The sequence below is a fragment of the Diospyros lotus genome, chromosome 13 (genome assembly GCF_014633365.1).
Source record: "Diospyros lotus cultivar Yz01 chromosome 13, ASM1463336v1, whole genome shotgun sequence".
Lineage (NCBI taxonomy): Eukaryota > Viridiplantae > Streptophyta > Magnoliopsida > Ericales > Ebenaceae > Diospyros > Diospyros lotus.
The window spans coordinates 22,321,478-22,465,656 of record NC_068350.1 but is presented as its reverse complement, the minus strand read 5'-3'; the positions used below and the strand labels follow the sequence as shown (position 1 = coordinate 22,465,656).

At 34.3% G+C, this 144,179-nt stretch overlaps 1 protein-coding gene across 1 annotated transcript; it reads right to left on the bottom strand.

Annotated features, from left to right (window-relative positions):
- Positions 1-70,609: 70,609 nt before the first annotated feature.
- On the bottom strand, positions 70,610-140,772 carry LOC127788480 (uncharacterized). The gene is made up of 7 exons (XM_052316814.1): positions 140,668-140,772; positions 131,104-131,150; positions 81,269-81,312; positions 80,257-80,371; positions 78,967-79,099; positions 77,851-78,309; positions 70,610-77,016 (listed from the first exon to the last, which is right to left on the bottom strand). The coding sequence occupies exons 4-6, from the start codon at positions 80,357-80,359 to the stop codon at positions 77,889-77,891; spliced, it is 657 nt and encodes a 218-aa protein (XP_052172774.1). The 5' UTR covers positions 80,360-80,371; positions 81,269-81,312; positions 131,104-131,150; positions 140,668-140,772; the 3' UTR covers positions 70,610-77,016; positions 77,851-77,888.
- Positions 140,773-144,179: the final 3,407 nt, after the last annotated feature.

Sequence of the window (144,179 nt, the reverse complement as noted above, 5' to 3'; positions counted from 1 at the left end):
TCAACGATATCTCAAAATTGACTCATTTGTTTTTGACGATTCCGAATCTATTTGAAAGACGATATTTTGACACACTAAATACACTAAATAAAGTTCAAATTCTGATTTTTGGGAAGTTTCGAAAACATGACTTTTAGCCATGTGTCCATAGTAGAAGACGTGAAACAAGAAAGACTAAACTTTATTCAACGATATCTCAAAATTAACTCATTTGTTTTTGACGATTCCGAATCTATGTGAAAGAAGATATTTTGATACACTAAATACACTAAAGAAAGTTCAAATTCAGATTTTTGGAAGTTTTGAAAACATCACTTTTAGCCATGGGTCCATAGTAGAACACTTGAAACAAGAAAGACTCAACTTCATTCTATCTACGATATCTCAAAATTGACTCATTTGTTTCTGATGATTCCAAATATATGTGAAAGACGATATTTTGATACAGTAAATACACTAAAGAAAGTTCGAATTCGAATTTTGGGAAGTTTTGAAAACATGACTTTTGGCCATGGGTCCATAGTAGAACACGTGAAACAAGAAAGACTAAACTTTATTCAACGATATCTCAAAATTGACTCCTTTGTTTTTGACGATTCTGAATCTATGTGAAAGACGATATTTTGATACACTAAATATACTAAATAAAGTTCAAATTCGGATTTTGGGAAGTTTTGAAAACATGACTTTTAGCCATGGGTCCATTGTAGAACACTTCAAACAAGAAAGACTCGACTTTATTCAATCAAGGATATCTTAAAATTGACTCATTTGTTTTTGACGATTCCAAATCTATGTGAAAGAAGTATTTTGATACACTAAATACACTAAAAAAAAGTTCAAAATCAGATTTTGGGAAGTTTTGAAAACATCACTTTTAGCCATGGGTCCATTGTAGAACACTTGAAACAAGAAATAGCCAACTTTGTACAATCAACGATATCTAAAAATTGACTTATTCAGTTTTAACAATCGCTAATAATTGTGAATGACGACATTTTAATACGATAAATACACTAAAGAAAGTTCGAATTTGGATTTTGAAAAGTTTTGAAAACATGAGTTTTAGCCATGGGTCCATAGTAGAACACTTGAAACAAGAAAGACTCAACGTTGTTCAATCAACGATATCTCAAAATTGACTCATTTGTTTTTGACGATTCCGAATCTATGTGAAAGACGACATTTTGAAACACTAAGTACACTAAAGAAAGTTCAAAATTCGGATTTTGGGAAGTTTTAAAACGTTGTATTTTAGCCATGGCTCCATGGTATAACACTTGAAACAAGAAGGAGTCAACATTGTACAATCAAACGATATCTAAAAATTGACTAATTCGGTTTTGACGATTCCTATTAATTGTGAAATACAATATTTTGATACACTAAAGAAAGTTCAAATTCGGATTTTGGGATGTTTTGAAAACTTGACTTTTAGCCATGGGTCCATAGTAGAACACTTGAAACAAGAAAGACTAAACTTTGTTCAATCAACGATATCTAAAAATTGACTTATTTGGTTTTGACGATTCTTAATAATTGTGAAATACGACATTTTGATACTCTAAATACACTAAATAAAGATCAAATTCGGATTTTGGAAAGTTTTGAAAACATGACTTTTAGCCATGGGTCCATAGTAGAACACTTGAAACAAGAAAGAGTCAACTTTGTACAATCAAACGATATCTAAAAATTGAATTATTCGGTTTTGACGATTCCTAATAATTGTGAAAGACGACATTTTGATACACTAAATAAACTAAAGAAAGTTCAAAATCGAATTTTGAGATGTTTTGAAAACATGACTTTTAGCCATGGGTCCATAGTAGAACACTTGAAACAAGAAAGACTCAACTTTATTCAATCAACGATATCACAAAATTGACTCATTTGTTTTTGACGATTCCGAATCTATGTGAAAGACGATATTTTCATACACTAAAGAAAGTTCAAATTCGATTTTTGGGACGTTTTGAAAACATGACTTTTGGCCATGGGTCCATAGTAGAACACATGAAACAAGAAAGAGTCAACTTTGTTCAATCAACGATATCTAAAAATTGACTTATTCGGTTCTGACGATTCCTAATAATTGTGAAATACGACATTTTGATACACTAAATACACTAAAGAAAGCTCAAATTCGGATTTTGGGATGTTTTGAAAACATGACTTTTAGCCATGGGTCCATAGTAGAACACTTGAAACAAGAAAGACTCAACTTTATTCAATCAACGATATCTCAAAATTGACTCATTTGTTTCTGACGATTCCGAATCTATTTGAAAGACGATATTTTGATACACTAAATACACTAAATAAAGATCAAATTCTGATTTTGGGAAGTTTTGAAAACATGACTTTTGGCCATGGGTCCATAGTAGAACACTTGAAACATGAAAGACTCAACTTTATTCAATCAACGATATCTCAAAATTGACTCATTTGTTTTTGACGATTCCAATCTATTTGAAAGACGATATTTTGATACACTAAATACACTAAATAAAGTTCAAATTCAGATTTTGGGAAGTTTCGAAAACATGACTTTTAGCCATGTGTCCATAGTAGAACACTTGAAACAAGAAAGACTCAAGTTTATTTAATCAACGATATCTCAAAATTGAATCATTTGTTTTTGACGATTCCGAATCTATGTGAAAGAAAATATTTTGATACACTAAATACACTAAAGAAAGTACAAATTCAGATTTTGAGAAGTTTTCAAAACATCACTTTTAGCCATGGGTCCATAGTAGAACACTTGAAACAAGAAAGTCTCAACTTTATTCAATGAACGATATCTCAAAATTGACTCATTTGTTTTTGACGATTCTGAATCTATGTGAAAGACGATATTTTGATACACTAAATACACTAAAGAAAGTTCAAATTCGATTTTTGGAAAGTTTTGAAAACATGAGTTTTAGCCATGGGTCCATAGTAGAACACTTTAAACAAGAAAGATTCAACTTTGTTCAATCAACGTTATCTAAAAATTGACTTTTAGCCACGGGTCCATAGTTGTGAAATACGATTCACTTTAAGGTTTTGACGATTCCTAATAATTGTGAAATACGACATTTTGATACACTAAAGAAAGTTCAAATTCGGATTTTGGGAAGTTTTGAAAACATGACTTTTAGCCACAGGTCCATAGTTTAACACTTGAAACAAGAAAGACTCAACTTTATTCAATAAACGATATCTCAAAATTGACTCATTTGTTTTTGACGATTCCGAATCCACTTGAAAGACGATATTTTGAAACACTAAGTACAATAAAGAAAGTTCAAATTCGGATTTTGGGAAGTTTTAAAACGTTGTATTTTAGCCATGGCTCCATGGTATAACACTTGAAACAAGAAAGACTCATCTTTGGACAATCAAACGATATCTAAAAATTGACTTATTCGGTTTTGACGATTCCTAATAATTTTGAAATACCGCTTTTTGATACACTAAATACACTGAAGAAAGTTCAGATTCGGATTTTGGGATGTTTTGAAAACATTACTTTTAGCCATGCGTCCATAGTGGAACACTTGAAATAAGAAAGACTCAACTTTGTTCAATCAACGATATCTCAAAATTGACAAATTTGTTTTTGACGATTCCGAATCTATGTGAAGGAAGATATTTTGATACACTAAATATACTAAAGAAAGTTCAAATTCAGATTTAGGAAGTTTTGAAAACATGACTTTTAGCCATGGGTCTATAGTAGAACACTTGAAACAAGAAAGACTCAACTTTATTCAATCAAAGATATCTCAAAATTGACAAATTTGCTTTTGACAATTCCGAATCTATGTGAAAGAAGATATTTTGATACACTAAATATACTAAAGAAAGTTCAAATTCAGATTTAGGAAGTTTTGAAAACATGACTTTTAGCATGGGTCTATAGTAGAACACTTGAAACAAGAAAGACTCAACTATATTCAATCAACGATATCTCAAAATTGACTCATTTGTTTTTGACGATTCTGAATCTATGTGAAAGACGATATTTTGATACACTAAATACACTAAAGAAAGTTCAAATTCGGATTTTGGGATGTTTTGAAAACATAACTTTTAGCCATGGGTCCATAGTGGAACACTTGAAATAAGAAAGACTCAACTTTGTTCAATCAACGATATCTCAAAATTGACTAATTTGTTTTTGACGATTCCGAATCTATGTGAAGGAAGATATTTTGATACACTAAATATACTAAAGAAAGTTCAAATTCAGATTTAGGAAGTTTTGAAAACATGACTTTTAGCCATGGGTCTATAGTAGAACACTTGAAACAAGAAAGACTCAACTTTATTCAATCAACGATATCTCAAAATTGACAAATTTGCTTTTGACAATTCCGAATCTATGTGAAATACGACATTTTGATACACTAAATACACTAAAGAAAGTTCAAATTCGGATTTTGGGATGTTTTGAAAACATGACTTTTAGCCATGGGTCAATAGTGGAACACTTGAAATAAGAAAGACTCAACTTTATTCAATCGACGATATCTCAAAATTGACTCATTTGTTTTTGACGATTCTGAATCGATGTGAAAGACGATATTTTGATACACTAAATACACTAAAGAAAGTTCAAATTCGATTTTTGGAAAGTTTTGAAAACATGACTTTTAGCCATGGGTCCATAGTAGAACACTTTAAACAAGAAAGACTCAACTTTGTTCAATCAACGTTATCTAAAAATTGACTTATAAGGTTTTGACGATTCCTAATAATTGTGAAATACGACATTTTGATACACTAAAGAAAGTTCAAATTCGGATTTTGGGAAGTTTTGAAAACATGACTTTTAGCCATGGGTCCATAGTAGAACACTTGAAACAAGAAAGAGTCAAATTTGTTCAATCAACGATATCTCAAAATAGACTAATTTGCTTTTGACGATTCCGAATCTATGTGAAAGAAGATATTTTGATACACTAAATACACTAAAGAAAGTTCAAATTCAGATTTTAGGAAGTTTTGAAAACATGACTTTTAGCCAGGGGTCCATAGTAGAACACTTGAAACAAGAAAGACTCAACTTTGTTCAATCAACGATATCTCAAAATTGACTAATTTGTTTTTGACGATTCCGAATCTATGTCAAAGACGATATTTTGATACACTAAATACACTAAAGAAAGTTCAAATTTGATTTTTGGGAAGTTTTGAAAACATAACTCTTGGCCATGGGTCCATAGTAGAACACTTGAGACAAGAAAGACTCAACATTATTCAATCGACGATATCTCAAAATTGACTCATTTGTTTTTGACGATTCCGAATCTCTGTCAAAGACGATATTTTGATACACTAAATACACTAAAGAAAGTTCAAATTCGATTTTTGGAAAGTTTTGAAAACATGAGTTTTAGCCATGGGTCCATAGTAGAACACTTTAAACAAGAAAGACTCAACTTTGTTCAATCAATGTTATCTAAAAATTGACTTATAAGGTTTTGACGATTCCTAATAATTGTGAAATACGACATTTTGATACACTAAAGAAAGTTCAAATTCGGATTTTGGGAAGTTTTGAAAACATGACTTTTAGCCATGGGTCCATAGTAGAACACTTGAAATAAGAAAGCGTCAACTTTATTCAATCAACGATATCTCAAAATTGACATATTCGCTTCTGACGAATCCTAATAATTGTGAAAGACGGCATTTTGATACGCTAAATACACTAAAGAAAGTTCAAATTTGGATTTCGGGATGTTTTGAAAACTTGATTTTTAGTCATGGGTCCATAGTAGAATAATTTAAACAATAAAGAGTCAACTTTGTTCAATCAACGATATCTCAAAATTTACTAATTTGTTTTTGACGATTCCGAATCTATGTCAAAGACGATATTTTGATACACTAAATACACTAAAGAAAGTTCAAATTCGATTTTTGGGAAGTTTTGAAAACATAACTCTTGGCCATGGGTCCATAGTAGAACACTTGAGACAAGAAATAGTCAACATTATTCAATCGACGATATCTCAAAATTGACTCATTTGTTTTTGACGATTCCGAATCTATGTGAAAGACGATATTCTGATAGACTAAAGAAAGTTCAAATTCGATTTTTGGGACGTTGTGAAAACATGACTTTTGGCCATTGGTCCATAGTAGAACACTTGAAACAAGAAAGACTCAACTTTGTTCAATCAACGATATCTAAAAATTGACTTATTCGGTTTTGACAATTCCTAATAATTGTGAAATACGACATTTTGATACACTAAAAAAAGTTCAAATTCGGAGTTTGGGAAGTTTCGAAAACATGACTTTTAGCCATGTGTCCATAGAAGAACACTTGAAACAAGAAAGACTCAACTTTATTCAATCAACGATATCTCAAAATTGACTAATTTGCTTTTGACGATTCCGAATCTATGTGAAAGAAGATATTTTGATACACTAAATATACTAAAGAAAGTTCAAATTCAGATTTAGGAAGTTTTGAAAACATGACTTTTAGCCATGGGTCTATAGTAGAACACTTGAAACAAGAAAGACTCAACTTTATTCAATCAACGATATCTCAAAATTGACTCATTTGTTTTTGACGATTCCGAATCTATGTGAAAGACGATATTTTGATACACTAAATACACTAAAGAAAGTTCAAATTCGATTTTTGGGAAGTTTTGAAAACATAACTCTTGGCCATGGGTCCATAGTAGAACACTTGAGACAAGAAAGACTCAACATTATTCAATCGACGATATCTCAAAATTGACTCATTTGTTTTTGACGATTCCGAATCTATGTCAAAGACGATATTTTGATACACTAAATACACTAAAGAAAGTTCAAATTCGATTTTTGGGAAGTTTTGAAAACATAACTCTTGGCCATGGGTCCATAGTAGAACACTTGAGACAAGAAAGACTCAACATTATTCAATCGACGATATCTCAAAATTGACTCATTTGTTTTTGACGATTCCGAATCAATGTGAAAGACGATATTCTGATAGACTAAAGAAAGTTCAAATTCGATTTTTGGGACGTTTTGAAAACATGACTTTTGGCCATGGGTCCATAGTAGAACACTTAAAACAAGAAAGACTCAACTTTGTTCAATCAACGATGTCTAAAAATTGACCTATTCGGTTTTGACAATTCCTAATAATTGTGAAATACGACATTTTGATACACTAAAAAAAGTTCAAATTCGGAGTTTGGGAAGTTTCGAAAACATGACTTTTAGCCATGTGTCCATAGAAGAACACTTGAAACAAGAAAGACTCAACTTTATTCAATCAACGATATCTCAAACTTGACTAATCTGCTTTTGACGATTCCGAATCTATGTGAAAGAAGATATTTTGATACACTAAATATACTAAAGAAAGTTCAAATTCAGATTTAGGAAGTTTTGAAAACATGACTTTTAGCCATGGGTCTATAGTAGAACACTTGAAACAAGAAAGACTCAACTTTATTCAATCAACGATATCTCAAAATTGACTCATTTGTTTTTGACGATTCTGAATCTATGTGAAAGACGATATTTTGATACACTAAATACACTAAAGAAAGTTCAAATTCGATTTTTGGAAAGTTTTGAAAACATGAGTTTTAGCCATGGGTCCATAGTAGAACACTTTAAACAAGAAAGACTCAACTTTGTTCAATCAAGGTTATCTAAAAATTGACTTATAAGGTTTTGACGATTCCTAATAATTGTGAAATACGACATTATGATACACTAAAGAAAGTTCAAATTCGGATTTTGGGAAGTTTTGAAAACATGACTTTTAGCCATGGGACCATAGTAGAACACTTGAAATAAGAAAGCGTTAACTTTATTCAATCAACGATATCTCAAAATTGACATATTCGCTTCTGACGAATCCTAATAATTGTGAAAGACGGCATTTTGATACGCTAAATACACTAAAGAAAGTTCAAATTTGGATTTCGGGATGTTTTGAAAACTTGAGTTTTAGTCATTGGTCCATAGTAGAATAATTTAAACAATAAAGAATCAACTTTGTTCAATCAACGATATCTCAAAATTTACTAATTTGTTTTTGACGATTCCGAATCTATGTCAAAGACGATATTTTGATACACTAAATACACTAAAGAAAGTTCAAATTCGATTTTTGGGAAGTTTTGAAAACATAACTCTTGGCCATGGGTCCATAGTAGAACACTTGAGACAAGAAATACTCAACATTATTCAATCGACGATATCTCAAAATTGACTCATTTGTTTTTGACGATTCCGAATCTATGTGAAAGACGATATTCTGATAGACTAAAGAAAGTTCAAATTTGATTTTTGGGACGTTTTGAAAACCTGACTTTTGGCCATTGGTCCATAGTAGAACACTTGAAACAAGAAAGACTCAACTTTGTTCAATCAACGATATCTAAAAATTGACTTATTCGGTTTTGACAGTTCCTAATAATTGTGAAATACGACATTTTGATACACTAAAAAAAGTTCAAATTCGGAGTTTGGGAAGTTTCGAAAACATGACTTTTAGCCATGTGTCCATAGAAGAACACTTGAAACAAGAAAGACTCAACTTTATTCAATCAACGATATCTCAAAATTGACTAATTTGCTTTTGACGATTCCGAATCTATGTGAAAGAAGATATTTTGATACACTAAATATACTAAAGAAAGTTCAAATTCAGATTTAGGAAGTTTTGAAAACATGACTTTTAGCCATGGGTCTATAGTAGAACACTTGAAACAAGAAAGACTCAACTTTATTCAATCAACGATATCTCAAAATTGACTCATTTGTTTTTGACGATTCTGAATCGATGTGAAAGACGATATTTTGATACACTAAATACAATAAAGAAAGTTCAAATTCGATTTTTGGAAAGTTTTGAAAACATGAGTTTTAGCCATGGGTCCATAGTAGAACACTTTAAACAAGAAAGACTCAACTTTGTTCAATCAACGTTATCTAAAAATTGACTTATAAGGTTTTGACGATTCCTAATAATTGTGAAATACGACATTTTGATACACTAAAGAAAGTTCAAATTCGGATTTTGGGAAGTTTTGAAAACATGACTTTTAGCCATGGGTCCATAGTAGAACACTTGAAACAAGAAAGAGTCAAATTTGTTCAATCAACGATATCTCAAGATTGACTAATTTGCTTTTGACGATTCCGAATCTATGTGAAAGAAGATATTTTGATACACTAAATACACTAAAGAAAGTTCAAATTCAGATTTTAGGAAGTTTTGAAAACATGACTTTTAGCCAGGGGTCCATAGTAGAACACTTGAAACAAGAAAGACTCAACTTTGTTCAATCAACGATATCTCAAAATTGACTAATTTGTTTTTGACGATTCCGAATCTATGTCAAAGACGATATTTTGATACACTAAATACACAAAATCAAGTTCAAATTCGATTTTTGGGAAGTTTTGAAAACATAACTCTTGGCCATGGGTCCATAGTAGAACACTTGAGACAAGAAAGACTCAACATTATTCAATCGACGATATCTCAAAGTTGACTCATTTGTTTTTGACGATTCCGAATCTATGTCAAAGACGATATTTTGATACACTAAATACACTAAAGAAAGTTCAAATTCGATTTTTGGAAAGTTTTGAAAACATGAGTTTTAGCCATGGGTCCATAGTAGAACACTTTAAACAAGAAAGACTCAACTTTGTTCAATCAACGTTATCTAAAAATTGACTTATAAGGTTTTGACGATTCCTAATAATTGTGAAATACGACATTTTGATACACTAAAGAAAGTTCAAATTCGGATTTCGGGAAGTTTTGAAAACATGACTATTAGCCATGGGTCCATAGTAGAACACTTGAAATAAGAAAGCGTCAACTTTGTTCAATCAACAATATCTCAAAATTGACATATTTGCTTCTGACGAATTCTAATAATTGTGAAAGACGGCATTTTGATATGCTAAATACACTAAAGAAAGTTCAAATTTGGATTTCGGGAAGTTTTGAAAACATGAGTTTTAGCCAGGGGTCCATAGTAGAACACTTGAAACAAGAAAGACTCAACTTTGTTCAATCAACGATATCTAAAAATTGACTTATTCGGTTTTTGACAATTCCTAATAATTGTGAAATACGACATTTTGATACACTAAAAAAAGTTCAAATTCGGAGTTTGGGAAGTTTCGAAAACATGACTTTTAGCCATGTGTCCATAGAAGAACACTTGAAACAAGAAAGACTCAACTTTATTCAATCGACGATATCTCAAAATTGACTCATTTGTTTTTGACGATTCCGAATCTATGTCAAAGACGATATTTTGATACACTAAATACACTAAAGAAAGTTCAAATTCGATTTTTGGGAAGTTTTGAAAACATAACTCTTGGCCATGGGTCCATAGTAGAACACTTGAGACAAGAAAGACTCAACATTATTCAATCGACGATATCTCAAAATTGACTCATTTGTTTTTGACGATTCCGAATCTATGTCAAAGACGATATTTTGATACACTAAATACACTAAAGAAAGTTCAAATCCGATTTTTGGGAAGTTTTGAAAACATAACTCTTGGCCATGGGTCCATAGTAGAACACTTGAGACAAGAAAGACTCAACATTATTCAATCGACGATATCTTAAAATTGACTCATTTGTTTTTGACGATTCCGAATCTATGTGAAAGACGATATTCTGATAGACTAAAGAAAGTTCAAATTCGATTTTTGGGACGTTTTGAAAACATGACTTTTGGCCATGGGTCCATAGTAGAACACTTGAAACAAGAAAGACTCAACTTTGTTCAATCAACGATATCTAAAAATTGACTTATTCGGTTTTGACAATTCCTAATAATTGTGAAATACGACATTTTGATACACTAAAAAAAGTTCAAATTCGGAGTTTGGGAAGTTTCGAAATCATGACTTTTAGCCATGTGTCCATAGAAGAACACTTGAAACAAGAAAGACTCAACTTTATTCAATCAACGATATCTCAAAATTGACTAATTTTCTTTTGACGATTCCGAATCTATGTAAAGGAAGATATTTTGATACACTAAATATACTAAAGAAAGTTCAAATTCAGATTTAGTAAGTTTTGAAAACATGACTTTTAGCCATGGGTCTATAGTAGAACACTTGAAACAAGAAAGACTCAACTTTATTCAATCGACGATATCTCAAAATTGACTCATTTGTTTTTGACGATTCTGAATCTATGTGAAAGACGAAATTTTGATACACTAAATACACTAAAGAAAGTTCAAATTCGATTTTTGGAAAGTTTTGAAAACATGAGTTTTAGCCATGGGTCCATAGTAGAACACTTTAAACAAGAAAGACTCAACTTTGTTCAATCAACGTTATCTAAAAATTGACTTATAAGGTTTTGACGATTCCTAATAATTGTGAAATACGACATTTTGATACACTAAAGAAAGTTCAAATTCGGATTTTGGGAAGTTTTGAAAACATGACTTTTAGCCATGGGTCCATAGTAGAACACTTGTAATAAGAAAGCGTCAACTTTGTTCAATCAACGATATCTCAAAATTGACAAATTTGCTTCTGACGAATCCTAATAATTGTGAAAGATGGCATTTTGATACGCTAAATACACTAAAGAAAGTTCAAATTTGGATTTCGGGAAGTTTTGAAAACTTGAGTTTTAGTCATGGGTCCATAGTAGAATAATTCAAACAATAAAGAGTCAACTTTGTTCAATCAACGATATCTCAAAATTGACTAATTTGTTTTTGACGATTCCGAATCTATGTCAAAGACTATATTTTGATACACTAAATACACTAAAGAAAGTTCAAATTCGATTTTTGGGAAGTTTTGAAAACATAACTCTTGGCCATGGGTCCATACTAGAACACTTGAGACAAGAAAGACTCAACATTATTCAATCGACGATATCTCAAAATTGACTCATTTGTTTTTGATGATTCCGAATCTATGTGAAAGACGATATTCTGATAGACTAAAGAAAGCTCAAATTCGATTTTTGGGACCTTTTGAAAACATGACTTTTGGCCATGAGTCCATAGTAGAACACTTGAAACAAGAAAGACTCAACTTTGTTCAATCAACGATGTCTAAAAATTGACCTATTCGGTTTTGACAATTCCTAATAATTGTGAAATACGACATTTTGATACACTAAAAAAAGTTCAAATTCGGAGTTTGGGAAGTTTCGAAAACATGACTTTTAGCCATGTGTCCATAGAAGAACACTTGAAACAAGAAAGACTCAACTTTATTCAATCAACGATATCTCAAACTTGACTAATCTGCTTTTGACGATTCCGAATCTATGTGAAAGAAGATATTTTGATACACTAAATATACTAAAGAAAGTTCAAATTCAGATTTAGGAAGTTTGGAAAACATGACTCTTAGCCATGGGTCTATAGTAGAACACTTGAAACAAGAAAGACTCAACTTTATTCAATCAACGATATCTCAAAATTGACTCATTTGTTTTTGACGATTCTGAATCTATGTGAAAGACGAAATTTTGATACACTAAATGCACTAAAGAAAGTTCAAATTCGATTTTTGGAAAGTTTTGAAAACATGAGTTTTAGCCATGGGTCCATAGTAGAACACTTTAAACAAGAAAGACTCAACTTTGTTCAATCAATGTTATCTAAAAATTGACTTATAAGGTTTTGACGATTCCTAATAATTGTGAAATACGACATTTTGATACACTAAAGAAAGTTCAAATTCGGATTTTGGGAAGTTTTGAAAACATGACTTTTAGCCATGGGTCCATAGTAGAACACTTGAAATAAGAAAGCGTCAACTTTATTCAATCAACGATATCTCAAAATTGACATATTCGCTTCTGACGAATCCTAATAATTGTGAAAGACTGCATTTTGATACGCTAAATACACTAAAGAAAGTTCAAATTTGGATTTCGGGATGTTTTGAAAACTTGAGTTTTAGTCATGGGTCCATAGTAGAATAATTTAAACAATAAAGAGTCAACTTTGTTCAATCAACGATATCTCAAAATTCACTAATTTGTTTTTGACGATTCCGAATCTATGTCAAAGACGATATTTTGATACACTAAATACACTAAAGAAAGTTCAAATTCGATTTTTGGGAAGTTTTGAAAACATAACTCTTGGCCATGGGTCCATAGTAGAACACTTGAGACAAGAAATAGTCAACATTATTCAATCGACGATATCTCAAAATTGACTCATTTGTTTTTGACGATTCCGAATCTATGTGAAAGACGATATTCTGATAGACTAAAGAAAGTTCAAATTCGATTTTTGGGACGTTTTGAAAACATGACTTTTGGCCATTGGTCCATAGTAGAACACTTGAAACAAGAAAGACTCAACTTTGTTCAATCAACGATATCTAAAAATTGACTTATTCGGTTTTGACAGTTCCTAATAATTGTGAAATACGACATTTTGATACACTAAAAAAAGTTCAAATTCGGAGTTTGGGAAGTTTCGAAAACATGACTTTTAGCCATGTGTCCATAGAAGAACACTTGAAACAAGAAAGACTCAACTTTATTCAATCAACGATATCTCAAAATTGACTAATTTGCTTTTGACGATTCCGAATCTATGTGAAAGAAGATATTTTGATACACTAAATATACTAAAGAAAGTTCAAATTCAGATTTAGGAAGTTTTGAAAACATGACTTTTAGCCATGGGTCTATAGTAGAACACTTGAAACAAGAAAGACTCAACTTTATTCAATCAACGATATCTCAAAATTGACTCATTTGTTTTTGACGATTCTGAATCGATGTGAAAGACGATATTTTGATACACTAAATACAATAAAGAAAGTTCAAATTCGATTTTTGGAAAGTTTTGAAAACATGAGTTTTAGCCATGGGTCCATAGTAGAACACTTTAAACAAGAAAGACTCAACTTTGTTCAATCAACGTTATCTAAAAATTGACTTATAAGGTTTTGACGATTCCTAATAATTGTGAAATACGACATTTTGATACACTAAAGAAAGTTCAAATTCGGATTTTGGGAAGTTTTGAAAACATGACTTTTAGCCATGGGTCCATAGTAGAACACTTGAAACAAGAAAGAGTCAAATTTGTTCAATCAACGATATCTCAAAATTGACTAATTTGCTTTTGACGATTCCGAATCTATGTGAAAGAAGATATTTTGATACACTAAATACACTAAAGAAAGTTCAAATTCAGATTTTAGGAAGTTTTGAAAACATGACTTTTAGCCAGGGGTCCATAGTAGAACACTTGAAACAAGAAAGACTCAACTTTGTTCAATCAACGATATCTCAAAATTAACTAATTTGTTTTTGACGATTCCGAATCTATGTCAAAGACGATATTTTGATACACTAAATACACAAAATCAAGTTCAAATTCGATTTTTGGGAAGTTTTGAAAACATAACTCTTGGCCATGGGTCCATAGTAGAACACTTGAGACAAGAAAGACTCAACATTATTCAATCGACGATATCTCAAAGTTGACTCATTTGTTTTTGACGATTCCGAATCTATGTCAAAGACGATATTTTGATACACTAAATACACTAAAGAAAGTTCAAATTCGATTTTTGGAAAGTTTTGAAAACATGAGTTTTAGCCATGGGTCCATAGTAGAACACTTTAAACAAGAAAGACTCAACTTTGTTCAATCAACGTTATCTAAAAATTGACTTATAAGGTTTTGACGATTCCTAATAATTGTGAAATACGACATTTTGATACACTAAAGAAAGTTCAAATTCGGATTTTGGGAAGTTTTGAAAACATGACTTTTAGCCATGGGTCCATAGTAGAACACTTGAAATAAGAAAGCGTCAACTTTGTTCAATCAACGATATCTCAAAATTGACATATTTGCTTCTGACGAATCCTAATAATTGTGAAAGACGGCATTTTGATATGCTAAATACACTAAAGAAAGTTCAAATTTGGATTTCGGGAAGTTTTGAAAACTTGAGTTTTAGTCATGGGTCCATAGTAGAATAATTCAAACAATAAAGAGTCAACTTTGTTCAATCAACGATATCTCAAAATTCACTAATTTGTTTTTGACGATTCCGAATCTATGTCAAAGACGATATTTTGATACACTAAATACACTAAAGAAAGTTCAAATTCGATTTTTGGGAAGTTTTGAAAACATAACTCTTGGCCATGGGTCCATACTAGAACACTTGAGACAAGAAAGACTCAACATTATTCAATCGACGATATCTCAAAATTGACTCATTTGTTTTTGACGATTCCGAATCTATGTGAAAGACGATATTCTGATAGACTAAAGAAAGCTCAAATTCGATTTTTGGGACCTTTTGAAAACATGACTTTTGGCCATGAGTCCATAGTAGAACACTTGAAACAAGAAAGACTCAACTTTGTTCAATCAACGATGTCTAAAAATTGACCTATTCGGTTTTGACAATTCCTAATAATTGTGAAATACGACATTTTGATACACTAAAAAAAGTTCAAATTCGGAGTTTGGGAAGTTTCGAAAACATGACTTTTAGCCATGTGTCCATAGAAGAACACTTGAAACAAGAAAGACTCAACTTTATTCAATCAACGATATCTCAAAATTGACTAATTTTCTTTTGACGATTCCGAATCTATGTGAAGGAAGATATTTTGATACACTAAATATACTAAAGAAAGTTCAAATTCAGATTTAGTAAGTTTTGAAAACATGACTTTTAGCCATGGGTCTATAGTAGAACACTTGAAACAAGAAAGACTCAACTTTATTCAATCGACGATATCTCAAAATTGACTCATTTGTTTTTGACGATTCTGAATCTATGTGAAAGACGATATTTTGATACACTAAATACACTAAAGAAAGTTCAAATTCGATTTTTGGAAAGTTTTGAAAACATGAGTTTTAGCCATGGGTCCATAGTAGAACACTTTAAACAAGAAAGACTCAACTTTGTTCAATCAACGTTATCTAAAAATTGACTTATAAGGTTTTGACGATTCCTAATAATTGTGAAATACGACATTTTGATACACTAAAGAAAGTTCAAATTCGGATTTTGGGAAGTTTTGAAAACATGACTTTTAGCCATGGGTCCATAGTAGAACACTTGTAATAAGAAAGCGTCAACTTTGTTCAATCAACGATATCTCAAAATTGACAAATTTGCTTCTGACGAATCCTAATAATTGTGAAAGATGGCATTTTGATACGCTAAATACACTAAAGAAAGTTCAAATTTGGATTTCGGGAAGTTTTGAAAACTTGAGTTTTAGTCATGGGTCCATAGTAGAATAATTCAAACAATAAAGAGTCAACTTTGTTCAATCAACGATATCTCAAAATAGACTAATTTGTTTTTGACGATTCCGAATCTATGTCAAAGACGATATTTTGATACACTAAATACACTAAAGAAAGTTCAAATTCGATTTTTGGGAAGTTTTGAAAACATAACTCTTGGCCATGGGTCCATACTAGAACACTTGAGACAAGAAAGACTCAACATTATTCAATCGACGATATCTCAAAATTGACTCATTTGTTTTTGACGATTCCGAATCTATGTGAAAGACGATATTCTGATAGACTAAAGAAAGCTCAAATTCGATTTTTGGGACCTTTTGAAAACATGACTTTTGGCCATGAGTCCATAGTAGAACACTTGAAACAAGAAAGACTCAACTTTGTTCAATCAACGATGTCTAAAAATTGACCTATTCGGTTTTGACAATTCCTAATAATTGTGAAATACGACATTTTGATACACTAAAAAAAGTTCAAATTCGGAGTTTGGGAAGTTTCGAAAACATTACTTTTAGCCATGTGTCCATAGAAGAACACTTGAAACAAGAAAGACTCAACTTTATTCAATCAACGATATCTCAAACTTGACTAATCTGCTTTTGACGATTCCGAATCTATGTGAAAGAAGATATTTTGATACACTAAATATACTAAAGAAAGTTCAAATTCAGATTTAGGAAGTTTGGAAAACATGACTCTTAGCCATGGGTCTATAGTAGAACACTTGAAACAAGAAAGACTCAACTTTATTCAATCAACGATATCTCAAAATTGACTCATTTGTTTTTGACGATTCTGAATCTACGTGAAAGACGAAATTTTGATACACTAAATGCACTAAAGAAAGTTCAAATTCGATTTTTGGAAAGTTTTGAAAACATAACTCTTGGCCATGGGTCCATACTAGAACACTTGAGACAAGAAAGACTCAACATTATTCAATCGACGATATCTCAAAATTGACTCATTTGTTTTTGACGATTCCGAATCTATGTGAAAGACGATATTCTGATAGACTAAAGAAAGTTCAAATTCGATTTTTGGGACGTTTTGAAAACATGACTTTTGGCCATGGGTCCATAGTAGAACACTTGAAACAAGAAAGACTCAACTTTGTTCAATCAACGATGTCTAAAAATTGACCTATTCGGTTTTGACAATTCCTAATAATTGTGAAATACGACATTTTGATACACTAAAAAAAGTTCAAATTCGGAGTTTGGGAAGTTTCGAAAACATGACTTTTAGCCATGTGTCCATAGAAGAACACTTGAAACAAGAAAGACTCAACTTTATTCAATCAACGATATCTCAAAATTGACTAATTTGCTTTTGACGATTCCGAATCTATGTGAAAGAAGATATTTTGATACACTAAATATACTAAAGAAAGTTCAAATTCAGATTTAGGAAGTTTTGAAAACATGACTTTTAGCCATGGGTCTATAGTAGAACACTTGAAACAAGAAAGACTCAACTTTATTCAATCAACGATATCTCAAAATTGACTCATTTGTTTTTGACGATTCTGAATCGATGTGAAAGACGATATTTTGATACACTAAATACAATAAAGAAAGTTCAAATTCGATTTTTGGAAAGTTTTGAAAACATGAGTTTTAGCCATGGGTCCATAGTAGAACACTTTAAACAAGAAAGACTCAACTTTGTTCAATCAACGTTATCTAAAAATTGACTTATAAGGTTTTGACGATTCCTAATAATTGTGAAATACGACATTTTGATACACTAAAGAAAGTTCAAATTCGGATTTTGGGAAGTTTTGAAAACATGACTTTTAGCCATGGGTCCATAGTAGAACACTTGAAACAAGAAAGAGTCAAATTTGTTCAATCAACGATATCTCAAAATTGACTAATTTGCTTTTGACGATTCCGAATCTATGTGAAAGAAGATATTTTGATACACTAAATACACTAAAGAAAGTTCAAATTCAGATTTTAGGAAGTTTTGAAAACATGACTTTTAGCCAGGGGTCCATAGTAGAACACTTGAAACAAGAAAGACTCAACTTTGTTCAATCAACGATATCTCAAAATTGACTAATTTGTTTTTGACGATTCCGAATCTATGGCAAAGACGATATTTTGATACACTAAATACACTAAAGAAAGTTCAAATTCGATTTTTGGGAAGTTTTGAAAACATAACTCTTGGCCATGGGTCCATAGTAGAACACTTGAGACAAGAAAGACTCAACATTATTCAATCGACGATATCTCAAAATTGACTCATTTGTTTTTGACGATTTTGAATCTATGTGAAAGACGATATTCTGATAGACTAAAGAAAGTTCAAATTCGATTTTTGGAAAGTTTTGAAAACATGAGTTTTAGCCATGGGTCCATAGTAGAACACTTTAAACAAGAAAGACTCAACTTTGTTCAATCAACGTTATCTAAAAATTGACTTATAAGGTTTTGACGATTCCTAATAATTGTGAAATACGACATTTTGATACACTAAAGAAAGTTCAAATTCGGATTTTGGGAAGTTTTGAAAACATGACTTTTAGCCATGGGTCCATAGTAGAACACTTGAAATAAGAAAGCGTCAACTTTGTTCAATCAACGATATCTCAAAATTGACATATTTGCTTCTGACGAATCCTAATAATTGTGAAAGACGGCATTTTGATATGCTAAATACACTAAAGAAAGTTCAAATTTGGATTTCGGGAAGTTTTGAAAACTTGAGTTTTAGTCATGGGTCCATAGTAGAATAATTCAAACAATAAAGAGTCAACTTTGTTCAATCAACGATATCTCAAAATTCACTAATTTGTTTTTGACGATTCCGAATCTATGTCAAAGACGATATTTTGATACACTAAATACACTAAAGAAAGTTCAAATTCGATTTTTGGGAAGTTTTGAAAACATAACTCTTGGCCATGGGTCCATACTAGAACACTTGAGACAAGAAAGACTCAACATTATTCAATCGACGATATCTCAAAATTGACTCATTTGTTTTTGACGATTCCGAATCTATGTGAAAGACGATATTCTGATAGACTAAAGAAAGTTCAAATTCGATTTTTGGGACGTTTTGAAAACATGACTTTTGGCCATGGGTCCATAGTAGAACACTTGAAACAAGAAAGACTCAACTTTGTTCAATCAGCGATGTCTAAAAATTGACCTATTCGGTTTTGACAATTCCTAATAATTGTGAAATACGACATTTTGATACACTAAAAAAAGTTCAAATTCGGAGTTTGGGAAGTTTCGAAAACATGACTTTTAGCCATGTGTCCATAGAAGAACACTTGAAACAAGAAAGACTCAACTTTATTCAATCAACGATATCTCAAACTTGACTAATCTGCTTTTGACGATTCCGAATCTATGTGAAAGAAGATATTTTGATACACTAAATATACTAAAGAAAGTTCAAATTCAAATTTAGGAAGTTTGGAAAACATGACTCTTAGCCATGGGTCTATAGTAGAACACTTGAAACAAGAAAGACTCAACTTTATTCAATCAACGATATCTCAAAATTGACTCATTTGTTTTTGACGATTCTGAATCTATGTGAAAGACGAAATTTTGATACACTAAATGCACTAAAGAAAGTTCAAATTCGATTTTTGGAAAGTTTTGAAAACATGAGTTTTAGCCATGGGTCCATAGTAGAACACTTTAAACAAGAAAGACTCAACTTTGTTCAATCAATGTTATCTAAAAATTGACTTATAAGGTTTTGACGATTCCTAATAATTGTGAAATACGACATTTTGATACACTAAAGAAAGTTCAAATTCGGATTTTGGGAAGTTTTGAAAACATGACTTTTAGCCATGGGTCCATAGTAGAACACTTGAAATAAGAAAGCGTCAACTTTATTCAATCAACGATATCTCAAAATTGACATATTCGCTTCTGACGAATCCTAATAATTGTGAAAGACAGCATTTTGATACGCTAAATACACTAAAGAAAGTTCAAATTTGGATTTCGGGATGTTTTGAAAACTTGAGTTTTAGTCATGGGTCCATAGTAGAATAATTTAAACAATAAAGAGTCAACTTTGTTCAATCAACGATATCTCAAAATTCACTAATTTGTTTTTGACGATTCCGAATCTATGTCAAAGACGATATTTTGATACACTAAATACACTAAAGAAAGTTCAAATTCGATTTTTGGGAAGTTTTGAAAACATAACTCTTGGCCATGGGTCCATAGTAGAACACTTGAGACAAGAAATAGTCAACATTATTCAATCGACGATATCTCAAAATTGACTCATTTGTTTTTGACGATTCCGAATCTATGTGAAAGACGATATTCTGATAGACTAAAGAAAGTTCAAATTCGATTTTTGGGACGTTTTGAAAACATGACTTTTGGCCATTGGTCCATAGTAGAACACTTGAAACAAGAAAGACTCAACTTTGTTCAATCAACGATATCTAAAAATTGACTTATTCGGTTTTGACAGTTCCTAATAATTGTGAAATACGACATTTTGATACACTAAAAAAAGTTCAAATTCGGAGTTTGGGAAGTTTCGAAAACATGACTTTTAGCCATGTGTCCATAGAAGAACACTTGAAACAAGAAAGACTCAACTTTATTCAATCAACGATATCTCAAAATTGACTAATTTGCTTTTGACGATTCCGAATCTATGTGAAAGAAGATATTTTGATACACTAAATATACTAAAGAAAGTTCAAATTCAGATTTAGGAAGTTTTGAAAACATGACTTTTAGCCATGGGTCTATAGTAGAACACTTGAAACAAGAAAGACTCAACTTTATTCAATCAACGATATCTCAAAATTGACTCATTTGTTTTTGACGATTCTGAATCGATGTGAAAGACGATATTTTGATACACTAAATACAATAAAGAAAGTTCAAATTCGATTTTTGGAAAGTTTTGAAAACATGAGTTTTAGCCATGGGTCCATAGTAGAACACTTTAAACAAGAAAGACTCAACTTTGTTCAATCAACGTTATCTAAAAATTGACTTATAAGGTTTTGACGATTCCTAATAATTGTGAAATACGACATTTTGATACACTAAAGAAAGTTCAAATTCGGATTTTGGGAAGTTTTGAAAACATGACTTTTAGCCATGGGTCCATAGTAGAACACTTGAAACAAGAAAGAGTCAAATTTGTTCAATCAACGATATCTCAAAATTGACTAATTTGCTTTTGACGATTCCGAATCTATGTGAAAGAAGATATTTTGATACACTAAATACACTAAAGAAAGTTCAAATTCAGATTTTAGGAAGTTTTGAAAACATGACTTTTAGCCAGGGGTCCATAGTAGAACACTTGAAACAAGAAAGACTCAACTTTGTTCAATCAACGATATCTCAAAATTGACTAATTTGTTTTTGACGATTCCGAATCTATGGCAAAGACGATATTTTGATACACTAAATACACTAAAGAAAGTTCAAATTCGATTTTTGGGATGTTTTGAAAACATAACTCTTGGCCATGGGTCCATAGTAGAACACTTGAGACAAGAAAGACTCAACATTATTCAATCGACGATATCTCAAAATTGACTCATTTGTTTTTGACGATTTTGAATCTATGTGAAAGACGATATTCTGATAGACTAAAGAAAGTTCAAATTCGATTTTTGGAAAGTTTTGAAAACATGAGTTTTAGCCATGGGTCCATAGTAGAACACTTTAAACAAGAAAGACTCAACTTTGTTCAATCAACGTTATCTAAAAATTGACTTATAAGGTTTTGACGATTCCTAATAATTGTGAAATACGACATTTTGATACACTAAAGAAAGTTCAAATTCGGATTTTGGGAAGTTTTGAAAACATGACTTTTAGCCATGGGTCCATAGTAGAACACTTGAAATAAGAAAGCGTCAACTTTGTTCAATCAACGATATCTCAAAATTGACATATTTGCTTCTGACGAATCCTAATAATTGTGAAAGACGGCATTTTGATATGCTAAATACACTAAAGAAAGTTCAAATTTGGATTTCGGGAAGTTTTGAAAACTTGAGTTTTAGTCATGGGTCCATAGTAGAATAATTCAAACAATAAAGAGTCAACTTTGTTCAATCAACGATATCTCAAAATTGACTAATTTGTTTTTGACGATTCCGAATCTATGTCAAAGACGATATTTTGATACACTAAATACACTAAAGAAAGTTCAAATTCGATTTTTGGGAAGTTTTGAAAACATAACTCTTGGCCATGGGTCCATACTAGAACACTTGAGACAAGAAAGACTCAACATTATTCAATCGACGATATCTCAAAATTGACTCATTTGTTTTTGACGATTCCGAATCTATGTGAAAGACGATATTCTGATAGACTAAAGAAAGTTCAAATTCGATTTTTGGGACGTTTTGAAAACATGACTTTTGGCCATGGGTCCATAGTAGAACACTTGAAACAAGAAAGACTCAACTTTGTTCAATCAACGATGTCTAAAAATTGACCTATTCGGTTTTGACAATTCCTAATAATTGTGAAATACGACATTTTGATACACTAAAAAAAGTTCAAATTCGGAGTTTGGGATGTTTTGAAAACATGACTTTTAGCCATGGGTCCATAGTAGAACACTTGAAACAAGAAAGACTCAACTTTATTCAATCAACGATATCTCAAAATTGAGAAATTTGCTTTTGACGATTCCGAATCTATGTGAAAGAAGATATTTTGATACACTAAATATACTAAAGAAAGTTCAAATTCAGATTTAGGAAGTTTGGAAAACATGACTTTTAGCCATGGGTCTATAGTAGAACACTTGAAACAAGAAAGACTCAACTTTATTCAATCAACGATATCTCAAAATTGACTCATTTGTTTTTGACGATTCTGAATCTATGTGAAAGACGATATTTTGATACACTAAATACAATAAAGAAAGTTCAAATTCGATTTTTGGAAAGTTTTGAAAACATGAGTTTTAGCCATGGGTCCATAGTAGAACACTTTAAACAAGAAAGACTCAACTTTGTTCAATCAACGTTATCTAAAAATTGACTTATAAGGTTTTGACGATTCCTAATAATTGGGAAATACGACATTTTGATACACTAAAGAAAGTTCAAATTCGGATTTTGGGAGGTTTTGAAAACATGACTTTTAGCCATGGGTCCATAGTAGAACACTTGAAACAAGAAAGAGTCAAATTTGTTCAATCAACGATATCTCAAAATTGACTAATTTGCTTTTGACGATTCCGAATCTATGTGAAAGACGATATTTTGATACACTAAATACAATAAAGAAAGTTCAAATTCGATTTTTGGAAAGTTTTGAAAACATGAGTTTTAGCCATGGGTCCATAGTAGAACACTTTAAACAAGAAAGACTCAACTTTGTTCAATCAACGTTATCTAAAAATTGACTTATAAGGTTTTGACGATTCCTAATAATTGGGAAATACGACATTTTGATACACTAAAGAAAGTTCAAATTCGGATTTTGGGAGGTTTTGAAAACATGACTTTTAGCCATGGGTCCATAGTAGAACACTTGAAACAAGAAAGAGTCAAATTTGTTCAATCAACGATATCTCAAAATTGACTAATTTGCTTTTGACGATTCCGAATCTATGTGAAAGAAGATATTTTGATACACTAAATACACTAAAGAAAGTTCAAATTCAGATTTTAGAAAGTTTTGAAAACATGACTTTTAGCCAGGGGTCCATAGTAGAACACTTGAAACAAGAAAGACTCAACTTTGTTCAATCAACGATATCTCAAAATTGACTAATTTGTTTTTTACGATTCCGAATCTATGTCAAAGACGATATTTTGATACACTAAATACACTAAAGAAAGTTCAAATTCGATTTTTGGGAAGTTTTGAAAACATAACTCTTGGCCATGGGTCCATAGTAGAAAACTTGAGACAAGAAAGACTCAACATTATTCAATCGACGATATCTCAAAATTGACTCATTTGTTTTTGACGATTCCGAATCTATGTCAAAGACGATATTTTGATACACTAAATACACTAAAGAAAGTTCAAATTCGATTTTTGGGAAGTTTTGAAAACATAACTCTTGGCCATGGGTCCATAGTGGAACACTTGAGACATGAAAGACTCAACATTATTCAATCGACGATATCTCAAAATTGACTCATTTGTTTTTGACGATTCCGAATCTATGTGAAAGACAATATTCTGATAGACTAAAGAAAGTTCAAATTCGATTTTTGGGACGTTTTGAAAATATGACTTTTGGCCATGGGTCCATAGTAGAACACTTGAAACAAGAAAGACTCAACTTTGTTCAATCAACGATATCTAAAAATTGACCTATTCGGTTTTGACAATTCCTAATAATTGTGAAATACGACATTTTGATACACTAAAAAAAGTTCAAATTCGGAGTTTGGGAAGTTTCGAAAACATGACTTTTAGCCATGTGTCCATAGAAGAACACTTGAAACAAGAAAGACTCAACTTTATTCAACCAACGATATATCAAAATTGACTAATTTGCTTTTGACGATTCCGAATCTATGTGAAAGAAGATATTTTGATACACTAAATATACTAAAGAAAGTTCAAATTCAGATTTAGGGAGTTTTGAAAACATGACTTTTAGCCATGGGTCTATAGTAGAACACTTGAAACAAGAAAGACTCAACTTTATTCAATCAACGATATCTCAAAATTGACTCATTTGTTTTTGACGATTCTGAATCGATGTGAAAGACGATATTTTGATACACTAAATACAATAAAGAAAGTTCAAATTCGATTTTTGGAAAGTTTTGAAAACATGAGTTTTAGCCATGGGTCCATAGTAGAACACTTTAAACAAGAAAGACTAGACTTTGTTCAATCAACGTTATCTAAAAATTGACTTATAAGGTTTTGACGATTCCTAATAATTGTGAAATACGACATTTTGATACACTAAAGAAAGTTCAAATTCGGATTTTGGGAAGTTTTGAAAACATGACTTTTAGCCATGGGTCCATAGTAGAACACTTGAAACAAGAAAGAGTCAAATTTGTTCAATCAACGATATCTCAAAATTTACTAATTTGCTTTTGACGATTCCGAATCTATGTGAAAGAAGATATTTTGATACACTAAATACACTAAAGAAAGTTCAAATTCAGATTTTAGGAAGTTTTGAAAACATAACTCTTGGCCATGGGTCCATAGTAGAACACTTGAGACAAGAAAGACTCAACATTATTCAATCGACGATATCTCAAAATTGACTCATTTGTTTTTGACGATTTTGAATCTATGTGAAAGACGATATTTTGATAGACTAAAGAAAGTTCAAATTCGATTTTTGGAAAGTTTTGAAAACATGAGTTTTAGCCATGGGTCCATAGTAGAACACTTTAAACAAGAAAGACTCAACTTTGTTCAATCAACGTTATCTAAAAATTGACTTATAAGGTTTTGACGATTCCTAATAATTGTGAAATACGACATTTTGATACACTAAAGAAAGTTCAAATTCGGATTTTGGGATGTTTTGAAAACATAACTTTTAGCCATGGGTCCATAGTGGAACACTTGAAATAAGAAAGACTCAACTTTATTCAATCAACGATATCTCAAAATTGACTCATTTGTTTTTGACGATTCCGAATCTATTTGAAAGACGATATTTTGATACACTAAATATACTAAATAAAGTTCAAATTCGGATTTTGGGAAGTTTTGAAAACATGACTTTTAGCCATGGGTCCATTGTAGAACACTTGATACAAGAAAGATTCGACTTTATTCAATCAAGGATATCTTAAAATTGACTCATTTGTTTTTGACGATTCTAAATCTATGTGAAAGAAGTATTTTGATACACTAAATACTCTAAAGAAAGTTCAAAATCAGATTTTGGGAAGTTTTGAAAACTTGAGTTTTAGTCATGGGTCCTTAGTAGAATAATTCAAACAATAAAGAGTCAACTTTGTTCAATCAACGATATCTCAAAATTGACTAATTTGTTTTTGACGATTCCGAATCTATGTCAAAGACGATATTTTGATACACTAAATACACTAAAGAATGTTCGAATTCGATTTTTGGGAAGTTTTGAAAACATGACTCTTGGCCATGGGTCCATAGTAGAACACTTGAAACAAGAAAGACTCAACTTTGTTCAATCAACGATATCTAAAAATTGACTTATTCGGTTTTGACGATTCCTAATAATTGTGAAATACGACATTTTGATACACTAAATACACTAAAGAAAGTTGAAATTCAGATTTTGGGATGTTTTGAAAACATCACTTTTAGCCATGGGTCCATAGTAGAACATTTGAAACAATAAAGACTCAACTTTATTCAATTAACGATATCTCAAAATTGACTCATTTGTTTTTGACGATTCCGAATCTATGTGAAAGAAGATATTTTGATACACTAAATATACTAAAGAAAGTTCAAATTTAGATATTGGGATGTTTTGAAAACATGACTTTTAGCCATGGGTCCATAGTAGAACACTTGAAACAAGAAAGAGTCAAATTTGTTCAATCAACGATATCTCAAAATTGACTAATTTGCTTTTGACGATTCCGAATCTATGTGAAAGAAGATATTTTGATACACTAAATACACTAAAGAAAGTTCAAATTCAGATTTTAGGAAGTTTTGGAAACATGACTTTTAGCCAGGGGTCCATAGTAGAACACTTGAAACAAGAAAGACTCAACTTTATTCAATCAACGATATCTCGAAATTGACTCATTTGTTTTTGACGATTCCGAATCTATGTGAAAGACAATATTTTGATATACTAAATACACTAAATAAAGTTCAAATTCGGATTTTGGGAAGTTTTGAAAACATGACTTTTAGCCATGGGTCCATAGTAGAACACTTGAAACAAGAAAGAGTCAACTTTATTCAATCAACGATATCTCAAAATTGACTTATTTGCTTTTGACGATTCCGAATCTTTGTGAAAGACGATATTTTGATAAACTAAATACACTAAAGAATGTTCTAATTGGGATTTTGGGAAGTTTTGAAAACATGACTTTTAGCCATGGATCCATAGTAGAACACTTGAAATAAGAAAGCGTCAACTTTGTTCAATCAACGATATCTCAAAATTGACTTATTTGCTTCTGACGAATCCTAATAATTGTGAAAGACGGCATTTTGATACGCTAAATACACTAAAAAAAGTTCAAATTTGGATTTCGGGAAGTTTTGAAAACTTGAGTTTTAGTCATGGGTCCATAGTAGAATAATTCAAACAATAAAGAGTCAACTTTGTTCAATCAACGATATCTCAAAATTGACTAATTTGTTTTTGACGATTCCGAATCTATGTCAAAGATGATAATTTGATACACTAAATACACTAAAGAAAGTTCAAATTCGATTTTTGGGAAGTTTTGAAAACATGACTCTTGGCCATGGGTCCATAGTAGAACACTTGAAACAAGAAAGACTCAACTTTATTCAATCAACGATATTTCAAATTTGACACATTTGTTTTTTACAATTTCGAATCTTTGTGAAAGAAGATATTTTTATACACTAAATATACAAAAGAAAGTTCAAATTCAGATTTTGGGAAGTTTTGAAAACATGACTTTTGGCCATGGGTCCATAGTAGAACACTGGAAACAAGAAAGACTCAACTTTATTCAATCAACGATATCTCAAAATTGACTCATTTGTTTTTGACGATTCCGAATCTATCTGAAAGACGATATTTTGATACACTAAATACACTAAAGAAAGTTCAAATTCAGATTTTGGGAAGTTTTGAAAACATCACTTTTAGCCATGGGTCCATAGTAGAACATTTGAAACAAGAAAGACTCAACTTTATTCCATCTACGATATCTCAAAATTGACTCATTTGTTTTTGACGATTCCGAATCTATGTGAAAGAAGATATTTTGATACAGTAAATACACTAAAGAAAGTTCAAATTCAGATTTTGGGAAGTTTTGAAAACAACACTTTTAGCCATGGGTCCATAGTAGAACATTTGAAACAAGAAAGACTCAACTTTATTCTATCTACGATATCTCAAAATTGACTCATTTGTTTTTGACGATTCCGAATCTATGTGAAAGAAGATATTTTGATACAGTAAATACACTAAAGAAAGTTCAAATTCAGATTTTGGGAAGTTTTGAAAACATCACTTTTAGCCATGGGTCCATAGTAGAACATTTGAAACAATAAAGACTCAACTTTATTCTATCTACGATATCTCAAATTTGACTCATTTGTTTTTGACTTTTCCGAATCTATGTGAAAGAAGATATTTTGATACAGTAAATACAATAAAGAAAGTTCGAATTCGGATTTTGGGAAGTTTTGAAAACATGACTTTTGGCCATGGGTCCATAGTAGAACACTTGAAACAAGAAAGACTCAACTTTATTCAATCAACGATATCTCAAAATTTACTCATTTGTTTTTGACGATTCCGAATCTATGTGAAAGACGATATTTTGATACACTAAATACACTAAAGAAAGTTCAAATTCGATTTTTGGAAAGTTTTAAAAACATGAGTTTTACCCATGGGTCCATAGTAGAACACTTCAAACAAGAAAGACTCAACTTTATTCACTCAACGATATCTCAAAATTGACTCATTTGTTTTTGACGATTCCGAATCTATTTGAAAGACGATATTTTGATACACTAAATACACTAAATAAAGATCAAATTCGGATTTTGGGAGGTTTTGAAAACATGACTTTTAGCCACGGGTCCATAGTAGAACACTTGAAACAAGAAAGACTCAACTTTATTCAATCAACGATATCTCAAAATTGACTCATTTGTTTTTGACGATTCCGAATCTATGTGAAAGAAGATATTTTGATACACTAAATACACTAAAGAAAGTTCAAATTAAGATTTTGGGATGTTTTGAAAACATGACTTTTAGCCATGGGTCCATAGTAGAACATTTGAAACAAGAAAGACTCAACTTTATTCGATCTACGATATCTCAAAATTGACTCATTTGTTTCTGACGATTCCAAATCTATGTGAAAGACGATATTTTGATACACTAAATACACTAAAGAAAGTTCAAATTCGATTTTTGAAAAGTTTTAAAAACATGAGTTTTAGCCATGGGTCCATAGTAGAACACTTCAAACAAGAAAGACTCGACTTTATTCACTCAACGATATCTCAAAATTGACTCATTTGTTTTTGACGATTCCGAATCTATTTGAAAGACGATATTTTGATACACTAAATACACTAAATAAAGATCAAATTCGGATTTTGGGAAGTTTCGAAAGCATGACTTTTAGCCATGTGTCCATAGTAGAACACTTGAAACAAGAAAGACTCAACTTTATTCAATTAACGATATCTCAAAATTGACTCATTTGTTTTTACTATTCCGAATCTATGTGAAAGAAGATATTTTGATACACTAAATACACTGAAGAAAGTTCAAATTCAGATATTGGGATGTTTTGAAAACATGACTTTTAGCCATGGGTCCATAGTAGAACATTTGAAACAAGAAAGACTCAACTTTATTCGATCTACGATATCTCAAAATTGACTCATTTGTTTCTGACGATTCCAAATCTATCTGAAAGATGATATTTTGATACAGTAAAGACACTAAAGAAAGTTCGAATTCGGATTTTGGGAAGTTTTGAAAACATGACTTTTGGCCATGGGTCCATAGTAGAACACTTGAAACAAGAAAAACTCAACTTTATTCAATCAACGATATCTCGAAACTGACTCATTTGTTTTTTACGATTCCGAATCTATGTGAAAGACGATATTTTGATACACTAAATACGCTGAAGAAAGTTCAAATTCGATTTTTGGAAAGTTTTAAAAATATGAGTTTTAGCCATGGGTCCATAGTAGAACACTTTAAACAAGAAAGACTCAACTTTGTTCAATCAACGTTATCTAAAAATTGACTTATTCGGTTTTGACGATTCCTAGTAGTTGTGAAATACGACATTTTGATACACTAAAGAAAGTTCAAATTCGGATTTTGGGAAGTTGTGAAAACATGACTTTTAGCCACGGGTCCATAGTAGAACACTTTAAACAAGAAAGACTCAACTTTATTCAATCAACGATATCTCAAAATTGACTCATTTGTTTTTGACAATTCCGAATCTATTTGAAAGACGATATTTTGAAACACTAAGTACACTAAAGAAAGTTCAAATTCGGATTTTTGGAAGTTTTAAAACGTTGTATTTTAGCCATGGCTCCATGGTATAACACTTGGAACAAGAAAGAGTCAACTTTGTAGAATAAAACGATATCTAAAAATTTACTTATTCGGTTTTGACGATTCCTAATAATTGTGAAATACAACATTTTGATACACTAAATACACTAAAGAAAGTTCAAATTCGGATTTTTGAAGTTTTGAAAACATGACTTTTAGCCATGGGTCCATAGTAGAACACTTGAAACAAGAAAGACTCAACTTTGTTCAATCAACGATATCTAAAAATTGACTTATTCGATTTTGACGATTCCTAATAATTGTGAAATACGACATTTTGATACATTAAATACACTAAAGAAAGTTCAAATTCGGATTTTGGGATGTTTTGAAAACATAACTTTTAGCCATGGGTCCATAGTGGAACACTTGAAATAAGAAAGACTCAACTTTATTCAATCAACGATATCTCAAAATTGACTCATTTGTTTTTGACGATTCCGAATCTATTTGAAAGACGATATTTTGATACACTAAATATACTAAATAAAGTTCAAATTCGGATTTTGGGAAGTTTTGAAAACATGACTTTTAGCCATGGGTCCATTGTAGAACACTTGATACAAGAAAGATTCGACTTTATTCAATCAAGGATATCTTAAAATTGACTCATTTGTTTTTGACGATTCTAAATCTATGTGAAAGAAGTATTTTGATACACTAAATACTCTAAAGAAAGTTCAAAATCAGATTTTGGGAAGTTTTGAAAACTTGAGTTTTAGTCATGGGTCCATAGTAGAATAATTCAAACAATAAAGAGTCAAGTTTGTTCAATCAACGATATCTCAAAATTGACTAATTTCTTTTTGACGATTCCGAATCTATGTCAAAGACGATATTTTGATACACTAAATACACTAAAGAATGTTTGAATTCGATTTTTGGGAAGTTTTGAAAACATGACTCTTGGCCATGGGTCCATAGTAGAACACTTGAAACAAGAAAGACTCAACTTTGTTCAATCAACGATATCTAAAAATTGACTTATTCGGTTATGACGATTCCTAATAATTGTGAAATACGACATTTTGATACACTAAATACACTAAAGAAAGTTGAAATTCAGATTTTGGGATGTTTTGAAAACATCACTTTTAGCCATGGGTCCATAGTAGAACATTTGAAACAATAAAGACTCAACTTTATTCAATTAACGATATCTCAAAATTGACTCATTTGTTTTTGACGATTCCGAATCTATGTGAAAGAAGATATTTTGATACACTAAATACACTAAAGAAAGTTCAAATTTAGATATTGGGATGTTTTGAAAACTTGACTTTTAGCCATGGGTCCATAGTAGAACACTTGAAACAAGAAAGAGTCAAATTTGTTCAATCAACGATATCTCAAAATTGACTAATTTGCTTTTGACGATTCCGAATCTATGTGAAAGAAGATATTTTGATACACTAAATACACTAAAGAAAGTTCAAATTCAGATTTTAGGAAGTTTTGGAAACATGACTTTTAGCCAGGGGTCCATAGTAGAACACTTGAAACAAGAAAGACTCAACTTTATTCAATCAACGATATCTCGAAATTGACTCATTTGTTTTTGACGATTCCGAATCTATGTGAAAGACAATATTTTGATAAACTAAATACACTAAATAAAGTTCAAATTCGGATTTTGGGAAGTTTTGAAAACATGACTTTTAGCCATGGGTCCATAGTAGAACACTTGAAACAAGAAAGAGTCAACTTTATTCAATCAACGATATCTCAAAATTGACTTATTTGCTTTTGACGATTCCGAATATTTGTGAAAGACGATATTTTGATAAACTAAATACACTAAAGAATGTTCTAATTGGGATTTTGGGAAGTTTTGAAAACATGACTTTTAGCCATGGATCCATAGTAGAACACTTGAAATAAGAAAGCGTCAACTTTGTTCAATCAACGATATCTCAAAATTGACTTATTTGCTTCTGACGAATCCTAATAATTGTGAAAGACGGCATTTTGATACGCTAAATACACTAAAAAAAGTTCAAATTTGGATTTCGGGAAGTTTTGAAAACTTGAGTTTTAGTCATGGGTCCATAGTAGAATAATTCAAACAATAAAGAGTCAACTTTGTTCAATCAACGATATCTCAAAATTGACTAATTTGTTTTTGACGATTCCGAATCTATGTCAAAGACGATATTTTGATACAGTAAATACACTAAAGAAAGTTCAAATTCGATTTTTGGAAAGTTTTAAAAACATGAGTTTTACCCATGGGTCCATAGTAGAACACTTCAAACAAGAAAGACTCAACTTTATTCACTCAACGATATCTCAAAATTGACTCATTTGTTTTTGACGATTCCGAATCTATGTGAAAGAAGATATTTTGATACACTAAATACACTAAAGAAACTTCAAATTAAGATTTTGGGATGTTTTGAAAACATGACTTTTAGCCATGGGTCCATAGTAGAACATTTGAAACAAGAAAGACTCAACTTTATTCGATCTACGATATCTCAAAATTGACTCATTTGTTTCTGACGATTCCAAATCTATGTGAAAGACGATATTTTGATACACTAAATACACTAAAGAAAGTTCAAATTCGATTTTTGAAAAGTTTTAAAAACATGAGTTTTAGCCATGGGTCCATAGTAGAATACTTCAAACAAGAAAGACTCGACTTTATTCACTCAACGATATCTCAAAATTGACTCATTTGTTTTTGACGATTCCGAATCTATTTGAAAGACGATATTTTGATACACTAAATACACTAAATAAAGATCAAATTCGGATTTTGGGAAGTTTCGAAAGCATGACTTTTAGCCATGTGTCCATAGTAGAACACTTGAAACAAGAAAGACTCAACTTTATTCAATTAACGATATCTCAAAATTGACTCATTTGTTTTTGACTATTCCGAATCTATGTGAAAGAAGATATTTTGATACACTAAATACACTAAAGAAAGTTCAAATTCAGATATTGGGATGTTTTGAAAACATGACTTTTAGCCATGGGTCCATAGTAGAACATTTGAAACAAGAAAGACTCAACTTTATTCGATCTACGATATCTCAAAATTGACTCATTTGTTTCTGACGATTCCAAATCTATCTGAAAGATGATATTTTGATACAGTAAAGACACTAAAGAAAGTTCGAATTCGGATTTTGGGAAGTTTTGAAAACATGACTTTTGGCCATGGGTCCATAGTAGAACACTTGAAACAAGAAAGACTCAACTTTATTCAATCAACGATATCTCAAAATTTACTCATTTGTTTTTGACGATTCCGAATCTATGTGAAAGACGATATTTTGATACACTAAATACACTAAAGAAAGTTCAAATTCGATTTTTGGAAAGTTTTAAAAACATGAGTTTTACCCATGGGTCCATAGTAGAACACTTCAAACAAGAAAGACTCAACTTTATTCACTCAACGATATCTCAAAATTGACTCATTTGTTTTTGACGATTCCGAATCTATGTGAAAGAAGATATTTTGATACACTAAATACACTAAAGAAAGTTCAAATTAAGATTTTGGGATGTTTTGAAAGCATGACTTTTAGCCATGGGTCCATAGTAGAACATTTGAAACAAGAAAGACTCAACTTTATTCGATCTACGATATCTCAAAATTGACTCATTTGTTTCTGACGATTCCAAATCTATGTGAAAGACGATATTTTGATACACTAAATACACTAAATAAAGATCAAATTCGGATTTTGGGAAGTTTCGAAAGCATGACTTTTAGCCATGTGTCCATAGTAGAACACTTGAAACAAGAAAGACTCAACTTTATTCAATTAACGATATCTCAAAATTGACTCATTTGTTTTTGACTATTCCGAATCTATGTGAAAGAAGATATTTTGATACACTAAATACACTAAAGAAAGTTCAAATTCAGATATTGGGATGTTTTGAAAACATGACTTTTAGCCATGGGTCCATAGTAGAACATTTGAAACAAGAAAGACTCAACTTTATTCGATCTACGATATCTCAAAATTGACTCATTTGTTTCTGACGATTCCAAATCTATCTGAAAGATGATATTTTGATATAGTAAAGACACTAAAGAAAGTTCGAATTCGGATTTTGGGAAGTTTTGAAAACATGACTTTTGGCCATGGGTCCATAGTAGAACACTTGAAACAAGAAAAACTCAACTTTATTCAATCAACGATATCTCGAAACTGACTCATTTGTTTTTTACGATTCCGAATCTATGTGAAAGACGATATTTTGATACACTAAATACGCTGAAGAAAGTTCAAATTCGATTTTTGGAAAGTTTTAAAAATATGAGTTTTAGCCATGGGTCCATAGTAGAACACTTTAAACAAGAAAGACTCAACTTTGTTCAATCAACGTTATCTAAAAATTGACTTATTCGGTTTTGACGATTCCTAGTAGTTGTGAAATACGACATTTTGATACACTAAAGAAAGTTCAAATTCGGATTTTGGGAAGTTGTGAAAACATGACTTTTAGCCACGGGTCCATAGTAGAACACTTTAAACAAGAAAGACTCAACTTTATTCAATCAACGATATCTCAAAATTGACTCATTTGTTTTTGACAATTCCGAATCTATTTGAAAGACGATATTTTGAAACACTAAGTACACTAAAGAAAGTTCAAATTCGGATTTTTGGAAGTTTTAAAACGTTGTATTTTAGCCATGGCTCCATGGTATAACACTTGGAACAAGAAAGAGTCAACTTTGTAGAATAAAACGATATCTAAAAATTTACTTATTCGGTTTTGACGATTCCTAATAATTGTGAAATACAACATTTTGATACACTAAATACACTAAAGAAAGTTCAAATTCGGATTTTTGAAGTTTTGAAAACATGACTTTTAGCCATGGGTCCATAGTAGAACACTTGAAACAAGAAAGACTCAACTTTGTTCAATCAACGATATCTAAAAATTGACTTATTCGATTTTGACGATTCCTAATAATTGTGAAATACGACATTTTGATACATTAAATACACTAAAGAAAGTTCAAATTCGGATTTTGGGATGTTTTGAAAACATAACTTTTAGCCATGGGTCCATAGTGGAACACTTGAAATAAGAAAGACTCAACTTTATTCAATCAACGATATCTCAAAATTGACTCATTTGTTTTTGACGATTCCGAATCTATTTGAAAGACGATATTTTGATACACTAAATATACTAAATAAAGTTCAAATTCGGATTTTGGGAAGTTTTGAAAACATGACTTTTAGCCATGGGTCCATTGTAGAACACTTGATACAAGAAAGATTCGACTTTATTCAATCAAGGATATCTTAAAATTGACTCATTTGTTTTTGACGATTCTAAATCTATGTGAAAGAAGTATTTTGATACACTAAATATACTCTAAAGAAAGTTCAAAATCAGATTTTGGGAAGTTTTGAAAACTTGAGTTTTAGTCATGGGTCCATAGTAGAATAATTCAAACAATAAAGAGTCAACTTTGTTCAATCAACGATATCTCAAAATTGACTAATTTCTTTTTGACGATTCCGAATCTATGTCAAAGACGATATTTTGATACACTAAATACACTAAAGAATGTTCGAATTCGATTTTTGGGAAGTTTTGAAAACATGACTCTTGGCCATGGGTCCATAGTAGAACACTTGAAACAAGAAAGACTCAACTTTGTTCAATCAACGATATCTAAAAATTGACTTATTCGGTTTTGACGATTCCTAATAATTGTGAAATACGACATTTTGATACACTAAATACACTAAAGAAAGTTGAAATTCAGATTTTGGGATGTTTTGAAAACATCACTTTTAGCCATGGGTCCATAGTAGAACACTTGAAACAAGAAAGACTCAACTTTATTCTATATACGATATCTCAAAATTGACTCACTTGTTTCTGACAATTTCGAATCTATGTGAAAGACGATATTTTGTTACAGTAAATACACTAAAGAAAGTTCGAATTCGGATTTTGGGGAGTTTTGAAAACATGACTTTTAGCCACGGGTCCATAGTAGAACACTTGCAACAAGAAAGACTCAACTTTATTCAATCAACGATATCTCAAAATTGACTCATTTGTTTTTGACGATTCCGAATCTATTTGAGAGACGATATTTTGAAACACTAAGTACACTAAAGAAAGTTCAAATTCGGATTTTGGGAGGTTTTAAAACGTTGTATTTTAGCCATGGCTCCATGGTATAACACTTGAAACAAGAAAGAGTCAACTTTGTACAATCAAACGATATCTAAAAATTGACTTATTCGGTTTTGACGATTCCTAATAATTGTGAAAGACGACGTTTTGATACACTAAATACACAAAAGAAAGTTCAAATTCGGATTTTGGGAAATTTTGAAAACATGACTTTTAGCCATGGGTCCATAATAGAACACTTTAAACAAGAAAGACTCAACTTTGTTCAGTCAACGTTATCTAAAAATTGACTTATTCGGTTTTGACGATTCCTAGTAATTGTGAAATACGACATTTTGATACACTAAAGAAAGTTCAAATTCGGATTTTGGGAAGTTGTGAAAACATGACTTTTAGCCACGGGTCCATAGTAGAACACTTGAAATAAGAAAGACTCAACTTTATTCAATCAACGATATCTCAAAATTGACTCATTTGTTTTTGACGATTCCGAATCTATTTGAAAGACGATATTTTGAAACACTAAGTACACTAAAGAAAGTTCAAATTCAGATTTTGGGAAGTTTTAAAACGTTGTATTTTAGCCATGGCTCCATGGTATAACACTTGGAACAAGAAAGAGTCAACTTTGTACAATCAAACGATATCTAAAAATTGACTTATTCAGTTTTGACGATTCCTAATAATTGTGAAATACAACATTTTGATACACTAAATACACTAAAGAAAGTTCAAATTCGGATTTTGGGAAGTTTTGAAAACATGACTTTTAGCCATGGGTCCATAGTAGAACATTTGAAACAAAAAATACTCAACTTTGTTCAATCAACGATATCTAAACATTGACTTATTCGGTCTTGACGATTCCTAATAATTGTGAAATACGACGTTTTGATACACTAAATACACTAAAGAAAGTTCAAATTCAGATTTTGGGATGTTTTGAAAACATAACTTTTAGCCATGGGTCCATTGTGGAACACTTGAAATAAGAAAGACTCAACTGTATTCAATCAAAAATATCTCAAAATTGACTCATTTGTTTCTGACGATTCCGAATCGATTTGAAAGACGATATTTTGATACACTAAACTAAATAAAGATCAAATTCGGATTTGGGAAGTTTTGAAAACATGACTTTTAGCCATGGGTCCATAGTAGAACACTTGAAACAAAAAAGAGTCAATTTTGTACAATCAAACGATATTTAAAAATTGAATTATTCGGTTTTGACGATTCCTAATAATTGTGAAAGATGACACTTTGATACACTAAATAAACTAAAGAAAGTTCAAATTCGAATTTTGAGATGTTTTGAAAACATGACTTTTAGCCATTGGACCATAGTAGAACACTTGAAACAAAAAAGACTCAACTTTGTTCAATCAACGATACCTAAAAATTGACTTATTCAATTTTGACGATTCCTAATAATTGTGAAATACGACATTTTGATACACTAAATACACTAAAGAAAGTTGAAATTCGGATTTTGGGATGTTTTGAAAACATGACTTTTAGCCATGGGTCCATAATAGAACACTTGAAACAAGAAAGACTCAACTTTATTCAATCACAGATATCTCAAAATTGACTGAATTATTTTTGACGATTCCGAATCTATGTGAAGGACGATATTTTGATACACTAAATACACTAAAGAAAGTTCAAATTTAGATTTTGGAAAGTTTTGAAAACATGAGTTTTAGCCATGGGTCCATAGTAGAACACTTTAAACAAGAAAGACTCAACTTTGTTCAATCAACGATATCTAAAAATTGACTTATTCGGTTTTGACGATTCCTAATAATTTTGAAATCCGACATTTTGATACACTAAATACACTAAAGAAAGTTGAAATTCTGATTTTGGGATGTTTTGAAAACATGACTTTTAGCCATGGGTCCATAGTAGAACACTTGAAACAAGAAAGACTCAACTTTCTTCAATCAACGATATCTCAAAACTAACTCATTTGTTCTTGACAATTCCGAATCTATTTTAAAGACAATATTTTGATACACTAAATACACTAAAGAAAGTTCAAATTTAGATTTTGGAAAGTTTTGAAAACATGAGTTTTAGCCATGGGTCCATAGAAGAACACTTGAAACAAGAAAGACTTAACTTTATTCAATCAACGATATCTCAAAATTGACTTATTGCTTTTGACGATTCCGAATCTATGCGAAAGAAGATATTTAGATACACTAAATACACTAAAGAAAGTTCAAATTCAGATTTTTGGAAGTTTTGAAAACATCACTTTTAGCCATGGGTCCATAGTAGAACACTTGAAACAAGAAAGACTCAACTTTCTTCAATCAACGATATCTCAAAACTGACTCATTTGTTTTAGACAATTCTGAATCTATTTTAAAGACGATATTTTGATGCACTAAATACACTAAATAAAGATCAAATTCGGATTTTGAGAAGTTTCGAAAACATTACTTTTAGCCATGTCTCCATAGAAGAACACTTGAAACAAGAAAGACTTAACTTTATTCAATCAACGATATCTCAAAATTGACTTATTGCTTTTGACGATTCCGAATCTATGCGAAAGAAGATATTTAGATACACTAAATACACTAAAGAAAGTTCAAATTCAGATTTTGGGAAGTTTTGAAAACATCACTTTTAGCCATGGGTCCATAGTAGAACACTTGAAACAAGAAAGACTCAACTTTATTCAATCAGCGATATCTCAAAATTGACTCATTTGTTTTTGACAATTCCGAATCTATTTGAAAGACGATATTTTGATACACTAAATACAATAAATAAAGATCAAATTCGGATTTTGAGAAGTTTCGAAAACATTACTTTTAGCCATGTGTCCATAGAAGAACACTTGAAACAAGAAAGACTCAACTTTATTCAATCAACGATATCTCAAAATTGACTTATTGCTTTTGACGATTCCGAATCTATGCGAAAGAAGATATTTAGATACACTAAATACACTAAAGAAAGTTCAAATTCAGATTTTGGGAAGTTTTGAAAACATCACTTTTAGCCATGGGTCCATAGTAGAACACTTGAAACAAGAAAGACTCAACTTTATTCAATCAGTGATATCTCAAAATTGACTTATTTGCTTTTGACGATTCCGAATCTATGTGAAAGACGATATTTTGATAAACTAAATACACTAAAGAATGTTCAAATTTGGATTTTGGGAAGTTTTGAAAACATGACTTTTAGCCATGGGTCCATAGTAGAACACTTGAAACAAGAAAGCGTCAACTTTGTTCAATCAACAATATCTCAAAACTGACTCATTTGTTTTTGACGATTCCGAATCTATGTGAAAGACGATATTTTGATACACTAAATACACTAAAGAAAGTTCAAATTCGATTTTTGGGATGTTTTGAAAACATGACTTTTAGCCATGGGTCCATAGTAGAACACTTGAAACAAGAAAGACTCAACTTTATTCAATCGGCGATATCTCAAAATTGACTCATTTGTTTTTGACGATTCCGAATCTATTTGAAAGACGATATTTTGATACCCTAAATACACTAAATAAAGATCAAATTCGGATTTTGAGAAGTTTCGAAAACATTACTTTTAGCCATGTGTCCATAGAAGAACACTTGAAACAAGAAAGACTCAACTTTATTCAATCAACGATATCTCAAAATTGACTGATTTGTTTTTGACGATTCCGGATCTATGTGATAGACGATATTTTGATACACTAAATACACTAAAGAAAGTTCAAATTCAATTTTTGGAAAGTTTTGAAAACATGAGTTTTAGCCATGGGTCCATAGTAGAACACTTTAAACAAGAAAGACTCAATTTTATTCTATCTACGATATCTCAAAATTGACTCACTTGTTTCTGACGATTCCGAATCTCTGTGAAAGACGATATTTTGATACAGTAAATACACTAAAGAAAGTTCGAATTCAGATTTTGGGAAGCTTTAAAAACATGACTTTTAGCCATGGGTCCGTAGTAGAACACTTGAAACAAGAAAGACTCAACTTTATTCAATCAGCGATATCTCAAAATTGACTCATTTGTTTTTGACAATTCCGAATCTATTTGAAAGGCGATATTTTGATACACAAAATACACTAAATAAAGTTCAAATTCGGATTTTTGGAAGTTTTGAAAACATGACATTTAGCCATGGGTCCATAATAGAACACTTGAAACAAGAAAGTGTCAACTTTGTTAAATCAACGATATCTCAAAATTTAATTATTTGCTTTTGACGATTCTGAATCTATGTGAAAGACGATATTTTGATAAACTAAATATACTAAAGAATGTTCAAATTTGGATTTTGGGAAGTTTTGAAAACATGACTTTTAGCCATGGATCCTTAGTAGAGCACTTGAAACAAGAAAGCGTCAACTTTGTTCAATCAACGATATCATAAAACTGATTCATTTGTTTTTGACGATTCCGAATCTATGTGAAAGACGATATTTTGATACACTAAATAAACTAAAGAAAGTTCAAATTCGGTTTTTGGGAATTTTCGAAAACATGACTTTTAGCCATGTGTCCATAGTAGAATACTTGAAATAAGAAAGGGTCAACTTTGTTCAATCAACGATATCTCAAAATTGACTTATTTGGTTTTGACGATTCCGAATCTATTTGAAAGACGATATTTTGATACACTAAATACACTAAATAAAGATCAAATTCGGATTTTGGGAAGTTTTGAAAACATCACTTTTAGCCATGGGTCCATAGTAGAACACTTGAAACAAGAAAGAGTCAACTTTATTCTATCTACGATATCTCAAAATTGACTCATTTGTTTCTGACGATTCCGAATCTATGTGAAAGACGATATTTTGATACACTAAATACACTAAAGAAAGTTCGAATTCGGATTTTGACAAATTTTGAAAACATGACTTTTGGCCATGGGTCCATATTAGAACACTTGAAACAAGAAAGACTCAACATTATTGAATTAACGATATCTCAAAATTGACTCATTTATTTTTGACGATTCCGAATCTATGTGAAAGACGATATTTTGATACTCTAAATACACTAAAGAAAGTTCAAATTCGATTTTTGAAAAGTTTTGAAAACATGAGTTTTAGCCATGGGTCCATAGTAGAACACTTGAAACAAGAAAGACTCAACTTTGTTCAATCAACGATATCTCAAAATTGATTCATTTGTTTTTGACGATTCCGAATCTATGTGAAAGACGACATTTTGAAACACTAAGTACACTAAAGAAAGTTCAAAATTCGGATTTTGGGATGTTTTAAAACGTTGTATTTTAGCCATGGCTCCATGGTATAACACTTGAAACAAGAAGGAGTCAACATTGTACAATCAAACGATATCTAAAAATTGACTTATTCGGTTTTGACGATTCCTATTAATTGTGAAATACAACATTTTGATACACTAAATACACTAAAGAAAGTTCAAATTCGGATTTTGGGATGTTTTGAAAACTTGACTTTTAGCCATGGGTCCATAGTAGAATACTTGAAACAAGAAAGACTCAACTTTGTTCAATCAACGATATCTAAAAATTGACTTATTCGGTTTTGACGATTCCTAATAATTGTGAAATACGACATTTTGATACACTAAATACACTAAAGAAAGTTCAAATTCGGATTTTCGGATGTTTTGAAAACATCACTTTTAGCCATGGGTCCATAGTAGAACACTTGAAACAAGAAAGACTCAATTTTATTCAATCAACGATATCTCAAAATTGACTCATTTTTTTTTGACGATTCCGAATCTATTTGAAAGACGATATTTTGATACTCTAAATACACTAAATAAAGATCAAATTCGGATTTTGGGAAGTTTTGAAAACATGACTTTTAGCCATGGGTCCATAGTAGTGTTGAGTGTAGATTTTGATGATTGATGATTGGCATGTGTGAATGTGAATTTATATTTTATGTTCTAACAAAGCATGAAGCCTTCATAAGGCTTACAAAGCTATTCTTTAGTGATTTCATGACACAGGTTATATATGGAAACTTCTTATACCTATATAGAGATTTCATTATATATGGAAACAAGTTTTTAGAGAGCTTTCTAGAAATTTGAGTATTTGAGCTATATATGGAAAGTTTTTCTTGGAATGGAAAGTCTAGAAGATATATATATGGAATCCTTGTTTATATATGGAAAGTTTTTCTTGGAATGGAAAGTCTAGAAGATATATGTATATGGAATCCTTGTTTATATATGGGAAGTTCAGAAGATCTATATGGAAGTTTTTGAGGAGATTGGAGTAGTCCACTATATGGAGTTGCCATATATGTAACTTGGTGACATGGCATTGTTAATGTGGCATCTTGGTGACATGGCAGCCACGTGGAGCACACTCATCAAGGTTACATCATCTCGTTGGTCTAAATATGGTAAGAGAATCATGGAGTAAATTTAAAGGTTCTTAGAAGCTTCTTTACTCAGTTAAATATGGAAGAATTTTTGAATTGCATTCAAATGGAGAAGTTAAAGATTCAGCATTATTGTTCATCATTAATGGAGGAAATTAAGGTTTGAAAGTTAAACCTTGATTGATATTACTTTCCTTTATTGCTGATTCTATCTCATTAAAAGGATCCTCTACTCAAATCATAGAATCAATTATCCTACTCATTATGACTAATTGATATCCTCATTATAGCTAATTGATATCTTCATTATGGGAGAATATTCTGCATATATTCAGCTACACAAATTGATTCTCTTCTTATTGTCAACATTTTTAGTATGGAAACTTGATCAATTAAGGGCTTTTGAAGTTATAATTGATATCTTCATTATTGGACAAATTTGCTTCATTATTTGAGAATATCTGGATGGATTTTACACCATTTGGAGGTTTAAATTCAAATTTCAAATTAGCTATACTTGTTATGGAAGCTAAGGGGCCAATTGCACAATCAAAGGTGATTGAAGATTCAACTAGAAGTCAGAATTGATTAGTTCTTATTTATGGTCGATTTTGCAAGAATTATGAAGGATTTTGTTGATATTTTAATCCTTAAAGTCAACCATGCATTATTGGAATTGATTTGCTCATTCAAGGCTGATTGGAGATCAACAAAAGTCAAAGATCTTGATAATCAATCAAGTTAGCTGATTATAGAAGGTAAATCAAGAATTCAAATGAAGGGTTGAGATTGGCTTGAAGACTTGACACATGGAGGGCTGAGATTGATCAAGGAAAGCCTTCTCTAGCACTATATAAAAGGGTCTCTTGAAGGCTTTGGCATAACTTTTGGAAACCCTATCATTTTCTACATCATTAGCCAAGATTCTCATTCTCTCCAAGTCTTTCTTTTCCTCTATCTTCTTGAGAGAAAACTAAGAGAGTTCTCTACACTTCATTATATTATTTTTGAGAGAACCCTATTTCTCAATCTCTACTATCTTGTAAAGAGCGTACAAAATCCAAACTAGTGAGTGTGAGACTCCAGAAATAGTTTGGTGGTGGTGAAGCCAAGTGAAGGCTTTGGTGGTTGTAAGAAAAGTTTCATATAGTGGATTTGATTGAAAATCCTAAGGAAGGGAATCCTTAGGTAGTGGATGTAAGCCATAAGGGCCGAACCACTATAAATCACTGTGTCCTTTTTCTCTTCACTCTTTACTTATTCTTGCTTGATTATACTTGTTTGTTTTTGTTTTTGTGTGGCCAAATCCTAAGGCCTACATTCTTGTTGGCTATTATATTCTGATTTGCTTTAATTGATCATTCTTTGTACTCATTCAATATTCCATTTGGTTTATTTAAAGTCTTGTTATTGTGTGCATTCAAATCACATGTTTTTCACCAAGTTGTAAATTGAAGAGTATATTGGATCTAAGCACATACTAGCACAGCTGGCGGATATCATATTATCCATCTAGTATTTAAGTGCTCCCGTACTCTCAACTACAATTTTGGTTTATATTAAATTTGTTTTCTCATATATATACGTGCATAAGTTTTGCATTAAAGTTTTAAAAGGTGTCAATTAACCCCCCCCCTCTTAACTAGGTTAGAACTCAACAAGTAGAACACTTGAAAGAAGAAAGAGTCAACTTTGTACAATCAAACGATATCTAAAAATTGAATTATTCGATTTTGACAATTCCTAATAATTGTGAAAGACGACATTTTGATACACTAAATAAACTAAAGAAAGGTCAAATTTGAATTTTGAGATGTTTTGAAAACATGACTTTTAGCCATGGGTCCATAGTAGAACACTTGAAACAAGAAAGACTCAACTTTATTCAATCAACGATATCACAAAATTGACTCATTTATTTTTGACGATTCCGAATCTATGTGAAAGACGATATTTTGATACACTAAAGAAAGTTCAAATTCGATTTTTGGAACGTTTTGAAAACATGACTTTTGGCCATGGGTCCATAGTAGAACACTTGAAACAAGAAAGACTCAACTTTGTTCAATCAACGATATCTAAAAATTGACTTATTTGGTTTTGACGATTCCTAATAATTGTGAAATACGACATTTTGATACACTAAATACACTAAAGAAAGCTCAAATTCGAATTCTGGGATGTTTTGAAAACATGACTTTTAGCCATGGGTCCATAGTAGAACACTTGAAACAAGAAAGATTCAACTTTATTCAATCAACGATATCTCAAAATTGACTCATTTGTTTTTGACGATTCCGAATCTATTTGAAAGACGATATTTTGATACACTAAATACACTAAATAAAGATCAAATTCGGATTTTGGGAAGTTTTGAAAACATGACTTTTAGCCATGGGTCCATAGTAGAACACTTGAAACAAGAAAGAGTCAACTTTGTACAATCAAACGATATCTAAAAATTGAATTATTCGATTTTGACGATTCCTAATAATTGTGAAAGACGACATTTTGATACACTAAATAAACTAAAGAAAGTTCAAATTCGAATTTTGAGATGTTTTGGAAACATGACTTTTAGCCATGGGTCCATAGTAGAACACTTGAAACAAGAAAGACTCAACTTTATTCAATCAACGATATCACAAAATTGACTCATTTGTTTTTGACGATTCCGAATCTATGTGAAAGACGATATTTTGATACACTAAAGAAAGTTCAAATTCGATTTTTGGGACGTTTTGAAAACATGACTTTTGGCCATGGGTCCATAGTAGAACACCTGAAACAAGAAAGACTCAACTTTGTTCAATCAACGATATCTCAAAATTGACTCATTTACTTTTGACGATTCCGAATCTATGTGAAAGAAGATATTTTGATACACTAAATACGCTAAAGAAAGTTCAAATTCAGATTTTGGGAAGTTTTGAAAACATGAGTTTTAGCCATGGGTCCATAGTAGAACACTTGAAACAAGAAATAGTCAACTTTCTACAATCAACGATATCTAAAAATTGACTTATTCGGTTTTGACGATCGCTAATAATTGTGAATGACGACATTTTAATACGATAAATAAACTAAAGAAAGTTCGAATTTGGATTTTGAAAAGTTTTGAAAACATGAGTTTTAGCCATGGGTCCATAGTAGAACACTTGAAACGAAGAAAGACTAAACTTTGTTCAATAACGATATCTCAAAATTGACTCATTTGTTTTTGACGATTCCGAATCTATGTAAAAGACGACATTTTGAAACACTAAGTACACTAAAGAAAGTTCAAAATTCGGATTTTGGAAAGTTTTAAAATGTTTTATTTTAGCCATGGCTCCATGGTATAACATTTGAAACAAGAAGGAGTCAACATTGTACAATCAAACGATATCTAAAAATTGACTTATTCGGTTTTGACGATTCCTATTAATTGTGAAATACAACATTTTGATACACTAAATACACTAAAGAAAGTTCAAATTCGGATTTTGGGATGTTTTGAAAACTTGACTTTTAGCCATGGGTCCATAGTAGAACACTTGAAACAAGAAAGACTCAACTTTGTTCAATCAACGATATCTAAAAATTGACTTATTCGGTTTTGACGATTCCTAATAATTGTGAAATACGACATTTTAATACACTAAATACACTAAAGAAAGATCAAATTCAGATTTTAGGATGTTTTGAAAACATGACTTTTAGCCATGGGTCCATAGTAGAACACTTGAAACAAGAAAGACTCAACTTTATTCAATCAACGATATCTCAAAATTGACTCATTTGTTTCTGACGATTCCGAATCTATTTGAAAGACGATATTTTGATACACTAAATACACTAAATAAAGTTCAAATTCGAATTTTGGGAAGTTTCGAAAACATGACTTTTAGCCATGTGTCCATAGAAGAACACTTAAAACAAGAAAGACTCAACTTTATTCAATCAACGATATCTCAAAATTAACTCATTTACTTTTGACGATTCCGAATCTATGTGAAAGAAGATATTTTGATACAGATTTTGGGAAGTTTTGAAAACATGACTTTTAGCCACGGGTCCATAGTAGAACACTTGCAACAAGAAAGACTCAACTTTATTCAATCAACGATATATAAAAATTGACTCATTTGTTTTTGACGATTCCGAATCTATTTGAAAGACGATATTTTGAAACACTAAGTACACTAAAGAAAGTTCAAATTCGAATTTTGGGAAGTTTTAAAACGTTGTATTTTAGCCATGGCTCCATGGTATAACACTTGAAACAAGAAAAAGTCAACTTTGTACAATCAAACGATATCTCAAAATTGACATATTCGATTTTGACGATTCCTAATAATTGTGAAAGACGACATTTTGATACACTAAATACACTAAAGAAAGTTCAAATTCGGATTTTGGGAAGTTTTGAAAACATGACTTTTAGCCATGGGTCCATAGTAGAACACTTGAAACAAGAAAGACTCAACTTTGTTCAATCAACGATATCTAAAAATTGACTTATTCGGTTTTGACGATTCCTAATAATTGTGAAATACGACATTTTGATACACTAAATACACTAAAGAAAGTTCAAATTCGGATTTTGGGATGTTTTGAAAACATAACTTTCAGCCATGGGTCAATAGTGGAACACTTGAAATAAGAAAGACTCAACTTTATTCAATCAACGATATCTCAAAATTGACTCATTTGTTTTTGACGATTCCGAATCTATTTGAAAGACGATATTTTGATACACTAAATATACTAAATAAAGTTCAAATTCGGATTTTGGGAAGTTTTGAAAACATGACTTTTAGCCATGGGTCCATTGTAGAACACTTGAAACAAGAAAGACTCGACTTTATTCAATCAAGGATATCATAAAATTGACTCATTTGTTTTTGACGATTCCAAATCTATGTGAAAGAAGTATTTTGATACACTAAATACACTAAAGAAAGTTCAAATTCAGATTTTGGGAAGTTTTGAAAACATCACTTTTAGCCATGGGTCCATAGTAGAACACTTGAAACAAGAAATAGTCAACTATGTACAATCAACGATAACTAAAAATTGACTTATTCGGTTTTGACGATTGCTAATAATTGTGAATGACGACATTTTAATACGATAAATACACTAAAGAAAGTTCGAATTTGGATTTTGAAAAGTTTTGAAAACATGAGTTTTAGCCATGGGTCCATAGTAGAACACTTGAAACAAGAAAGACTCAACTTTGTTCAATCAACGATATCTCAAAATTGACTCATTTGTTTTTGACGATTCCGAATCTATGTGAAAGACAACATTTTGAAACACTAAGTACACTAAAGAAAGTTCAAAATTCGGATTTTGGGAAGTTTTAAAACGTTGTATTTTAGCCATGGCCCCATGGTATAACACTTGAAACAAAAAGGAGTCAACATTGTACAATCAAACGATATCTAAAAATTGACTTATTCGGTTTTGACGATTCCTATTAATTGTGAAATACAACATTTTGATACACTAAATACACTAAAGAAAGTTCAAATTTGGATTTTGGGATGTTTTGAAAACTTGACTTTTAGCCATGGGTCCATAGTAGAACACTTGAAACAAGAAAGACTCAACTTTATTCAATCAACGATATCTCAAAATTGACTCATTTGTTTCTGACGATTCCGAATCTATTTGAAAGACGATATTTTGATACACTAAATACACTAAATAAAGTTCAAATTCGAATTTTGGGAAGTTTCGAAAACATGACTTTTAGCCATGTGTCCATAGAAGAACACTTAAAACAAGAAAGACTCAACTTTATTCAATCAACGATATCTCAAAATTAACTCATTTACTTTTGACGATTCCGAATCTATGTGAAAGAAGATATTTTGATACAGATTTTGGGAAGTTTTGAAAACATGACTTTTAGCCACGGGTCCATAGTAGAACACTTGCAACAAGAAAGACTCAACTTTATTCAATCAACGATATATAAAAATTGACTCATTTGTTTTTGACGATTCCGAATCTATTTGAAAGACGATATTTTGAAACACTAAGTACACTAAAGAAAGTTCAAATTCGAATTTTGGGAAGTTTTAAAACGTTGTATTTTAGCCATGGCTCCATGGTATAACACTTGAAACAAGAAAAAGTCAACTTTGTACAATCAAACGATATCTCAAAATTGACATATTCGATTTTGACGATTCCTAATAATTGTGAAAGACGACATTTTGATACACTAAATACACTAAAGAAAGTTCAAATTCGGATTTTGGGAAGTTTTGAAAACATGACTTTTAGCCATGGGTCCATAGTAGAACACTTGAAACAAGAAAGACTCAACTTTGTTCAATCAACGATATCTAAAAATTGACTTATTCGGTTTTGACGATTCCTAATAATTGTGAAATACGACATTTTGATACACTAAATACACTAAAGAAAGTTCAAATTCGGATTTTGGGATGTTTTGAAAACATAACTTTCAGCCATGGGTCAATAGTGGAACACTTGAAATAAGAAAGACTCAACTTTATTCAATCAACGATATCTCAAAATTGACTCATTTGTTTTTGACGATTCCGAATCTATTTGAAAGACGATATTTTGATACACTAAATATACTAAATAAAGTTCAAATTCGGATTTTGGGAAGTTTTGAAAACATGACTTTTAGCCATGGGTCCATTGTAGAACACTTGAAACAAGAAAGACTCGACTTTATTCAATCAAGGATATCATAAAATTGACTCATTTGTTTTTGACGATTCCAAATCTATGTGAAAGAAGTATTTTGATACACTAAATACACTAAAGAAAGTTCAAATTCAGATTTTGGGAAGTTTTGAAAACATCACTTTTAGCCATGGGTCCATAGTAGAACACTTGAAACAAGAAATAGTCAACTATGTACAATCAACGATAACTAAAAATTGACTTATTCGGTTTTGACGATTGCTAATAATTGTGAATGACGACATTTTAATACGATAAATACACTAAAGAAAGTTCGAATTTGGATTTTGAAAAGTTTTGAAAACATGAGTTTTAGCCATGGGTCCATAGTAGAACACTTGAAACAAGAAAGACTCAACTTTGTTCAATCAACGATATCTCAAAATTGACTCATTTGTTTTTGACGATTCCGAATCTATGTGAAAGACAACATTTTGAAACACTAAGTACACTAAAGAAAGTTCAAAATTCGGATTTTGGGAAGTTTTAAAACGTTGTATTTTAGCCATGGCCCCATGGTATAACACTTGAAACAAAAAGGAGTCAACATTGTACAATCAAACGATATCTAAAAATTGACTTATTCGGTTTTGACGATTCCTATTAATTGTGAAATACAACATTTTGATACACTAAATACACTAAAGAAAGTTCAAATTTGGATTTTGGGATGTTTTGAAAACTTGACTTTTAGCCATGGGTCCATAGTAGAACACTTGAAACAAGAAAGACTCAACTTTGTTCAATCAACGATATCTCAAAATTGACTTATTCGGTTTTGACGATTCCTAATAATTGTGAAATACGACATTTTGATACACTAAATACACTAATGAAAGTTCAAATTCGGATTTTAGGATGTTTTGAAAACATGACTTTTAGCCATGGGTCCATAGTAGAACACTTGAAACAAGAAAGACTCAATTTTATTCAATCAACGATATCTCAAAATTGACTCATTTTTTTTTGACGATTCCGAATCTATTTGAAAGACGATATTTTGATACTCTAAATACACTAAATAAAGATCAAATTCGGATATTGGGAAGTTTTGAAAACATGACTTTTAGCCATGGGTCCATAGTAGAACACTTGAAACAAGAAAGAGTCAACTTTGTACAATCAAACGAGATCTAAAAATTGAATTATTCGGTTTTGACGATTCCTAATAATTGTGAAAGACGACATTTTGATACACTAAAGAAAGTTCAAATTCGGATTTTTGGAAGTTTTGAAAACATGACTTTTAGCCATGGGTCCATAGTAGAACACTTGAAACAAGAAAGACTCAACTTTATTCAATCAACGATATCACAAAATTGACTCATTTGTTTTTGACGATTCCGAATCTATGTGAAAGACGATATTTTGATACACTAAAGAAAGTTCAAATTCGATTTTTGGGACGTTTTGAAAACATGACTTTTGGCCATGGGTCCATAGTAGAACACTTGAAACAAGAAAGACTCAACTTTGTTCAATCAACGATATCTAAAAATTGACTTATTTGGTTTTGACGATTCCTAATAATTGTGAAATACGACATTTTGATACACTAAATACACTAAAGAAAGCTCAAATTCGAATTCTGGGATGTTTTGAAAACATGACTTTTAGCCATGGGTCCATAGTAGAACACTTGAAACAAGAAAGATTCAACTTTATTCAATCAACGATATCTCAAAATTGACTCATTTGTTTTTGACGATTCCGAATCTATTTGAAAGACGATATTTTGATACACTAAATACACTAAACAAAGATCAAATTCGGATTTTGGGAAGTTTTGAAAACATGACTTTTAGCCATGGGTCCATAGTAGAACACTTGAAACAAGAAAGAGTCAACTTTGTACAATCAAACGATATCTAAAAATTGAATTATTCGGTTTTGACGATTCCTAATAATTGTGAAAGACGACATTTTGATACACTAAATAAACTAAAGAAAGTTCAAATTCGAATTTTGAGATGTTTTGAAAACATGACTTTTAGCCATGGGTCCATAGTAGAACACTTGAAACAAGAAAGACTCAACTTTATTCAATCAACGATATCACAAAATTGACTCATTTGTTTTTGACGATTCCGAATCTATGTGAAAGACGATATTTTGATACACTAAAGAAAGTTCAAATTCGATTTTTGGGACGTTTTGAAAACATGACTTTTGGCCATGGGTCCATAGTAGAACACTTGAAACAAGAAAGACTCAACTTTGTTCAATCAACGATATCTCAAAATTGACTCATTTACTTTTGACGATTCCGAATCTATGTGAAAGAAGATATTTTGATACACTAAATACACTAAAGAAAGTTCAAATTCAGATTTTGGGAAGTTTTGAAAACATTAGTTTTAGCCATGGGTCCATAGTAGAACACTTGAAACAAGAAATAGTCAACTTTCTACAATCAACGATATCTAAAAATTGACTTATTCGGTTTTGACGATTCCTATTAATTGTGAAATACAACATTTTGATACACTAAATACACTAAAGAAAGTTCAAATTCGGATTTTGGGATGTTTTGAAAACTTGACTTTTAGCCATGGGTCCATAGTAGAACACTTGAAACAAGAAAGACTCAACTTTGTTCAATCAACGATATCTAAAAATTGACTTATTCGGTTTTGACGATTCCTAATAATTGTGAAATACGACATTTTAATACACTAAATACACTAAAGAAAGATCAAATTCAGATTTTAGGATGTTTTGAAAACATGACTTTTAGCCATGGGTCCATAGTAGAACACTTGAAACAAGAAAGACTCAACTTTATTCAATCAACGATATCTCAAAATTGACTCATTTGTTTCTGACGATTCCGAATCTATTTGAAAGACGATATTTTGATACACTAAATACACTAAATAAAGTTCAAATTCGGATTTTGGGAAGTTTCGAAAACATGACTTTTAGCCATGTGTCCATAGAAGAACACTTGAAACAAGAAAGACTCAACTTTATTCAATCAACGATATCTCAAAATTAACTCATTTACTTTTGACGATTCCGAATCTATGTGAAAGAAGATATTTTGATACACTAAATACACTAAAGAAAGTTCAAATTCAGATTTTGGGAAGTTTTGAAAACATGACTTTTAGCCACGGGTCCATAGTAGAACACTTGCAACAAGAAAGACTCAACTTTATTCAATCAACGATATATAAAAATTGACTCATTTGTTTTTGACGATTCCGAATCTATTTGAAAGACGATATTTTGAAACACTAAGTACACTAAAGAAAGTTCAAATTCGAATTTTGGGAAGTTTTAAAACGTTGTATTTTAGCCATGGCTCCATGGTATAACACTTGAAACAAGAAAGAGTCAACTTTGTACAATCAAACGATATCTAAAAATTGACATATTCGGTTTTGACGATTCCTAATAATTGTGAAAGACGACATTTTGATACACTAAATACACTAAAGAAAGTTCAAATTCGGATTTTGGGAAGTTTTGAAAACATGACTTTTAGCCATGGGTCCATAGTAGAACACTTGAAACAAGAAAGACTCAACTTTGTTCAATCAACGATATCTAAAAATTGACTTATTCGGTTTTGACGATTCCTAATAATTGTGAAATACGACATTTTGATACACTAAAGAAAGTTCAAATTCGGATTTTGGGATGTTTTGAAAACATAACTTTCAGCCATGGGTCAATAGTGTAACACTTGAAATAAGAAAGACTCAACTTTATTCAATCAACGATATCTCAAAATTGACTCATTTGTTTTTGACGATTCCGAATCTATTTGAAAGACGATATTTTGATACACTAAATATACTAAATAAAGTTCAAATTCGGATTTTGGGAAGTTTTGAAAACATGACTTTTAGCCATGGGTCCATTGTAGAACACTTGAAACAAGAAAGACTCGACTTTATTCAATCAAGGATATCATAAAATTGACTTATTTGTTTTTGACGATTCCAAATCTATGTGAAAGAAGTATTTTGATACACTAAATACACTAAAGAAAGTTCAAATTCAGATTTTAGGAAGTTTTGAAAACATCACTTTAAGCCATGGATCCATAGTAGAACACTTGAAACAAGAAATAGTCAACTATGTACAATCAACGATATCTAAAAATTGACTTATTCGGTTTTGACGATTGCTAATAATTGTGAATGACGACATTTTAATACGATAAATACACTAAAGAAAGTTCGAATTTGGATTTTGAAAAGTTTTGAAAACATGAGTTTTAGCCATGGGTCCATAGTAGAACACTTGAAACAAGAAAGACTCAACTTTGTTCAATCAACGATATCTCAAAATTGACTCATTTGTTTTTGACGATTCCGAATCTATGTGAAAGACAACATTTTGAAACACTAAGTACACTAAAGAAAGTTCAAAATTCGGATTTTGGGAAGTTTTAAAACGTTGTATTTTAGCCATGGCTCCATGGTATAACACTTGAAACAAGAAGGAGTCAACATTGTACAATCAAACGATATCTAAAAATTGACTTATTCGGTTTTGACGATTCCTATTAATTGTGAAATACAACATTTTGATACACTAAATACACTAAAGAAAGTTCAAATTTGGATTTTGGGATGTTTTGAAAACTTGACTTTTAGCCATGGGTCCATAGTAGAACACTTGAAACAAGAAAGAGTCAACTTTGTACAATCAAACGATATCTAAAAATTGAATTATTCGGTTTTGACGATTCCTAATAATTGTGAAAGACGACATTTTCATACACTAAAGAAAGTTCAAATTCGAATTTTGAGATGTTTTGAAAACATGACTTTTAGCCATGGGTCCATAGTAGAACACTTGAAACAAGAAAGACTCAACTTTATTCAATCAACGATATCACAAAATTGACTCATTTGTTTTTGACGATTCCGAATCTATGTGAAAGACGATATTTTGATACACTAAAGAAAGTTCAAATTCGATTTTTGGGACGTTTTGAAAACATGACTTTTGGCCATGGGTCCATTGTAGAACACTTGAAACAAGAAATACTCAACTTTGTTCAATCAACGATATCTAAAAATTGACTTATTTGGTTTTGACGATTCCTAATAATTGTGAAATACGACATTTTGATACACTAAATACACTAAAGAAAGCTCAAATTCGGATTCTGGGATGTTTTGAAAACATGACTTTTAGCCATGGGTCCATAGTAGAACACTTGAAACAAGAAAGATTCAACTTTATTCAATCAACGATATCTCAAAATTGACTCATTTTTTTTTTACGATTCCGAATCTATTTGAAAGACGATATTTTGATACTCTAAATACACTAAATAAAGATCAAATTCGGATTTTGGGAAGTTTGAAAACATGACTTTTAGCCATGGGTCCATAGTAGAACACTTGAAACAAGAAAGAGTCAACTTTGTACAATCAAACGATATCTAAAAATTGAATTATTCGGTTTTGACGATTCCTAATAATTGTGAAAGACGACATTTTCATACACTAAAGAAAGTTCAAATTCGAATTTTGAGATGTTTTGAAAACATGACTTTTAGCCATGGGTCCATAGTAGAACACTTGAAACAAGAAAGACTCAACTTTATTCAATCTACGATATCACAAAATTGACTCATTCGTTTTTGACGATTCCGAATCTATGTGAAAGACGATATTTTGATACACTAAAGAAAATTCAAATTCGATTTTTGGGACGTTTTGAAAACATGACTTTTGGCCATGGGTCCATTGTAGAACACTTGAAACAAGAAATACTCAACTTTGTTCAATCAACGATATCTAAAAATTGACTTATTTGGTTTTGACGATTCCTAATAATTGTGAAATACGACATTTTGATACACTAAATACACTAAAGAAAGCTCAAATTCGGATTCTGGGATGTTTTGAAAACATGACTTTTAGCCATGGGTCCATAGTAAAACACTTGAAACAAGAAAGATTCAACTTTATTCAATCAACGATATCTCAAAATTGACTCATTTGTTTCTGACGATTCCGAATCTATTTGAAAGACGATATTTTGATACACTAAATACACTAAATAAAGATCAAATTCGGATTTTGGAAAGTTTTGAAAACATGACTTTTAGCCATGGGTCCATAGTAGAACACTTGAAACAAGAAAGAGTCAACTTTGTACAATCAAACGATATCTAAAAATTGAATTATTCGGTTTTGACGATTCCTAATAATTATGAAAGACGACATTTTGATACACTAAATAAACTAAAGAAAGTTCAAATTCGAACTTTGAGATGTTTTGAAAACATGACTTTTAGCCATGGGTCCATAATAGAACACTTGAAACAAGAAAGACTCAACTTTATTCAATCAACGATATCACAAAATTGACTCATTTGTTTTTAACGATTCCGAATCTATGTGGAAGACGATATTCTGATAGACTAAAGAAAGTTCAAATTCGATTTTTGGGACATTTTGAAAACATGACTTTTGGCCATGGGTCCATAGTAGAACACTTGTAACAAGAAAGACTCAACTTTGTTCAATCAACGATATCTCAAAATTGACTCATTTACTTTTGACGATTCCGAATCTATGTGAAAGAAGATATTTTGATACACTAAAGAAAGTTCAAATTTGGATTTTGGGATGTTTTGAAAACTTGACTTTTAGCCATGGGTCCATAGTAGAACACTTGAAACAAGAAAGACTCAACTTTGTTCAATCAACGATATCTAAAAATTGACTTATTCGGTTTTGACGATTCCTAATAATTGTGAAATACGACATTTTGATACACTAAATACACTAAAGAAAGTTCAAATTCGGATTTTAGGATGTTTTGAAAACATGACTTTTAGCCATGGGTCCATAGTAGAACACTTGAAACAAGAAAGACTCAATTTTATTCGATCAGCGATATCTCAAAATTGACTCCTTTTTTTTTGACGAATCCGAATCTATTTGAAAGACGATATTTTGATACTCTAAATACACTAAATAAAGATCAAATTCGGATTTTGGGAAGTTTTGAAAACATGACTTTTAGCCATGGGTCCATAGTAGAACACTTGAAACAACAAAGAGTCAACTTTGTACAATCAAACGATATCTAAAAATTGAATTATTCGGTTTTGACGATTCCTAATAATTGTGAAAGACGACATTTTGATAAACTAAAGAAAGTTCAAATTCGAATTTTGAGATGTTTTGAAAACATGACTTTTAGCCATGGGTCCATAGTAGAACACTTGAAACAAGAAAGACTCAACTTTATTCAATCAACGATATCACAAAATTGACTCATTTGTTTTTGACGATTCCGAATCTATGTGAAAGACGATATTTTGATACACTAAAGAAAGTTCAAATTCGATTTTTGGGACGTTTTGAAAACATGACTTTTGGCCATGGGTCCATAGTAGAACACTTGAAACAAGAAAGACTCAACTTTGTTCAATCAACGATATCTAAAAATTGACATATTTGGTTTTGACGATTCCTAATAATTGTGAAATACGACATTTTGATACACTAAATACACTAAAGAAAGCTCAAATTCGGATTCTGGGATGTTTTGAAAACATGACTTTTAGCCATAGGTCCATAGTAAAACACTTGAAACAAGAAAGATTCAACTTTATTCAATCAACGATATCTCAAAATTGACTCATTTGTTTCTGACGATTCCGAATCTATTTGAAAGACGATATTTTGATACACTAAATACACTAAATAAAGATCAAATTCGGATTTTGGAAAGTTTTGAAAACATGACTTTTAGCCATGGGTCCATAGTAGAACACTTGAAACAAGAAAGAGTCAACTTTGTACAATCAAACGATATCTAAAAATTGAATTATTCGGTTTTGACGATTCCTAATAATTCTGAAAGACGACATTTTGATACACTAAATAAACTAAAGAAAGTTCAAAGTCGAATTTTGAGATGTTTTGAAAACATGACTTTTAGACATGGGTCCATAATAGAACACTTGAAACAAGAAAGACTCAACTTTATTCAATCAACGATATCACAAAATTGACTCATTTGTTTTTAACGATTCCGAATCTATGTGAAAGACGATATTCTGATAGACTAAAGAAAGTTCAAATTCGATTTTTGGGACATTTTGAAAACATGACTTTTGGCCATGGGTCCATAGTAGAACACTTGAAAGAAGAAAGACTCAACTTTGTTCAATTAACGATATCTCAAAATTGACTCATTTACTTTTGACGATTCCGAATCTATGTGAAAGAAGATATTTTGATACACTGAAGAAAGTTCAAATTCAGATTTTGGGAAGTTTTGAAAACATGACTTTTAGCCACGGGTCCATAGTAGAACACTTGAAACAAGAAAGACTCAACTTTATTCAATCAACGATATATAAAAATTGACTCATTTGTTTTTGACGATTCCGAATCTATTTGAAAGACGATATTTTGAAACACTAAGTACACTAAAGAAAGTTCAAATTCGAATTTTGGGAAGTTTTAAAACGTTGTATTTTAGCCATGGCTCCATGGTATAACACTTGAAACAAGAAAGAGTCAACTTTGTACAATCAAACGATATCTAAAAATTGACATATTCGGTTTTGACGATTCCTAATAATTGTGAAAGACGACATTTTGATACACTAAATACACTAAAGAAAGTTCAAATTCGGATTTTGGGAAGTTTTGAAAACATGACTTTTAGCCATGGGTCCATAGTAGAACACTTGAAACAAGAAAGACTCAACTTTGTTCAATCAACGATATCTAAAAATTGACTTATTCGGTTTTGACGATTCCTAATAATTGTGAAATACGACATGTTGATACACTAAATACACTAAAGAAAGTTCAAATTCGGATTTTGGGATGTTTTGAAAACATAACTTTCAGCCATGGGTCAATAGTGGAACACTTGAAATAAGAAAGACTCAACTTTATTCAATCAACGATATCTCAAAATTGACTCATTTGTTTTTGACGATTCCGAATCTATTTGAAAGACGATATTTTGATACACTAAAGAAAGTTCAAATTCGATTTTTGGAACGTTTTGAAAACATGACTTTTGGCATTGGGTCCATAGTAGAACACTTGAAACAAGAAAGACTCAACTTTGTTCAATCAACGATATCTAAAAATTGACTTATTTGGTTTTGACGATTCCTAATAATTGTGAAATACGACATTTTGATACACTAAATACACTAAAGAAAGCTCAAATTCGGATTCTGGGATGTTTTGAAAACATGACTTTTAGCCATGGGTCCATAGTAGAACACTTGAAACAAGAAAGATTCAACTTTATTCAATCAACGATATCTCAAAATTGACTCATTTGTTTCTGACGATTCCGAATCTATTTGAAAGACGATATTTTGATACACTAAATACACTAAATAAAGATCAAATTTGGATTTTGGGAAGTTTTGAAAACATGACTTTTAGCCATGGGTCCATAGTAGAACACTTAAAACAAGAAAGAGTCAACTTTGTACAATCAAACGATATCTAAAAATTGAATTATTCGGTTTTGACGATTCCTAATATTTGTGAAAGACGACATTTTGATACACTAAATAAACTAAAGAAAGTTCAAATTCGAATTTTGAGATGTTTTGAAAACATGACTTTTAGCCATGGGTCCATAGTAGAACACTTGAAACAAGAAAGACTCAACTTTATTCAATCAACGATATCACAAAATTGACTCATTTGTTTTTGACGATTCCGAATCTATGTGAAAGACGATTTTTGATACACTAAAGAAAGTTCAAATTCGATTTTTGGGACGTTTTGAAAACATAACTTTTGGCCATGGGTCCATAGTAGAACACTTGAAACAAGAAAGACTCAACTTTGTTCAATCAACGATATCTCAAAATTGGCTTATTTGCTTTTGACGATTCCGAATCTTTGTGAAAGACGATATTTTGATAAACTAAATACACTAAAGAATGTTGAAATGGGGATTTTGGGAAGTTTTGAAAACATGACTTTTAGCCACGGATCCATAGTAGAACACTTGAAATAAGAAAGCGTCAACTTTGTTCAATCGACGATATCTCAAAATTGACTTATTTGCTTCTGACGAATCCTAATAATTGTGAAAGACGGCATTTTGATACGCTAAATACACTAAAACAAGTTCAAATTTGGATTTCGGGAAGTTTTGACAACTTGAGTTTTAGTCATGGGTCCATAGTAGAATAATTCAAACAATAAAGAGTCAACTTTGTTCAATCAACGATATCTCAAAATTGACTAATTTGTTTTTGACGATTCCGAATCTATGTCAAAGACAATATTTTGATACACTAAATACACTAAAGAAAGTTCAAATTCGATTTTTGGGAAGTTTTGAAAACATGACTCTTGGCCATGGGTCCATAGTAGAACACTTTAAACAAGAAAGACTCAACTTTATTCAATTAATGATATCTCAAATTTAACACATTTGTTTTTTACGATTTCGAATCTATGTGAAAGAAGATATTTTGATACACTAAATATACTAAAGAAAGTTTAAATTCGGATTTTGGGAAATTTTGAAAACATGACTTTTAGCCATGGGTCCATAGTAGAACACTTGAAACAAGAAAGACTCAACTTTATTCAATCAACGATATCTCAAAATTGACACATTTGTTTTTTACGATTCCGAATATATGTGAAAGACGATATTCTGATAGACTAAAGAAAGTTCAAATTCGATTTTTGGGACGTTTTGAAAACATGACTTTTGGCCATGGGTCCATAGTAGAACACTTGAAACAAGAAAGACTCAACTTTGTTCAATCAACGATATCAAAAAATTGAGTTATTCTATTTTGCCGATTCCTAATAATTGTGAAATACGACATTTTGATACACTAAATACACTAAAGAAAGTTCAAATTCGGATTTTGGGATGTTTTGAAAACATGACTTTTAGCCATGGGTCCATAGTAGAACAATTGAAACAAGAAAGAGTCAACTTTGTTCAATTAACGATATCTCAAAATTGACTTATTTGTTTTTTACGATTCCGAATCTATGTGAAAGACGATATTTTTATACACTAAATACACTAAAGAAAGTTCAAATTCGATTTTTGGGAAGTTTTGAAAACATGACTATTAGCCATGGGTCCATAGTAGAACGCTTGAAACAAGAAAGACTCAACTTTATTCAATCAACGATATCTGAAAATTGACTCATTTGTTTTTGACGATTCCGAATCTATGTGAAAGACGATATTCTGATAGACTAAAGAAAGTTCAAATTCGATGTTTTGGACGTTTTGAAAACATGACTTTTGGCCATGGGTCCATAGTAGAACACTTGAAACAAGAAAGACTCAACTTTGTTCAATCAACGATATCTAAAAATTGACTTATTCGATTTTGACGATTTTTAATAATTGTGAAATACGACATTTTGATACACTAAATACAATAAAGAAAGTTCAAATTCAGATATTGGGAAGTTTTGAAAACATCACTTTTAGCCATGGATCCATAGTAGAACATTTGAAACAAGAAAGACTCAACTTTATTCAATCAGTGATATCTCAAAATTGACTCATTTGTTTTTGACGATTCCGAATCTATGTGAAAGACAATATTTTGTTACACTAAATACACTAAAGAAAGTTCAAATTCGATTTTTGGGAAGTTTCGAAAACATAACTTTTAGCCATGTGTCCATAGTGGAACACTTGAAACAAGAAAGATTCAACTTTATTCAATCAACGATATCTCAAAATTGACTTATTTGTTTTTGACGATTCCGAATCTATGTGAAAAAAGATATTTTGATACACTAAATACACTAAAGAAAGTTCAAATTCAGATTTTGGGAAGTTTTGAAAACATCACTTTTAGCCATGGGTCCATAGTAAAACACTTGAAACAAGAAAGTGTCAACTTTGTACAATCAACGATATCTAAATATTGACTTATTCGGTTTTGACGATTGATAATAATTGTGAATGACGACATTTTAATACGATAAATACGCTAAAGAAAGTTCGAATTTGGATTTTGAAAAGTTTTGAAAATATGAGTTTTAGCCATGGGTCCATAGTAGAACACTTGAAACAAGAAAGACTCAACTTTGTTCAATCAACGATATCTAAAAATTGACTTATTCGATTTTGACGATTTTTAATAATTGTGAAATACGACATTTTGATACACTAAATACACTAAAGAAAGTTCAAATTCGGATTTTGGGATGTTTTGAAAACATGACTTTTAGCCATGGATCCATAGTAGAACATTTGAAACAAGAAAGACTCAACTTTATTCAATCAGTGATATCTCAAAATTGACTCATTTGTTTTTGACGATTCCGAATCTATGTGAAAGACAATATTTTGTTACACTAAATACACTAAAGAAAGTTCAAATTCGATTTTTGGGAAGTTTCGAAAACATGACTTTTAGCCATGTGTCCATAGTGGAACACTTGAAACAAGAAAGATTCAACTTTATTCAATAAACGATATCTCAAAATTGACTTATTTGTTTTTGACGATTCCGAATCTATGTGAAAAAAGATATTTTGATACACTAAATACACTAAAGAAAGTTCAAATTCAGATTTTGGGAAGTTTTGAAAACATCACTTTTAGCCATGGGTCCATAGTAAAACACTTGAAACAAGAAAGTGTCAACTTTGTACAATCAACGATATCCAAATATTGACTTATTCGGTTTTGACGATTGCTAATAATTGTGAATGACGACATTTTAATACGATAAATACACTAAAGAAAGTTCGAATTTGGATTTTGAAAAGTTTTGAAAACATGAGTTTTAGCCATGGGTCCATAGTAGAACACTTGAAACAAGAAAGACTCAACTTTGTTCAATCAACGATATCTAAAAATTGACTTATTCGATTTTGACGATTTTTAATAATTGTGAAATACGACATTTTGATACACTAAATACACTAAAGAAAGTTCAAATTCGGATTTTGGGATGTTTTGAAAACATGACTTTTAGCCATGGGTCCATAGTAGAACACTTGAAATAACAAAGACTCAACTTTATTCACTCAACGATATCTCAAAATTGACTCATTTGTTTTTGAGGATTCTGAATCTTTTTGAAAGACGATATTTTGATACACTAAATACACTAAATAAAGTTCAAATTCGGATTTTGGGAAGTTTCGAAAACATGACTTTTAGCCATGTGTCCATAGTAGAACACTTGAAACAAGAAAGACTAAACTTTATTCAACGATATCTCAAAATTGACTCATTTGTTTTTGACGATTCCGAATCTATGTGAAAAAAGATATTTTGATACACTAAATACACTAAAGAAAGTTCAAATTCAGATTTTGGGAAGTTTTGAAAACATCACTTTTAGCCATGGGTCCATAGTAGAACACTTGAAACAAGAAAGACTCAACTTCATTCTATCTACGATATCTCAAAATTGACACATTTGTTTCTGATGATTCCAAATCTATGTGAAAGACGATATTTTAATACGCTAAATACACTAAAAAAAGTTCAAATTTGGATATTGGAATGTTTTGAAAACATGAGTTTTAGCCATGGGTCAATAGTAGAACGATTGAAACAAGAAAGACTCCACTTTGTTCAATCAACGATATCTCAAAATTGACTCATTTATTTTTAACGATTCCAAATCTATTTGAAAGACGATATTTTTGATACACTAAGTACAATAAAGAAATTTCAAATTCGGATTTTGGGAGGTTTTGAAAACAACACTTTTAGCCATGGGTCATGAGTAGAACACTTGAAACAAGAAAGACTCAACTTTATTCAATCAACGATTTGTCAAAATTGACTCATTTGTTTTTTACGATTTCGAATCTATGTGAAAGACGATATTTTGATACAGTAAATTCACTAAACAAAGTTCAAATTCGGATTTTGGGAAGTTTTGAAAACATGGCTTTTGGCCATGGGTCCATAGTAGAACACTTGAAACAAGAAAGACTCATATTTATTCAATCAACGATATCTCAAAAAGCACTCATTTGTTTTTTACGATTCCGAATCTATGTGAAAGATGATATTTTGATACACTAAATACACTAAAGAAAGTTCAAATTCGATTTTTGAAAATTTTGAAAACATGAGTTTTAGCCATGGGTCCATAGTAGAATACTTTAAACAAGAAAAACTCAACTTTGTTCAATCAACGATATCTAAAAATTGACTTATTCGGTTTTGACGATTCCTAATAATTGTGAAATACGACATTTTGATACACTAAATACACTAAAGAAAGTTCAAATTCAGATTTTGGGAAGTTTTGAAAACATCACTTTTAGCCATGGATCCATAGTAGAACATTTGAAACAAAAAAAACTCAACTTTATTCAATCAGTGATATCTCAAAATTGACTCATTTGTTTTTTACGATTCCGAATCTATGTAAAAGACAATATTTTGTTAAACTAAATACACTAAAGAAAGTTCAAATTCGATTTTTGGGAAGTTTCGAAAACATGACTTTTAGCCATGTGTCCATAGTGGAACACTTGAAACAAGAAAGATTCAACTTTATTCAATCAACGATATCTCAAAATTGACTTATTTGTTTTTGACGATTCCGAATCTATGTGAAAAAAGATATTTTGATACACTAAATACACTAAAGAAAGTTCAAATTCAGATTTTGGGAAGTTTTGAAAACATCACTTTTAGCCATGGGTCCATAGTAAAACACTTGAAACAAGAAAGTGTCAACTTTGTACAATCAACGATATCCAAATATTGACTTATTCGGTTTTGACGATTGCTAATAATTGTGAATGACGACATTTTAATACGATAAATACACTAAAGAAAGTTCGAATTTGGATTTTGAAAAGTTTTGAAAACATGAGTTTTAGCCATGGGTCCATAGTAGAACACTTGAAACAAGAAAGACTCAACTTTGTTCAATCAACGATATCTCAAACTCGACTCATTTGTTTTTGACGATTCCGAATCTATGTGAAAGACGACATTTTTAAACACTAAGTACACAAAAGAAAGTTCAAATTCGGATTTTGGGAAGTTTTAAAAACTTGTGTTTTAGCCATGGTTCCATGTATAACACTTGAAACAAGAAAGAGTAAACTTTGTATAATCAAACGATATCTAAAAATTGACTTATTTGCTTTTGACGATTCCTAATAATTCTGAAAGATGACATTTTGATACACTAAATACACTAAAGAAACTTCAAATTCGAATTTTGGGAAGTTTTGAAAACATGACTTTTAGTCATGGGTCCATAGTAGAACACTTGAAACAAGAAAGACTCAACTTTATTCAATCAACGATATCTCAAAATTGACTAATTTGTTTTTGACGATTCTGAATCTATGTGAAAGACGATATTTTGATACACTAAATACACTAAAGAAAGTTCAAATTCGGATTTTGGGAAGTTTTGAAAACATGACTTTTGGCCATGGGTCCCTAGTAGAACACTTGAAACAAGAAAGACTCAACTTTATTCAATCAACGATATGTCAAAATTGACTCAATTCTTTTTTACGATTTCGAATCTATGTAAAAGACGATATTTTGATACACTAAATTCACTAAACAAAGTTCAAATTCGGATTTTGGGAAGTTTTGAAAACATGAGTTTGAGCCATGGGTCCATAGTAGAACTAATGAAACAAGAAATTGTCAACTTTGTTCAATCAACGATATCTGAAAACTGACTTATTCGCTTTTGACGATTCCTAATCAATGTGAAAGACGACATTTTGAAACACTAAGTATAGTAAAGAAAGTTCAAATTCGGATTTTGGGATGTTTCGAAAACATGACTTTTAGCCATGTGTCCATAGTGGAACACTTGAAACAAGAAAGATTCAACTTTATTCAATTAACGATATCTCAAAATTGACTTATTTGTTTTTGACGATTCCGAATCTATGTGAAAAAAGATATTTTGATACACTAAATACACTAAAGAAAGTTCAAATTCAGATTTTGGGAAGTTTTGAAAACATCACTTTTAGCCATGGGTCCATAGTAAAACACTTGAAACAAGAAAGAGTCAACTTTGTTCAATCAACGATATCTCAAAATTGACTCATTTGTTTTTAGGATTCCGAATCTATGTGAAAGACGACATTTTAAAACACTAAGTACACTAAAGAAAGTTCAAATTCGGATTTTGGGAAGTTTTAAAAACTTGTGTTTTAGCCATGGCTCCATGGTATAACACTTGAAACAAGAAAGAGTCAAATTTGTATAATCGAACGATATCTAAAAATTGACTTATTCGGTTTTGACGATTCCTAATAATTGTGAAAGACGACATTTTGATACACTAAATACACTAAAGAAAGTTCAAATTCGAATTTTGGGAACTGTTGAAAACATGAGTTTTATCCATGGGTCCATAGTAAAACACTTGAAACAAAAAAGACTCAACTTTATTCAATCAACGTTATCTCAAAATTGACTCATTTGTTTTTGACGATTCCGAATCTATGTGAAAAACGATATTTTGATAAACTAAATACACTAAAGAAAGTTCAAAATCAACTCATGAAAGTCAAATTTCTGAGTTCGAGAAGTTTTCGAAACATGAGTTTTAGCCATAGATGCATAGTAAAACACATTCAAGAAGAAAGAGACAACTTTGTTACAATCAAAGATATGTCGAACTAGACTAATTTATTTTTGACGATTCTAAATCTGGGTGAAAGACGACATTTTGAAATACTTAATGAACTCGTGAAAGTCTGAATTTTTATTTCGGTAAGTTTTCGAAACTTGAGTTTTAGCCATAAATGCATAGTAGAACACATTCAAGAAGAAATAAACAACTTTGTTATCAATGATATCTCGATGTAGACTAATTTATTTTTGACGTTCCAAATTCTGGTGAATGACTACATTTTGACATACTAAATCAACTCATAAAATTTCGAATTCTGATTTCGAAAGGTTTCAAAACTTGAATTTTAGCCATCGATGCATAGTACAACACATTCAAGAAGAAATCGACAATTTTGTTACAATCAAAGATATATCAAAGTAGATTAATTTGTTTTTGAAGATTCCAAATCAAGGTGATAGACAACATTTTGACATACTAAATCAACTCATGAAAGTCCGAATTATTACTTGGGGAAGTTTTCGAAACTTGAGTTCTAACCGTTGATGCATAGTAGAACACATTCAAGAAGAAATAGACAACTTTGTTACAATAAAAGATATGTCGAAGTAAACTAATTTGTTTTTGATGATTCCAAATCTAGGTGAAAGACGACATTTTAACAAATTAAATCGACTCATGAAAGTCCGAATTCTAATTTCGGGATGTTTTCGAAACTTAAGTTTTACCCATAGATGCATAGTAAAACACATTCAAGAAGAAAGAGACTAAATCTACTCATGAAAATCCGAATTCCGATTTTGGACGTTTTCAAAAGTTGAGTTGTAGCTATAGATGCATAGTAGAACACACTCAACAAGAAATAGAGAACTTTGTTACAATCGAAGATATCTTGAAGTAGACTAATTTATTTCTGACAATTCCAAATCTAGGTGAAAGACGACATTTTGACATACGAAATCAACTCATGAAAGTCTGAATTCTGATTTCGGGACGTTTTCGAAACTTGAGTTTTAGCCATAGATGCATAGTAGAACACATTCAAGAAGAAAGAGACAACTTTGTTACTTTCAAAGATATGTCGAACTAGACTAATTTGTTTTTGACGATTCCATATCTGGGTGAAAGGCGACATTTTGACATACTAAATGAACTCATGAAAGTCTTAATTCTAATTTCGATAAGTTTTTGAAACTTGAGGTTTAGCCATAGATGCATAGTAGAACACATTCAAGAAAAAAGAGACAATTTTGTTACAATCAAAGATATGTCGAACTAGACTAATTTGTTTTTGACGATTCTAAATTTGGGTGAAAGACGATATTTTGACATATTAAATCAACCCATGAGAGTCGAAATTCTGATTTCGGTAAGTTTTCGAAACTTGAGTTTTAGCCATAGATGCACAGTAGAACACATTCAAGAATAAAGAAACAACTTTGTTACAGTCAAAGATATATCGAAGTAGACTAATTTGTTTTTGAAGATTCCAAATATAGGTGAAAGATGATATTTTGACATACTAAATCAACTCATGAAAGTCCGAATTCTAATTTCTGTAAGTTTTTGGAACTTTAGTTCTAACCATAGATTCATAGTAGAACACATTCAAGAAAAAAGAGACAACTTTGTTACAATCAAAGATATCTCGAAATATACTTATTTGTTTTTTAAGATTTCAAATCTAGGTGAAAGACGACATTTTGACATACTAAATCAACTCCTGAAAGTCCGAATTCTGATTTCGGGATGTTTTCGTAGCTTGAGTTTTAGCCATAGATGCATAGTAGAACACATTCAAGAACAAAGAGACAACTTTGTTACATTCAAAGATATCTCGAAGAAGACTAATTTGTTTTTGACAATTTCAAATCTAGGTGAAAGAACTTATTTGACATAATTTTTAATGTGATAAAATTAATTTTATCACTTATTAGCTAATTTGACAATAAATTTTTGTTGCACATTCTATAATGACTGATAGTTTTGTCAATTATTTAATATTGTGACAAATATTTTTTTGATAAAATATAAATAGTGACAATTTTTTCAAAATTATTCAATAATGATAAAATATTTTTGTAAATGTCCTAATAATAACAAATATCTTTGTATCAGTAATTAGTACAAGTGACATTGTTTGAGCAAGAAAATATTAATGTTGATGAAATTATTTTTCACAAAATCAAAAAATGTGACAAAAATATTTTCGTCAAAATTATAAAAGGGTGACAAATTTTTTTGTCATATTCTCAATGTTTAATAGTGACAAAAATATTTGTGTCAGTAGTGAGAGGTCTGGATTGCCTCTTTTGAATGCTGAGGAAGCTGTCGGAATTGGAGACATGGAGCTGGTCACCGCAATGAATGAGGGGAAGGTTTGCTGAAGAAAATTTAATTTTGTGCAAGATTTTAGATTTGGATTAATGGGAAGTTTTGGATTGACGAGAAGCTTTGGATTGAGTGGATGCTTTGGATTTCTAAATATATATGAATATATTGGAGGGAAGATTTGGATTGAGCGAATGCAGCTTGGATTGACGGGATGTTGTTGCTGTGTATTTCTAAATGTATATGAATACTAGCGTATACCTATGTCTAAAGGCACGGTGTAAATAATATTAAGATTAAAATACAATAATGTTCATTAATATTGTAAAAAAAAAAAATTATAAACACTAAACAAAAAAATAAATTAAAAATATATCAAATAATACATACTAGCCGCCTCCAAGAACAGTTGGAGCCCTCGACAGTCGCTGGTCGGGGGCTTCAAGGGCACCCGTCAGCGGCCGGTCGGGAGCTCGCGGGTCATCTTGAACCGCCATCCACCGTCTCGCCCCTTGCCAACCCACACAACGTCTCGCCCCCATCCACCGTCATCTCTCCCGCCCCCCATCATCGCCATCTCACCGCTGGTCACCCCACCTGCCGTCCACCCTCCCTTCCCCCCCTCACATCGTTTCACCCGCCGATGGCGTGGGTGGGTGGGTGGGTGGGTCTATGAGAGAAAGAAAGAGAGAGGCAGTGAGTGAGGGAGAGAGAGGCAGTGAGTAAGTGAGAGAGTGACGGGTGTGGCACTCCTTGCCCCTCCCGCCCCCCTCACCGCCATCGCACCCGCTGTCGACCTTCCCTTCTCCCTACCGCCGTTGTACCTTCTGATGGCATAGGTGGGTGGGTTTGTGAGAGAGAGAAATAGAGGGGGAGAGAGAGGCAATGAGTGAGGGAGTAAGTGGTTATTGCACCCGCCCCCCCTCCCTTCCCCCTACTCACAGTCGACCCTCCCTTCCCCCTACCATTGTCGCACCCGCCAATGGCGTGGGTGGGTGGGTTTATGAAAGAGAGAGAAAAAAAGAAAGATAGAGAGAGGCAGTGAGTGAGAGGGATGATGGATGGATCTATGTGAGAGAGAAAGACAAAAGAAAAGAGAGAGGTAGTGAGTGAGAGAGTGAATGGGAAGGAACATCATTCATCTTAACTAATCTCAACCATTGATATATATTTAAAATTCATCTCAGCCATTGAAATGTGTCTCTCAGATATTTTACATATTTTTAAAATATTTTTAAGAAATAAAAAAAATAAAGAAATCGTCCTAGAAGGTTTGTTTTATATTTAATTTTATCTTTATTTTATGAAGAGACTATGAGTGGGGGAATAGATGATTACAGAAAATAGATGATAATAATAATAATAATAATAATAATAATAATAATAATAATTTTATTTTTAACATAAAATAGTGACATTTTAAATTTAAAATAAGAAATCAAAATATAGAGAAATCATCCTACAAAAATAAAAAATAAAAAACTATTTTTAGTTGTTTACAATCGTCCTACATAATAAATTTAATTTTTTATTAAACAATAAATCATAGCTCAACTCAGTGTCATATTCATTCTCTTTGTTTCATTACTAACATATTCTATCATAAAATTTGATTAACAATTTACGTGATGCATTTAATTAATCTAATAAATATTAACATACATACATACATACACGCACACAAAAAGAGTTACACGAAATATACGAAAGAAAGTTACACACAAAGGTACATACGTATACATACATACACATATATAAAAAAATATACACAGAATACATAAATATACATACAAAACAAATAATTAATCGAATACATTAACATATATTCATACACAGAATACATACATACATACAGACAGAATATTATATAAATATATATATATATAAGGTTTCTATAAGCTCTACACAGATCTGGCATGGGTTCCAAGCATTGATGGCAGCCACTGGCTTCAGCAGTAAATATCCAAAACAGTAAAAATGTATATCTTATTGCTTAACAGAAGTAGCAAAGAGATATTGAGGGATTGAACAGTTGAAAGCGATACAGATGTAGAATGTAAAGAATAGCCCAACCCTAATGATATTGGTTGAAGTGAAACTAAATAAATACAATTAAATTAGGAGCATCATTACTCGTCTTTTGTGGATTTCCAACTCCAATCACACGAAACCCTTGGCCCCATAGATTATCATACAGCGCTTGAAGGCATTAATTAATCATCCCCAATTTTCAATCCCAACTCTCTACGCTGCTCTGAATTGCATGTTCTCTAATTGAAGCTCGTAACCTTCAATCTATCGCACTTTCACTTGCATCGGTCGAGCTTAGCACGCCCTCAATCTCCTTCGCCTCTTCACTGGTCTCCAATTTCGAATCATCTTCTTCCATTTTCCCCTTGCTCGCACACACACACAAAAAATACAGCACCGGCCACCCGCTGGCCTGGCCTCTGCCGGTCGTCGCCCCACCGTCGCCATCAGCCGTTCGTCGATGCGGGCCACCTCTCGCGCCTCTGACCGCCATCGGTCGCATCCGACCGTCGTACCCAACCGCTGCATCGGCTCTCCACCGCGAGCCCACCTCTAGCCGCTCGCTGTTTCAGGCTCCATCGCCAGCCAACACTTTCTCTATATATATATATCAGCCACCGCTTGCTCTCTTATATATATATCAACCATTATGGGTGGGTGGGTGTGTATATATGTATTAGCCTGTGTGTGGGGCTTGCTCTCTATGTATATATATATATATATATTTATGTATTGTGGGTGGGTGGGTATCTGTGTGATGTATAAAGAGAGAGTTGGGTGGGTGGGTGTGTATATATGTATTAGCTTGTGTGTGGGGCTTGCTTTTTGTATATATAGATATGTATTGTGGGTGGATAGGTATGTGTGATGTATAGAGAGAGAGAGAATCGGCCATTGTGGGTGGAATTAAAATATATAGAGAGAATCGGCCATTGTGGGTGTGTATATATGTATTAGCCTGCGTGTGGGCAAAAAATATTTTAATTCCAACCATTAAATGTATCAGAAATGATCTTAGCCATTGAAATGTCTCTCTTTTTAGATATTTTCAAAAACCATCATATTTTATTATATAACTAACGTATACCCATGCCTAAAGGCATGGTGTAAATAATTTATATGCATTATGTTATAATAATTTTACTTGTATTAAATGCTCTATAAAGCTCAAATAAAAAAAATATATAAAATTTATAATGTTTACTAATATTGCAAATCAAAATATAAGAGCAAGTAAAAAAAAAATTTATAAACACTGAACAAAAAATAGAAATTAAAATTATTGTATACTTATTAAGGTTTTATAATAAAAAATATTACAAAATTTATATAATAAAATACATCAGTAAGTGTTCTACAATTTGAATAAATTAAATATTAAACAATACATACCAGCCATCGCCATGGCTGCGACCATCAACCGGGGGTAACCACAGTTCAAGGTTAAAGAACCTTGGGTTCCCTACTGCTCACAGTCAGGAACTCTTGTGTTCCTAAATATTGGATTCCTCGAGCTTTTGGAACTCACCAACACCCAACAGCCAAGCCAAATCTACAAGCTACAACTTTTGAGATCTCAATTTTAAATAATTGCTCATTATTAATCATTTGAGTGGGTCTTAATATGCATATAGTAAATTTGAAGGCTCCAGACTTGTGTAGTTATGTTGCTTTGGCTTTCAAGATAAAAAAAGAAACTCCTTTCAGAACAGAAATATAATTAATTTAACCTACATTACGAAATTAAAAAGTAATTAATTATTCTTTACGTAAACAGGAGATCCTGGCGTAACATTTTGAATAATTGATGGACAATTTTTACTTATAATTCAAAATGGGATCTATTTAAAAGTCCATTTTACTTAATCTCTTGCATCTTAATTTGCTTAATCTTCTATGCATAAACAATTTAAAATATATATCATTCATTAGGTTTCTTTTACTTAAACCCCATTGATAACGATGAATTTAAATCTTTTATGAAATAAGTTTACATATTATTCATTAGGTTTCTTTAACATATTATTTTTGATATAGGTTTCTTCACTTCCAAACTTCATTCATTATAGCAATGTGAAGAAAGAGCAGAAAATTCCAAGGGGAGTCATTTTCTTATGGTTTTGAGAAGCACTCTTCATTTCAGTCCTCCTATAATCCTATTACCTTTCTCTTTATTCTTAGTTTTCTTTCTTAATCTATTAGACATTAGCATGTATTGTATAGTTAAAGAGTGAATTGTAGGAGTTTTTTTTTTAAGTGCATCACCCTCATTTTAACTCTCTTTTTTAATAAATTATAATTTTTATTTTACACCATATATTATTTCTCTCTTTTAACGTTTTCTTCTTCTTTTTTTTTTTAAAAATATGGATATTCACTCAAAATCAAGTGAATGTAATGTACCCATAAAGGTAGAGATTGTAATTTGCATCGAATAAGTTTGCTTTTAGCTTCCAACTTTTTCGATCATTCCAAGAGAAGCATTAGTGCACAGCCCTAGATCTTGATTAAAATTGGATTTGCAACTTTCAATTTCGTAATAAACTACATAATAGACAATTTCAACAGAGAACCCACAAACAATCAAGCAAAGAATCGACAGAAAACCCGCATAGAAGCTGGAGCAAGAGTAAAATCAAGCAACCCCACTTCAAATATTAGTCAAAGAGATGCAAATATCACAATGTTATACATCAAATCTGTTTTTTCTTGGTTGTATTCTAGAAAACTAATGAAGCTTCGATTTGTAGGAGAAACCAATCTTCACAACTACTTCAACAAATGAGAATTTTTTAGATGATTTGTAGGAGACACGGTAGTGAATGATATGCCAGTTGGATTCACCGACAACCCAAATGAGAATTTTTTAGATGATGGTGATGGAGATGATTTCTCAGGCAATCCAAACTTCGAAGTTCGAGAAAATCGAAGTGAACCGTGGAATGTTCGTCTCAACTCGCCAAGTAGCCAACACATTCTTCCACCAAATAGTTGCGAAGAAATGGAAAAGACCCAAAATCCAACAAAAATAAGAAAAGGCAGAAAAATCAGCACGAAAATGGTCTGAGCAACGAAAGAGGGGAAAACACGCATCAGATCTACAGAGAGAGAGGGTTAGGGAGAACACTTGTGCCTGTGTGTGTATATATCTATAATATACACACAGATATACATAGAGTTAGTATATAAACACACACATCTAGATATACATAGAGTTAGTATATAAACACACATCTATGAGAGAGAGAGAGAAAGAGAGCGGGAGAGAGAGAAAGAGAGAGAGAGAGAGAGGCGTGGGTGGGTGCGCCTGTGAGAGAAATAAAGAGAAAGGGAGATAGAGAGGCAGGGAGTGAGTGGGTGGGTGGGAGAGAGAGAGAGAGAGACAGAGGGAGCTGTGAACTGTGGGTAGGAAAAATTTTAATCCCAACCATCAAATGTATCAAAAATGATCCTAGCTATTAAAATCTCTCCTTTGAAACATTTTCAAAAACTTTTTTATTTTATTATATAAATATAATATTGGGAGAAAGATTTGGATGGAGAGAATGCAGATGAGGGAATGCAGATTTTCAAAAACTTTTCTGTTTTATGTCTTACTTATTAATTTTTGTATTAAGATAGTTTTGTATTAAGTAATATTTTTTAGTACTTCTTTTATAATTTATTAATAAATTTAAATTATATTATTTATTTAAAATTTAATATTTTATCATATAATTAAAAAATAATTAAATTAAAAAAATAATTAAATAATTAAAAGACTTTTAAATCAATTAAAAATATTAAATAAAAATATTATAGACATGGAATAATAAAACGAATTAATTTTATGTGTTAAAAATATCTTAACTTTCCACTAAGCCTATTTGACTGGCCATATTTTTCATAAAAAATAATTATTTTTCATCTAAATTCTAACTTTTGTAATATTTGATTGCTTAATTTTCTAAGTAAATTAAATTCTCACTTGAGGGTCACTTGACACTCTTTCCTCACTTTTGTTGGAAAATGAATTCTTAGGGTGAGGGAGAGAAATTATTTTCTAGGCAAAAGGGAAACTTTCGATTTGCGACAAAAAAGGGAACGACAACGACTAGAGCTATAAAGGGAAATTATGGCTAAGAATGAGTTATGTATTGATTATTAATTTGTGTATTTATTAATTATCTACATATGTATATATAATTATTTTTATGAAAAACTATAACAATTTTTAAGTAAAAAATTAAGCCAATCAAACACTTTTAATTAATACTTTTCTTAGAATTTAATTCTAGGTAATTCATTTCTCTGTAATTCATTTTATTTTCACCCAAATTCCACCCTTGCAATCAAACGGACCCTAAGAATTTTCAAATTTACTAAAATTTCCTACTTGAACACAAATAGCCCTCTAACAACCAACTAAATAAATACAACCTCCTACTTATATAAAATAACCACTTTAGCAATAATGCTAGACAATATATAATATACAATACTGATAAATCTCCCAGTTACAAAATCTCTTAAATATATAAGTAAAGGCTAAAACAAAATAATTTAATATATATAACCTTTTGAGAGAAAAGTATAAATAAAATGAGCGTTTGAAAAAGAAAATATGACTATGATGCTTACACTATTTCATTACTATTCTCTCGTGCTTTCTTGAACAGTATTTATAACTTTTTCCCATATTTGAAACAAATGAACCCTTGATTAAGCTATTAAGAACATTTAATGCCTGCAAAAATTAGACGTTTTAATTTATCAAAAGAAAAATTGTCAACAAATGATAAAATTGGCTGACTATTTGGGAGTTCTAAATTCTCATTGTACTTGGTAGTGATTCCTGCTGTCACTAGGGGGTGTGATTTTAGCATCTCATTCTTTGTTTAGTTTAGGATCTCTTGGGGATTTATGCCCCTTCAGTCAACAGCTTATTTGGACAAGTCGACAGTTTTGTCTTAATCTTTTAAAATAATTATATGATTTTTGAAAAATAATTTTTTTAAAAAAGAAAAAGAAACAGTGACTAACTTTATAAAAATAATTACTTATGTCTTTTCAGTGCCTTATCTCAATGATTGGGTGGGATGTAGATTTTTTAGTGCCGTCATGACAACCACACCACAACAAAACCCATAACATCCAGTGGATATGCCAAGCTATGGTAAACCTGTGGTACTAAGAAATGAGTTAATTATGGGCAGTTACTAGAGATGCCAAGGAAATCTGCTTTGAGTAGATGCCTAGCTGATTATGCTATTATGATTGGCTATAAGAAGATTCCGAGTGGATATTTACCCAATTGAGATGCCAAAGAGAGCAGATAGTGGTTGGCTTTGGATAGTTAGAGAATATAAAATCTTGCATAAATGGAGGCACCCTTTGGTCGAGGCATTCCCTGGGAGGATGGGACTAAAGGCATCCCGGATCTAGCTCCAACAATTAGTTGCTATCATGGAAAATTGTGTGGAGGCTTGGGACTTGGCTACTGCTAGGTGAGGATTTTTTTCCCCCATTTTATTAGGAGATACAAAATGTTCTCACATGGAGATTTGGAGAGGAGATGCGAGGTGAGATCTGATACATGCACCTGCATGGTGCAATGCCTAAATCTAATATTGGCAAAGAAGGTTTTAGTCACATGTGATTTGTGGGAATTATAGCGGGAAAACAAGGAGTTTGAGCAGTTGATGAACATGAATTGCATGATCTAATTGTCCACACATATACTACATGCTAAATTAGGCAGGATCTCATTTTTCTTCAAATCTAATGTACGTATGGTATTTTCCACTTATTCTGGAGTTGCACATGACATCATGCAGTGTTGGTATGGATACCTTTTTCATAATATTGCTGTTTAGTAATATGAGTGTGAGCCTTGATAGCAAAGAGAAATAAGCTCTTTTGTGAGTGGAAGGTCAAAAAACCACCACTTTGAAAGCAAGTGTATGGTTGCATACAAAGACCACCGTCCCAAAAGCCCAAGCTCTCACAGAGCAAAGAACCTCATGTACTAGGGGGATACCCTTTACTAAATAGTAAATGTTTTTCACTATCCTACACATTATTGATTTCCTTTTTGTTTATTCCTATTATTGAATTATTAACCATCATTTCATCTAAAAACTTAACTTGTTAGATAAAAGGTTAATTTTAGGACCTCTTAACCCACTATAGTTGATTGAAACTAAATTGCATGTTTATATAATTAGTTTATCTAAAAACACTTCAATTTTTAATAAAATATTGATACAAAGAACAAACCTTGCTAAGAATGGAGGCCATTGTATGAGGTCCAAGTCATGAGCAAATTTGGCTGCTTCTTTCTCTTTGTTAGATGGAATCTGGAAGAGAGAATTAGATAAATAAACTTAAGTAAATGTTTTCCACACTTCCTGGAGTTATTAGACAAAAGATCCAACAAGAGCAACAATAAAAAAAAAATTCTGTGTAACACAATCGCAGCCAAGTTTCGAGATAAAATGGTCTGTAGTCCTTTCTTTTTAGCTGGTTTCCACTTTTCCTCTGAAATCATACAAGCATTAAAAGCCCCAGGTAGAGACTGATATCTGGACCTCAAATGAAATAGAAGAGAAATGAAATAAGCTGTTAAGTTGAGGAAAATGATTTTCTTGTTTCTATCTCCAATTTTTTGCAAAATCTCTAGTTTTCATTTTTCAAAGAAAAGTTGAAAAACACGTTCAAATGTTAAGAGATACAAAAAACATATTTCCAATATAGAAAATTAAAACAGACGTTCAAAAAAGGGAGAGAAGTTCTAATTTCCTTTATGTAATTTATGTTAACCAAGGAGGTGGAGATGATTTGTGAAAATTTTTGAAAAACCATATTTTCAAAATCTCCAAATTAGTAAGGAAAACTTAAAACAACCCATTTGGGAGTTTTCCAAGTTCAGTTCAATTTTGGAATATCGCATTTTCCAAATCCACATTTTCTATTTGGAAAATTTTTGTATTTGAACAAGTTTTCTGATTTCCCCTATTCATAGAGTAATTTTCTGAAAAACTGGGACTGTTTTCCACAACTAAACAGTCCCAAAAGGCTTCAAGATTCCCAGAAAACAATTTCAGTATCCTAAAAGCTAAAAGAATACCAGACAAAAAAAAGAAAAAAAAGAAAGAAGACAAAGGAAGGGATTGAGAGTTTGCCAAATCTACCTTTCCGATGACCCACAATTTGTTGATGTGGTCTGCTATTATACTGATTGCTCAAGAAAGATATGCTGATCGACGTGCTGGGAACTGTTTTGTGCAGGCAAAGGTTTCCCTGAAGTTTTAGAAGACTGACAGCGAACACCTACTGCCCCGAGTTCACGCCTAATAGCACCAATATTAGCAGCAGATCTTGTGTCAGGAGATGGGACATGAACAGGATCTGAAGAAGATGAGTACAACCCTATGACTGAGTGGTTAGATGCCAGAGTTGCAAATTGTGGTTGAGAATGCGGGTTAGATCCTTGCAACTGTGTAACAGCAGTTGGAACTACTAGCTCCTTCTCCTGTAATTCTTTCCTAGTAATGCTGCTTGAATTGGTATCCTGGGAGTGCCTAGGGTTTGAAACAGTTTGCATAACTTCAGATCCAGATGAGTTTGGATTGTCAGAAATCCCGGTTGAACTGCAGACAAGGACCAGAGAGAAGTCTTATTAAATAATCATCATATGCACATGCACCAGTGACTGCCAAAAGAAATATAATTTATAGCAAGGGAGACAATAACATTATTTCAGACAAAGAGCTTTAATATCTTCATTTCTCTTTTTTGGGGTGGTAGGCACAAGAAGCAGAAATACCAGAGTAAAATTTAAGAAATGAAACTATGGGCTAATGGAAGAATATCGAGTTTTATAGTTTCTTTCATAAAGAATCATAACAAGCCCAAAGCAGCAGTATACACATAACTAAGCAGGAAAGGTAAGGAAACTGAGAAGAACGAAAGATGGCTAAGTCAATAGTTCTCTTATATTTAACTAGAATCCACAAAAAGACCCTTTAGTTAAAATCAAGGCAACAAAAAGGACCACTGGGCCCGCAACTTTGCTTAGAATAAATAAACAAATACTAAACCAGGCTGGTTAGACGCCACTGTGATGTCAACATAACAATTCAGCATTACTGTACAAATAAAATATGTGTTGAGAAGCTTTTAGATGAGATAAGTTAACCCTCTCTCTATCAAGTTAAGCTTTTAGATGAGATGATGGTTAACAATTCAACAATATGCAAAACTTACTAGGTGGCAAATGCAATCAAGTAAAGATCATAAAGCCATACCCCTTTACAGAAACATGAGAGATCAGTTGCTCAGTGGACAATGTTGAACACGGCAGCAAAGGAGGCCTCATCTCCCTAGAGATACTATGGTTTACTCGGTTGTCTCTTACAATACGAAATTCCCTGTTGCCCCCTGCAAGCAGTAAGAAACAATTCGTTAGTACCAAACTAACAGAAGACCTCATGATAGGAATATAATAATGAAAAACCAGCATTGACTAGGGAAGAAATGTGAAATTTGTAGCATAAGAAGTACAGAAGTCATAGTTTCAAGTTATTCAAAAGCTAACGGAAATTTAAAAGAGCATAAGGAAAGGAAAACCCTCATCCTCCAGACCCAAAAGTTAACCAAGAAAGGGGAGAAATGAGGAACTGAAACATTCAAAAGTAGAGACATATTCCCATAGAGTACATTTGAAGAACTACTGAAATTCTTATATTATGTGAAAAGATGCAGGAGAATGAATTCCATGTCTCATTTTTTTAATGAGGAAATACTTTGGAAGATACAAAGGTATCGAACATCAAAAACCAATAAACAATCATCATAAAAACATGCAGTCAAAAAAATGATGAACAAGAAAAGGTCTGAAGGGAACACATCCATCTTAAAATACAATTCCGTATTGCCTTAAAAAGTCTGGAATACTATGTGTGGAATCACGGTGAAGATTGTCCGGAATACTACATGTGGAATCATGGTGAAGATCCTAACACAGGAAAGTTTGTGGGCAAGAAAAAGGTGGACAAAATTTCAGAAACGTCTAGATATAGGATCGGCTGTCCTAAGTCCTCCTAAAGTTTCTCTCCTATATACGTTTATCTACTTGGTTTACAAGATGATACACCCAACAGTAACTACAACAAATACAAGCAAACTGCATGCTGCAAATAATATATGTCAATGTATTTCTAGACTTGCATATTGAAAAGTTTATCCTGAAAGTTAACATTTCTAGTGGGGTGACATGGTGAAACAGTTAAACTAACATGCTACCACTTTGCAACAATTTCCACACCTAGTTTGCTTCATCCCACATGTACTGGGAACTGATCCTTTGATTAAGCATATACAGCATAGAAAATCTTCGATGCTTTCAAATAGTAAAAGAAATTACAGGTAAAAGGCTTTTGGAGAGGTTCTCATCCAACAATTTAAACCACCAAGCTTAAAACTGAAAGAACTTCAAAAACATTGAGCAACAGAAGGATAATCATTAACCAGGTAATCTCACAAAGAAGCTAAATTTGCGAATAAATCAAATGGAAATCAGTAATGTTGCACATTACCAGTTGTACCATTCCGAGTATAGCCTACTCTTTGAGCTGCACGACTAGATGTGCTAAATTTCTTCCCTGGAGCTGCCTGCTCACTGGATTTCCGAGACTCCATCACTCTTGTACCCTGTATTCTGAGGCAATACCTGAACATGCTTTTCAAACAAAACTTAAACAAGGAAAAAGCTACCTCTATTGTAGATCTTTATTGGATATCTCCAACAGAATCGTAGACTTAAAATTCAATTCTGAAAATGAAAGCCCAGGTCCCCATTATAGATTAAATATAAGAGCGCCCCAAGAGGGCATACATCCATGGTACACAGAACAAATAAAAATCCCAGTATGAATTGAGGAATAAAGCCAAGCTCAACTCAATACAACAATGGTACACAGGGGACAAATAAAAATCCCAGCATGAATCCTTAGCCATAATAAAGCTTTCATTTCACAAGAAAAAGATTACACCACATTTCAACAGTCAAATGAAGATGATTTTATCAGTAGTTGACCATCACAAATGCATCAGTAAATAGAAGTTATTGACTAGTCGCAAACATCATTTATAACTTGGAAATATATGACTTCCTCAAGTTTCATTTTGCTAGGATGTTGAGATCTAAGATGAAGGATAAGCCAATAGGGTATAAGGAAGTAAACAATAAGGCAGTGAAAGATAAAGAGTAAAAAGACAAAATCATGCCAAATTTATTCCAGGTAATGGTGTGCATATCATATGGAAGGATTAGAAATCACCTTGACTTCACATAGATGAGCAAATTATACAGTATAGCATTCTGAAATTTCAATTACTAATGACTGCTAGTCAGAATTCATCATTCATTTAGATCACAGTGGTCATGTAAACCAGAATTATTAATAGTGTAATATCTTCCTTAAGTTTTTTAGGCTGCAACAACACGTTGCCATGATTAACAGCACTATTACATTTGCACACATGATGATATCATTGACATTTTTAGGCAATAACTGAGGAGAAGGATATAAAAATGACACAATATACCTCTTTCTTCTTCTCTCTTTTTCTCCTCACCTCATGAAATGGATCTAGATAAGTACAAACAGGAAAGCAAGTATAAGAAAGATGTGAACATAAAGAAGACAAAAATTGTAGTAAATGAAAGAACGATAATATAATATGCAGAAGAGAAGCCATGTGAGACTGGAATCCATGGAGAGAGAACAATCCAAGTGAAGAAATAACTTCAAAAGAAAAAAAGCAAGACAACAAAATGACTAATAAGAAGCACCCACTGATAATAAAGGTTATACCACTTTGAGAGGGAAGTCTTTAAGTTTATTTTATGAATGATTTTCACCACAAAAATAAATAACTGACCATGAACTGTCATGTGTATTTAGCTTTATGGACGACACAATAAAAATCATTTTCTTTATACTTAATTCTTTTCTAAGGCACGAAAAGGTCATGTTACTTGAAGAAAAATAAATTAGTAAATTGGAGTCAAAAAGAAATAATTAAATTTGACTAGATCACTTGTTTAATTTAAATTAAATAGTTAGAAATGCACATTAATTTAGCAAATTTCATGTTATAACATGAAATTGAGTTAGTATTGTGACTATGGTTTAAATTTAAATAAAAGCTAGTCAAAACCCTAGGCAACCCAAAGGAGAATTGATTAGTAAGTAGTCTTCTTACTAGGATGGCAGTCTTCAAAAGGGAAAAGATCTGGGACCAATTGTAAGGTCGCATAACCAGGACGTCATGTGCTCAATGGGGGGAGAATGTAATACCCTAAGAGCCCAGAGAAAGATAGGAAACACCACCACCTGGATGCCTTTTGGGCTGACTTCATATTATATACCATACACCGACATGCACGTTCACATTCACATTACTTTTTATATCATGTACCCCATGAAAGGTTTCCTGTCATAATACAACACATGCACATGCTCAATACTGTCATATATAACATCAAAGCCCATAATACTCATTAACCATACTATTATATATAACATCAAAGCCCAATACTCATCAATCATACATCTCCCTCTTTGGCATGGCAGCACACGCCTAACCTGCCCGAACATCACCAGCACAACGATAGCAGTGCCCTCGCTTAGAGGCCGAACGGACAAATACCCATCATAAACCTTAGTTGATAATCATAAATACAATGCCATGCATGATCATATGCAACTCATACCATCATGTATATGCAAGGGTCTTTACATAGTGGTTATGGAAATATTTATTTTGATAGTTTCAAGAAGAAGCCCATACGTTCCACGTTATGCAAATTACGTCATTTGACCCATATTTGTACGTTTTCGAAGACATTTATGGCATAAGACTTTAGCCCAATATTCGTAAGACAACACGTTAATACTCGACAGGATTCTAACATACAATTACGGACCCCTCGCATGGGTAAATATTTGTATCACCTCACCTTCAAGATTTGGGACACCGTCCATTGTTACTCACATTATTAACTGGTCTGGCATATTTGATAATATTAAATATTATATGGAGGCTAGTTAATTGACCGCCACAATCACATTGAGTCTCCCTAACCCACATCGATTCAACATCATTACAAAAGAAGTAGGAGCGATACAAGCCCCATGAAAGTTGGAAATAAATATCACCAGGAGTCACATATTAAGTTCAAGCTCTCTGTTCACAGATTCGACAACAACTCACATATTATAAAATGGTTACCACGCGTATTTGCATTATTAATGCATAGTACCGAATCATGGTAAGGGAGAGAATAAATTATGAAAAACAACGGAGTCTTAGGTAGGGACTAAAAAACATAAGAAGAGGGTTAGGAAGCAATTTAGAAGATTAAAGACTAGAAACTTGCAATTTAAAACATAAACTTGAGAAAAGAGGAACTAAACTTGCCTTAATTATTTTCCTTAATTCTTGCAGCTCTTGGCAGGCTTCTAGGATGCCAGCCTCCAAAGGGGAGAAGACCAGTTGTAAGGTCGCATAACGAGAACGTCATGTGCTCAATGAGGAGAGAATGTAATACCCTAAGAGCCCAGAGAAAGGTAGTATATATCAAGGATGAGTAAAAAAGGAAACAACACCAACTGGATGTCTTTTGAGCTGAATGTAGGAAAAGAACACCCGGGTTAAGCGTGCTTGAGCTGGGGAAGTTCAAGGATGGGTGACCCCCTGGGAAATTCACGTAAACCTATCAGGGTAAGTTGTTTCAGTCCTTCCTATCACTCGATGCGGGATGTTACAGGTGGTATCAGAGCAACCCGAGCCGTGTGTTGAGACCATGTACTAGCCAAAGGCTGGGGGTACTAGACCAGGGACCGTGTACTAGCTAAAGGCTGGGGATACTGGACCGGGGACACTAGACAGGGGAGCGCTGGGACCAGTTGTAAGGTCGCATGAAACATTCAATCAAATATGAATGCACTTAGGTATAGAAATACCTTAGTTAGCAAACAATCATTTTCATCATAATGCAAAAATCATCTAAAACGATTAGAGCATAACTTCATTGCATTCCAAAACATCAATCACGTAAGAAGAACAAGCTAATTCAAGAATTTTATCAATCATACACTCATAGCAAAATTCATCATCAAAACATTAAGACATAGCACTAAATGAGCAAGTTTATTTAAGACACTAGAATATAACTTAGCATGTATTTTCACAGGTATAAACGTACCTCACGATAACGTCATATCCAAAACAATTCATAAAGATGATTTCATCTTCAAGACTTCAATAATAAGCAAACAATCAAGGTTAAAAACCATATGAACAAAGACATTTAAATTTAAAGAGAGATGAGATTAGAATATATTACCTATGGAGATACATCATTTTCTCTCAAAGCTGAATCCTTGAATAAAGTACCCAATCATTTGAATCCTTGAATTTTTTAACCTATTTTTCTATCAAAGACTTATTCTTAATTACCAAAACCTATCTAAGATAAAGTACCCAAAAATTTTGAGATTGAAAATTTTCATTTTTTTAAATAAGAGCTGCATTTTCATATTCTAGATTTTTTGTTTGATCCTTAAGAGAAGATTTTTCTTTTTTTAACATTCTGATTTTCTTTGAAGTCCTTTCTAGATCAGATATACGTTTTTCACAAATATTTAAAAGATTAATCATATCATCATCATCGCTATCATTTGAATCTGAATTAAAACTAGATGAGAAAGTCACTTACCTCAGAATCTTGCTCTGCCATAAAACGGTAATTGTCCATTTAAACTTCACTTGAGGAGGAGCCTTCATCACTTCACGTGACTGTTGCTTTCTTTTTCTTCATATTCTTTCTTTTTGACTTGGCACGTATGTTCCTATTAACATTCCTAGAAGATTTTCTATTACGTGTTCTAAAAGATTTGTTAGTATCATTTGATTTTAAAGCTTTTACTTATTTTGACAATATTTCAAGTTGAGATTTAAGAAAATTATTATCCACGCGAAGTTTTTCAAATTGAGAAAATAAATCATTAAAAACAGTTAACAAATTTCCATTTGAATTTTTTTTTTTTTCTAATTCATTAATCCTATTAATAGTATCAGTTATATCATAAGAAGGTGAAATGGTTACCTCTTCTTCTTCTATATGCTCCTCTTGACTGGTGGATGGAACTTGAGATTCTTGAAGGTAATCTTCTTTGATATCCTTGTTTTCACTATCAAAAACCTCACACAAAAGATTAGAGCTAGAATATTTATTTAAAGGAGAATGCACATTCAAATCCGTAGATAATTTTGAAACGAAATTGTTTTTCATAGAATTTTAGAAAGCATTTGAATAAGAGATGAGACCAAAATCCCCCCTTGAGAGCCATGGATCACTCTTATCTGCTAAGCTAGAAAAGTAAACAAGGGTACCTACTCTGATACCACTTGTGAGAAAACATAGACCCCCAAGAGGAAGGCGAATTGGGTTTTCAAAAACTTTTCTTAATTTTATAAATACTTTGAATAAAACAGTTTTGTCTTTATCAAATTATGAACACTTAATGTTTTAATTATGACCTTGACTGAAAATTATATGTAGAAAGTATAAAATAAATTTTATGCAAGATGATTTATTGTTTTTAAAGTTTTAGAAAGCTGATGATTTCAGAATTAAAACTGAAAACAAATTTGCTAAGAAGAATGATACTTGCTGAAAGTAAAATGTAAAGTTGTTGAAGATTGCCCTTCTACCCAAATTGGCAGTTCAGGCACTCATTGTCAAATGGTCACATCAACTTTCAGGGGCGTTGGGTGATAGGAGATGACAAGGAGTTGAAGGAGAAGATTTTGAAGTCCCTGCACGGCTCACCCCTAGGAGGCCACTCGGGGATCCGGTAAGATCAGGCAACTATTTTTTTGGCCAACGCAGTAGCTAACTAATTCGGTTATGCTCTAATGACCATTCTACCCTCACGAGATGGCTGTAACCACTAGAGGGATGGCCTATAAAGGCTTAGACGCTTGAGGACAAGAATTAATTCAAGGAAAATAATATTGAATTCTTTTCCTCCAATTTCCTCTCTCAGTTCTCCCTCTAAATTCTCTCTATCTATCCCTCCCTTTCTCTCTTCCTCAAATTCTCTTATATGTTTCGAAAATTTAAGTCTCAGTCCAAAGACTTGTCAACGATCAACATGGCCAAACTAGAGAGCTAGAATTAACCCTGCATATTAGATACTTGATATAATTTGGTCAGCATGCTCTGCCTCATAGAGAGTTGGTTTACTACTACCAGGCCTTAACAGTAGACATGTGAGTCATACTGATATTTGTAACATCAATGCAAACAACCACAAAGTTACAAATGGAATCAAGTGTCCAAGATTTATTACAAAAATTAAATTGTAATTGCAAATTTACTACTAGTACTAATGAAGAACCTGAATTTAATGATGACTTACATAATGGACCCTACAAAAAAGAGTAAATACAAGATGAGGAAATTCAAAGGTTGAAGTTGCAATTAAAATCAACTTTTGAAATGAAGGAGTTAAGAGAGGCTAGCAAGATTTTAGGGATTGAAATAGTAAGGAATAAATAGGAGAGGTTAATCTAGGTATTATCCCAAAAAGGCATACCTAGAGAAATTAATTAGAAGATTTCAAATATATGATGCAAAGGAGGTAAATGTTCCCTTTGCACAACATTTTAAGCTATCCCACAACCGACCTCCTAGTGATGAAGAGAGCATGAGAGAAATGAACAATATTCCCTACTCTAGTGCTGTGGGTAGCCTCATCTATTGTATGGTGTGTACTAGGTCGGATTTAGCACATGCTATGAGTCAAGTAAGTTCTTGGCTAATCAGAAAAAGGAGCATTGGGCTGCTATTAAGTGGATTTTTAAATAACTTAAAGGTGACAATAAACATAGCGTTAGTTTTAATAACAAGGTGAATGTTAATGTGTACATATATTTATACTTAAATGTTATGCCATGATATTGGGCAGCAACTAATAGCAAATTCTTTCTTAACAATAAATTATTTCATAATAAAACAGATAACAAAGTGGAGTGCAAATAATGAACCAATGTAAGATCCAGGCAGGAGGAAAACTAGAACTCAAAAGTCATAGGACAACAAAACTAAAGGCAACAAGATAGGAAAACTACAACGTGCTACAAACTAGAATAAATAACTCATTTGTGCGTTCTGTCCACTTTTGGAGCACTGCTGAACAAAGAGTAAAACAGACATACTAGAAGCCAGTAAGACTGGAAAAGACGGGCAAAGGATAAAAAAATGTAGTAGACATAACACTGGAGAACAAAAATAAGCTGAAAACAAGAATAAGTGACTCCCTTGTTATCCATTCCATCCACCTCCAGAACACCACTCAATAAAGAGATATGCTATAAAACAAACCTACAACAAAACAAAACGTAGAAGCAATACTTCAACGAACAGAAATGTAGAAGATATAACACTAGAGAACAGAAATAAGCTAGCAACAAGCATAAGTAACTCCCCAGTTGACCAAAGGGAGAGAGAGAGACACAAAACAGCACCTTCCATCGTGTCCAACTATTGGCAGCCATAAACCAAGCCTCAAACAAATGAAAAGAGAAGACCAGTAAGCATAGAAAACAAATTGTGAATACATAAAACAAGAAAAGACAACCAAAAACGAATAAAAATGAGAGAACAAGTGGAGATGACACCTATCTTGTCTGTTCCATCCACTCAAAGAACACCACTAAACAAAGAGAGGTGTACAGCCACTAAAAATGCACCTTCCTTCTTGTCCAATTTCTGGAAGCAAAAACATACAAAACTTGAACAAGAAAAGACACAAGCTATTCACAAGACAGGAAAAATGGCTTAAATGCAATGCGCTGAAAACCAGCATAAATAACATCCACGCAGAACAAAGAGAGATATACAACCAGTATAAAGACAGACACCTTCCTTCTTGTCTTACTATTGTCTGCCATACTTCAACGAACATACTTGAAGTCCATATGATAGGTAAAGACAGCCAAAATGTATAAAATGGAGTAGGTATGATTAGAGAACTGTGATGAGACGAAAACTAACATACATAACTCCCTTGTAGTACATTTGATCCACTTCCAGAACAACACAACAACGAGAGACATACATCATCTAAACAACACAACAATGAGAGACATACATCATCTAAACAGACACAATCTCTGTCTGATTATTGCCTTCTATAAAACGAACCTAGAACAAATGAAAAGACACAAGTAGTACTTCAAAAAACAACCTGGCAGTTCACCATATGGGAGTAAGACAACCAAAATGTATAAAATGGAATGATATGAACAAGTAGGATCCAGGACAAGGAAAACAGAACAAAACAAAGAAGCAATACTTCAACGAACATTAGAGAACAAAAATGAGCAAAAAACCAGCATATGTTGTCCATTCCATCCGCTTCTAGAATGAGAAGTGAGCAGAAAACCAACATTCATCAACAGAAATGAGGAGAACAACACTCAACAAATAGGGATACAGAAACCTACTAAAATGACTCCATCCTTTGTGTCCAACTATTACCTGTTAAGCAAACCTCAAACAAATGGAAAGATGGAAGCACTACTTCAGATAACATCATCTAAATTTGTCAGGAAACACAAATAAAAAAGAGTGAAGATAATGTAACCAGGAGAAGATCCAAGCTAGAGTAGAAATAATAAAGGAGCAGAAGATCCAGTCTAAGTCAAACCGGAATTCAAGACTGTAGAATTGTGATGAGCTGAAAACCAACATAATTGACATCCTTGTAGTCAACACTCAACAAAAGGGGCACGGTCGTCATAAAATTATTACCTTCTATAAAGCAAACATAGAAGAAATTAAAAAACAGAAGTAGTACCTCAAAAAACCACCTGGCAGTTCCAACATAGAGGAATACTTGAGCAAAACGTATAGAATGGAGTAGATCTAAGATTGAAGAAATGAACTCAAAACAAGCATAAGTGACTCCGTGTTGTCCATTCCATCTACTTCCATAACACCACTCAACACAGAGAGATATACAGCCGCCAAAGGGACACCATCCTCCTTGCCTGATTATTGATTGCTATAATGCAACATAAAACAAATGAAAAGACAGAAGCAGTAAGTAAGAAAACCACCTTGCAGTCAACAAAGAGAAATGGTTAACAAAAACATATAAAAATAGAGTAAAGATAGGGATCGAGGTAAGTGAAATGCAACTTGCAGAAAACAAGTGGACATGACACCTTTCCAGTCACATCCACGTCCAGAAGACTGCTGAACACAGAAAGAACCACCACAAATAAAAATGCACCTTCCATGTAACTGGACAATAGAAATGCAACTTGCAGAAAACAAGTGCAAATGACACCTTTCTAGACCCATCCACTTCCAGAAGAATACTGAACAAATAAAGATGGAACCCCAAATAAAAATGCACCTTCCCATTTTGTCCACTTACTGCAAGCCAAAAAAATAAAAAATAAAAACATAGAACAAAAGAAAAGATGTTAAATGTTCATAGAATAGGAAAGACAGCCAAAACATACAAAGTGAAGTAGAATTAGTAAAAGAGAGGAAGATGCAAACTAAGTTCAAACAGGAATTCATGGGAAGAAAAATGAACAACAATGTGCTGGAAACCAGTATTAAATTAACTCCCTTATTTGTCCCATCCACTTCCAGAACACCACTATACAACCAGTACAAGAAACCTTCTTCTTTTGTCTTATTACCATCTGCAAAAGGACAATCTTAGAACAAAACAAAAAAGTAGTACTTCAACGAACATAATGCAAGTCCTGCTCTCACCTCTATGCATGAAGGTGCCTTAAAGAATTGCTTCAATTCTATATTAAGAACATCGGGGAAACCTGAACTTGATCAGCGACATGCACATTCAATCGAAACCAAGACATGCTGCTAGATTAGATTACGAGTCAATTCTAATACTCCAACAAAATCTGAACTCCTAACATGCAATTGGAATATCAATGCGAAGCAAACTGGCATTCAAGTCAACAAAACTACATAACTGCACTATCCTTGAGACCAGTATAAATAGGAAAATACTATTGGTACATCATGGGTAACAACTTCGACTACATAATGTAGCTAAAATGTCTAACACACCCCACACACAAGGTAGTGAAGTGAGGCGGTGAGGCGGTGAGACACGTGACTAAAATGCCCATCACCCAAGGCAGTGAGGCAGCGCAAGGTGGTGAGGCGCGAAGAGGCAAGGCTATGAGGCGTGAGAGGTATTTTTGTCATTTATAATGCATTGTGTAGCCCAATGGGTACCAATAGTATGGTCCGTATAAATAACTCAATTGTTCTGTAATCTGTACAGTTCCAATACACCTCAACCTCAGAACACAGACAGATACACAAAAGACTTCTATCCTCTTAACAGATCATTGTCCCCTATAAATTGAATCTAGAACAAAACAAGACAAAAAAATACTTCAAGGAAAACACTATAAGCCCATATGATAGGAAACGACAGCTAAAATGTATAAGATATAGATCATGCAGGACAAAAGAATCGTGTTGTGGAGAAAACCAAAGAGAGATATGCAACTACTAAATGGACACTACCTTTCTTCTTGTCCCATTATAGCGAGTACTTCAAATGAATAGACATAACTAGAATTCAAGGAAACAAAACCAGAAACTGCGAAAACCAACATTAATAATAGAAATTACGCTTTCCTTCTTGGCCGATTATTGCCTGGTATAAAACAAAGCTAGAACAAACGAAAAGAGAGAAGTAGTAAGAGGATCAGAAAAGACATTATTACCTGCTAAATATTCAATACTAGAACAAAAGAAAAGACATTAAATGTTCATAGAATAGGAAAGACAGCCTAAACATACAAAGTGGAGTAGAATTACTAAAAGCACGGTCAAACAGGAATTCATGGCAACAAGAAAGAACAACAATGTGTTGCAAACTACTATAAATTAACACCCTTATGTGTCCCATCCACTTCCAGAACACCACTATACAACCAATACAAGAGACCTCCTTCCTTTGTCTTATTACTATCTGCAAGAGGACAATCCTAGAACAAAACATAAAAAAGCAGCACTTCAATGTACATAATGCAAGTCTGTTTAAGATATGAAAGACAGTCAAAATGTATAAAATGGAGCATAACAGATCAAAGACTAGGGAACTGCAATGAGATGAAAACCACCATAAGTGACTCCCTTAAACTCCGTTCACCCATTTCGAGAACAAGACTCAAAGACTAGGGAACTGCAATGAGATGAAAACCAGCATAAATGACTCCCTTGAAGTACGTTCACCCACTTCGAGAAAAAGACTCAACTAAGAGAGTTATCACCTTCTTTCTTGTCCGATTATTGCCTGCTACAAAAGAAACCAAAAACATATGAAAGAATAGAAGCACTACTTAGAAAACAACCAGGTAGCTCGTCATATAGAAACAAACAACTAATAACAACAATTAACTAGTGCATGATACCGGCAAAAAAACACTATAATTCAGTGTAACAAGAGAACTGCAACTTGCAGAAAACAAGTCAAAATTGAACCCTTCTTCTCCATTCCATCCACTTATAGAACAACACTAAACACCACCAATATGAAGACACTGTCTTTATTCCCTTATTATTGTCTCACACAAAACAAACCTAGAACAAAACCAAACACAGAAGCAATAATACAGAACTCACTAGAAGTCCATAAATCAAGAAAAGATGGCCAAAATGAACAAAATAGAGTAGACATGAGACTAGAGAACTCCTATGAGTAGAAAGGGCTTACTTTTTTAGCATGCATTAAAACAAACCTCAAACAATGGAGTTATTTAAATAACTCCATTGTTTTTGTAATCCATCGAGTTCCGAAACACCTCAGAACAGAGACAGATATACAAAAGACACCTCCCATCCTTCCTAATTATTGTATGCTATAAATCAAATCTAGAACAAAACAACACAAAAAAGTACTTCCAACGAAAATACTAGAAACCAATATGATAGTAAAAGACATCTAAAATTGTGATGTGCAGAAAACCAGAGAGAGATATGCAACTGCTAAATGGACACCACCTTCTTTCTTGTACCATTATTGCCTGCAAAACAAACCAAGAACAAATGAAAAGCTATAACGAGTACTTTAAATGAAAAGGCATAACTGAAATTATGGACACCACCACCAAAAACCAGCAATAACAGAAATTACGCCTTCCCTCTTGTCCAATTATTGCTTGCTATAAAACAAAGCTAGAACAAATGAAAACGCAGAAGCAATACTTCAGAAGACAAACTGCCAATTCATAAGACAGGAAAAGAAAACCAAACATATAAAATGGAGTGTAGGTAATGAGTAAGAGTAAGCTCAAAGGCAAGGGAAACTAGAATTCAAAGCAACAAGACTAGAGAATTACAATGGCTAAAAACAAGAGGCAATGACGCCCTTCTTGACAATTTCAATCCTATTCCACCATTGAACAAATAGAGAGGTACAACGACCAAAAATACACCTTCCTTCTTGTCTGATCCTTATGGGAAATAAAACAAATCTAGGACAAAAGCAAAGACATAAGCAAGTTTATAAGACAGGAAAGATGGCCTAAATGTACAAAGTGGGGAAGAGTTGAAAAATAAACGAAGATCTAGGCTACTCAAACAAGAATTCAAGGCAAAAAGACAAGAGAACTGCAAATGCTCTGAAAACCAGTTTAAGAAACTCCCCCAACCACAGTTAAGCACCTTCCTCCTTTTCTGTTTATTGATTGCTATAAAACCAACCTAGAAAAAAAAAACATAGAAGCAGTACTCTTAGCAACAATATAGCCAAAATCTTAAAACAGAGTAGACGTGAGACTGCAGGACTTTGATTGGCAAGTACAATGACCCTCTTATCCGTTCATCCACTTCCAGAACACAATTGAACAAAAAGATAATGCAATTGCTATAAATACCATTTCCTTCTTATCCGATTAAAGTCTTCAACAAATGAAAAGACATGACAAATACATCAGTGGACCTCCTGAAACTCATAAGACAGGAAAACAAAACCAAAATGTCGTAAGTAGAAAATATTTAACTTGTTGAAGCTCTAAGCTCACTCCAATTCCTATTCTGAGGCAACAAGACTAGTGTGTGCAGGAAGACATGTGCGAATGACAACCATTGTTGCCTGTTCCATCCACATCCACTGGTGTTTGCTATAGCACAAACCTAGAGCAATTGGAAAAATATTAGGAGCACTTCGGAGACGGAGAAGACAACCAAACTATAATAGAGTGCAGTTGGAATATTGCACTAGTGAAAACACTTGTCTTAGTCAAACTAGAATTAAAAGAACAATACTAAAGAACTCCCCTCTTGTCCATTCCATGCAATTCCAAAATGATAGATTTTTTAGATTCTTCTCTACTGTAAAATAAACAATAACTAATAAAAAGACATATGGAGTACTCTAGATAACATAATGGCAATTAGTAAGACAGTGAATGAAAGACAAATGTATGAACTAGGAGATCTAAGAAAGCTACAAGAGTAGAGAACTCTAATGAAAACAGTGTAATCGACTATGTAGTTTTCCTTTCCCTTCCACTTCCAGATCATTTACTGAAAAGAGAGAGATGAACAAGCACTAAAAACATATCTTACTGTTCAATTATTGTCACCAAACAAAGAGCCCTTGTCTAATTATCTGACCAAAAAAAAAAACCCAGAAAAAATGAACACAAATGAATTCGAGCATATTTGCAACTTGTAAAATGGGAAAAGACTAGTGAACTTCAATGTGCAGAACATACCAATATAAATATCTCCTTTGTTGTCTATTTCCTTTGATCAACTTCCATAGAGAAATACAACCACGAAAAGACACCTGTCCAATTATTTTTCCTATAAAACAAAATAGAATAGACGAAAAGACACATCAAAGAACATACTGGCAACAATTCAATAAGCAGGACAACAAGCCTAGGATGAATGAAGTGGAGTCCAAATATTAAACATGGGCAAGCTCAAGGCTAAGTCAAACTAGAATTTGAGGCAACAATACTAAAGGACTGCAACATGCTGAAAACAAGTAGAAAAGACTCCGTTGCAATCCATATGCCGCATCCAAAACCCCACTCAGCAAAGAGAGAGAAACGACCACTAAAAAGACACCTTTATTCCTATTCCATTATTCTCTCCTTTAAAAACAAACCTATAACAAATTGAAAGACATAAGCAACACTTCGACGCACATATTGGCAGTTCATTAGACAAGAGCGGACAACCAAAAAGTATGAAATGGAGTAGAAGAGTTGAAAAATTAACAAATAGAGATGTATAACGACCAAAAATACACCTTCCTTCTTGTCTGATCCTTGTGGGTAGCAAAACAAATCTAGGACAAAAGCAAAGACATAAGCAGGTTCATAAGACATGAAAGATGGCCTAAATGTACAAAGCTGAGAAGAGTTGAAAAATTAATGGAAGATCTAGGCAAAGTCAAACTCTTATTCAAGGCAAAAGACAAGAGAACTGCAACGCTCTGAAACCAGCTTAAGTAACTCCCCCAACCACAATTAAGCACCTTCCTCCTTTTCTGTTTATTGATTGCTATAAAACCGGCCTAGAAACAAAAAAAAAAAAAAAAAACATAGAAGCAGTACTCTAACAACAATACAGCCAAAATCTTAAAACAGAGTAGACATGAGACTGCAGGACTTTGATTGGCAAGTACAATGACCCTCTTATCCGTTCATCCACTTCGAGAACACAATTGAACAAGAAGATAATGCAATTGCTATAAATACCATTTCCTTCTTGTCCAATTATAGTCTTCAACAAATGAGTCCAATTATTGTCACCAAAAAAAGAGTCCTTGTCTAATAATCTAACATAAAAAAAAAATCCCAAAAAAAATCAACACAAAAAAATCCAAACATATCGGCAGCTTGTAAGATGGGAAAAGACAACCAAAATGTATAAAAAGGACAATCAATATAAATATCTCCCCTGTTGTCCATTCCATGCTATCAACTTCCATAGAGAAATACAAACACGAAAAGACACCGTCATCTTTGTCCAATTATTATTTCCTACAAAACAAACTAGAATAGACAAAAAGACACATCAGAGAACATACCAGCAATTCATTAGGCAGGAAAACAAAGCTAGGATGAATGAAGTGGAGTCCAAATATTAAACATGGACAAGCTCTAGGCCTTGTCAACCTAGAATTCGAGACAACAAGACTAAAGGATTGCGCCGTGCTGAAAATAAGTAGAAATGACTCTGTTGCAATCTGTATGCCACATCCAAAACCCCACTCAGCAAAGAGAGAAAAAACCACTAAAAACTCATGTTCCATTATTATCTCCTTTAAAAACAAACCTATAACAAATGAAAAGACATAAGCAGCACGGACAACCAAAACGTATGAAATGTAGAATAAGTAACTAACAGAAGCACCGGGATATGAAAAACATGAATTCAAGGCAACAAGGATAGAGAGCAGGGACGTGCTAAAATCTAGCATAAATGACTTCCATGTTGGCAGCTCCATCCACTTCCAGAACACACCTCAACAAATAGAGATATGACCACTAAAAAGACACCTTTCTTCTTGTCCAGCAAAAATGACTTCCATGTGAAGTACCCCTTATGTTTCTTCAGTTGTTCTCGGTTTGTTTAGAGTAATCAATAATTGGACAACATACTGGCAATTCATAAGATAGGATAGAACAGCCAGCCTGTATCAAGTAGTAAAGATATTGAACTAGGAGAAGCTCTGGGCTAAGTCAAACTAGAATCAGCAACAAGACTAGAGGACTGGAAAGAAGAAATGACTCCCTTATTATCCATTCCATCCAGCTCCAAAACACCACTTGAAAGGCACATTCCAATTTGCCCGACCATTTCCAGCATAAAGCAGACATGGTACCTCAGATAACATACAGGCAATTCACAAGAGAGAAAAAGCTTTCCAAAATGTACGGAGTTGCGACAATGAACCAGCACAAGCCTTATGCTCAGCTAAACTAGAATTCAAGGTAACAAAACTGAAGAACTGCAATTTGCTGGAAAATAATGGAACAACTCCCTCTTGTTCCTTCCATCTGCTTCCAGAACATCACTGAATAAGTAGAGATATGCAACCAACAAAACCCTTTCCCACTCTGTCCAATTATTCTCTCTTGTAAAACAAACCAAAAGCAAATGAAAATACTAGTAGTTCATCAGACAAGAAAAGATAGCCCAAATGTAACAAGAGAAGTAGAAATGATGAACTAGCAGAAGACCTAAGCTGAATCAAACTAGAATCCAAGGCAACTGTGATGTGCTGAAAACCAGTGTATATGACTCCATTCTGGTTCAATCTCTCCACTTCCACAACAACACCAAAAGAAAGAGATATACAAGAACTAAAAAGGCTTTTGTCCCGGATGATTGCCTGCCATAAAAAAATCCAAGAAAAATTAAAAGGCATAAGGTTTCAAAGAATATACTGGATGTTCATAATAAAGGATAAAACAACAAAATGCAGTAAATAAACTAGCAGAAAGGCCAAGCTAAATCAAATTAGAATTCAAGGCAATAAGAATAGAGAATTGCAATGTGTTCAAACCCAGAGGAAATTATTCCCTTGTTGTCTGTTAGAACACCACTGAACAAAAAGATATATACAACCACCAGAAAGTAGAGAAAGACACCTTCCTTCTTGTCTAGTTATTGTCAACCATAAAACAAACTTAGCACAAATGAGGACATAAGTACGCAGTACTTCACATAACTTATTGGCAGTACACGACAGGAAAAGACAGAAAAAATGTATGAAGTGGAGTAGACATAACTAGTAAAAGCTGGAGGCTAGGTCAAACTAGAATTGAAGGGAACGAGACTAGGAACTATGATGTACTGTACTAATGAACAAAGACAAACTTTCCCTCTTGTACAATTATTTATTGTCTATGATAAAACAAGCCTAGAAAAAATGAAATAACATCAGCAGTACTTCGGAGAACGTAACGGCAGTTTGTAAGACAAGAAAAGACAGCTAAAATGTTCAAATTGGAGTAGGAATAATGAAATTTAGTGACAGCTCTAGGTTGAACAAACTTGAATTCATGGCAACATTAAATAACAGCCATGTAACCTCCGAAGTAAAAAGTTCGCAAGCAAAATATTGGAGCTCGACCATAAAATACGGTGACAACTGCAATTCAACTAACAGCAAAATACAAATAACTAAAATCAGGTGTTAGAGATGCAACAACACTCAATACAATAAAAAAGGAATTAAGTGCCCAAATCTTGTCAATTAATCAAACATTCAATCAATCAGCCATTCCTTTTATGTGTTCAAATCTTGTCAAATCAATCTTGGGAAAATAACAAATTTCTGCCAGCATAATTAGAGTGCCAATTTAGCACGCTAAACGATGGAATTTGGCCAAAAAAACTAGTGGGCTCAAGGGAAAGCCCATGAGTTTTGCTTAATGGCTCGTTTCTGCTTGGAAAAAACATTATTCATCCAATTCCAACACGGTTAACGGGGTTGACTAGTCCAATTGCATCATTGTTAGTTGGCCCTCCATGCTGACGCATGGTATCAAGGTTGGAGGCAAGCCAAGGGTGGGGCAGTGAATTGGCCTGACTTCTCGAAATAATTGTGTGATCGGTCTGGAGAGAGGAGTATGGCGAACGTGGTTGAAGAATTTAACAAACTACGGCAAGAGTGGTCGGTTGTAGATTACCAAATGAAATTTGAAGAGTTGCAGGCTAATCTATGGGTGGCACAACCAGGCTTAACCGAACCCTATTTCTTGTCGAGTTTTATTAGTGGATCGAAGGATGAGTTGTGACCGATGGTGAAGATGATGATGCCAACATTAGTGAAACAAGCAGCGGAGAAAGCCCGACTGCAAGAATTGACATTGGAGGCAATATTCAAGAAGAATAAGGTGTGGACAAAGCCCAACACATGAATCAAAGTCCTCAATTTGGGGGTAATTTCAAGGTTGTAGCCTAGAGTGCAGGCCAAGGTGGGGCTAGGAACAAGTCAAGGGGCAAACAAGAATCAAATCATGGAGTAGAGGAGACAACTGAGCCTATGCTTTAAATGTGGAGAGAAGTACCGCCCAGGGCATCAATGTAAGAGGCAATTGCTAAAAATAGAAGGATCTAATGAAAAGGGTGAGGAAGAAGAGGAAAGAATGGAAAATGAAGTAGTTGAGGAGAATATAGAGGAGACACAAGAGGATGAAGGAGGTGAGATTTCTTTTCATGCGATTAAGGGAGGACCAACAGGGAAAATCATTAAATGAAACGGCATATAGGAAAAAAAAGGCTGACAATGCTGATTGACAGCAGCAACACTCATAGCTTTATGAATAAAGCAACTAATGCAGTTCTCAAGTGTGAATTGACAAAAACGAACCATCTATCGGTGATGATGGAAAACAGAAATAGGATGTACAGCTATCGCAAGTGCCTCAATTTCAAGTGGTAGATGCAAGGGGCAGAGTTTGTGGCTAACTTGAGGGTATTAGAGTTAGGAGGACAGACATTGTTTTGGGAGTTGATTGGAAGAGAAACATAAGTCCATTAACTTACGACTTGAACAAGTTTGAGGTGACAGTGGAAATTGAAGGGAAAAAGCTAACCTTGGTGGGCAGCCTAGAAAAGGGTGAGCGCAAGATGATTTCAGGGAGAAAATTACACAAGCAGATGCAAAAGAAAGAGAGAAGGGAATTCTGTAATTTTCCAATCATATTGTTTCCTTCTACAACAACCCACTTAATAGGTGCCTCTTACAATTAGGATGGCTAACCTATTACACAATTACAACAATTCCTTTATTACACTTCTAACCCTTGGGTCATAACAGCAACTCTTGCCTTCCACATCTCATGTGGGGTTTATTTCAGATACATTGATTACAAATTACTTTTAATTATAAAATATTTTTATTGATTAATGATAAATTGATTGTTTTGTAAAAATTTATCAATCAATAAATACAAGTAACGTTTGTGAAAGTTAGTGTTAACTTTCCAAATACATCTACTTGGTTTCATAGAAAGGCTTAGTGGATAAATGAAATGTTTCTCAAGCACTTGGCTTTGAGAACACTATATGATACTAAACTAAGGGCATTCTCTTTTCTAGAAACAAGAGAAGAATTATTCTACTAACCTCATATCATAACGTGGATATAAAATATCTCATTCATTCATACTATCAAATAGTTACTCTTGAAACACGCATGAGTCAAGTAATTCACTTTTACTTGATCGAAAAGAAATATTACAAATATGATTAGCACAGAATATGTTACTCAATCAACAAAGCCTAACATACAAAACAAAAATGCATCATACATATTTCACAAAGATGCCCCAACTTAATCATCATGATATCTCATTTATATTTAACAAGACATGAGCACACATAAAACCAATAAATTATATCTATGATATAGGCTCTAAAGTATCATGATTTTTCAATCATTCTTATAAAAACACATGTACAACCACTGTATATGTGTGGATTTCACTTGGATGATGCATGGGAATGAGTTCAAGGTTGATATGAGGATCTTGGAGTTGGGTGGTTGTGGTATTGTGCTTAGGGTGGATTGGACGAGGACGATTAGTCCATTAACCTTTGACTTTAAGAAGCTAGAGGTAATAGTGAAATGGGGTGCAAGAAGCTAGCGTTGGTGGGAAGTTTGGAACAAAGGGAGTGTAAAATGATCAAGGGGGAGTAAGTTGCAGAAGCTGCTCGCAAAAAAGGGGGGGACAGATATCCCAGCTCTATTCGATACATGCCATAGAAGGAGAGGAATCAGATAGGATAGAAGAGTATATACCAGAGGAAAGGAAGGACTCCCATGTCCCCCATTCTAAGGTAACTACTACTTTAGATAGCTTGCATGTACTACTGGAAAACTTTAAGGACCTATTTCATAACTAAATTCCATACCTCCCTAAAGGCCCTTGGATCATGCCATACCCCTTAAACCCCATACTACTCCAGTGAACATTCGAGCCTATCAATACTCACCCACACAAAAGGTAGATATTGAAAAACAAATCTCTAGCATGCTAGCTACTTCATTCATTCAACCTAGCCAAAGTTCATTTGTATCCCCTGATTTGTTGGTGAAAAAGAAATATGGGACTTGGAGATTTTGTTTTGACTATCGTCAACTCAATTCTCACACCATCAAAAACAAATTTCTCATTCCCCTCATCGATGACTTACTTGATAAATTGGCAAGAGCCAAGATCTTTTCCAGTGTTCTAAAAGGCGGCCTAGGCGTTAGGCGGCTCCTGGCTGCCGCAATTAACTGTTGATTGGCACCCTTAAGCGCCAGGCCGATTACTTTGGCCAAATCGGTGCCTAGGTGGCCAAGGCGACGCCTAGCTGCTTGGGTAGCCTAGCCGCAAGCGCCGCCTACAGCCGCCTATCTACCTGGGTCGCACACCACCTAGGCTGCCTAGGTCGTCTCTCGTCGCGCATCGCCTGACCCGTCGCTTGCTCTCTCTTTGCCACCGCCACCGCAAATCGTCTCGCTGCCATTCTCGATCTTCTTCCTCCGGTATGTATGGCCATCATTTGGGTTTGAAGTTCTTCTTGTGTTGTAGAAGTTGCTGGTTCTCGATCTTCTTCCTCCGCTAAGTGTTTTTGTTGGAGCTGCATGCTGTTACTGCTGCTTGTATTTTGTTGCGTTCTTCTTCCTCCGCCAAGTGTTGTTGTATTTTGTTATTGTTGCTTCTGTTATTTTTGTAACGTCTTTATTTGATTGTATTGTTTCTAACGCCTATAAGCTGTGTTTCACAAAGTCAAGAGTCTAAACCCTAAACTTAATAATCTATATTAATGTTTCATAATCTTTGTTTAATTTATATGTGTTTGGGATAATATGAATTTTAATTTGTATGTACATTTAGAATAATATGAATTTTAATTTAAAAAATAACAATTTTTCTAAACCCCGCCTAGGCGACCTAGGTGCTAGGCCCCAGCCTGACACCCGACTAGCGCCTAGCGCGTTTTAGAACACTGATCTTTTCTAAACTTAACCTTAGGTCCGGATGCCACTAAATCCGGATGAAACCCACGGATATTCCAAAAACAACTTTCCACACTCACTAGGGCCTATATAAATTTGTTGTCATGCCCTTTGGGATGACAAATGCCCCAACCACTTTTCAAGCTCTTATGAACCAAATATTTGCTCCCTACATCTGAAAGTTAATCCTAGTGTTCTTTGATGATATTCTCATCTACACCCCAAACCTAGAGCAACACCTAGCCCATCTTAAAACCGCATTTGAGGTCCTTAGAGATAACGACTTATGTCGAGCCATCCAAATGTATTTTTACCAAGGATGAGGAGAGGGAGTCAAAATTGATCCCAGGAAGGTCACAATAATGGTGGAGTGGCCTAGACCCCGAACAATGAGGGAACTTAGCGGATTTTTGGGATTAACAGGCTACTATCGCAAGTTCATTTGCTTAAGAAAGAAGGGTTTATCTAGAATCCCCAAGCAAAAGCAGCTTTATTAACTCTAAAGAATGCCATGACGCAAGCCCCTGTGTTGGCTCTTCCAGACTTCACCAAACAATTTGTGGTGAAAACAGACGCGTGTGAAAAAGGGATTAGTGCGGTATTAATGCAAGGAGGGAGGCCTATCGCTTACATCAGCTAAGCTTTAGGGCCTAAGCACCTGGGTTGGAATGTATATAACAAAGAGCTACCAGCCGTGTTGAAGGTAATGAAGGGAGACATTACGCAATCCGTTTATAATCAAGACAGATCGTGAGAGCCTAAGGTTCTTGTCCCAACAAAGGCTGCAGTCCCAATTACAAAGGAAAGGGGTGTCTAAAGTAATGGCTCTAAACTACGCCATCCTCTACCATAAGGGTAAAAAGAATGTAGTTGCAGATGCCCTGTCCCCGAAGGGAAGACAGAGAAGATTGGGGCAAATGCCATGGGATTACTACAGCAATTCCGGAGTGGGTGAAAGAGGTGGAGCAGAGTTATGAACATACAGATTGGGTGCAATCCCTTCTACCCAAATTGGCAGTTCAGGCACTCACTGTCAAATGGTCACATCAAGTTTCAGGGGCGTTGGGCGATAGGAGATGTCAAGGAGTTGAAGGAGAAGATTTTGAAGTCCCTGCACTGCTCGCCCCTAGGAGGCCACTCAGGGATCCAGTCACAAGATCAAGCAATTGTTTTTTTAGCCAAGGCAAAAAAAAAAAGATGTAGTGGATTTTATGTTAACCTATGAAACAAGCCAAAGGTGCAAACACGAGCACATGCCATACCCTGGCCTACTGCAACCCCTATAAGTGTCGTAGCAAGCATGGGAAGGTACATCCGTGGATTTTGTGGAGGGCCTACCCAAGTTCGAAGTAAGAATGTGATATTGGTAGTTGTTGATAAGTTGACAAAATTTAGACACTTACCTGATGTACCCCTTCTCAGCACAGGAAGCGGATAGGGTGTTCCTAGATTCAGTGATCAAGCTGCATGGGGTCCCTAAAACAATTGTGTCCGATAAAGACAGGATTTTCACCAACAGCTTTTGGCATGAGCTATTTAAGAAGTTGGGAGTAGGTTTCCACCTATCAACTGCCTACCACCCTCAATCCGTTGGCCAAATGAATAGGGTAAATCAATGCCTAGAAACTTATTTGAGGTGCATGTGTTTCGCCAAACCAAGGAGTTGGAACAGGTGATTACCACTGGCCTAATGGTGGCATAACTCCTGTTTCCATAATGCAATCAAGAGAAGCCCCTTGAGCCAGTGTTCGAGTACAAGCCCCCCTCTTACCAGCTATAGCGAGCAGTTCATCTAACCTGGTGGCAGTAGAGCATTACTTACAACAGATGAGAGAAATGCTCTCTATCCTTAAGAGGGAGCTAACTAATGCCCAGAATAGGATGAAACAGGCAGCAAACAAAAGGAGTGACAGGAATTTTGGAGTAGGAGACAGGTTGTTTTCTTAAGGTGAAGACCTTCCTGCAATAGCCTTTCACGTCCACACCTATATTCGACCTCAACCCCAAGTATTTCAGGCCCTATGTCATCGAAGCCAAGATAGGAAAGGTGTCTTACAAACTAAGGTTGCCCGACGAGATACATGTACACCCCGTGTTCCATGCTTCTCTGCTTAAGAGATCCATTGAACTGGGAGCATCCACCAGCCCACAGCTACCAGAGATCGAAGATGAATTGGAGGAGCACCTGGAACCAGGGCTATCCTAGATAAGCAAGTGGTGCACTAAGGAGCAGTGCCCCTCATCCAAGTTCTAGTCCAGTGGTCGCACCTCCAGCCCGACCATAGTTACCTAATACGCCCCTCCCCCCCGAGAACCACGTTCCAGTACGTGCGCACTGGAACGCGGTGCGTTTGCGTCTTGGAACGCTTGGGGACACGTCCCGGTTCCATGCTGTAATGACCATTCTACCCTCACGAGATGGTTCTAACCACTAGAGGGATGGCCTATAAAGGCTTAGACGCTTGAGGACAAGAATTAATTCAAGGAAAATAATATTGAATTCTTTTCCTCCAATTTCCTCTCTCAGTTCTCCCTCCAAATTCTCTCTATCTATCCCTCCCTTTCTCTCTTCCTCAAATTCTCTTATATGTTTCGAAAATTTAAGTCTCAGTCCAAAGACTTGTCAACGATCAACATGGCCAAACTAGAGAGCTAGAATTAACCCTGCATATTAGATACTTGATATAATTTGGTCAGCATGCTCTGCCTCATAGAGAGTTGGTTTACTACTACCAGGCCTTAACAGTAGACATGTGAGTCATACTGATATTTGTAACATCAATGCAAACAACCACAAAGTTACAAATGGAATCAAGTGTCCAAGATTTATTACAAAAATTAAATTGTAATTGCAAATTTACTACTAGTACTAATGAAGAACCTGAATTTAATAATGACTTACATAATGGACCCTACAAAAAAGAGTAAATACAAGATAAGGAAATTCAAAGGTTGAAGTTGCAATTAAAATCAACTTTTGAAATGAAAGAGTTAAGAGAGGCTAGCAAGATTTTAGGGATTGAAATAGTAAGGAATAAATAGGAGAGGTTAATCCAGGTATCCCAAAAAGGCATACCTAGAGAAATTAATTAGAAGATTTCAAATATATGATGCAAAGGAGGTAAATGTTCCCTTTGCACAACATTTTAAGCTATCCCACAACCGACCTCCTAGTGATGAAGAGAGCATGAGAGAAATGAACAAGATTCCCTACTCTAGTGTTGTGGGTAGCCTCATCTATTGTATGGTGTGTCATGATCCACGTAGCAAGGAGGGAGAGATAGAGTAATTAAATGTAATAGGAAAGGAGGAATAACTATTAGCGTATAGGCAGTAGAGTATGCTATAAGGGACATGGTTGTTGCTGCTTAGGCAGGTTGTACATTCCCTTACTGTAAACGGTTAATCGCACATGGGCAAGGAATCCAGCTATATATTCAGCTGATCCTTGCCACGGATGCGTATGAAATATTCTAACAGAATTCTGACATTCTCTCTCTCATTCTCTCTCTCTCTCTGTTCTCTCTTCCTCCCTAATTTCTCCCCCTATCTTCATTCCTTCTCCTTCGAACAGTCTACTGGACGAAGGAATTCTAAGTCAAATCCTCGGGAGCTGACATTTTGGTATTAGAGCACGACTTGGGAAATGCTCGGAGCTGTAGTTATCCTCGCCATGGCAGATGGAACGAGGATGAAACAAATGGAAAACCAACTACAACAAGTGGTGACATCCATGGCGGACATGCAGACCAGAATGGGTACACTCGAATCCTCAGTAGGAGCGGGGGTGGATGATCGAATTACCCAAGCAATGGAGAGGTGGCGAGAAGAAAACCAGGAGCAGTGCTCTGTTGAGGGGCCAACTGATGGAGCAGATGCAACAATTCGTAAGAATGTTCGCATCTCAACACCCAGTGAGACTTTCAACGGAGTTTCCTCCTAGGGATAGAACGGAACCAATCCTTCCTGGGGTAGGGATGGAGCCTCCGCATGCTGGGGTGTCGGAATTTGAATTAGAACCGGAGATGATGGAAGAAAGCGAAAAAACAAAGGAACCAAGTTAAGGGGGTAATCACCGGAGGATGGCAGGCAAGAAACAGAGCCGTAGGAAGGTATACGGGACAAGGAGGCAAAGGGGTCTTGGCTTTGCCTTCAACAGTTTCCAATCCTGCTAATGGGGGAAGATTGATGGAGCAAAGGCGTCAGGCGAGACTTTGTTACAAGTGCGAAGATAAATATTTTTTTGGGCATAAGAGTAAAAGGCAGCTGTTAATATTAGAAGCAGATGAGGATGAAGAAGAAGTAGAAGGGACTCCAGAAGCGGATGAAGAAGACAAAGGGGAGATTTCTCTACACGCCCTTAAAGGGTCAATCAGCAGTAAGATAATTAAGGTGGAGGGAAGAGCCCACAATGCTTCGGTCATGGTACTTATAAACAGTGGGAGCACCCACAGCTTCTTGGATGAAACTATGGCTCGAAAGTTAGTGTGTGAGATCTCTAGCTCACACCCTCTATCAGTAACAGTAGCTAATGGAACTAAGGTTGTGAGTCCTCCTGGAGGTAACTTTTGAGAAGGATGGAAAGAAAAAGACCCTAACAGGCAGTCAAGAGTCAGGGGTGTGTACAATGATTTCCGGAAAGAGACTGCAAAGGATGTTTAAAAACAAACTTTCCCAGGTGGCCCGGCTTTCTCTATACATGCCATAGAATTCACACAAGAACAAGGAGTGTAGGACGGGGAGTTGACAATGGCTGTGAACAACTGCTCACATGAACCCTGGAAGGTACAAGAACTCAACTCTCTTAACATGCTCTTAATTGAATTTAGGGACCTTTTCTTTGAGCCAACTGCTTTGCCACCCAAAAGATCACTTGACCACACCATTGACTTAAACCCAAATGCTGAGCCTGTTAACCTAAGGTCTTACCGCTACCCACCTAGATAGAAGACTGAAATAGAAAAACTCATCAAGGATATGTTACAAAGATCCATCATACAACCAAGCCATAGCCCATTTGCATCTCCTGTATTACTTGTCAAAAAGAATGATGGTTCATGGCGGTTTTGTATCGATTACCGCCAGCTCAACGCCATGACCATCAAAGACAAGTTTCCCATACCTATTGTGGAAGATTTGCTTGATGAATTAAAAAATGCTTCTGTTTTCACCAAACTCAAACTTAAGATCCGGCTATCATCAAATTAGAATGAGGCCGGAAGACATCCCTAAAATAGCTTTCAAAACCCACCAAGGGCATTATGAATTCATAGTAATGCCATTTGGCCTCACCAATGCTCCCGCAACCTTCCAAGCCTTAATGAACCAGATTTTTGAACCTTTATTACGCAAATTTATATTGATTTTCTTTGATGACATTTTGATCTACAGCCCCACACCCAGCACTTAACCCACCTTAAAACTACTCTTGAGGTCCTTAGATTCAATAAATTGTATGTTAAAGAGTCGAAGTGTGCCTTTCACAAAAGCCGATGGAATATCTTGGGCATATTATATCAAAAACAAGTGTGAGTACTGACCCTAGCAAGGTGGCAGCAATGGTTGCTTGGCCCAGGCCTCAGAATGTCAAGGGGCTGAGGGGATTTTTGGGTTTAACCGGCTACTACCGACGGTTTGTAAAGGATTACGGTGTAATCAGCCAGCCGCTCACCAATCTGTTGAAAAAGAATGGATTTCAATAGGATTCCAAGGCGGAAGAAGCTTTCATTGAGCTTAAGCAAGCTATGAGTCAGGTACCTACTTTAGGCCTGCCAGATTTCAGCAAGACGTTTGTTCTAGAAACGGATGCAAGCGCTAAGGGAATTGGGGCAGTGCTGGTTCAGGAAGGAAGGCCGATAGCATTCCTAAGCCAAGCTCTAGCTCCTAGGCATCTTGGGCTAAGTATCTACGAGAAGGAGCAAATGGCGGTATTATTAGCAGTGGAGAAATGACGACATTACCTGGAGGGAGGGAGATTTGGGATTAAAACAGACCATAAAAGTCTGAAATTTTTGATACAACAAAAGCTGCACACCCAGCTGCAAAGGTAGGGGATGACAAAGCTAATAGGATTGGATTATGTTATCCAATATAGGAAGGGGAAGGGGAAGGAAAACCTAGCAGTAGATGCGCTATCTAGGTGCTTTGATGAAGGAAGTCTAGCTGCAATCACCACCCTCATTCCTGATTGGTGCCAAGAGGTAGTTGACAATTACGAAAAGGCTGGAAGAACCAAGGAACTTCTTCAACAGCTTAAGTCCATCCTCAAGACTAGGTTACACTTTGAGCAACGGAGTAATCAAGTACCAAGGGAAACTGGTGATAGGAGAGGATGAGGAGTTAAGGAAGAAAATAATAAAGGCATTACATGCCTCCCCCATAGGGGGACACTCAGAAATTGAAAACATCTATCACAAGGTCAAACAATTATTCCAGTGGCCAGGAATGAAAAGGTATGTCAAGGATTTTGTACTAAGCTATGATACTTGCAGGAGATGCAAAATCCAAGAATATAGCCAAACCAGGGCTACTGCAGCCTTTGAATATACTTGACCATGGGAGAGTATCTCAATGGATTTTGTTGAAGGGCTCCCCAAATCTGAAAGAAAAGACTGCATCATGGTGATAGTAGACCGGTTCACCAAATATTGGCCATTTCATCAAGTTAGTTCCCTACACTGCTCAAGAGGTAGTAAATGTGTTCTTGGACCAGGTAATGCTACACGGCGCACCAAGAAGTTTGCTATGGAAGGAGCTGATGGGGCTGCTGGGAGTTAAGCTACATATGTCAACTGCTTACCACCCTGAATCCGATGGCCAAACCGAAAGGGTGAATCAGTGTTTGGAGATGTATCTAAGGTGTAGCATACCGGTTGCAACTACTAGAAGGCTCCAACATCCACCTGGTATTCCATGTGGCACTCCTTAAAAAATTGGTAGGGACTCAACCAACAAGTCTTACCCTACCCGACCTTCCTAGTGCCAATGACAGTATTAAAGAACCGGTAGTTGTGCTAGATAGGAGGGTGATCTACAAGCACGGGGCCCCTATTCCTCAAGTACTCATCAAGTGGTCTCATCTCCACTCGAATAGCAACACGTGGGAATACCTTCCGGACATGTTTTGCCAATTTCCGAGAATAGCCAGCCTCCTCCACATTTCTTGAGGACAAGAAAATTTTAAAAAGGGGTAATTGTCATGATCCACGTAGCAAGGAGGGTGAGATAGAGTAATTAAATGTAATAGGAATGGAGGAATAGTTATTAGCGTATAGGCAGTAGAGTATGTTGTAAGGGGGGTACATTCCCTTAACTGTAGGCGGTTAACCGCACATGGGCAAGGAATCCAGCTATATATTTAGCTAATCCTTGCCACGGATGGGTCTGAAATATTCTAACAGAATTCTGGCATTCTCGCTCTCATTCTCTCTCTCTCTCTCTCTCTCTCTCTCCATGTTCTCTCTTCCTCCCTAATTTCTCCCCCTATCTTCATTCCTTCTCCTTTGAACAGTCCACTGGAGGAAGGAATTCTAAGTCAGATCCTCGGGAGTTGACATGGTGTCTACTAGGTCGAATTTAGCACATGCTAAAAGTATTGCAAGTAGGTTCATGGCTAATCCGAAAAAGGAGCATTGGGATGCTATTAAGTGGATTTTTAAATAACTTAAAGGTGAGAATAAACATGGCGCTAGTTTTAATAACAAGGAGAATGTTTAGTGTACATATATTTACACTTAAATGTTATGCCATGATATTGGGCAGCAGCTAATAGTAAATTATTTCTTAATAAAACAGATAACAAAGTGGAGTGCAAATAATGAACCAGTGTAAGATCCAGACAAGAGGAAAACTAGAACTCAAAAGTCATAGGATAACAAAACTAAAGGCAACAAGATAGGAAAACTGCAACGTGCTACAAACCAGAATAAATAACTCATTTGTGCGTTCTGTCCACTTCCGAAGCACTACTGTTGAACAAAGAGTAAAATAGACATACTAGAAGCCAGTAAGATTGGAAAAGACGGGCAAAGGATCAAAAATGTAGTAGACATAACACTGGAGAACAGAAATAAGCTGAAAACAATAATAAGTGACTCCCTTGTTATCCATTCCATCCACCTCCAGAACACCACTCAACAAAGAGAGATGCTATAAAACAAACCTACAACAAAACAAAATGAAGAAGCAATACTTCAACGAACAGAAATGTAGTAGATATAACATTGGAGAACAGAAATAAGCTGGTAACAAGGATAAGTGACTCCCCAGTTGACCAAAGAGAGAGAGACACACAAAACAGCACCTTCCATCGTGTCCAACTATTGGCAGCCATAAACCAAGCCTCAAACAAATGAAAAGAGAAGACCAATAAGCACAGAAAACAAATTGTGAATACATCAAACAGGAAAAGACAACCAAAAACGAATAAAAATGAGAGAATAAGTAATAGACAGCGAGGAGCAGGATAACAAGTGGAGATGACACCTATCTTGTCTGTTCCATCCACTCAAAAAACACCACTAAACAAAGAGAGGTGTACACCCACTAAAAATGCACCTTCCTTCTTGTCCAATTTCTGCAAGCAAAAACATACAAAACTTGAACAAGAAAAGACACAAGTTGTTCACAAGACAGGAAAGATGGCTTAAATGCAATGTGCTGAAAACTAGCATAAATAACACCCACGCAGAACAAAGAGAGATATACAACCAGTATAAAGACAGACACCTTCTTTCTTATCTTATTATTGTCTGCCATACTTCAACGAACATACTTGAAGTCCATATGATAGGAAAAGACACAAGTAGTACTTCAAAAAAACAACCTGGCAGTTCACCATATGGGAGTAAGACAACCAAAATGTATAAAATGGAATAATATGAACAAGCAGGATCCAGGACAAGGAAAACAGAACAAAACAAAGAAGCAATACTTCAACGAACATTAGAGAACATAAATGAGCAGAAAACCAGCATATGTTGTCCATTCCATCCGCTTCCAGAATGAGAAGTGACCAGAAAACCAACATTCATCAACAGAAATAAGGAGAACAACACTCAACAAATAGGGATACAGAAACCTACTAAAATGACTCCATCCTTTGTGTCCAACTATTGCCTGTTAAGCAAACCTCAAACAAATGGAAAGATGGAAGCACTACTTCAGATAACATCATCTGAATTTGTCAGGAAACTCAAATAAAAAAGAGTGAAGATAATGTAACCAGGAGAAGATCCAAGCTAGAGTAGAAATAATAAAGGAGCAGAAGATCCAGTCTAAGTCAAACCGGAATTCAAGACTGTAGAATTGTGATGAGCTGAAAACCAGCATAAGTGACATCCTTGTAGTCTGTTCCATACACGTCCAGAACAACACTCAACAAAAGGGGCACGGTCGTCATAAAATTATTACCTTTTATAAAGCAAACATAGAAGAAATTAAAAAACAGAAGCAGTACCTCAGAAAACCCCCTGGCAGTTCCAACATATAGGAATACTTGAGCAAACCGTATAGAATGGAGTAGATCTAAGATTCAAGAAATGAACTCAAAACAAGCATAAGTGACTTCGTGTTGTCCATTCCATCTACTTCCATAACAACACTCAACACAAAGAGAGATACAGTTGCCAAAGGGACACCATCCTCCTAGCCCGATTATTGATTGCTATAATGCAACATAGAACAAATGAAAAGACAGAAACAGTAACTAAGAAAATCACCTTGCAGTTAACAAAGAGAAATGGTTAACAAAAACATATAAAAATAGAGTAAAGATAGGGATCGAGGTAAGTGAAATGCGACTTGCAGAAAACAAGTGGACATGATACCTTTCTAGTCCCATCCACGTCCAGAAGACTGTTGAACACAGAAAGAACCACCACAAATAAAAATGCACCTTCCATGTAACAGGACAATAGAAATGCAACTTGCAGAAAACAAGTGCAAATGACACCCTTCAGACCCATCCACTTCCAGAAAGGTACTGAACAAAGAAAGATGGAACCCCAAATAAAAATGCACCTTCCCATTTTGTCCACTTACTGCAAGCCAAAAAAATAAAAAACCACCATAGAACAAAAGAAAAGACGTTAAATGTTCATAGAATAGGAAAGACAGCCTAAACATACAAAGTGGAGTAGAAGTAGTAAAAGAGGGGAAGATGCAAACTAAGTTCAAACAGGAATTCATGGCAAGAAAAATGAACAACAAAAAAGTAGTACAACAACTAAGTTTAAATTAACTCCCTTATTTATCCCATCCACTTCCAGAACACCACTATACAACTAGTACAAGAAACCTTCTTCTTTTGTCTTATTACCATCTGCAAGAGGACAATCTTAGAACAAAACAAAAAAGTAGTAGTTCAACAAACATAATGCAAGTCCTGCTCTCATCTCTGTGCATGAAGGTGCCTTAAAGAATTGCTTCAATTCTACATTAAAAACATTGGTGAAACCTAAACTTGATCAGTAGCATGCACATTCAATCGAAACCAAGATATGTTGTTGGATTAGATTACGAGTCAATTCTAATACTCCAACAAAATCTAAACTCCTAACATGCAATTGGAAGATCAATGCGAAGCAAACTGGCATTCAAGTCAACAAAACTACATAACTGCACTGTCCTTAAGACTAGTATAAATAGGAAAATACTATTGGTACATCATGGGCAACAACTTCGGCTACATAATGTAGCTAAAACGTCCAACACACCCCACACCCAAAACAGTGAAGTGAGGCGGTGAAGCGGTGTGAGGCGGTGAGGCATGTGACTAAAATGCCCCTCACCCAAGGCGGTGAGGCGACGCAAGGTGGTGAGAAGCGGAGAGGCAAGGCGGTGAGGCGTGAGAGGTATTTTTGTCATTTATAATGCATTGTGTAACCCAAGGGGTACCAATAGCATGGTCCGTATAAATAACTCAATTGTTCTGTTATCTATACAGTTCCAATACACCTCAACCTCAGAACACAGACAGATACACAAAAGACTTCTACCCTCTTAACAGATCATTGTCTCCTATAAATTGAATCTAGAACAAAACAAGACAAAAAAGTACTTCAAGGAAAATACTATAAGCCCATGATAGGAAACGACAGCTAAAATGTATAAGATATAGATCATGTAGGACAAAAGAATCGTGTTGTGGAGAAAACCAAAGAGAGATATGCAACTACTAAATGGACACTACCTTTCTTCTTGTCCCATTATTGCCTGTAAAACAAACCTAAAACAAATGAAAAGGTATAGCGAGTACTTCAAATGAATAGACATAACTAGAATTCAAGGAAACAAGACCAGAAACTGCGAAAACCAACATTAATAATAGAAATTACGCTTTCCTTCTTGGCCGATTATTGCCTTGTATAAAACAAAGCTAGAACAAACGAAAAGAGAGAAGTAGTAAGAGGATCAAAAAAGACATTATTGCCTGCTAAATATTCAATACTATAACAAAAGAAAAGACATTAAATGTTCATAGAATAGGAAAGACAGCCTAAACATACAAAGTGGAGTAGAATTACTAAAAGCACGGTCAAATAGGAATTCATGGCAATAAGAAAGAACAAAAATGTGTTGCAAACCACTATAAATTAACTCCCTTATGTGTCCCATCCACTTCCAGAACACCACTATACAACCAATACAAGAGAACTGCAATGAGATGAAAACCAGCATAAGTGACTCCCTTAAACTTCGTTCACCCATTTCGAGAACAAGACTCAAAGACTAAGGAACTGCAATGATCTGAAAACCAGCATAAGTGACTCCCTTGAAGTACGTTCACCCACTTCGAGAACAAGACTCAACTAAGATAGGCAAGTGGTGCACCAAGGAGCAAGTGCCCCTCATCCAAGTTCTAGTCCAATGGTCACACCTCCAGCCCGACCATACCACCTGGGAATATCTCCCTGAGCTGTTGAAGAAGTTTCCAAGAGCTACTAGCCTACTTTGAAGAATTCCTGAGGACAAGAATACTGTTAAAGGGTAAGGGAGTGTCACAACCTAAGGGTCAATTTTGTAATTTTCAAAAATTTTTACAAGTAGGCAGTAGCTAACTAATTCGGTTATGCTGTAATGACCATTCTACCCTCACGAGATGGTTCTAACCACTAGAGGTATGGCCTTTAAAGGCTTAGACGCTTGAGGACAAGAATTAATTCAAGGAAAATACTATTGAATTCTTTTTCTCCAATTTCCTCTCTCAATTCTCCCTTCAAATTCTCTCTCTCTATCCCTCCCTTTCTCTCTTCCTCAATTCTCTTATATGTTTCGGAAATTCAAGTCTTAGTCCAAAGATTTGTCAACGATCAACATGGCCAAACCAGAGAGCTAGAATTAACCATGCATATTAGATACTTGATACAATTTGGTCTGCATGCTCTGCCTCATAGAGAGTTGGTTTACTACTATCAGGCCTCAACAGTAGGCATGTGAGTCATACTGATATTTGTAACATCAATGCAAACAACCACAAAGTTACAAATGGAATCAAGTGTCCAAGATTTATTACAAAATTTAAATTGTAATGGCAAATTTAATACTAGTACTAATGAAGAACCTGAATTTAATGATGACTTACATAATGGAGCCTACAAAAAAGAGTAAATACAAGATGAGGAAATTCAAAGGTTGAAGTTGCAATTAAAATCAACTTTTGAGATGAAGGAGTTAGGAGAGACTAGCAAGATTTTAGGGATTGAAATAGTAAGGAATAAATAGGAGAGGTTAATCCAGGTATCCCAAAAAGGCATACCTAGAGAAATTAATTAGAAGATTTCAAATGTATGATGCAAAGGAGGTAAATGTTCCCTTTGCACAACATTTTAAGCTATCCCACAACCGATCTCCTAGTGATGAAGAGAGCATGAGAGAAATGAACAAGATTCCCTACTTGTGCTGTGGGTAGCCTTCTCTATTGTATGGTGTGTCATGATCCACGTAGCAAGGAGGGGGAGATAAGAGTAATTAAATGTAATAGGAAGGGAGGAACAGCTATTAGCGTATAGGCAATAGAGTATGCTGTAAGGGGGGTACATTTTTGGTGCTGCTTAGGCAGGTTGTACATTCCCTTATTGTAAACGATTAACCGCACATGGGCAAGGAATCCAGCTATATATTCAGCTAATCCTTGCCACGGATGGGTATGAAATATTCTAACAAAATTCTGACATTCTCTCTCATTCTCTCTCTTTGTTCTCTCTTCCTCCCTAATTTCTCCCCCTATCTTCATTCCTTCTCCTCCAAACAGTCCACTGGACGAAGGAATTCTAAGTCAGATCCTCGGGAGCTAACATTTTGGTATCAGAGCACGACTTGGGAAATGCTCGGAGCTGTAGTTATCCTCGCCATGGCAGATGGAACGAGGATGAAACAAATGGAAAACCCACTACAGCAAGTGGCGACATCCATGGCAGACATGCAGACCAGAATGGGTACACTCGAATCCTCAGTAGAAGCGGGGGTGGATAATCGAATTACCCAAGCAATGGAGAGGTGGCGAGAAGAAAACCGGGAGCAGAGTGATCTGTTGAGGGGGCAACTAATGGAGCAGATGCAACAATTCGTAAGAATGTTCGCATCTCAACATCCAGTGAGACTTTCAACAGAGTTTCCTCCCACGGATAGAACGGAACCAATCCTTCCTAGGGTAGGGATGGAGCCTCCGCATGCTGGGGTGTCGGAATTTGAATTAGAACCGGAGATGATGGAAGAAAGCGCTGATGAAAAAACAAAGGAACCAAGTTAAGGGGGTAATCACCGGAGGATGGCAGGTAGGAAACAGAGCCACTAGAAGGGATACGGGACAAAGAGGCAAAGGGGTCCTGGCTTTGCCTTCAACAATTTCTAATCCTGCTAATGAGGAAAGATTGATGGAGCAAAGGCGTCAGGAGGGACTCTGTTACAAGTGCGAAGATAAATATTTTTTGGGGCATAAGAGTAAAAGGCAGCTGTTAATATTAGAAGCAGAGGAGGATGAATAAGAAGTAGAAGGGACTCCAGAAGCGGATGAAGAAGACAAATGGGAGATTTCTCTACACGCCCTTAAAGGGTCAATCAGCAGTAAGATAATTAAGGTGGAGGGAAGAGCCCGCAATGCTCTAGTCATGGTACTTATAAACAGTGGGAGCACCCACAGCTTCTTGGATGAAACTATGGCCCGAAAGTTAGTGTGTGAGATCTCCAACTCACACCCTCTATCAGTAACAGTAGCTAATGGAAATAAGGTTGTGAGTCCTCCTGTGTCGGGTTTTGCTGGGAAATGAATGGTGAAAAATTTGTGGCAGACTTGAGGCTATTGAAGCTGGGGGGTTGTGATGTGGTGCTCGGTGTAGATTGGAAGAAGGGGGTCAGGGTGTGCAAGATACCTTGACCACACCATTAACTTAAACCCAAATGCTGAGCTTGTTAACCTAATGTCTTACTGCTACCCACCTAGACAGAAGACTGAAATAGAAAAACTCATCAAGGATATGTTACAAAGATCCATCATACAACCAAACCATAGCCCATTTGCATCTCCTGTATTACTTGTCAAAAAGAAGGATGGTTCATGGCGGTTTTGTATCGATTACAGCCAGCTCAACGCCATGACCATCAAGGACAAGTTTCCCATACCTATTGTGGAAGATTTGCTTGATGAATTAGAAAATGCTTCTGTTTTCACCAAACTCAACTTAAGATCCGGCTATCATCAAATTAGAATGAGGCCGGAAGACATCTCTAAAACAGCTCTCAAAACCCACTAAGGGCATTATGAATTCATAGTAATGCCATTTGGCCTCACCAATGCTCCCACAACCTTCCAAGCCTTAATGAACCAGATTTTTTAACCTTATTTACGCAAATTCATATTGGTTTTCTTTGATGACATTTTGATCTACAGCCCCACTTTTACCCATCACTTAACCCACCTTAAAACTACCCTTGAGGTCCTTAAATTCAATAAATTGTATGTTAAAGAGTTGAAGTGTGCCTTTGCACAAAAGCAGGTGGAATATCTTGGGCATATTATATCAAAAACAAGTGTGAGTACCGACCCTAGCAAGGTGGCAGCAATGGTTGCTTGGCCCAGGCCTCAAAATGTCAAGGGGCTGAGGGGATTTTTGGGTTTAACCGGCTACTACTGACGATTTGTAAAGGATTACGGTGTAATCAGCCAACCGCTCACCAATCTGTTGAAAAATGATGGATTTCAATAGGATTCCAAGGCAGAAGAAGCTTTCAGAGAGCTTAAGCAAGCTATGAGTCAGGTACCTACTTCCGGCCAGATTTTAGCAAGATGTTTGTTCTAGAAACGGATGCGAGCGCTAAGGGAATTGGGGCAGCGCTGGTTCAGGAAGGAAGGCCGATAGCATTCCTAAGCCAAGCTCTAGCTCTTAGGCATCTTGGGTTAAGTATCTACGAGAATGAGCTACTGGCGGTATTATTGGTAGTAGAGAAATGGCGACATTACCTAAAGGGAGAGAGATTTATGATTAAAACAAACCATAAAAGTCTGAAATTTTTGCTACAACAAAAGTTGCACACCCAGCTGCAAAGGAAGGGGATGACAAAGCTAATGGGATTGGATTATGTTATCCAATATAGGAAGGGGAAGGGAAGGAAAACCTAGCAGCAGATGCGCTATCTAAGTGCTTTGAGGAAGGAAGTCTAGCTGCAATCACCACCCTCGTTCCTGATTGGTGCCAAGAGGTAGTTGACAGTTACGAAAAGGCTGGAAGAACCAAGGAACTTCTTCAGCAGCTGTACCGTAAGTCCCATCCTCAAGACCAGGTTACACTTTGAGCAATGGAGTAATCAGGTACCAAGGGAAACTGGTTATAGGAGAGCATGAGGAGTTAAGGAAGAAAATAATAAAGGCATTACATGCCTCCCCCACAGGGGGACACTCGGAAATTGAAAACACCTATCACATGGTTAAACAATTATTCCAGTGGCCAGGAATGAAAAGGTATTTCAAGGATTTTGTACTAAGTTGTGATACTTGCAGGAGATGCAAATCTGAGAATATAGCCAAATCTGAATATACCTGGGAGAGTATCTCAATAGATTTTGTTGAAGGGCTCCCCAAATCTGAAGAAAAAAACTACATCATGGTGATAGTAGATCGGTTCACCAAATATGGCCATTTCATCGAGTTAGTTCACCCTTACACTGCTCAAGAGGTAGCAAAGGTGTTCTTGGACCAGGTAATCAAGCTACACGGCGCACCAAAGGCCATAGTATCTGATCGCGACAAGATCTTCACGAGTTTGCTGTGGAAAGAGCTGATGGGGCTGCTGGGAGTTAAGCTACATATGTCAACCGCTTACCACCCTGAATTCGATGGCCAAACCGAAAGGGTGAATCCGTTTTTAGAGATTATCTAAGGTGTTCTTGCTTCCTACAACCAAGAATTTGGCACAAGTGGCTTCCCATGGCCCAATGGTGGTACAACTCTAGCCACCACAACTCTATATAAAGGTCTCCTTTCGAAGCACTCTATGGCTATAAACCACCACTACTACCATCCTTGGGACTCTTCCACAGTGGCACAGCTTTGGATGTTTATCTCCAGCAAAAGCAGCAAGCTTTACAGGTGCTAAAAAGGGAATTAGCTACTCAGAACCGGATGAAGCAATTTGTAGATAGGAGGAGTGAAAGAGAATTTCAACTGGGAGAATGGGTGTATTTGAAGCTTAAACCAGGTCACCTAAGGGCATTACTGCAAAACCCTAGCTCCAAGTTGAATCCAAGATACTACGGCCCATTTCCCATCACTGCAAAGGTGGGAAATGTAGCATACCGATTACAACTACCAGAAGGCTCCAACATCCACTCGATATTCCATGGGGCACTCCTTAAAAAATCGGTAGGGACTCAACCAACAAGTCTTACCCTACCCGACCTTCCTAATGCCAATGACAGTATTAAAGAACCGGTAGCTGTGCTAGATAAGAGGGTGATCTACAAGCACGGGGCCCCTATTCCTCAAGTACTCATCAAGTGGTCTCATCTCCACTCAGATAGCAACACATGGGAATACCTTCCGAACATGTTTTGCCAATTTTCGAGAGTAGCCAGCCTCCCTCCACATTTCTCGAGGACAAGAAAATTTTGAAGAGGGGTAATTGTCATGATCCACGTAGCAAAGAGGGGGAGATAGAGTAATTAAATGTAATAGGAATGGAGGAATAGCTATTAGCGTATAGGCAGTAGAGTATGTTGTAAGGGGGTACATGTTTGTTGATGCTTAGGCAGGTTGTACATTCCATTAGCTGTAAGCGATTAACCGCACATGGGCAAGGAATCTAGCTATATATTCAGCCAATCCTTGCCACGGATGGGTCTGAAATATTCTAACAGAATTCTGACATTCTCTCTCATTCTCTCTCTCTCTCTCTCTCTCTCTCTCTCTCTCTCTCTCTCTCTCTCTCTTCTCTCTTCCTCCCTAATTTCTCCCCCTATCTTCATTCCTTCTCCTTCGAACAGTCCACTGGACGAAGGAATTCTAAGTCAGATCCTCGGGAGCTAACATGGTGTACTAGGTCGAATTTAGCACATGCTAGGAGTATTGCAAGTAGGTTCATGGCTAATCCGTAAAAGGAGGATTGGGATGCTATTAAGTGGATTTTTAAATAACTTAAAGGTGAGAATAAACATGGCGCTAGTTTTAATAACAAGGTGAATGTTAATGTGTACATATATTTATACTTAAATGCTATGCCATATATTGGGCAGCAGCTAATAGCAAATTATTTCTTAATAAAACAGATAACAAAGTGGAGTGCAAATAATGAACCAGTGTAAGATCCAAGCGAGAGGAAAACTAGAACTCAAAAGTCATAGGACAACAAAACTAAAGGCAACAAGATAGGAAAACTGCAACATGCTACAAACCAGAATAAATAACTCCTTTGTGCGTTCTGTCCACTTCTGGAGCACTACTGCTGAACAGAGAGTAAAACAGACATACTAGAAGCCAATAAGATTGGAAAAGATGGGCAAGGGATCAAAAATGTAGTAGACATAACACTGGAGAACAAAAATAAGCTGAAAACAAGAATAAGTGACTCCCTTGTTATCCATTCCATCCACCTCCAGAACACCACTCAACAAAGAGAGATGTTATAAAACAAACCTACAACAAAACAAAACAAAGAAGCAATACTTCAACAAACAGAAATATAGTAGATATAACACTGGAGAACAGAAATAAGCTGGTAACAAGGATAAGTGACTCCCCAATTGACCAAAGAGAGAGAGACACAAAACAGCACCTTCCATCCTGTCCAACTATTGGCAGCGATAAACCAAGCCTCAAACAAATGAAAAGAGAAGACCAGTAAGCACAGAAAACAAATTGTGAATACATCAAACAGGAAAAGATAACCAAAAACGAATAAAAAGGAGAGAACAAATAACAAACAACGAGGAGCAGGATAACAAGTGGAGATGACACCTATCTTGTTTGTTCCATCCACTCAAAGAACACCATTAAACAAAGAAAGGTGTACAGCCACTAAAAATGCACCTTCCTTCTTGTCCAATTTCTGGAAGCAAAAACATACAAAACTTGAACAAGAAAAGACACAAGCTGTTCACAAGACAAGAAAGATGGCTTAAATGCAATGCGCTGAAAACGCACACCCAAGCAAAACAAAGAGAGATATACAACCAGTATAAAGACAGACACCTTCCTTCTAATCTTATTATTGTCTGCCATACTTCAACAAACTTACTTGAAGTCCATATAATAGGAAAATACAACCAAAATGTATAAATTGGAGTAGGTATGATTAGAGAACTGTGATGAGACGAAAACTAACATATGTAACTCCCTTCTCATTTGATCCACTTCCAAAACAACACAACAATGAGAGACATACATCATCTAAACAGACACAGTCTCTGTCTGATTATTGCCTTCTATAAAACGAACCTAGAACAAATTGAAAAGACACAAGTAGTACTTCAAAAAACAACTTGGCAGTTCACCATATGGGAGTAAGACAACCAAAATGTATAAAATGGAATAATATGAACAAGTAGGATCCAGGACAAGGAAAATAGAACAAAACAAAGAAGCAATACTTCAACGAACATTAGAGAATAGAAACGAGCAGAAAACCAGCATATGTTGTCCATTCCATCCGCTTCCAGAATGAGAAGTGAGCAAAAAACCAACATTCATCAACAGAAATAAGGAGAACAACACTCAACAAATAGGGATACAGAAACCTACTAAAATGACTCCATCCTCTGTGTCCAACTATTGCCTATTAAGCAAACCTCAAACGAATGGAAAGATGGAAGCACTACTTCAGATAACATCATCTGAATTTGTCAGGAAACACAAATAAAAAAGAGTGAAGATAATGTAACCAGGAGAAGATCCAAGCTAGAGTAGAAATAATAAAGGAGCAGAAGATCCAGTCTAAGTCAAACCAGAATTCAAGACTGTAGAACTGTGATGAGCTGAAAACCAGCATAAGTGACATCCTTGTAGTCTGTTCCATACACGTCCAGAACAACACTCAACAAAAGGGGCACAGTCGTCATAAAATTATTACCTTCTATAAAGCAAACATAGAAAAAATTAAAAAACAGAAGCAATACCTCAGAAAACCACCTGACAGTTCCAACATATAGGAATACTTGAGCAAAACGTATAGAACGGAGTAGATCTAAGATTGAAGAAATGAACTCAAAACAAGCATAAGTGACTCCGTGTTGTCCATTCCATCTACTTCCATAACAACACTCAACACACAGAGAGATACAGTCGCCAAAGGGACACCATCCTCCTTGCCCGATTATTGATTGCTATAATGCAACATAAAACAAATGAAAAGACAGAAGCAGTAAGTAAGAAAATCACCTTGCAGTCAACAAAGAGAAATGGTTAACAAAAACATATAAAAATAGAGTAAAGATAGGGATCGAGGTAAGTGAAATGCAACTTGCAAAAAACAAGTGGACATGACACCTTTCCAGTCACATCCACGTCCAGAAGATTGCTGAACACAAAAAGAACCACCACAAATAAAAATGCACCTTCCATGTAACTGGACAATAGAAATGCAACTTGCAGAAAACAAGTGCAAATGACACCCTTCTTGACCTATCCACTTCCAGAAAGGTACTGAACAAAGAAAGATGGAACCCCAAATAAAAATACACCTTCCCATTTTGTCCACTTACAGCAAGCCAAAAAAATAAAAAACAACCATAGAACAAAAGAAAAGACGTTAAATGTTCATAGAATAGGAAAAACAACCTAAACATACAAAGTGGAGTAGAATTAGTAAAAGGGGGAAATATGCAAACTAAGTTCAAACAAGAATTCATGTGCTGAAACCAGTATTAAATTAACTCCCTTATTTGTCCCATCCACTTCCAGAACATCACTATACAACCAGTACAAGAAACCTTCTTCTTTTGTCTTATTACCACACGAAAGAGGACAATCTTAGAACAAAACAAAAAAGTAGTAGTTCAACAAACATAATGCAAGTCCTGCTCTCATCTGTGCATGAAGGTGCCTTAAAGAATTGCTTCAATTCTATATTAAGAACATCGGGGAAACCTGAACTTGATCAGTAGCATGCACATTCAATCGAAACCAAGACATGTTGTTGGATTAGATTACGAGTCAATTCTAATACTCCAACAAAATCTGAACTCCTAACATGCAATTGGAAGATCAATGCGAAGCAAACTGGCATTCAAGTCAACAAAAACTACATAACTGCATTGTCCTTAAGACCAGTATAAATAGGAAAATGCTATTGGTACATCATGGGCAACAACTTTGGCTACATAATGTAGCTAAAATGTCTAACACACCCCACACACAAAGCAGTGAAGTGAGGCGGTGAAGCAGTGTTAGGCGGTGAGGCACGTGACTAAAATGCCCCCCACCCAAGGTGGTGAGGCGCAGAGAGGCAAGGCGGTGAGACGTGAGAGGTATTTTTGTCATTTATAATGCATTGTGTAGCCCAAGGGGTACCAATAGCATGGTCCATATAAATAACTCAATTGTTCTGTAATCTATAAAATTCCAATACACCTCAACCTTAGAACACAGACAGATACACAAAAGACTTCTACCCTCTTCAAAGATCATTGTCTCCTATAAATTGAATCTAGAACAAAACAAGACAAAAAAGTACATCAAGGAAAACACTATAAGCCCATATGATAGGAAACGACAGCTAAAATGTATAAGATATAGATCATGCAGGACAAAAGAATCGTGTTGTGGAAAAAACCAAAGAGATATGCAACTACTAAATGGACACTACCTTTCTTCTTGTCCCATTATTGCCCGTAAAACAAACCTAAAACAAATGAAAAGGTATAGCGAGTACTTCAAATGAATAGACATAACTAGAATTCAAGGAAACAAGACCAAAAACTGCGAAAACCAACATTTATAATAGAAATTACGCTTTCCTTCTTGGCCGATTATTGCTTGCTATAAAACAAAGCTAGAACAAACGAAAAGAGAGTAGTAAGAGGATCAGAAAAGACATTATTGCCTACTAAATATTCAATACTATAACAAAAGAAAAGACATTAAATGTTCATAGAATAGGAAAGATAGCCTAAACATACAAAGTGGAGTAGAATTACTAAAAGCACGGTCAAATAGGAATTCATGGCAACAAGAAAGAACAACAATGTGTTGCAAACCACTATAAATTAACTCCCTTAGGTATCCCATCCATTTCCAGAACACCACTAGACAACCAATACAAGAGACCTCCTTCCTTTGTCTTATTACTATCTGCAAGAGGACAATCCTAGAACAAAACATAAAAAAGCAGCACTTCAATGAACATAATGCAAGTCCGTTTAAGATATGAAAGACAGTCAAAATGTATAAAATGGAGCATAACAGATCAAAGACTAGGGAACTGCAATGAGATGAAAACCAGCATAAGTGACTCCCTTAAACTCTGTTCACCCATTTCGAGAACAAGACTCAAAGACTAGGGAACTGCAATGAGATGAAAACCAGCATAAGTGACTTCCTTGAAGTACGTTCACCCACTTCGAGAACAAGACTCAACTAAGAGAGTTATCACCTTCTTTCTTGTCCGATTATTGCCTGCCACAAAAGAAACTTTACATATGAAAGAATAGAAGCAGTACTTAGAAAACAACCAAGCAGTTCGTCATATAGAAACAAACAACTAATAACAACAATTAACTGAAGCAGGATACAGGCAAGAGAACACTATAATTAAGTGTAATAAAAGAACTGCAACTTGCAGAAAACAAGTCAAAATTGAACCCTTCTTCTCCATTCCATCCACTTATAGAATAATACTAAACAAAGACCGATGCACCACCAATATGAAGACACTGTTTTTATTCCCTTATTATTCTCTCATAAAACAAACCTAGAACAAAACCAAACACAGAAGCAATAATACAAAACTCACTAGAAGTCCATAAATCAAGAAAAGATGGCCAAAATGAACAAAATAGAGTAGACATGAGACTAGAGAACTCCTATGAGTAGAAAGTGCTTACTTTTTTAGTTTGCATTAAAACAAACCTCAAACAATGGAGTTATTTAAATAACTCCATTGTTTTTGTAATCCATCCAGTTCCGAAACACGTCATAACAGAGACATATACAAAAGACACCTCCCATCATTCTTGATTATTGTATGCTATAAATCAAATCTAGAACAAAACAACACAAAAAAGTACTTCAACGAAAATACTAGACACCAACATGATAGTAAAAGACAGTTAAAATTGTTATGGGCAGAAAACTAGAGAGAGATATGCAACTGCAAAATGGACAGCTTTTTCTTTCTTGTCCCATTATTGTCGGCAAAACAAACCTAGAACAAATGAAAAGCTATAACGAGTACTTTAAATGAAAAGGCATAACTGAAATTCTGGGCAACACCACCAAAAATCAGGAAGACCAGCAATAACAGAAATTACGCCTTCCCTCTTGTCCGATTATTGCCTGCTATAAAACAAAGTTAAAACAAATGAAAACACAGAAACAATACTTCAGAAGACAAACTGTCAGTTCATAAGACAGGAAAAGAAAACCAAACATATAAAATGGAGTGCAGGTACTGAGTAAGAGTAAGCTCAAAGGCAAGGGAAACTAGAATTCAAAGCAACAAGACTAGAGAACTACAATGGCCAAAAACAAGAGGCAGTGACGCCCTTCTTGACAATTCCAATCCTATTCCATACCACTGAACAAATAGAGATGTACGATGACAAAATACACCTTCCTTCTTGTCTGATCCTTGTGGGCAATAAAACAAATCTAGGACAAAAGCAAAGACATAAGTAGGTTTATAAGACAGGAAAGATGGCCTAAATGTACAAAGTGGGGAAGAGTTGAAGAATTAATGGAAGATCTAGGCTACTCAAACAAGAATTCAAGGCAAAAAGACAAGAGAACTGCAAATGCTCTAAAAACTAGTTTAAGTAACTCCCCCAACCACAATTAAGCACCTTCCTCCTTTTTTGTTTATTGATTATTAACCAACCTAGAAAAAAAAAACATAGAAGCAATACTCTTAGCAACAATACAGCCAAAATCTTGAAACAAAATAGACATGAGACTACAAGACTTTGATTGGCAAGTACAATGACCCTCTTATCCGTTCATCCACTTCGAGAACACAATTGAACAAAAAGATAATGCAATTGCTATAAATACCATTTCCTTCTTGTCCGATTAAAGTCTTCAACGAATGAAAAGACATGACAAATACATCAGTGGGCCTCCTGAAACTCATAAGACAGGAAAACAAAACCAAAATGTCTTAAAAGTAGAAAATATTTAACTTGCTAAAGCTCTAGGCTCACTCTAATTCCTATTCTGAGGCAACAAGACTAGAGTGTGCAGGAAAACATGTGTGAATGACAACCATTGTTGCCTGTTCCATCCACATCTACTGGTGTTTGCTATAACACAAACCTAGAGCAATTGGAAAAATATTAGGAGCACTTTGGAGACGGAGAAGACAACCAAACTATAATAGAGTGTAGTTGGAATATTGCACTAGTGAAAACACTTGCCTTAGTCAAACTAGAATTAAAAGAACAATACTAAAGAACTCCCCTCTTGTCCATTCCATGCAATTCCAAAATGATAGATTTTTTAGATTCTTCTCTGCTGTAAAATAAACAATAAATAATAAAAAGACATATGGAGTACTCTAGATAACATAATGGTAGTTAGTAAGACAGTGAATGAAAGACAAATGTATGAACTAGGAAATCAAGGAAAGCTACAAGAGTAGAGAACTCTAAAGAAAACAGTGTAATCGACTCTGGTGTTTTCCTTTCCCTTCCACTTCCAGATCATTTACTGAAAAGAGAGAGATGAACAAGCACTAAAAACACACCTTACTGTCCAATTATTGTCACCAAACAAAGAGCCCTTGTCAAATTATCTGACAAAAAAAAAAAAAACCCAAAAAAAATGAACACAAAGAAATCCGAAAAGACAAACAAAGTGTACAAAAAGGACATACAAGACTAGTGAACTTCAATGTGCAAAACATACCAATATAAATATCTCCCTTGTCCATTTCCTTTGATCAACTTTCATAGAGAAATACAACCACGAAAAGACACCGTCCTCTTTGTCCAATTATTTTTTCCTATAAAACAAAATAGAATAGACGAAAAGACACATTAGATAACATACTAGCAACAATTCAATAGGCACGACAACAAGGCTAGGATGAATGAAGTGGAGTCCAAATAGTAAACATGGGCAAGCTCTAGGCGAAGTCAAACTAGAATTTGAGGCAACAATACTAAAGGACTGCAACATGCTGAAAACAAGTAGAAAAGACTCCGTTGCATTCCGTATGCTGCATCCAAAACCCCACTCAGCAAAGAGAGAGAAATGACCACTAAAAAGACACCTTTATTTTCCATTATTCTCTCCTTTAAAAACAAACCTATAACAAATTAAAAGACATAAGCAGCATTCCGAGGCACATATTGGTAGTTCATTAGACAAGAGCGGACTAGAAGAGTTGAAAAATTAACAAATAGAGATGTGCAACGACCAAAAATACACCTTCCTTCTTGTCTGATCCTCGTGGGCAACAAAACAAATCTAGGACAAATGCAAAGACATGAGCAGGTTCATAAGACATGAAAGATGGCCTAAATGTACAAATCGGAGAAGAGTTGAAAAATTAATGGAAGGTCTAGGCAAAGTCAAACTCTTATTCAAGGCAAAAAGACAAGAGTGCTGCAATGCTCTGAAACCAGCTTAAGCAACTCCCCCAACCACAATTAAGCACCTTCCTCCTTTTCTGTTTATTGATTGCTATAAAACCAACCTAGAAACAAAAAACAAAAAAAAAAAAAAGCAGTACTCTTAACAACAATACAGCAAAAATCTTAAAACAGAGTAGACATGAGACTGCATAGCAGGACTTTGATTGGCAAGTACAATGACCCTCTTATTCGTTCATCCACTTCGAGAACACAATTGAACAAAAAGATAATGCAATTGCTATAAATACCATTTCCTTCTTGTCCAATTATAGTCTTCAACAAATGAGTCCAAATATTGTCACCAAACAAAGAGTACTTGTCTAATAATCTAACATAAAAAAAAAATCCCAAAAAAAATCAACACAAAAAAATCCGAACATATCGGCAGCTTGTAAGATGGGAAAAGACAACCAAAATGTATAAAAAGGACATATAAAACTAGTGAACTTCAATGTGCAGAACATGCCAATATAAATATCTCCCCTGTTGTCCATTCCATGCTATCAACTTCCATAGAGAAATACAAGCACGAAAAGACACCGTCATCTTTGTCCAATTATTATTTCCTACAAAACAAACTAGAATAGACAAAAAGACACATCAGAGAACATACCAGCAATTCATTAGGCAGGAAAACAAAGCTAGGATGAATGAAGTGGAGTCCAAATATTAAACATGGGCAAGTTCTAGGCCTTGTCAACCTAGAATTCGAGGCAACAAGACTAAAAGACTGCGCCGTGCTAAAAATAAGTAGAAATGACTATGTTGCAATCTGTATGCCACATCCAAAACCCCACTCAGCAAAGAGAGAAAAAACCACTAAAAACTCATGTTCCATTATTATCTCCTTTAAAAACAAACCTATAACAAATGAAAAGACATAAGCAGCACGGACAACCAAAACGTATGAAATGTAGAAATAAGTAACTAACATAAGCACCGGGATATGAAAAACATGAATTCAAGGCAACAAGGATAGAGAGCAGGGACGTGCTAAAATCTAGCATAAATGACTTCCATGCTGGCAACTCCATCCCCTTCCATAACACATCTCAACAAATAGAGATATGACCACTAAAAAGACACATTTCTTCTTGTCCAGCAAAAATGACTTCCATGTGAAGTACCCCTTATGTTTCTTCAGTTGTTCTCGGTTTGTTTAGAGTAATCAATAATTGGACAACATACTAGCAATTCATAAGATAGGATAGAACAGCCAACCTGTATCAGGTAGTAAAGATATTGAACTAGGAGAAACTCTGGGCTAAGTCAAACTAGAATCAGCAACGAGACTAGAGGATTGGAAAGAAGAAATGACTCCCTTATTATCCATTCCATCCAGCACCAAAACACCACTTGAAAGGCACCTCCCAATTTGCGACAATGAACCAGCACAAGCCTTACGCTCAGCTAAACTAGAATTCAAGGTAACAAAACTGAAGAACTGCAATTTGCTGGAAAACAGTGGAACAACTCTCTCTTGTTCCTTCCATCTGCTTCCAAAACATCACTGAATAAGTAGAGATATGCAACCAACAAAACCCTTTCCCACTCTGTCCAATTATTCTCTATTGTAAAACAAACCAAAAGCAAATGAAAATACTAGTAGTTCATTAGACAAGAAAAGATAGCCCAAATGTAACAAGAGAAGTAGAAATGATGAACTACCAGGAGACCTAGGCTGAATCAAACTAGAATTCAAGGCAACAAGACTAGAAAACAGTGATGTGCTGAAAACCAGTGTATATGACTCCATTCTGGTTCAATCTCTCCACTTCCACAACACCACCAAAAGAAAGAGATATACAAGCATTAAAAAGGCTTTTGTCCCCGATGATTGTCTACCATAAAAAAATCCAAGAAAAATTAAAAGGCATAAGGAGTACTTCAAAGAACATACTGGATGTTCATAATAAAGGATAAAACAACAAAGTGCAGTAAATAAACTAGCAGAAAGGCCAAGCTAAATCAAATTAGAATTCAAGGCAATAAGAATAGAGAACTGCAATGTGTTCAAACCCAGAAAAAATTATTCCCTTGTTGTCTGTTAGAACACCACTGAACAACTTATATATACAACCACCAGAAAGTAGAAAGACACCTTCCTTCTTGTCTAGTTATTGTCAACCATAAAACAAACCTAGCACAAATGAGGAGGACATAAGTACGCAGTACTTCACAGAACTTATTGGCAATACACGACAGGAAAAGACAGAAAAAATGTATGAAGTGGAGTAGACATAACTAGCAAAAGCTGGAGGCTAGGTCAAACTAGAATTGAAGGGAACAAGACTAGGAACTGTGATGTACTGTACTAATGAACAAAGACAAACTTTCCCTCTCGTACAATTATTTATTGTCTATGATAAAACAAGCCTAGAGAAAACGAAATAACATCAGCAATACTTTGGAGAACGTAACGGCAATTTGTAAGACAGGAAAAGACAGCTAAAATGTTCAAATTAGAGTAGAAATAATGAAATTTAGTGACAGCTCTAGGCTGAACAACCTTGAATTCATGGCAACATTAAATAACAGCCATGTAACCTCCGAAGTAAAAAGTTCACAAGCAAAATATTGGAGCTCGACCATAAAATACGGTGACAACTGCAATTCAACTAATAGCAAAATACAAAGAACTAAAATCAGGTCTTAGAGATGCAACAACACTCAATACAATCAAAAAGGAATTAAGCAACCAAATCTTGTCAATTAATCAAACATTCAATCAATCAGCCATTCCTTTTATGTGCTCAAATCTTGTCAAATCAATCTTGGGAAAATAACAAATTTCTGCCAGCATAATTAGAGTGCCAATTTAGCACGCTAAACGATGGAATTTGGCCAAAAAACTAGTGGGCTCAAGGGAAAGCCCATGAGTTTTTCTTAGTGGCTCGTTTTTGCTTGGAAAAAACATTATTCATCCAATTCCGACACGGTTAACGGGGTTGACTGGTCCAATTGCATCATTTTTAGTCGGCCCTCCATGATTCTCATCATGGTTGACGCATGGTATCAAGGTTGGAGGCAAGCCAAGGGTGGGGTAGTGAATTGGCCTGACTTCTCAAAATAATTGTGTGATTGGTCTGCAAAGAGGAGTATGGCGAACGTGGTTGAAGAATTTAACAAACTACGGCAAGAGTGGTCGGTTGTAGATTACCAAATGAAATTTGAAGAGTTACAGGCTAATCTATGGGTGGCACAACCAAGCTTAACCGAACCCTATTTCTTGTCGAGTTTTATTAGTGGATCGAAGGATGAGTTGTGACCGATGGTGAAGATAATGATGCCAACATTAGTGAAACAAGTAGCGGAGAAAGCCTGACTGCAAGAATTGACATTGGAGGCAATATTCAAGAAGAATAAGGTGTGGACAAAGCCCAACACATGAATCAAAGTCCTCAATTTGGGGGTAATTTCAAGGTTGTAGCCTAGAGTGCAGGCCAAGGTGGGGCTAGGAATGCCACAAGTCAAGGGGCAAACAAGAATCAAACCATAGAGTAGAGGAGACAACTGGCCTATGCTTTAAATGTGGAGAGAAGTACCGCCCAGTGCATCAATGTAGGAGGCAATTGCTAAAAATGGAAGGATCTAATGAAGAGGGTGAGGAAGAAGAGGAAAGAATGGAAAATGAAGTAGTTGAGGAGAATATAGAGGAGACACTCAGAGGATGAAGGTGGTGAGATTTCTTTCCATGCGATTAAGGGAGGACCAATAGGAAAAATCATTAAAGTGAAAGGGCATGTAGGAAAAAGAAGGCTGACGATGCTGATTGACAGCAGCAACACATAGCTTTTTGAATAAAGCAACTGATGCAGTTCTCAAGTGTGAATTGACAAAAACGAACCATCTATCGGTGATGATGGAAAACGAAAATAGGATGTACAGCTATCGCAAGTGCCTCAATTTCAAGTGGTAGATGCAAGGGGCAGAGTTTGTGGCTAACTTGAGAGTATTAGAGTTAAGAGGATGTGACATTGTTTTGAGAGTCGACTGGACGAGAAACGTGAGTCCATTAACTTTCGACTTGAACAAGTTGGAGGTGACGGTGGAATTTGAAGGGAAAAAGCTAACCTTGGTGGGCAGCCTAGAAAAGGGTGAGCGCAAGATGATTTCAGGGAGAAAATTACATAAGATGCAAAAGAAAGAGAAGGGAATTCTGTTATTTCCAATCATACCGTTTCCTTCTACAACAACCCACTTAATAGGCACCTCTTACAATTAGGAGGGCTAACTGTCTAACCTATTACACAATTACAACAATTCCTTTATTACACTTCTAACCCTTGGGTCATAACAACTCCTGCCCCTTCCACATCTCACATCTCATGTGGGGTTTATCTTAGATACATTACTTACACATTACTTTTAATTATAAAATATTTTTATTGATTAATGATAAATTAATTGTTTTGTAATAATTTATCAGTCAATAAATATATTTTTATAAAAATAAAATACGTTACATCTTAATCATTACCCTTAACAAATGATTAGCATCACCCAAAGTTAAAAGAGGACCTCATCATCACCCACCACTGTCACCATCTTTGACATCTCCAACCACAACCATAACAACAACCATTGCTAAACAGTGCATGTGTTCAGCAAGAAAATTACTTGCAAAATATTATAAATTTTAATCAGTAATTTATTATCATAAGAAATTAAAAAACTATTTTTTCAAAATACAAATATCTCCAATATAATTACAATACAATTTAATTATCTCATCAAAAGATAGAATAAAAACAAAATCAAAAGTTTTGAGGAAGGAGGTTGGCAAAGGGAAGAGTTGCCCCAACACATCTCCTATTAGATTTAATAACAAGGTGAATGTTAATGTGTGCATATATTTATACTTAAATGTTATGCCATGATATTGGGCAATAACTAATAGCAAATTATTTCTTAATAAAACAAATAACAAAGTGGAGTGCAAATAATGAACACTGTAAGATCCAGCCAGGGGAAAACTAGAACTCAAAAGTATAGGACAACAAAACTAAAGGCAACAACATAGGAAAACTGTAATGTGCTACAAACCAGAATAAATAACTCCCTTGTGCGTTCTGTCCACTTCTGGCGCACTACTGAACAAAGAGTGAAACAAACATATTAAAAGTCAGTAAGATAGGGAAAGACAGCCAAAGGATAAAAAATGTTGTAGACATAACACTGGAGAACAGAAATAAGCTAAAAACAAGAATAAGTGATTCCCTTATTAGCAAACGGTGACATGGACAACATCAAACGAGAGTTCAGAGCAACAAGATAGGAAAACAGCAATGTGATGAAAACCAGTATAAATAGCACCATTCTGCCTTCATTAGACTTCGAGGACACCACTAAACAAAAATACACACATTTTTGCTAATGCGGTAGAATTAGCAAACGATGACATGGATAACATCAAACTAGGGTTCAGAGCAACAAGATAGGAAAACAGCAATGTGATGAAAACCAATATAAATAGCACCATTCTGTCTTCATTAGACTTCGAGCACACCACCGAACAAAAATACACACATAAAACCAGAATAAATAATCCCTTGTCCCACTATTCTGTCAAAAAACAAACCTAGAACAAACCAAAACACACAAGCAATATTTCAACAGACATACTAGAAAAACATAAGATAGTGAAAGACAGCCAAAGTGTATAGAACGGAATAGATCTAAGATTACAAAAATCAACTCAAAACAAGCATAAGGAACTCCGCGTTGTCCATTCCATCTACTTCCACCCGCCAAAGGGACACCATCCTCCTTGCCCAATTATTGACTACTATAATGAAATATAGAATAAATGAAAAGACGTTAAATGTTCATAGAATAGGAAAGAGAGCCTAAACATACAAAGTGGAGTAGAATTAGTAGAAGAAGGGAAGATGCAAACTAAGTTCAAGCTGGAATTCGTGGCAAGAAAAATGAACAACAATGTGCTGGAAACCAGTATTAAATTAACTCCCTTGTTTGTCCCATCCATTTCCAGAACACCACTATACAACCAATACAAGAAACCTTCTTCTTTCGTCTTATTACCATTTGCAATAGGACAATCCTAGAACAAAACGAAAAAGCAATACTTCAACGAACATAATGCAAGTCTGTTTAAGATAGGAAAAGACAGCCAAAATTTAAAAAATGGAGCACAACAGATCTAAGAACATACCAAAAATTCATTAGGCAGAAAAACAAGGCTAGGATGAATGAAGTGGAGTCCAAATATTAAACTTGTGGAAGCTCTAGGCTAGGTCAAACTAGGATTCAAGGCAACAAGACTAAAGGACTGCAACATGCTCAAGGCAAGTAGAAATGATTTCGTTGCAGCCAGTACGCCACATCCAGAACCCCACTCAGCGAGGATAGAGAAACAACCACTAAAAAGAGACCTTTATTGTTGTTCCATTATTCTCTCCTTTAAAAACAAACCTATAACAAATGAAGACATGAGCAGCACTACATGTAACATATTGGCAGTTCATTAGCCAAGAACGGATAACCAAAATGTTCATGGAGTAGAAATAAGTAACTAGCAGAAGCACTAGGATATGACAAACATGAATTAAAGGCACCAAGGATATAGAGCAGGGGCGTGCTAAAAACCAGGGGAAATGACTTTCACCTCCGCTCCTCCATCCGCTTCCAAAACACATCTCAACAAATAGAGAGATATGACCAGAAAAGACACCTTCTTGTCCAATCACTGATTGCTCTAAAACAAACAGAGAACAATTGAAAAAACAAAGGACTACTTCAGATAACATACTGGTGAACATAAGACGGGATAAAACAGCCAACATGTACAAGAAAATGAAGATATTGAACGAGGAGAAGGTCTAGGCTAAGTCAAACTAGAATCTACAACAAGACTAGAGAACTGCAAAGAAGAAATGCCTAGTACAAATGTAAAGATATAAGCAGTACTTCAGACAACAAAAAGGCAATTCACAAGACAGGAAAAGCTGGCCAAAATGTACGGAGTGGAGAGAAGCCTTACGCTCAATTAAACTAGAATTCATGGCAACAAAACAAAAAAACTGCAATTTGCTGTAAAACAGTGCAACAACTCCCTTCTTGTCCATTCCATCTGCCTCCAAAACATCACTAAACAAGCAGAGAGATGCAACGAACAAAACCCTTTCCCTATCTGACAAAATATTCTCTGTTGTAAAACAAACCAAAAGCAAAAGAAAATACAAATATCAGACAAGAAAAGACAGCCCAAAGGTAACCAGAGGAGTAGAAATGATGAACTAACCGAAGACCTAGGCCAAATCAAACTAGAATTCAAGGTAACAAGACTACAGATCTGTGATGTGCCTTGCCTCCATTCTTGTTCCTTCTCTTCGCTTCCAGAACAGCACCAAAGAATCTATACAAGAACTAAAAAGGTATCATCTGTCCCAGATGATTGTCCTGGATGTTCTTAAGAAAGGATAAAAACAACAAAGTGGAGTAAAATAAACTAGCAAAATATCCAAGCTAAATCAAAATTAGAATTCAAGGCAATAAGAATAGAGAACTGCAAAGTGCTCAAAATCAGAGAAAATTATTCCCTTCTTGTTTGTTAGAACACCACTAAACAAAAAGATACATACAACCACTAGAAAGTAGAAAGACACCTTCCTTCTTGTCCAGTTATTGTCTACAATAAGACCAACCTAGTCTTATCCACTTCCAGAAGACTACTGAACAAAGAAAGATGAACCACAAATAAAAAAGCACCCTGCATTTTACCCACACACAACAAGCCAAAAAAAAAAAAAAAATCAATACTCTACAAGAGAAAAGACATTAAATGTTCATAGAATAAGAAAGACAGCTTAAACAATACAAAGTGGAGTAGAATTACTAAAAAGCGAAAGATGTAAGCTAAGTTCAAACAAGAATTCATGGCAATAAGAACGAACAACAATGTGATGAAAACCAGTATAAATTAACTCCCTTATGAGTCCCATCCACTTGCAAAACACAACTAAACAACCAATACAAAAGACCTCCTTCCTTTGTCTTATTACTATCTGCAAGAGGACAATCCTAGAACAAAACAAAAAAAAAAAAGTAGTACTTCAATGAACATAATCCAAATACGTTTGAGATATGAAAATACAGCCAGAATGCCAGAATGTATAAAAGGAGCACAACAGATCAAAGACTAGGGAACTGCAATGAGATGAAAACCAGCATAAGTGACTCCCTTGAAGTCCATTCACCCACTTCGAGAAAAAGACTAAACTAAGAGAGTTATCACCTTCTTTCTTGTCCAATTATTGCCTGCTACAAAAGAAACCAAAAACATATGAAAAAATAGAAGCAGTTCTTAGAAAACAACCAAGCAGTTCGTCATACAAAAACAAACAACTAATAACAACAATTAACTGGGGCAAGATACAGGCAAGAGAACACTATAATTCAGTGTAACAACACGAGAACTGCAACTTGAAGAAAACAAGTCAAAATCGAACCCTTCTTCTCCATTCCATCCACTTAAAGAACAACACTAAACAAAGATAGATGCACCTCCAACACCATCCTTATTCCCTTTTTATTCTCTCTTATAAAACAAAACCTAGAACAAAACGCAGAAGCAATAATACTTGAGAGAACACACTAGAAGTCCATAATGCACAAAATGGAGTAGATATGAGACTAGAGAACTCCTATGAGCGACAAAAGGGCTTACTTTTTAGCAACAAACCTCAAACAAATAAAAAGACAGAAACAGTAAAAATAACTCCATTGTTTTGAAATCCATCCAGTTCCGAAACACCTAAGAACAAACACAGATATACAAAAGACACCTCCCTTCCTGCCTGATTATTGTCTGCTATAAATCAAATCTAGAACAAAACACAAAAAAGTACTTCAACAAAAATACTAGAAACCAATATGATAGTAAAAAGACAGCTAAAATCGTGATGTGCAGAAAACCACAAAGAGATATGCAACTGCTAAACGGACACCTTCTTCTTGCCTGTTCCATCCACATCCACTGGTGTTTGCTATAGCACAAACCTAGAACAAATGGAAAAACATAAGGACCACTTTAGAGCCAGAGCCAGAGAAGACAGTCAAACCATAATGGAGCTTAGTTGGACTATTGAACTAATGGAAACACTTGGCTTGGTCAAACTATAATTAAAAGCACAATACTAGAGAACTCCCCTGTTGCCCATTTCATGCATTTCCAAAACGATGACAAAAATGACAAATTTTATGTTTTCCCTTCTGCTGTAAAATAAACAACAGCAAATATAAAGAAATATGCGGTACTCTAGATAACATAATTGCAGTTAGTAAAAGACAGTGAGTGAGACAAAATATATGAACTAGGAGATCTAGAAAAGCAACAAGAGTAGAGAACTCTAACAAAAAATAGTGTAAATGACTGTTATTTTCCTTTCCCTTCCACTTCCAAATCATTTACTGAAGAGAAAGAGATGTACAACAACTAAAAACACACCTTATTATCCAATTATTGTCACCAAATAAAGAGTCCTTGACAAATGATGACAGAAAAAAACACAGAAAGAATGAACACACATAAATCCGAACATATCAGCAGCTTGCAAGCTGGGGAAAAGACAACCAAAATGTATAAAAAGGGCATATAAGAATAGAGAACTTCAATGTGGACAACATACCAACATAAATAACTCCCTAGTTGTCCATTCCGATCTATCAGCTTCCATAGAGAAATACAACCACAAAAAGACACCATCCTCTTTGTCAACTTATTTTTTACTATAAAACAAACTAGTATAGAAGAAAAGACACATCAAAGAACATACCGGCAATTCATTACGCAGGAAAACAAGGCTAGGATGAATGAAGTGGCATCCAAATATTAAACTTGTGGAAGCTCTAGGCTAGGTCAAACTAGGATTCAAGGCAACAAGACTAAAGGACTGCAACATGCTCGAGGCAAGTAGAAATGATTTCGTTGCAGCAAGTACGTCGCATCCAGAACCCCACTCAGTGAGGATAGAGAAACAACCACTAAAAAGAGACCTTTATTGCTATTCCATTATTCTCTCCTTTAAAAACAAACCTATAACAAATGAAGACACAAGCAGCACTACGTGTAACATATTGGCAGTTCATTAGCCAAGAACGGACAACCAAGATGTATGAAATCGAGTAGAAATAAGTAACTAGCAGAAGCACTAGAATATGACAAACATGAATTCAAGGCAACAAGGATATAGAGCAGGGGCGTGCTAAAAACAAGTGGAAATGACTTTCACCTCCGCTCCTCCATCCGCTTCCAAAAGACATCTCAACAAATAGAGAGATATGACCAGAAAAAACACCACCTTCTTGTCCAATCACTGATTGCTCTAAAACAAATAGAGAACAACTGAAAAAACAAAGGACTACTTCAGATAACATACTGGCAGTTCAAAAGACGAGATAAAATAGCCAACATGTACCAGGAAATAAAAATATTGAACTAGGAGAAGCTCTAGGCTAAGTCAAACTAGAATCTACAACAAGAGACTGCAAAGCAGAAATGACTCCCTTATTGTCCATTCCATCCACTTCCAAAACACCACTGAAAAGGCACCTTCCTATTTGTCCCACTATTTTCGGCATAAATCACACCTAGTAAAAATGTAAAGATATAAGCAGTACTCCAGATAACAAACAGGAAATTCACAAGAGAAGAAAAACTGGCCAAAATGTATGGAGTAGAGATAATGAACCAAAGGAAGCCTTACGCTCAATTAAACTAGAATTCAAGGCAACAAAATAGAAAAACTGCAATTTGCTGGAAAACAGTGCAACAACTCCCTTCTTGTCCATTCCATCTGCCTCCAGAATATCACTGAACAAGTAAAGAGATGCAACCAACAAAACCCTTTCCCTATCTGTCCAATTTTTCTCTGTTGTAAAACAAACCAAAAGCAAATGAAAATACTAATAGTTCATCAGACAGGAAAAGATAGCCCAAAGGTAACAAGAGGAGTAGAAATGATGAACTAGCAGAAGACCTAGGCCAAATCACACTAGAATTCAAGGCTACAAGACTACAGATCTGTGATGTGCAGAAAACCAATATATATGACTCTGTTCTTGTTCTTGCTCTCCACTTCCAGAACAACACCAAAGAAAGAGGACATACAAGAACTAAAAAGGTATCATTTGTCCTAGATGATTGTCTTGGATGTTCTTAAGAAAGGATAAAACAGCAAAATGGAGCAAAATAAACTAGCAGAAAGTCCAAGCTAAATCAAAATTAGAATTCAAGGAAATAAGAATAGAGAACTGCAATGTGCTCAAAATCAGAGGAAATTATTCCCTCCTTGTCTGTTAGAACACCGCTGAACAAAAAGATACCACCACTAGAAAGTAGAAAGAAACCTTCCTTCTTGTGCAGTTATTGTCTACAATAAGACAAACCTAGTCTCATCCACTTCCAAAAGACTACTGAACAAAGAAAGATGAACCACAAATAAAATTGCACCTTCCATTTTGCCCACTCACTGCAAGCAAAAAAAATAAATAAATATTCAATACTAGAACAAAAGAAAAGACATGAAATGTTCATAGAATAGGAAAGGCAGCTTAAACATACAAAGTGGAGTAGAATTACTAAAAGCGCGGTCAAACAGGAATTCATGGTAACAAGAAAGAACAACAATGTGCAGCAAACCACTCTAAATTAACTCCCATATGTGTCCCATCCACTTCCAGAACACCACTATACAACCAGTACAAGAGACCTCCTTCCTTTGTCTTATTACTATCTGCAAGAGAACAATCCTAGAACAAAACATAAAAAAGCAGCACTTCAATGAACATGATGCAAGTCCGTTTAAGATATGAAAAGACGCTCAGAATGTATAAAATGGAGCATAACAGATCAAAGACTAGGGAACTGCAATGAGATGAAAACCAACATAAGTGACTCCCTTGAAGTCCGTTCACATTTCGAGAACAAGACTCAAAGACTAGGGAACTGCAATGACATGAAAACCAGCATAAGTGACTCCCTTGAAGTATGTTCACCCACTTTGAGAAAAGGACTCAACTAAGAGAGGACCTTCTTTCTTGTCCAATTATTGCCGCCTGCTACAAAAGAAACCAAAAACATATGAAAGAATAGAAGCACTACTTAGAAAACAACCAGGCAACTCGTCATATAGAAACAAACAACTAATAACAACAATTAACTGGTGCATTATACAGGCAAGAGAACATTCAGTGTAACAAGAGAACTGCAACTTGCAGAAAACAAGTCGAAATTAAACCCTTTTCTCCATTCCATCCACTTATAGAACAACACTAAACAAAGACCGATGCACCACCAATATGAAGACACCGTCCTCATTCCCTTATTATTGTCTCTCATAAAACAAACCTAGAACAAAACCAAACACAGAAGCAATAATACTTGAGAGAACTCACTAGAAGTCCATAAATCAAGAAAAGATGGCCAAAATGTACAAAATGGAGTAGATATGAGACTAGAGAACTCCTATGAGCAGAAAGGGCTCACTTTTTAGCCAGCATTAAAACAAACCTCAAACAAATGAAAAAACAAAAGCAATATTTCAGATAACAAACTGGTCATTCACCAATAAAAATAACTCCATTGTTTTGTAATCCATCCAGTTCCGAAACACCTCAGAACAAAGACAGATATACAAAAGACACCTCCCTTCTTGCCTGCTATAAATCAAATCTAGAACAAAACAACACAAAAAAGTACTGCAACGAAAATACTAGAACCCAATATGATAGTAAAAGACAGCTAAAATTGTGATGTGCAGAAAACTAGAGAGAGATATGCAACTGCTAAATGGACACCTTCTTTCTTGTCCCATTATTGCCTGCAAAACAAACCTAGAACAAATGAAAAGCTATAACGAGTACTTTAAATGAAAAGGCATAACTGAAATTCTGGGCAACACCACCAAAAACCGGGAAAACCAGCATTAATAACAGAAATTACGCCTTCCTTCTTGTCCAAGTATTGCCTGCTATAAAACAAAGCTAGAACAAATGAAAAGACAAAAGCAATACTACAGAAGACAAACTGCCAATTCATAAGACAAGAAAAGAAAACCAAACATATAAAATGGAGTGCAGGTAATGAGTAAGAGTAAGCTCAAAGCCATGGGAAACTAGAATTCAAAGCAACGGGACTAGAGAACTACAATTTTCCGAAAACAAGAGGCAGTGACGCCCTTCTTGACAATTTCAATCCTATTCCATACCACTGAACAAATAGAGATGTACAACGACCAAAAATACACCTTCCCCTTCTTGTCTAATCCTTGTGGGCAATAAAACAAATCTAGGACAAAAGCAAAGACATAAGCAGGCTCATAATACAAGAAAGATGGACTAAATGTACAAAGTGGAGAAGAGTTGAAAAATTAATGGAAGATCTAGGCTAACTCAAACAAGAATTCAAGGCAAAAAGACAGGAGAACTGCAATGCTCTGAAAACCAGTTTAAGTAACTCCCTCGACCACAGTTAAGCACCTTCCTCCTTTTCTGTTTATTGATTGCTATATAAAACCAACTTAAAAAAAAAAAAACATAGAAGCAATACTCTTAACAACAATACAACCAAAATCTAGAAACAGAGTAGACATGAGACTACAAGACTTTGATTGGCGAAAACAATTGCAATGACCCTCTTATCCGTTCATCCACTTCGAGAACACAATTGAACAAAAAGATAATGCAATTGCTATAAATACCATTTCCTTCTTGTCCAGTTAAAGTCTTCAACAAATGAAAAGACATGACAAATACATCAGTGGGCCTCCTGAAACTCATAAGACAGGAAAACAAAACCAAAATGTCGTGAGTAGAAAATATTTAACTTGCTAAAGCTCTAGGCTCACTCCAATTCCTATTTTGAGGCAACAAGACTAGAGTGTGCAGGAAAACAAGTGCGAATGACAACCATTGTTGCATGTTCCATCCACATCCACTAGTGTTTGCTATAGCACAAGCCTAGAGCAATTGGAAAAATATTAGGAGCACTTCAAAGATGGAGAAGACAACCAAACTGTAATAGAGTGTAGTTCGAATATTGCACTAGTGAAAACACTTGGCTTAGTCAAATTAGAACTAAAAGAACAATACTAAAGAACTCCCCTGTTGTCCATTCCATGCAATTCCAAAATGATGACTAAAATGACAGATTTTTTAGATTCTTCTCTGCTGTAAAATAAACAATAACTAATAAAAAGACATGGAGTACTCTAGATAACATAATGGCAGTTAGTAAGACAGTGAATGAAAGACAAATGTATGAACCAGGAGATCAAGGAAAGCTACAAGAGTAGAGAACTCTAATGAAAACAGTGTAATCGACTCTGTTGTTTTCCTTTCCTATCCACTTCCAGATCATTTACTGAAAAGAGAGAGATGAACAAGCACTAAAAACACACCTTACTGTCCAATTATTGTCACCAAACAAAGAGCCCTTGTCTAATTATCTGACATAAAAAAAAAAAAAAAAAACAAGAAAAAATGAACACAAATAAATCCGAACATATTGGCAGCTTGTAAAATGGGAAAAGACAAACAGTGTATAAAAAGGACATATAAGACTAGTGGACTTCAATGTGCAGAACGTACCAATGTAAATATCTCCCTTGTCCATTTCCTTTGATCAACTTCCATAGAGAAATACAACCACGAAAAGACTCCGTCCTCTTTGTCCAATTATTTTTTCCTATAAAACAAACTAGAATAGACGAAAAGGCACATCACATCAGAGAACATACTGGCAATTCAATAGGCAGGACAACAAGGCTAGGATGAATGAAGTGGAGTCCAAATATTAAACATGCGCAAGCAATTGGAAAATCGTCGATTTCCCTAGTCATTCAATCACCGATATTCTTGTTCCAACGGGCAAAAATATAGGATCAAATCCTCCAGCTATAAGAGATGAACCTACAACTCCTAATGCCTACGAAAAACGCTATCGTAGAACATCGAAATCGAGAAGCTGAGAGAGAATTTACCTCACCGCCGCGAACAGCAAACTGCCTCGAGCTCCAACGTCTTAGAATGAACCCAGGTCCGCCATTTATAGACGAGGTCGGTATGAATATACGGCTAGGATTAGGGTTAGAGATCGGATGGACGATCGGGATGGCTCCGGACTTTACCGTTTCAGTGAGGCAGTGGAATCTACTAGACGACGCGTCTAGGGCATGACGTGACCCACTTGCTCAGGTGAGCCGCGCGTGAGTATATCTTGTTGGCTTACAAAATCATATTTAATTTTATAAAAGATTAAATACGTTATAGTTAAATATCTCATTTTACAAAAATATTACGTTTTCATCACTACTCATCAATTAGCACTGTTATATTATAATTTATACGTTATAATATAAAATTCCTTGCTTTTATATTATAATTTTAAAATTCTAAATTATTATCATAAAAAATCAATATAAAAAACTATTTTTTAAAAAAATATAAAATTACGTTCTCTTTATATTTTTTATTTTCAGTTTTGATTTTAAATTTATTTTTTATTTTTTATTTTCAAAAAATTAAAAATGTATTTTTTTATTTTAAAAAATTATTTCTTAAAATATAAAATTAAAAAATGGCTTTATTTGAAATTTTGAAAATGAATTACTGATATTTGAATGATAATTTATATTAAATATTATTATATGTAATATGTGTAATATACTTAATGATATATTATATGTTATTTTATATATTTTAATTATAATATAGATATATTATTTTTTTTTAAATTTTAAATAAATATATAATTTTAATTTTAAAATTTAAAAAAAAAAACTTTTCTCCTTTTCCCCTTTTTTTTCTTTTCTTTTTTACTCTTTTCTTCTTCCATTCTCTCAGACCTCATACAATTAGAGCCTACTATTAAAAATGCCAAGTTAAGGGGTTAACATACACAAAATTTTACCAAATTTAACGGCTAAATTTTCATAAATCTGATTTTTAATTTTCGATCAAAATTGAAAAACACACTGGCAACCACCATCGGTCAGTGTGGCTGGTGGTTTTCGACGATTAAAAGTAACCACTTGACACTCTTACCCCCATCGACCAACATACCAAAAAATCAATAACATCTAACGGTTGAATCTTCATAAATATAAGTTTAAACCATTGGCCAGATACAAATTGTGCATACATACGTATATATCGTGGATTGAAGGGAGAAGGAAGAAGGAAAAATGAAGAGAATGATGGTCACGGTGGTGATGGCGGTCAACGATGGTCGTGGTGGTTATGGCAGTCGACGATGGTCATGCAATGACGATCGATGATGGCCTTGAAGGGAAAAAGAAAGATGAGGCAGTGGATCTGGGAGATTATTTTCTAGTTGTTGGTTGGAGGGGGCGGATCTAGGAGATGGCGATCGACGATGGTCGTGGCGGTGATAATAGTGGTAATAGTGTCCTTGAAAGGATGGGAGAAATAAAAAAAAGAGAGAATGGTGAAGGGGGAAAGCCAAAACACGAAAAATGGATTGTGTTTTCCGTGTTTTGGATTTAGAGATTGTTCTGATTGAAAACAACCAAAACAATATTTTGTTGTTTTGGATTTTTTTTACAAATTTTTTTCTTGTTTTTAAAAATAACAAAGTAAATGGTTTTCATTATTTTAAAAAATTAAAAATGACATGAAAACATAAAAAAGAACGTAGTCTAAGAATCTCTATTCCTGTTAAGAATATAATTATAATTTAATTTAATTATTTCATCAAAAAATAGAATAAAAACATATCAAAAGTTTGAGATGTGAGGTTGGAAAAGGGAAGTGTTACCCCACCACATCTCTCTCTCTTTTGTCATCATCGTTTACTTACACGACATCATTCATTCCAACATAAATATTTATATCACCATTCATTACAACTCAGTTTTAAGGGACAATAAAAACCTAAATACATCTTAGGCTATTTCTTTTCTTGTTGCCTTTAAAAACACCCCCACAAATCTTTTGGTTGGAAGGGCTCTATATACATATTCACCCATAATAATCCTCTTAATTGGACATGCCCACATTCATGACTTTTCCCTTATTTGGAATGATGTAAAACAAATATGAACCATAAGGCCCAACAAATGTATATATATCTAATAAACAGTAGCAATAAGATTCATAAAACTGACAACATAAAAAATGATGAGACAATAACGGAGAACTCATTTAACATAAGAGAAGTAACAAGAAGAGAAATAATATGCTTTGCTCACTATTTTGACTTATTCATGACATATTATACCCTATCGTAAACCCATACTGGTTTATATAATTCCAGGCGTTATTTCCCCTTCCTTAAGTAACTATAATCAGAGGCGAGGGAATCTAGTAAGTAGAAAATAAAAATGCTTCACTAAACCATACTGGAATGATAGATCCTGCAAAGTAATACCACCTTTGGGTGGGAAGCAGCAGTCCGCCTTACATCAAGGACGTTCTTGGGGGTATACAGACGGCATCTAGCTGACTTTTTATTCAAAAAAACAGACGATGAATAATCCGAACATGGAAAAATGTGCACAAATAAATTTGCATAATTCAATGACAAACATAACATGACATATAAACTCCAATTTGAACTAAAAGCATGTCAAAATCCACTCATATTAGACGTGAAAATACAGAAAAGAAAAAAATTATCTAAAAAGATACGTTAACACATTATATTAACATTTAAATTTTGTCTATACAGAAATGCTTGAAGTTCAAAAGGCAAGAAATAGAAATTGAAGTAAATCCGGGTTGTACCCGGGTAGATCCGCCCATCATGGGTTCCGGATCCAGCACCAAATCCGGATCCGGATCCAAATTCGAATCTGGACAACGATTGTAAACAGAAAAACTGCTATGGCAGTTGAATACCACTCCCTCCATTTATGGAGGAAGTGGGCAGATGGTTCACTTGTTTTTATCTATCAGAATGGTAAAAAAAAAAAAAACAGACAAACATCGGAATATATATCTCGACAGAAAACTCTCTCTGTGAACAAGGCTCTTAGGTTGTGGATAGAAACAAGATCCACTGTGATCTCGTTTACACCAGTGATTCAACGATTGATCCTATCTCCGCTGTGCAACCAGGTAAGTCTGGTTAGATTTAATGA

Coding starts and splice junctions, on each gene's coding strand:
- LOC127788480 (XM_052316814.1), bottom strand. CDS start 80,359: ATGGAGTCTCGGAAATCCAGTGAGCAGGCAGCTCCAGGGAAGAAATTT. Junction 79,100..80,256: donor TACTCGGAATGGTACAACTG/GTAATGTGCAAC, acceptor TACTGCTTGCAG/GGGGCAACAGGGAATTTCGT. Junction 78,310..78,966: donor TCTCATGTTTCTGTAAAGGG/GTATGGCTTTAT, acceptor CCTTGTCTGCAG/TTCAACCGGGATTTCTGACA.